Genomic DNA, 144,179 nt, shown 5'->3' on the forward strand with positions numbered 1-144,179 from the left:
TAGTTTGATTCAATGATTGAATGAATGCAGTAGAATGAAAGCGTTGAACTTGACACAGCATGAATAAGAGAAGTTCTAATAGCAGGTGTCAAGGAGTGAATGTTTTGTAGTTTGATTGAGACAATGTTTGAAGCTTGTGGCTTTGAATGAATTAGAGGAGCTGTACTCATTGAGTTGAGAAGTGCAGTCTCTTTCATTGAATGAACGTGTGCAGTTTGATTCACTGAATAAGTGTGTTAAGTTTGTTTCATTGTTACGTCTGATTCCTTGGGGCAATCCTTGAAGTTTGATTCAATGAATGCAGTTTGAAATCGTTAAACTTGACATATTCAACGAATGAGAGAAGCTCTACTCATTGAATTAATTCGTGCAGTCAGTTTCATTGAATGGATGCGTGCAGTTTGTTTCAGTGAATGAAAGCGTTAGCCTCGAGACATTGAATAAACGAGAAAGGCTGCACTTATTGAATTAAGAAGTGTAGTCAGTTTCATAGAATGAATGCATGCAGTTTCTTTCATTGAATGCATGGCCAAAACTCGATTCATTGGAAATGAATGTTTCTCAGCGAATGAATGATTGCAGTTTGGTTCATTGAGTGAAAGAATGCAGTTAAATACATTCCATTAATGAGTGAAGTTTGCATAATTAAATCATTGAATTACATTCGAATCTTTGAGTCAATGATTGAAATATGAAATAATGAATGTGTGTATGCAGGTTGTTTGATTGAATTAAAGAGTTAAGCTCGAGACATTGAATGAAAGAGAAAACCTCTACTCATTGAATCAACAGGTGCAGTTTGCTTCATGCACTAAATGTGTGTAGTTTGTTTGAACGAATCACTGCGCTAAGATTGTGGGTGTCAAGCAATGAGAGTACCTCTACCCATTCTGTTTCATTGTTTCATTGCAGTCTGTTTCATACATGAAGTTTGTTTCATTGTATGAACGCGTGAAGTTTATTCCATTGAATGAATGGCAAATGCTCGATTCATTTGAAACTACTTGCAGTGTTTCTCATCGAATGAATGATTGCAGTTTGATTCATTGATTGAATGAATGCACTTTTTTCACCCCATAAATGAGTGAAGGTCGCATAATTAAATCAATAAATTACAATCGATTCTTTGAATCAAAGATTGAAATATGAAATAATGAACGAGTGAATGTAGGTTGTTTCATTGAAAAAAAGAGTTATGCTCGAGACATTGAATGAAGGAGAAAAACTACACTCGTAGAATGAACACGTGTAGTTTGCTTCTTTGTATCAATGCGTTAAGCTTGTGGCAGTAAACGAATGAGAGTACGTCTACTCATTGAATTATCATGTGCAGTCTGTTTCATTGAATGAACGAGTGTAGTAATAAAAAGTTTGTTACATTGAAACAAGGAATAAAGGTATGATTCATGGAATCAATAATGGTACTTTGATTCAATGATTCAATGAATGCAGGTTGTTTCATTGAATTAAAGCGTTCAGCATAACACATTGAAGGAATGAGAGAAGCTCCACTCATTGAAATGACACGTGCAATTTTACTCATGGAGTGAATGTGTGCAGTTCGATTGAGACAGTGCATGAAGCTTGTGGTATTCAATGAATGAGAGTAGCTGTACTCATTGAATTGACAAGTGTAGTCTCTTTGATTGAATGAACTTGTGCAGTTTGATTCATTCAGTAAGTTTCTTTCATAGAAACAATGAATAAGGTTTGATTCATTGAATCAATGTTTGAAGTTTGATTCAATGAATCAATGAATGCAGTTGTTTCATTGAATCAAAGCGTTAAGCTTGACGCATTGAACGAAGCTCCACTCATTGATTTAAGACGTGCAATCAGTATCATTGAATGAATGCGTGTAGTTGTTTCATTGAATGCACATGCGCAGTAGGATTCAGTATATAACTGAGTTACGTTTGTTCCATTGCAACAAGGAATAAGGTTTGATGCATTGAATCAATGATTGTAGTTTGATTCAATGATTGAATGAATGCAGTAGAATGAAAGCGTTGAACTTGACACATAGCATGAATAAGAGAAGTTCTAATAGCAGGTGCATCTTGTTTCAAGGAGTGAATGTTTTGTAGTTTGATTGAGACAATGTTTGAAGCTTGTGGCTTTGAATGAATTAGAGGAGCTGTACTCATTGAATTGACAAGTGCAGTCTCTTTCATTGAATGAACGTGTGCAGTTTGATTCACTGAATAAGTGTGTTAAGTTTGTTTCATTGAAACAATGATTCATGAAACGTTTGATTCCTTGGGGCAATCCTTGAAGTTTGATTCAATGAATGCAGTTTGAAATCGTTAAACTTGACATATTCAACGAATGAGAGAAGCTCTACTCATTGAATTAATACGTGCAGTCAGTTTCATTGAATGGTTGCATGCAGTTTGTTTCAGTGAATGAAAGCGTTAGCCTCGAGACATTGAATAAACGAGAAAGGCTGCACTTATTGAATTAAGAAGTGTAGTCAGTTTCATAGAATGAATGCATGCAGTTTCTTTCATTGAATGCATGGCCAAAACTCGATTCATTGGAAATGAATGTTTCTCAGCGAATGAATGATTGCAGTTTGGTTCATTGATTGAAAGAATGCAGTTAAATACATGCCATTAATGAGTGAAGTTTGCATAATTAAATCATTGAATTACATTCGAATCTTTGAGTCAATGATTGAAATATGAAATAATGAATGTGTGTATGCAGGTTGTTTCATTGAATTAAAGCGTTAAGCATAACACATTGAAGGGATGAGAGAAGCTCCACTCATTGAAATGACACGTGCAATTTTACTCATGGAGTGAATGTGTGCAGTTCGATTGAGACAGTGCATGAAGCTTGTGGTATTCAATGAATGAGAGTAGCTGTACTCATTGAATTGACAAGTGTAGTCTCTTTGATTGAATGAACTTGTGCAGTTAGATACATTCAGTAAGTTTCTTTCATAGAAACAATGAATAAGGTTTGATTCATTGAATCAATGTTTGAAGTTTGATTCAATGAATCAATGAATGCAGTTGGTTTCATTGAATCAAAGCGTTAAACTTGACGCATTGAACGAAGCTCCACTCATTGATTTAAGACGTGCAATCAGTATCATTGAATGAATGCGTGTAGTTGTTTCATTGAATGCACATGCGCAGTAGGATTCAGTATATAACTGAGTTACGTTTGTTCCATTGCAACAAGGAATAAGGTTTGATGCATGGAATCAATGATTGTAGTTTGATTCAATGATTGAATGAATGCAGTAGAATGAAAGCGTTGAACTTGACACATAGCATGAATAAGAGAAGTTCTAATAGCAGGTGCATCTTGTTTCAAGGAGTGAATGTTTTGTAGTTTGATTGAGACAATGTTTGAAGCTGGTGGCTTTGAATGAATTAGAGGAGCTGTACTCATTGAATTGACAAGTGCAGTCTCTTTCATTGAATGAACGTGTGCAGTTTGATTCACTGAATAAGTGTGTTAAGTTTGTTTCATTGAAACAATGATTCATGAAACGTTTGATTCCTTGGGGCAATCCTTGAAGTTTGATTCAATGAATGCAGTTTGAAATCGTTAAACTTGACATATTCAACGAATGACAGAAGCTCTACTCATTGAATTAATACGTGCAGTCAGTTTCATTGAATGGATGCATGCAGTTTGTTTCAGTGAATGAAAGCGTTAGCCTCGAGACATTGAATAAACGAGAAAGGCTGCACTTATTGAATTAAGAAGTGTAGTCAGTTTCATAGAATGAATGCATGCAGTTTCTTTCATTGAATGCATGGCCAAAACTCGATTCATTGGAAATGAATGTTTCTCAGCGAATGAATGATTGCAGTTTGGTTCATTGATTGAAAGAATGCAGTTAAATACATGCCATTAATGAGTGAAGTTTGCATAATTAAATCATTGAATTACATTCGAATCTTTGAGTCAATGATTGAAATATGAAATAATGAATGTGTGTATGCAGGTTGTTTCATTGAATTAAAGCGTTAAGCATAACACATTGAAGGGATGAGAGAAGCTCCACTCATTGAAATGACACGTGCAATTTTACTCATGGAGTGAATGTGTGCAGTTCGATTGAGACAGTGCATGAAGCTTGTGGTATTCAATGAATGAGAGTAGCTGTACTCATTGAATTGACAAGTGTAGTCTCTTTGATTGAATGAACTTGTGCAGTTTGATACATTCAGTAAGTTTCTTTCATAGAAACAATGAATAAGGTTTGATTCATTGAATCAATGTTTGAAGTTTGATTCAATGAATCAATGAATGCAGTTGGTTTCATTGAATCAAAGCGTTAAACTTGACGCATTGAACGAAGCTCCACTCATTGATTTAAGACGTGCAATCAGTATCATTGAATGAATGCGTGTAGTTGATTCATTGAATGCACATGCGCAGTAGGATTCAGTATATAACTGAGTTACGTTTGTTCCATTGCAACAAGGAATAAGGTTTGATGCATGGAATCAATGATTGTAGTTTGATTCAATGATTGAATGAATGCAGTAGAATGAAAGCGTTGAACTTGACACATAGCATGAATAAGAGAAGTTCTAATAGCAGGTGCATCTTGTTTCAAGGAGTGAATGTTTTGTAGTTTGATTGAGACAATGTTTGAAGCTTGTGGCTTTGAATGAATTAGAGGAGCTGTACTCATTGAATTGACAAGTGCAGTCTCTTTCATTGAATGAACGTGTGCAGTTTGATTCACTGAATGTGTTAAGTTTGTTTCATTGTTACGTCTGATTCCTTGGGGCAATCCTTGAAGTTTGATTCAATGAATGCAGTTTGAAATCGTTAAACTTGACATATTCAACGAATGAGAGAAGCTCTACTCATTGAATTAATACTTGCAGTCAGTTTCATTGAATGGATGCATGCAGTTTGTTTCAGTGAATGAAAGCGTTAGCCTCGAGACATTGAATAAACGAGAAAGGCTGCACTTATTGAATTAAGAAGTGTAGTCAGTTTCATAGAATGAATGCATGCAGTTTCTTTCATTGAATACATGGCCAAAACTCGATTCATTGGAAATGAATGTTTCTCAGCGAATGAATGATTGCAGTTTGGTTCATTGATTGAAAGAATGCAGTTAAATACATGCCATTAATGAGTGAAGTTTGCATAATTAAATCATTGAATTACATTCGAATCTTTGAGTCAATGATTGAAATATGAAATAATGAATGTGTGTATGCAGGTTGTTTCATTGAATTAAAGCGTTAAGCATAACACATTGAAGGGATGAGAGAAGCTCCACTCATTGAAATGACACGTGCAATTTTACTCATGGAGTGAATGTGTGCAGTTCGATTGAGACAGTGCATGAAGCTTGTGGTATTCAATGAATGAGAGTAGCTGTACTCATTGAATTGACAAGTGTAGTCTCTTTGATTGAATGAACTTGTGCAGTTAGATTCATTCAGTAAGTTTCTTTCATAGAAACAATGAATAAGGTTTGATTCATTGAATCAATGTTTGAAGTTTGATTCAATGAATCAATGAATGCAGTTGGTTTCATTGAATCAAAGCGTTAAACTTGACGCATTGAACGAAGCTCCACTCATTGATTTAAGACGTGCAATCAGTATCATTGAATGAATGCGTGTAGTTGATTCATTGAGTGCACATGCGCAGTAGGATTCAGTATATAACTGAGTTACGTTTGTTCCATTGCAACAAGGAATAAGGTTTGATGCATGGAATCAATGATTGTAGTTTGATTCAATGATTGAATGAATGCAGTAGAATGAAAGCGTTGAACTTGACACATAGCATGAATAAGAGAAGTTCTAATAGCAGGTGCATCTTGTTTCAAGGAGTGAATGTTTTGTAGTTTGATTGAGACAATGTTTGAAGCTTGTGGCTTTGAATGAATTAGAGGAGCTGTACTCATTGAATTGACAAGTGCAGTCTCTTTCATTGAATGAACGTGTGCAGTTTGATTCACTGAATAAGTGTGTTAAGTTTGTTTCATTGAAACAATGATTCATGAAACGTTTGATTCCTTGGGGCAATCCTTGAAGTTTGATTCAATGAATGCAGTTTGAAATCGTTAAACTTGACATATTCAACGAATGAGAGAAGCTCTACTCATTGAATTAATACGTGCAGTCAGTTTCATTGAATGGATGCATGCAGTTTGTTTCAGTGAATGAAAGCGTTAGCCTCGAGACATTGAATAAACGAGAAAGGCTGCACTTATTGAATTAAGAAGTGTAGTCAGTTTCATAGAATGAATGCATGCAGTTTCTTTCATTGAATGCATGGCCAAAACTCGATTCATTGGAAATGAATGTTTCTCAGCGAATGAATGATTGCAGTTTGGTTCATTGATTGAAAGAATGCAGTTAAATACATGCCATTAATGAGTGAAGTTTGCATAATTAAATCATTGAATTACATTCGAATCTTTGAGTCAATGATTGAAATATGAAATAATGAATGTGTGTATGCAGGTTGTTTCATTGAATTAAAGCGTTAAGCATAACACATTGAAGGGATGAGAGAAGCTCCACTCATTGAAATGACACGTGCAATTTTACTCATGGAGTGAATGTGTGCAGTTCGATTGAGACAGTGCATGAAGCTTGTGGTATTCAATGAATGAGAGTAGCTGTACTCATTGAATTGACAAGTGTAGTCTCTTTGATTGAATGAACTTGTGCAGTTAGATTCATTCAGTAAGTTTCTTTCATAGAAACAATGAATAAGGTTTGATTCATTGAATCAATGTTTGAAGTTTGATTCAATGAATCAATGAATGCAGTTGGTTTCATTGAATCAAAGCGTTAAGCTTGACGCATTGAACGAAGCTCCACTCATTGATTTAAGACGTGCAATCAGTATCATTGAATGAATGCGTGTAGTTGATTCATTGAGTGCACATGCGCAGTAGGATTCAGTATATAACTGAGTTACGTTTGTTCCATTGCAACAAGGAATAAGGTTTGATGCATTGAATCAATGATTGTAGTTTGATTCAATGATTGAATGAATGCAGTAGAATGAAAGCGTTGAACTTGACACATAGCATGAATAAGAGAAGTTCTAATAGCAGGTGTCAAGGAGTGAATGTTTTGTAGTTTGATTGAGACAATGTTTGAAGCTTGTGGCTTTGAATGAATTAGAGGAGCTGTACTCATTGAATTGACAAGTGCAGTCTCTCACATTGAATGAACGTGTGCAGTTTGATTCACTGAATAAGTGTGTTAAGTTTGTTTCATTGTTCCGTCTGATTCCTTGGGGCAATCCTTGAAGTTTGATTCAATGAATGCAGTTTGAAATCGTTAAACTTGACATATTCAACGAATGAGAGAAGCTCTACTCATTGAATTAATACGTGCAGTCAGTTTCATTGAATGGATGCATGCAGTTTGTTTCAGTGAATGAAAGCGTTAGCCTCGAGACATTGAATAAACGAGAAAGGCTGCACTTATTGAATTAAGAAGTGTAGTCAGTTTCATAGAATGAATGCATGCAGTTTCTTTCATTGAATGCATGGCCAAAACTCGATTCATTGGAAATGAATGTTTCTCAGCGAATGAATGATTGCAGTTTGGTTCATTGATTGAAAGAATGCAGTTAAATACATTCCGTTAATGAGTGAAGTTTGCATAATTAAATCATTGAATTACATTCGAATCTTTGAGTCAATGATTGAAATATGAAATAATGAATGTGTGTATGCAGGTTGTTTGATTGAATTAAAGAGTTAAGCTCGAGACATTGAATCAAAGAGAAAACCTCTACTCATTGAATCAACAGGTGCAGTTTGCTTCATGCACTAAATGTGTGTAGTTTGTTTGAACGAATCACTGCGCTAAGATTGTGGGTGTCAAGCAATGAGAGTACCTCTACCCATTCTGTTTCATTGTTTCATTGCAGTCTGATTCATACATGCAGTTTGTTTCATTGTATGAACGCGTGAAGTTTATTCCATTGAATGAATGGCAAATGCTCGATTCATTTGAAACTACTTGCAGTGTTTCTCATCGAATGAATGATTGCAGTTTGATTCATTGATTGAATGAATGCACTTTTTTCACCCCATAAATGAGTGAAGGTCGCATAATTAAATCAATAAATTACAATCGATTCTTTGAATCAAAGATTGAAAAATGAAATAATGAACGAGTGAATGTAGGTTGTTTCATTGAAAAAAAGAGTTATGCTCGAGACATTGAATGAAAGAGAAAAACTACACTCGTAGAATGAACACGTGTAGTTTGCTTCTTTGTATCAATGCGTTCAGCTTGTGGCAGTAAACGAATGAGAGTACGTCTACTCATTGAATCATCATGTGCAGTCTGTTTCATTGAATGAACGAGTGTAGTAATAAAAAGTTTGTTATATTGAAACAAGGAATAAAGGTATGATTCATGGAATCAATAATGGTACTTTGATTCAATGATTCAATGAATGCAGGTTGTTTCATTGAATTAAAGCGTTCAGCATAACACATTGAAGGAATGAGAGAAGCTCCACTCATTGAAATGACACGTGCAATTTTACTCATGGAGTGAATGTGTGCAGTTCGATTGAGACAGTGCATGAAGCTTGTGGTATTCAATGAATGAGAGTAGCTGTACTCATTGAATTGACAAGTGTAGTCTCTTTGATTGAATGAACTTGTGCAGTTTGATTCATTCAGTAAGTTTCTTTCATAGAAACAATGAATAAGGGTTGATTCATTGAATCAATGTTTGAAGTTTGATTCAATGAATCAATGAATGCAGTTGGTTTCATTGAATCAAAGCGTTAAGCTCGACGCATTGAACGAAGCTCCACTCATTGATTTAAGACGTGCAATCAGTATCATTGAATGAATGCGTGTAGTTGATTCATTGAGTGCACATGCGCAGTAGGATTCAGTATATAACTGAGTTACGTTTGTTCCATTGCAAAAAGGAATAAGGTTTGATGCATTGAATCAATTATTGTAGTTTGATTCAATGATTGAATGAATGCAGTAGAATGAAAGCGTTGAACTTGACATAGCATGAATAAGAGAAGTTCTAATAGCAGGTGTCAAGGAGTGAATGTTTTGTAGTTTGATTGAGACAATGTTTGAAGCTTGTGGCTTTGAATGAATTAGAGGAGCTGTACTCATTGAGTTGAGAAGTGCAGTCTCTTTCATTGAATGAACGTGTGCAGTTTGATTCACTGAATAAGTGTGTTAAGTTTGTTTCATTGTTACGTCTGATTCCTTGGGGCAATCCTTGAAGTTTGATTCAATGAATGCAGTTTGAAATCGTTAAACTTGACATATTCAACGAATGAGAGAAGCTCTACTCATTGAATTAATACGTGCAGTCAGTTTCATTGAATGGATGCGTGCAGTTTGTTTCAGTGAATGAAAGCGTTAGCCTCGAGACATTGAATAAACGAGAAAGGCTGCACTTATTGAATTAAGAAGTGTAGTCAGTTTCATAGAATGAATGCATGCAGTTTCTTTCATTGAATGCATGACCAAAACTCGATTCATTGGAAATGAATGTTTCTCAGCGAATGAATGATTGCAGTTTGGTTCATTGATTGAAAGAATGCAGTTAAATACATTCCATTAATGAGTGAAGTTTGCATAATTAAATCATTGAATTACATTCGAATCTTTGAGTCAATGATTGAAATATGAAATAATGAATGTGTGTATGCAGGTTGTTTGATTGAATTAAAGAGTTAAGCTCGAGACATTGAATGAAAGAGAAAACCTCTACTCATTGAATCAACAGGTGCAGTTTGCTTCATGCACTAAATGTGTGTAGTTTGTTTGAACGAATCACTGCGCTAAGATTGTGGGTGTCAAGCAATGAGAGTACCTCTACCCATTCTGTTTCATTGTTTCATTGCAGTCTGTTTCATACATGCAGTTTGTTTCATTGTATGAACGCGTGAAGTTTATTCCATTGAATGAATGGCAAATGCTCGATTCATTTGAAACTACTTGCAGTGTTTCTCATCGAATGAATGATTGCAGTTTGATTCATTGATTGAATGAATGCACTTTTTTCACCCCATTAATGAGTGAAGGTCGCATAATTGAATCAATAAATTACAATCGATTCTTTGAATCAAAGATTGAAATATGAAATAATGAACGAGTGAATGTAGGTTGTTTCATTGAAAAAAAGAGTTATGCTCGAGACATTGAATGAAAGAGAAAAACTACACTCGTAGAATGAACACGTGTAGTTTGCTTCTTTGTATCAATGCGTTAAGCTTGTGGCAGTAAACGAATGAGAGTACGTCTACTCATTGAATTATCATGTGCAGTCTGTTTCATTGAATGAACGAGTGTAGTAATAAAAAGTTTGTTACATTGAAACAAGGAATAAAGGTATGATTCATGGAATCAATAATGGTACTTTGATTCAATGATTCAATGAATGCAGGTTGTTTCATTGAATTAAAGCGTTAAGCATAACACATTGAAGGAATGAGAGAAGCTCCACTCATTGAAATGACACGTGCAATTTTACTCATGGAGTGAATGTGTGCAGTTCGATTGAGACAGTGCATGAAGCTTGTGGTATTCAATGAATGAGAGTAGCTGTACTCATTGAATTGACAAGTGTAGTCTCTTTGATTGAATGAACTTGTGCAGTTTGATTCATTCAGTAAGTTTCTTTCATAGAAACAATGAATAAGGTTTGATTCATTGAATCAATGTTTGAAGTTTGATTCAATGAATGCAGTTGGTTTCATTGAATCAAAGCGTTAAGCTTGACGCATTGAACGAAGCTCCACTCATTGATTTAAGACGTGCAATCAGTATCATTGAATGAATGCGTGTAGTTGATTCATTGAGTGCACATGCGCAGTAGGATTCAGTATATAACTGAGTTACGTTTGTTCCATTGCAACAAGGAATAAGGTTTGATGCATGGAATCAATGATTGTAGATTGATTCAATGATTGAATGAATGCAGTAGAATGAAAGCGTTGAACTTGACACAGCATGAATAAGAGAAGTTCTAATAGCAGGTGTCAAGGAGTGAATGTTTTGTAGTTTGATTGAGACAATGTTTGAAGCTTGTGGCTTTGAATGAATTAGAGGAGCTGTACTCATTGAGTTGAGAAGTTCAGTCTCTTACATTGAATGAACGTGTGCAGCTTGATTCACTGAATAAGTGTGTTAAGTTTGTTTCATTGTTACGTCTGATTCCTTGGGGCAATCCTTGAAGTTTGATTCAATGAATGCAGTTTGAAATCGTTAAACTTGACATATTCAACGAATGAGAGAAGCTCTACTCATTGAATTAATACGTGCAGTCAGTTTCATTGAATGGATGCGTGCAGTTTGTTTCAGTGAATGAAAGCGTTAGCCTCGAGACATTGAATAAACGAGAAAGGCTGCACTTATTGAATTAAGAAGTGTAGTCAGTTTCATAGAATGAATGCATGCAGTTTCTTTCATTGAATGCATGACCAAAACTCGATTCATTGGAAATGAATGTTTCTCAGCGAATGAATGATTGCAGTTTGGTTCATTGATTGAAAGAATGCAGTTAAATACATTCCATTAATGAGTGAAGTTTGCATAATTAAATCATTGAATTACATTCGAATCTTTGAGTCAATGATTGAAATATGAAATAATGAATGTGTGTATGCAGGTTGTTTGATTGAATTAAAGAGTTAAGCTCGAGACATTGAATGAAAGAGAAAACCTCTACTCATTGAATCAACAGGTGCAGTTTGCTTCATGCACTAAATGTGTGTAGTTTGTTTGAACGAATCACTGCGCTAAGATTGTGGGTGTCAAGCAATGAGAGTACCTCTACCCATTCTGTTTCATTGTTTCATTGCAGTCTGTTTCATACATGCAGTTTGTTTCATTGTATGAACGCGTGAAGTTTATTCCATTGAATGAATGGCAAATGCTCGATTCATTTGAAACTACTTGCAGTGTTTCTCATCGAATGAATGATTGCAGTTTGATTCATTGATTGAATGAATGCACTTTTTTCACCCCATAAATGAGTGAAGGTCGCATAATTAAATCAATAAATTACAATCGATTCTTTGAATCAAAGATTGAAATATGAAATAATGAACGAGTGAATGTAGGTTGTTTCATTGAAAAAAAGAGTTATGCTCGAGACATTGAATGAAGGAGAAAAACTACACTCGTAGAATGAACACGTGTAGTTTGCTTCTTTGTATCAATGCGTTAAGCTTGTGGCAGTAAACGAATGAGAGTACGTCTACTCATTGAATTATCATGTGCAGTCTGTTTCATTGAATGAACGAGTGTAGTAATAAAAAGTTTGTTACATTGAAACAAGGAATAAAGGTATGATTCATGGAATCAATAATGGTACTTTGATTCAATGATTCAATGAATGCAGGTTGTTTCATTGAATTAAAGCGTTAAGCATAACACATTGAAGGAATGAGAGAAGCTCCACTCATTGAAATGACACGTGCAATTTTACTCATGGAGTGAATGTGTGCAGTTCGATTGAGACAGTGCATGAAGCTTGTGGTATTCAATGAATGAGAGTAGCTGTACTCATTGAATTGACAAGTGTAGTCTCTTTGATTGAATGAACTTGTGCAGTTTGATTCATTCAGTAAGTTTCTTTCATAGAAACAATGAATAAGGTTTGATTCATTGAATCAATGTTTGAAGTTTGATTCAATGAATGCAGTTGGTTTCATTGAATCAAAGCGTTAAGCTTGACGCATTGAACGAAGCTCCACTCATTGATTTAAGACGTGCAATCAGTATCATTGAATGAATGCGTGTAGTTGATTCATTGAATGCACATGCGCAGTAGGATTCAGTATATAACTGAGTTACGTTTGTTCCATTGCAACAAGGAATAAGGTTTGATGCATTGAATCAATGATTGTAGTTTGATTCAATGATTGAATGAATGCAGTAGAATGAAAGCGTTGAACTTGACACAGCATGAATAAGAGAAGTTCTAATAGCAGGTGTCAAGGAGTGAATGTTTTGTAGTTTGATTGAGACAATGTTTGAAGCTTGTGGCTTTGAATGAATTAGAGGAGCTGTACTCATTGAGTTGAGAAGTGCAGTCTCTTTCATTGAATGAACGTGTGCAGTTTGATTCACTGAATAAGTGTGTTAAGTTTGTTTCATTGTTACGTCTGATTCCTTGGGGCAATCCTTGAAGTTTGATTCAATGAATGCAGTTTGAAATCGTTAAACTTGACATATTCAACGAATGAGAGAAGCTCTACTCATTGAATTAATTCGTGCAGTCAGTTTCATTGAATGGATGCGTGCAGTTTGTTTCAGTGAATGAAAGCGTTAGCCTCGAGACATTGAATAAACGAGAAAGGCTGCACTTATTGAATTAAGAAGTGTAGTCAGTTTCATAGAATGAATGCATGCAGTTTCTTTCATTGAATGCATGGCCAAAACTCGATTCATTGGAAATGAATGTTTCTCAGCGAATGAATGATTGCAGTTTGGTTCATTGAGTGAAAGAATGCAGTTAAATACATTCCATTAATGAGTGAAGTTTGCATAATTAAATCATTGAATTACATTCGAATCTTTGAGTCAATGATTGAAATATGAAATAATGAATGTGTGTATGCAGGTTGTTTGATTGAATTAAAGAGTTAAGCTCGAGACATTGAATGAAAGAGAAAACCTCTACTCATTGAATCAACAGGTGCAGTTTGCTTCATGCACTAAATGTGTGTAGTTTGTTTGAACGAATCACTGCGCTAAGATTGTGGGTGTCAAGCAATGAGAGTACCTCTACCCATTCTGTTTCATTGTTTCATTGCAGTCTGATTCATACATGCAGTTTGTTTCATTGTATGAACGCGTGAAGTTTATTCCATTGAATGAATGGCAAATGCTCGATTCATTTGAAACTACTTGCAGTGTTTCTCATCGAATGAATGATTGCAGTTTGATTCATTGATTGAATGAATGCACTTTTTTCACCCCATAAATGAGTGAAGGTCGCATAATTAAATCAATAAATTACAATCGATTCTTTGAATCAAAGATTGAAATATGAAATAATGAACGAGTGAATGTAGGTTGTTTCATTGAAAAAAAGAGTTATGCTCGAGACATTGAATGAAGGAGAAAAACTACACTCGTAGAATGAACACGTGTAGTTTGCTTCTTTGTATCAATGCGTTAAGCTTGTGGCAGTAAACGAATGAGAGTACGTCTACTCATTGAATTATCATGTGCAGTCTGTTTCATTGAATGAACGAGTGTAGTAATAAAAAGTTTGTTACATTGAAACAAGGAATAAAGGTATGATTCATGGAATCAATAATGGTACTTTGATTCAATGATTCAATGAATGCAGGTTGTTTCATTGAATTAAAGCGTTCAGCATAACACATTGAAGGAATGAGAGAAGCTCCACTCATTGAAATGACACGTGCAATTTTACTCATGGAGTGAATGTGTGCAGTTCGATTGAGACAGTGCATGAAGCTTGTGGTATTCAATGAATGAGAGTAGCTGTACTCATTGAATTGACAAGTGTAGTCTCTTTGATTGAATGAACTTGTGCAGTTTGATTCATTCAGTAAGTTTCTTTCATAGAAACAATGAATAAGGTTTGATTCATTGAATCAATGTTTGAAGTTTGATTCAATGAATCAATGAATGCAGTTGTTTCATTGAATCAAAGCGTTAAGCTTGACGCATTGAACGAAGCTCCACTCATTGATTTAAGACGTGCAATCAGTATCATTGAATGAATGCGTGTAGTTGTTTCATTGAATGCACATGCGCAGTAGGATTCAGTATATAACTGAGTTACGTTTGTTCCATTGCAACAAGGAATAAGGTTTGATGCATTGAATCAATGATTGTAGTTTGATTCAATGATTGAATGAATGCAGTAGAATGAAAGCGTTGAACTTGACACATAGCATGAATAAGAGAAGTTCTAATAGCAGGTGCATCTTGTTTCAAGGAGTGAATGTTTTGTAGTTTGATTGAGACAATGTTTGAAGCTTGTGGCTTTGAATGAATTAGAGGAGCTGTACTCATTGAATTGACAAGTGCAGTCTCTTTCATTGAATGAACGTGTGCAGTTTGATTCACTGAATAAGTGTGTTAAGTTTGTTTCATTGAAACAATGATTCATGAAACGTTTGATTCCTTGGGGCAATCCTTGAAGTTTGATTCAATGAATGCAGTTTGAAATCGTTAAACTTGACATATTCAACGAATGAGAGAAGCTCTACTCATTGAATTAATACGTGCAGTCAGTTTCATTGAATGGTTGCATGCAGTTTGTTTCAGTGAATGAAAGCGTTAGCCTCGAGACATTGAATAAACGAGAAAGGCTGCACTTATTGAATTAAGAAGTGTAGTCAGTTTCATAGAATGAATGCATGCAGTTTCTTTCATTGAATGCATGGCCAAAACTCGATTCATTGGAAATGAATGTTTCTCAGCGAATGAATGATTGCAGTTTGGTTCATTGATTGAAAGAATGCAGTTAAATACATGCCATTAATGAGTGAAGTTTGCATAATTAAATCATTGAATTACATTCGAATCTTTGAGTCAATGATTGAAATATGAAATAATGAATGTGTGTATGCAGGTTGTTTCATTGAATTAAAGCGTTAAGCATAACACATTGAAGGGATGAGAGAAGCTCCACTCATTGAAATGACACGTGCAATTTTACTCATGGAGTGAATGTGTGCAGTTCGATTGAGACAGTGCATGAAGCTTGTGGTATTCAATGAATGAGAGTAGCTGTACTCATTGAATTGACAAGTGTAGTCTCTTTGATTGAATGAACTTGTGCAGTTAGATACATTCAGTAAGTTTCTTTCATAGAAACAATGAATAAGGTTTGATTCATTGAATCAATGTTTGAAGTTTGATTCAATGAATCAATGAATGCAGTTGGTTTCATTGAATCAAAGCGTTAAACTTGACGCATTGAACGAAGCTCCACTCATTGATTTAAGACGTGCAATCAGTATCATTGAATGAATGCGTGTAGTTGTTTCATTGAATGCACAGGCGCAGTAGGATTCAGTATATAACTGAGTTACGTTTGTTCCATTGCAACAAGGAATAAGGTTTGATGCATGGAATCAATGATTGTAGTTTGATTCAATGATTGAATGAATGCAGTAGAATGAAAGCGTTGAACTTGACACATAGCATGAATAAGAGAAGTTCTAATAGCAGGTGCATCTTGTTTCAAGGAGTGAATGTTTTGTAGTTTGATTGAGACAATGTTTGAAGCTGGTGGCTTTGAATGAATTAGAGGAGCTGTACTCATTGAATTGACAAGTGCAGTCTCTTTCATTGAATGAACGTGTGCAGCTTGATTCACTGAATAAGTGTGTTAAGTTTGTTTCATTGAAACAATGATTCATGAAACGTTTGATTCCTTGGGGCAATCCTTGAAGTTTGATTCAATGAATGCAGTTTGAAATCGTTAAACTTGACATATTCAACGAATGACAGAAGCTCTACTCATTGAATTAATACGTGCAGTCAGTTTCATTGAATGGATGCATGCAGTTTGTTTCAGTGAATGAAAGCGTTAGCCTCGAGACATTGAATAAACGAGAAAGGCTGCACTTATTGAATTAAGAAGTGTAGTCAGTTTCATAGAATGAATGCATGCAGTTTCTTTCATTGAATGCATGGCCAAAACTCGATTCATTGGAAATGAATGTTTCTCAGCGAATGAATGATTGCAGTTTGGTTCATTGATTGAAAGAATGCAGTTAAATACATGCCATTAATGAGTGAAGTTTGCATAATTAAATCATTGAATTACATTCGAATCTTTGAGTCAATGATTGAAATATGAAATAATGAATGTGTGTATGCAGGTTGTTTCATTGAATTAAAGCGTTAAGCATAACACATTGAAGGGATGAGAGAAGCTCCACTCATTGAAATGACACGTGCAATTTTACTCATGGAGTGAATGTGTGCAGTTCGATTGAGACAGTGCATGAAGCTTGTGGTATTCAATGAATGAGAGTAGCTGTACTCATTGAATTGACAAGTGTAGTCTCTTTGATTGAATGAACTTGTGCAGTTAGATACATTCAGTAAGTTTCTTTCATAGAAACAATGAATAAGGTTTGATTCATTGAATCAATGTTTGAAGTTTGATTCAATGAATCAATGAATGCAGTTGGTTTCATTGAATCAAAGCGTTAAACTTGACGCATTGAACGAAGCTCCACTCATTGATTTAAGACGTGCAATCAGTATCATTGAATGAATGCGTGTAGTTGATTCATTGAGTGCACATGCGCAGTAGGATTCAGTATATAACTGAGTTACGTTTGTTCCATTGCAACAAGGAATAAGGTTTGATGCATGGAATCAATGATTGTAGTTTGATTCAATGATTGAATGAATGCAGTAGAATGAAAGCGTTGAACTTGACACATAGCATGAATAAGAGAAGTTCTAATAGCAGGTGCATCTTGTTTCAAGGAGTGAATGTTTTGTAGTTTGATTGAGACAATGTTTGAAGCTTGTGGCTTTGAATGAATTAGAGGAGCTGTACTCATTGAATTGACAAGTGCAGTCTCTTTCATTGAATGAACGTGTGCAGTTTGATTCACTGTATGTGTTAAGTTTGTTTCATTGTTACGTCTGATTCCTTGGGGCAATCCTTGAAGTTTGATTCAATGAATGCAGTTTGAAATCGTTAAACTTGACATATTCAACGAATGAGAGAAGCTCTACTCATTGAATTAATACGTGCAGTCAGTTTCATTGAATGGATGCATGCAGTTTGTTTCAGTGAATGAAAGCGTTAGCCTCGAGACATTGAATAAACGAGAAAGGCTGCACTTATTGAATTAAGAAGTGTAGTCAGTTTCATAGAATGAATGCATGCAGTTTCTTTCATTGAATACATGGCCAAAACTCGATTCATTGGAAATGAATGTTTCTCAGCGAATGAATGATTGCAGTTTGGTTCATTGATTGAAAGAATGCAGTTAAATACATGCCATTAATGAGTGAAGTTTGCATAATTAAATCATTGAATTACATTCGAATCTTTGAGTCAATGATTGAAATATGAAATAATGAATGTGTGTATGCAGGTTGTTTCATTGAATTAAAGCGTTAAGCATAACACATTGAAGGAATGAGAGAAGCTCCACTCATTGAAATGACACGTGCAATTTTACTCATGGAGTGAATGTGTGCAGTTCGATTGAGACAGTGCATGAAGCTTGTGGTATTCAATGAATGAGAGTAGCTGTACTCATTGAATTGACAAGTGTAGTCTCTTTGATTGAATGAACTTGTGCAGTTAGATACATTCAGTAAGTTTCTTTCATAGAAACAATGAATAAGGTTTGATTCATTGAATCAATGTTTGAAGTTTGATTCAATGAATCAATGAATGCAGTTGGTTTCATTGAATCAAAGCGTTAAACTTGACGCATTGAACGAAGCTCCACTCATTGATTTAAGACGTGCAATCAGTATCATTGAATGAATGCGTGTAGTTGATTCATTGAGTGCACATGCGCAGTAGGATTCAGTATATAACTGAGTTACGTTTGTTCCATTGCAACAAGGAATAAGGTTTGATGCATGGAATCAATGATTGTAGTTTGATTCAATGATTGAATGAATGCAGTAGAATGAAAGCGTTGAACTTGACACATAGCATGAATAAGAGAAGTTCTAATAGCAGGTGCATCTTGTTTCAAGGAGTGAATGTTTTGTAGTTTGATTGAGACAATGTTTGAAGCTTGTGGCTTTGAATGAATTAGAGGAGCTGTACTCATTGAATTGACAAGTGCAGTCTCTTTCATTGAATGAACGTGTGCAGTTTGATTCACTGAATGTGTTAAGTTTGTTTCATTGTTACGTCTGATTCCTTGGGGCAATCCTTGAAGTTTGATTCAATGAATGCAGTTTGAAATCGTTAAACTTGACATATTCAACGAATGAGAGAAGCTCTACTCATTGAATTAATACTTGCAGTCAGTTTCATTGAATGGATGCATGCAGTTTGTTTCAGTGAATGAAAGCGTTAGCCTCGAGACATTGAATAAACGAGAAAGGCTGCACTTATTGAATTAAGAAGTGTAGTCAGTTTCATAGAATGAATGCATGCAGTTTCTTTCATTGAATACATGGCCAAAACTCGATTCATTGGAAATGAATGTTTCTCAGCGAATGAATGATTGCAGTTTGGTTCATTGATTGAAAGAATGCAGTTAAATACATGCCATTAATGAGTGAAGTTTGCATAATTAAATCATTGAATTACATTCGAATCTTTGAGTCAATGATTGAAATATGAAATAATGAATGTGTGTATGCAGGTTGTTTCATTGAATTAAAGCGTTAAGCATAACACATTGAAGGAATGAGAGAAGCTCCACTCATTGAAATGACACGTGCAATTTTACTCATGGAGTGAATGTGTGCAGTTCGATTGAGACAGTGCATGAAGCTTGTGGTATTCAATGAATGAGAGTAGCTGTACTCATTGAATTGACAAGTGTAGTCTCTTTGATTGAATGAACTTGTGCAGTTAGATACATTCAGTAAGTTTCTTTCATAGAAACAATGAATAAGGTTTGATTCATTGAATCAATGTTTGAAGTTTGATTCAATGAATCAATGAATGCAGTTGGTTTCATTGAATCAAAGCGTTAAACTTGACGCATTGAACGAAGCTCCACTCATTGATTTAAGACGTGCAATCAGTATCATTGAATGAATGCGTGTAGTTGATTCATTGAGTGCACATGCGCAGTAGGATTCAGTATATAACTGAGTTACGTTTGTTCCATTGCAACAAGGAATAAGGTTTGATGCATGGAATCAATGATTGTAGTTTGATTCAATGATTGAATGAATGCAGTAGAATGAAAGCGTTGAACTTGACACATAGCATGAATAAGAGAAGTTCTAATAGCAGGTGCATCTTGTTTCAAGGAGTGAATGTTTTGTAGTTTGATTGAGACAATGTTTGAAGCTTGTGGCTTTGAATGAATTAGAGGAGCTGTACTCATTGAATTGACAAGTGCAGTCTCTTTCATTGAATGAACGTGTGCAGTTTGATTCACTGAATAAGTGTGTTAAGTTTGTTTCATTGAAACAATGATTCATGAAACGTTTGATTCCTTGGGGCAATCCTTGAAGTTTGATTCAATGAATGCAGTTTGAAGTCGTTAAACTTGACATATTCAACGAATGAGAGAAGCTCTACTCATTGAATTAATACGTGCAGTCAGTTTCATTGAATGGATGCATGCAGTTTGTTTCAGTGAATGAAAGCGTTAGCCTCGAGACATTGAATAAACGAGAAAGGCTGCACTTATTGAATTAAGAAGTGTAGTCAGTTTCATAGAATGAATGCATGCAGTTTCTTTCATTGAATGCATGGCCAAAACTCGATTCATTGGAAATGAATGTTTCTCAGCGAATGAATGATTGCAGTTTGGTTCATTGATTGAAAGAATGCAGTTAAATACATGCCATTAATGAGTGAAGTTTGCATAATTAAATCATTGAATTACATTCGAATCTTTGAGTCAATGATTGAAATATGAAATAATGAATGTGTGTATGCAGGTTGTTTCATTGAATTAAAGCGTTAAGCATAACACATTGAAGGAATGAGAGAAGCTCCACTCATTGAAATGACACGTGCAATTTTACTCATGGAGTGAATGTGTGCAGTTCGATTGAGACAGTGCATGAAGCTTGTGGTATTCAATGAATGAGAGTAGCTGTACTCATTGAATTGACAAGTGTAGTCTCTTTGATTGAATGAACTTGTGCAGTTAGATTCATTCAGTAAGTTTCTTTCATAGAAACAATGAATAAGGTTTGATTCATTGAATCAATGTTTGAAGTTTGATTCAATGAATCAATGAATGCAGTTGGTTTCATTGAATCAAAGCGTTAAGCTTGACGCATTGAACGAAGCTCCACTCATTGATTTAAGACGTGCAATCAGTATCATTGAATGAATGCGTGTAGTTGATTCATTGAGTGCACATGCGCAGTAGGATTCAGTATATAACTGAGTTACGTTTGTTCCATTGCAACAAGGAATAAGGTTTGATGCATTGAATCAATGATTGTAGTTTGATTCAATGATTGAATGAATGCAGTAGAATGAAAGCGTTGAACTTGACACATAGCATGAATAAGAGAAGTTCTAATAGCAGGTGTCAAGGAGTGAATGTTTTGTAGTTTGATTGAGACAATGTTTGAAGCTTGTGGCTTTGAATGAATTAGAGGAGCTGTACTCATTGAATTGACAAGTGCAGTCTCTCACATTGAATGAACGTGTGCAGTTTGATTCACTGAATAAGTGTGTTAAGTTTGTTTCATTGTTCCGTCTGATTCCTTGGGGCAATCCTTGAAGTTTGATTCAATGAATGCAGTTTGAAATCGTTAAACTTGACATATTCAACGAATGAGAGAAGCTCTACTCATTGAATTAATACGTGCAGTCAGTTTCATTGAATGGATGCATGCAGTTTGTTTCAGTGAATGAAAGCGTTAGCCTCGAGACATTGAATAAACGAGAAAGGCTGCACTTATTGAATTAAGAAGTGTAGTCAGTTTCATAGAATGAATGCATGCAGTTTCTTTCATTGAATGCATGGCCAAAACTCGATTCATTGGAAATGAATGTTTCTCAGCGAATGAATGATTGCAGTTTGGTTCATTGATTGAAAGAATGCAGTTAAATACATTCCGTTAATGAGTGAAGTTTGCATAATTAAATCATTGAATTACATTCGAATCTTTGAGTCAATGATTGAAATATGAAATAATGAATGTGTGTATGCAGGTTGTTTGATTGAATTAAAGAGTTAAGCTCGAGACATTGAATCAAAGAGAAAACCTCTACTCATTGAATCAACAGGTGCAGTTTGCTTCATGCACTAAATGTGTGTAGTTTGTTTGAACGAATCACTGCGCTAAGATTGTGGGTGTCAAGCAATGAGAGTACCTCTACCCATTCTGTTTCATTGTTTCATTGCAGTCTGATTCATACATGCAGTTTGTTTCATTGTATGAACGCGTGAAGTTTATTCCATTGAATGAATGGCAAATGCTCGATTCATTTGAATCTACTTGCAGTGTTTCTCATCGAATGAATGATTGCAGTTTGATTCATTGATTGAATGAATGCACTTATTTTCACCCCATAAATGAGTGAAGGTCGCATAATTAAATCAATAAATTACAATCGATTCTTTGAATCAAAGATTGAAAAATGAAATAATGAACGAGTGAATGTAGGTTGTTTCATTGAAAAAAAGAGTTATGCTCGAGACATTGAATGAAAGAGAAAAACTACACTCGTAGAATGAACACGTGTAGTTTGCTTCTTTGTATCAATGCGTTAAGCTTGTGGCAGTAAACGAATGAGAGTACGTCTACTCATTGAATCATCATGTGCAGTCTGTTTCATTGAATGAACGAGTGTAGTAATAAAAAGTTTGTTATATTGAAACAAGGAATAAAGGTATGATTCATGGAATCAATAATGGTACTTTGATTCAATGATTCAATGAATGCAGGTTGTTTCATTGAATTAAAGCGTTCAGCATAACACATTGAAGGAATGAGAGAAGCTCCACTCATTGAAATGACACGTGCAATTTTACTCATGGAGTGAATGTGTGCAGTTCGATTGAGACAGTGCATGAAGCTTGTGGTATTCAATGAATGAGAGTAGCTGTACTCATTGAATTGACAAGTGTAGTCTCTTTGATTGAATGAACTTGTGCAGTTTGATTCATTCAGTAAGTTTCTTTCATAGAAACAATGAATAAGGGTTGATTCATTGAATCAATGTTTGAAGTTTGATTCAATGAATCAATGAATGCAGTTGGTTTCATTGAATCAAAGCGTTAAGCTCGACGCATTGAACGAAGCTCCACTCATTGATTTAAGACGTGCAATCAGTATCATTGAATGAATGCGTGTAGTTGATTCATTGAGTGCACATGCGCAGTAGGATTCAGTATATAACTGAGTTACGTTTGTTCCATTGCAACAAGGAATAAGGTTTGATGCATTGAATCAATTATTGTAGTTTGATTCAATGATTGAATGAATGCAGTAGAATGAAAGCGTTGAACTTGACACATAGCATGAATAAGAGAAGTTCTAATAGCAGGTGTCAAGGAGTGAATGTTTTGTAGTTTGATTGAGACAATGTTTGAAGCTTGTGGCTTTGAATGAATTAGAGGAGCTGTACTCATTGAGTTGAGAAGTGCAGTCTCTTTCATTGAATGAACGTGTGCAGCTTGATTCACTGAATAAGTGTGTTAAGTTTGTTTCATTGTTACGTCTGATTCCTTGGGGCAATCCTTGAAGTTTGATTCAATGAATGCAGTTTGAAATCGTTAAACTTGACATATTCAACGAATGAGAGAAGCTCTACTCATTGAATTAATACGTGCAGTCAGTTTCATTGAATGGATGCGTGCAGTTTGTTTCAGTGAATGAAAGCGTTAGCCTCGAGACATTGAATAAACGAGAAAGGCTGCACTTATTGAATTAAGAAGTGTAGTCAGTTTCATAGAATGAATGCATGCAGTTTCTTTCATTGAATGCATGACCAAAACTCGATTCATTGGAAATGAATGTTTCTCAGCGAATGAATGATTGCAGTTTGGTTCATTGATTGAAAGAATGCAGTTAAATACATTCCATTAATGAGTGAAGTTTGCATAATTAAATCATTGAATTACATTCGAATCTTTGAGTCAATGATTGAAATATGAAATAATGAATGTGTGTATGCAGGTTGTTTGATTGAATTAAAGAGTTAAGCTCGAGACATTGAATGAAAGAGAAAACCTCTACTCATTGAATCAACAGGTGCAGTTTGCTTCATGCACTAAATGTGTGTAGTTTGTTTGAACGAATCACTGCGCTAAGATTGTGGGTGTCAAGCAATGAGAGTACCTCTACCCATTCTGTTTCATTGTTTCATTGCAGTCTGTTTCATACATGCAGTTTGTTTCATTGTATGAACGCGTGAAGTTTATTCCATTGAATGAATGGCAAATGCTCGATTCATTTGAAACTACTTGCAGTGTTTCTCATCGAATGAATGATTGCAGTTTGATTCATTGATTGAATGAATGCACTTTTTTCACCCCATTAATGAGTGAAGGTCGCATAATTGAATCAATAAATTACAATCGATTCTTTGAATCAAAGATTGAAATATGAAATAATGAACGAGTGAATGTAGGTTGTTTCATTGAAAAAAAGAGTTATGCTCGAGACATTGAATGAAAGAGAAAAACTACACTCGTAGAATGAACACGTGTAGTTTGCTTCTTTGTATCAATGCGTTAAGCTTGTGGCAGTAAACGAATGAGAGTACGTCTACTCATTGAATTATCATGTGCAGTCTGTTTCATTGAATGAACGAGTGTAGTAATAAAAAGTTTGTTACATTGAAACAAGGAATAAAGGTATGATTCATGGAATCAATAATGGTACTTTGATTCAATGATTCAATGAATGCAGGTTGTTTCATTGAATTAAAGCGTTAAGCATAACACATTGAAGGAATGAGAGAAGCTCCACTCATTGAAATGACACGTGCAATTTTACTCATGGAGTGAATGTGTGCAGTTCGATTGAGACAGTGCATGAAGCTTGTGGTATTCAATGAATGAGAGTAGCTGTACTCATTGAATTGACAAGTGTAGTCTCTTTGATTGAATGAACTTGTGCAGTTTGATTCATTCAGTAAGTTTCTTTCATAGAAACAATGAATAAGGTTTGATTCATTGAATCAATGTTTGAAGTTTGATTCAATGAATGCAGTTGGTTTCATTGAATCAAAGCGTTAAGCTTGACGCATTGAACGAAGCTCCACTCATTGATTTAAGACGTGCAATCAGTATCATTGAATGAATGCGTGTAGTTGATTCATTGAGTGCACATGCGCAGTAGGATTCAGTATATAACTGAGTTACGTTTGTTCCATTGCAACAAGGAATAAGGTTTGATGCATGGAATCAATGATTGTAGATTGATTCAATGATTGAATGAATGCAGTAGAATGAAAGCGTTGAACTTGACACAGCATGAATAAGAGAAGTTCTAATAGCAGGTGTCAAGGAGTGAATGTTTTGTAGTTTGATTGAGACAATGTTTGAAGCTTGTGGCTTTGAATGAATTAGAGGAGCTGTACTCATTGAGTTGAGAAGTGCAGTCTCTTTCATTGAATGAACGTGTGCAGCTTGATTCACTGAATAAGTGTGTTAAGTTTGTTTCATTGTTACGTCTGATTCCTTGGGGCAATCCTTGAAGTTTGATTCAATGAATGCAGTTTGAAATCGTTAAACTTGACATATTCAACGAATGAGAGAAGCTCTACTCATTGAATTAATACGTGCAGTCAGTTTCATTGAATGGATGCGTGCAGTTTGTTTCAGTGAATGAAAGCGTTAGCCTCGAGACATTGAATAAACGAGAAAGGCTGCACTTATTGAATTAAGAAGTGTAGTCAGTTTCATAGAATGAATGCATGCAGTTTCTTTCATTGAATGCATGACCAAAACTCGATTCATTGGAAATGAATGTTTCTCAGCGAATGAATGATTGCAGTTTGGTTCATTGATTGAAAGAATGCAGTTAAATACATTCCATTAATGAGTGAAGTTTGCATAATTAAATCATTGTTAATTAAATAATTAAATCATTGTTAAATCATAATTAAATCAAAGATACATTCGAATCTTTGAGTCAATGATTGAAATATGAAATAATGAATGTGTGTATGCAGGTTGTTTGATTGAATTAAAGAGTTAAGCTCGAGACATTGAATGAAAGAGAAAACCTCTACTCATTGAATCAACAGGTGCAGTTTGCTTCATGCACTAAATGTGTGTAGTTTGTTTGAACGAATCACTGCGCTAAGATTGTGGGTGTCAAGCAATGAGAGTACCTCTACCCATTCTGTTTCATTGTTTCATTGCAGTCTGTTTCATACATGCAGTTTGTTTCATTGTATGAACGCGTGAAGTTTATTCCATTGAATGAATGGCAAATGCTCGATTCATTTGAAACTACTTGCAGTGTTTCTCATCGAATGAATGATTGCAGTTTGATTCATTGATTGAATGAATGCACTTTTTTCACCCCATAAATGAGTGAAGGTCGCATAATTAAATCAATAAATTACAATCGATTCTTTGAATCAAAGATTGAAATATGAAATAATGAACGAGTGAATGTAGGTTGTTTCATTGAAAAAAAGAGTTATGCTCGAGACATTGAATGAAAGAGAAAAACTACACTCGTAGAATGAACACGTGTAGTTTGCTTCTTTGTATCAATGCGTTAAGCTTGTGGCAGTAAACGAATGAGAGTACGTCTACTCATTGAATTATCATGTGCAGTCTGTTTCATTGAATGAACGAGTGTAGTAATAAAAAGTTTGTTACATTGAAACAAGGAATAAAGGTATGATTCATGGAATCAATAATGGTACTTTGATTCAATGATTCAATGAATGCAGGTTGTTTCATTGAATTAAAGCGTTAAGCATAACACATTGAAGGAATGAGAGAAGCTCCACTCATTGAAATGACACGTGCAATTTTACTCATGGAGTGAATGTGTGCAGTTCGATTGAGACAGTGCATGAAGCTTGTGGTATTCAATGAATGAGAGTAGCTGTACTCATTGAATTGACAAGTGTAGTCTCTTTGATTGAATGAACTTGTGCAGTTTGATTCATTCAGTAAGTTTCTTTCATAGAAACAATGAATAAGGTTTGATTCATTGAATCAATGTTTGAAGTTTGATTCAATGAATGCAGTTGGTTTCATTGAATCAAAGCGTTAAGCTTGACGCATTGAACGAAGCTCCACTCATTGATTTAAGACGTGCAATCAGTATCATTGAATGAATGCGTGTAGTTGATTCATTGAATGCACATGCGCAGTAGGATTCAGTATATAACTGAGTTACGTTTGTTCCATTGCAACAAGGAATAAGGTTTGATGCATTGAATCAATGATTGTAGTTTGATTCAATGATTGAATGAATGCAGTAGAATGAAAGCGTTGAACTTGACACATAGCATGAATAAGAGAAGTTCTAATAGCAGGTGTCAAGGAGTGAATGTTTTGTAGTTTGATTGAGACAATGTTTGAAGCTTGTGGCTTTGAATGAATTAGAGGAGCTGTACTCATTGAGTTGAGAAGTGCAGTCTCTTTCATTGAATGAACGTGTGCAGTTTGATTCACTGAATAAGTGTGTTAAGTTTGTTTCATTGTTACGTCTGATTCCTTGGGGCAATCCTTGAAGTTTGATTCAATGAATGCAGTTTGAAATCGTTAAACTTGACATATTCAACGAATGAGAGAAGCTCTACTCATTGAATTAATTCGTGCAGTCAGTTTCATTGAATGGATGCGTGCAGTTTGTTTCAGTGAATGAAAGCGTTAGCCTCGAGACATTGAATAAACGAGAAAGGCTGCACTTATTGAATTAAGAAGTGTAGTCAGTTTCATAGAATGAATGCATGCAGTTTCTTTCATTGAATGCATGGCCAAAACTCGATTCATTGGAAATGAATGTTTCTCAGCGAATGAATGATTGCAGTTTGGTTCATTGAGTGAAAGAATGCAGTTAAATACATTCCATTAATGAGTGAAGTTTGCATAATTAAATCATTGAATTACATTCGAATCTTTGAGTCAATGATTGAAATATGAAATAATGAATTTGTGTATGCAGGTTGTTTGATTGAATTAAAGAGTTAAGCTCGAGACATTGAATGAAAGAGAAAACCTCTACTCATTGAATCAACAGGTGCAGTTTGCTTCATGCACTAAATGTGTGTAGTTTGTTTGAACGAATCACTGCGCTAAGATTGTGGGTGTCAAGCAATGAGAGTACCTCTACCCATTCTGTTTCATTGTTTCATTGCAGTCTGATTCATACATGCAGTTTGTTTCATTGTATGAACGCGTGAAGTTTATTCCATTGAATGAATGGCAAATGCTCGATTCATTTGAAACTACTTGCAGTGTTTCTCATCGAATGAATGATTGCAGTTTGATTCATTGATTGAATGAATGCACTTTTTTCACCCCATAAATGAGTGAAGGTCGCATAATTAAATCAATAAATTACAATCGATTCTTTGAATCAAAGATTGAAATATGAAATAATGAACGAGTGAATGTAGGTTGTTTCATTGAAAAAAAGAGTTATGCTCGAGACATTGAATGAAGGAGAAAAACTACACTCGTAGAATGAACACGTGTAGTTTGCTTCTTTGTATCAATGCGTTAAGCTTGTGGCAGTAAACGAATGAGAGTACGTCTACTCATTGAATTATCATGTGCAGTCTGTTTCATTGAATGAACGAGTGTAGTAATAAAAAGTTTGTTACATTGAAACAAGGAATAAAGGTATGATTCATGGAATCAATAATGGTACTTTGATTCAATGATTCAATGAATGCAGGTTGTTTCATTGAATTAAAGCGTTAAGCATAACACATTGAAGGAATGAGAGAAGCTCCACTCATTGAAATGACACGTGCAATTTTACTCATGGAGTGAATGTGTGCAGTTCGATTGAGACAGTGCATGAAGCTTGTGGTATTCAATGAATGAGAGTAGCTGTACTCATTGAATTGACAAGTGTAGTCTCTTTGATTGAATGAACTTGTGCAGTTTGATTCATTCAGTAAGTTTCTTTCATAGAAACAATGAATAAGGTTTGATTCATTGAATCAATGTTTGAAGTTTGATTCAATGAATGCAGTTGGTTTCATTGAATCAAAGCGTTAAGCTTGACGCATTGAACGAAGCTCCACTCATTGATTTAAGACGTGCAATCAGTATCATTGAATGAATGCGTGTAGTTGATTCATTGAATGCACATGCGCAGTAGGATTCAGTATATAACTGAGTTACGTTTGTTCCATTGCAACAAGGAATAAGGTTTGATGCATGGAATCAATGATTGTAGATTGATTCAATGATTGAATGAATGCAGTAGAATGAAAGCGTTGAACTTGACACAGCATGAATAAGAGAAGTTCTAATAGCAGGTGTCAAGGAGTGAATGTTTTGTAGTTTGATTGAGACAATGTTTGAAGCTTGTGGCTTTGAATGAATTAGAGGAGCTGTACTCATTGAGTTGAGAAGTGCAGTCTCTTTCATTGAATGAACGTGTGCAGCTTGATTCACTGAATAAGTGTGTTAAGTTTGTTTCATTGTTCCGTCTGATTCCTTGGGGCAATCCTTGAAGTTTGATTCAATGAATGCAGTTTGAAATCGTTAAACTTGACATATTCAACGAATGAGAGAAGCTCTACTCATTGAATTAATACGTGCAGTCAGTTTCATTGAATGGATGCGTGCAGTTTGTTTCAGTGAATGAAAGCGTTAGCCTCGAGACATTGAATAAACGAGAAAGGCTGCACTTATTGAATTAAGAAGTGTAGTCAGTTTCATAGAATGAATGCATGCAGTTTGTTTCATTGAATGCATGGCCAAAACTCGATTCATTGGAAATGAATGTTTCTCAGCGAATGAATGATTGCAGTTTGGTTCATTGATTGAAAGAATGCAGTTAAATACATTCCATTAATGAGTGAAGTTTGCATAATTAAATCATTGAATTACATTCGAATCTTTGAGTCAATGATTGAAATATGAAATAATGAATGTGTGTATGCAGGTTGTTTGATTGAATTAAAGAGTTAAGCTCGAGACATTGAATGAAAGAGAAAACCTCTACTCATTGAATCAACAGGTGCAGTTTGCTTCATGCACTAAATGTGTGTAGTTTGTTTGAACGAATCACTGCGCTAAGATTGTGGGTGTCAAGCAATGAGAGTACCTCTACCCATTCTGTTTCATTGTTTCATTGCAGTCTGTTTCATACATGCAGTTTGTTTCATTGTATGAACGCGTGAAGTTTATTCCATTGAATGAATGGCAAATGCTCGATTCATTTGAAACTACTTGCAGTGTTTCTCATCGAATGAATGATTGCAGTTTGATTCATTGATTGAATGAATGCACTTTTTTCACCCCATAAATGAGTGAAGGTCGCATAATTAAATCAATAAATTACAATCGATTCTTTGAATCAAAGATTGAAATATGAAATAATGAACGAGTGAATGTAGGTTGTTTCATTGAAAAAAAGAGTTATGCTCGAGACATTGAATGAAAGAGAAAAACTACACTCGTAGAATGAACACGTGTAGTTTGCTTCTTTGTATCAATGCGTTAAGCTTGTGGCAGTAAACGAATGAGAGTACGTCTACTCATTGAATTATCATGTGCAGTCTGTTTCATTGAATGAACGAGTGTAGTAATAAAAAGTTTGTTATATTGAAACAAGGAATAAAGGTATGATTCATGGAATCAATAATGGTACTTTGATTCAATGATTCAATGAATGCAGGTTGTTTCATTGAATTAAAGCGTTAAGCATAACACATTGAAGGAATGAGAGAAGCTCCACTCATTGAAATGACACGTGCAATTTTACTCATGGAGTGAATGTGTGCAGTTCGATTGAGACAGTGCATGAAGCTTGTGGTATTCAATGAATGAGAGTAGCTGTACTCATTGAATTGACAAGTGTAGTCTCTTTGATTGAATGAACTTGTGCAGTTTGATTCATTCAGTAAGTTTCTTTCATAGAAACAATGAATAAGGTTTGATTCATTGAATCAATGTTTGAAGTTTGATTCAATGAATGCAGTTGGTTTCATTGAATCAAAGCGTTAAGCTTGACGCATTGAACGAAGCTCCACTCATTGATTTAAGACGTGCAATCAGTATCATTGAATGAATGCGTGTAGTTGATTCATTGAGTGCACATGCGCAGTAGGATTCAGTATATAACTGAGTTACGTTTGTTCCATTGCAACAAGGAATAAGGTTTGATGCATTGAATCAATGATTGTAGTTTGATTCAATGATTGAATGAATGCAGTAGAATGAAAGCGTTGAACTTGACACAGCATGAATAAGAGAAGTTCTAATAGCAGGTGACAAGGAGTGAATGTTTTGTAGTTTGATTGAGACAATGTTTGAAGCTTGTGGCTTTGAATGAATTAGAGGAGCTGTACTCATTGAGTTGAGAAGTGCAGTCTCTTTCATTGAATGAACGTGTGCAGTTTGATTCACTGAATAAGTGTGTTAAGTTTGTTTCATTGTTACGTCTGATTCCTTGGGGCAATCCTTGAAGTTTGATTCAATGAATGCAGTTTGAAATCGTTAAACTTGACATATTCAACGAATGAGAGAAGCTCTACTCATTGAATTAATACGTGCAGTCAGTTTCATTGAATGGATGCATGCAGGTTGTTTCATTGAATTAAAGCGTTAAGCATAACACATTGAAGGGATGAGAGAAGCTCCACTCATTGAAATGACACGTGCAATTTTACTCATGGAGTGAATGTGTGCAGTTCGATTGAGACAGTGCATGAAGCTTGTGGTATTCAATGAATGAGAGTAGCTGTACTCATTGAATTGACAAGTGTAGTCTCTTTGATTGAATGAACTTGTGCAGTTAGATACATTCAGTAAGTTTCTTTCATAGAAACAATGAATAAGGTTTGATTCATTGAATCAATGTTTGAAGTTTGATTCAATGAATCAATGAATGCAGTTGGTTTCATTGAATCAAAGCGTTAAACTTGACGCATTGAACGAAGCTCCACTCATTGATTTAAGACGTGCAATCAGTATCATTGAATGAATGCGTGTAGTTGATTCATTGAGTGCACATGCGCAGTAGGATTCAGTATATAACTGAGTTACGTTGGTTCCATTGCAACAAGGAATAAGGTTTGATGCATGGAATCAATGATTGTAGTTTGATTCAATGATTGAATGAATGCAGTAGAATGAAAGCGTTGAACTTGACACATAGCATGAATAAGAGAAGTTCTAATAGCAGGTGTCAAGGAGTGAATGTTTTGTAGTTTGATTGAGACAATGTTTGAAGCTTGTTTGTTTGTTTCAGTGAATGAAAGCGTTAGCCTCGAGACATTGAATAAACGAGAAAGGCTGCACTGATTGAATTAAGAAGTGTAGTCAGTTTCATAGAATGAATGCATGCAGTTTCTTTCATTGAATGCATGGCCAAAACTCGATTCATTGGAAATGAATGTTTCTCAGCGAATGAATGATTGCAGTTTGGTTCATTGATTGAAAGAATGCAGTTAAATACATTCCATTAATGAGTGAAGTTTGCACAATTAAATCATTGAATTACATTCGAATCTTTGAGTCAATGATTGAAATATGAAATAATGAATGTGTGTATGCAGGTTGTTTGATTGAATTAAAGAGTTAAGCTCGAGACATTGAATGAAAGAGAAAACCTCTACTCATTGAATCAACAGGTGCAGTTTGCTTCATGCACTAAATGTGTGTAGTTTGTTTGAACGAATCACTGCGCTAAGATTGTGGGTGTCAAGCAATGAGAGTACCTCTACCCATTCTGTTTCATTGTTTCATTGCAGTCTGTTTCATACATGCAGTTTGTTTCATTGTATGAACGCGTGAAGTTTATTCCATTGAATGAATGGCAAATGCTCGATTCATTTGAAACTACTTGCAATGTTTCTCATCGAATGAATGATTGCAGTTTGATTCATTGTTTGAATGAATGCACTTTTTTCACCCCATAAATGAGTGAAGGTCGCATAATTAAATCAATAAATTACAATCGATTCTTTGAATCAAAGATTGAAATATGAAATAATGAACGAGTGAATGTAGGTTGTTTCATTGAAAAAAAGAGTTATGCTCGAGACATTGAATGAAAGAGAAAAACTACACTCGTAGAATGAACACGTGTAGTTTGCTTCTTTGTATCAATGCGTTAAGCTTGTGGCAGTAAACGAATGAGAGTACGTCTACTCATTGAATTATCATGTGCAGTCTGTTTCATTGAATGAACGAGTGTAGTAATAAAAAGTTTGTTACATTGAAACAAGGAATAAATGTATGATTCATGGAATCAATAATGGTACTTTGATTCAATGATTCAATGAATGCAGGTTGTTTCATTGAATTAAAGCGTTAAGCATAACACATTGAAGGAATGAGAGAAGCTCCACTCATTGAAATGACACGTGCAATTTTACTCATGGAGTGAATGTGTGCAGTTCGATTGAGACAGTGCATGAAGCTTGTGGTATTCAATGAATGAGAGTAGCTGTACTCATTGAATTGACAAGTGTAGTCTCTTTGATTGAATGAACTTGTGCAGTTTGATTCATTCAGTAAGTTTCTTTCATAGAAACAATGAATAAGGTTTGATTCATTGAATCAATGTTTGAAGTTTGATTCAATGAATCAATAAATGCAGCTTGTTTCATTGAATCAAAGCGTTAAGCTTGACGCATTGAACGAAGCTCCACTCATTGATTTAAGACGTGCAATCAGTATCATTGAATGAATGCGTGTAGTTGTTTCATTGAATGCACATGCGCAGTAGGATTCAGCATATAACTGAGTTACGTTTGTTCCATTGCAACAAGGAATAAGGTTTGATGCATGGAATCAATGATTGTAGTTTGATTCAATGATTGAATGAATGCAGTAGAATGAAAGCGTTGAACTTGACACATAGCATGAATAAGAGAAGTTCTAATAGCAGGTGCATCTTGTTTCAAGGAGTGAATGTTTTGTAGTTTGATTGAGACAATGTTTGAAGCTTGTGGCTTTGAATGAATTAGAGGAGCTGTACTCATTGAATTGACAAGTGCAGTCTCTTTCATTGAATGAACGTGTGCAGTTTGATTCACTGAATAAGTGTGTTAAGTTTGTTTCATTGAAACAATGATTCATGAAACGTTTGATTCCTTGGGGCAATCCTTGAAGTTTGATTCAATGAATGCAGTTTGAAATCGTTAAACTTGACATATTCAACGAATGAGAGAAGCTCTACTCATTGAATTAATACGTGCAGTCAGTTTCATTGAATGGATGCATGCAGTTTGTTTCAGTGAATGAAAGCGTTAGCCTCGAGACATTGAATAAACGAGAAAGGCTGCACTTATTGAATTAAGAAGTGTAGTCAGTTTCATAGAATGAATGCATGCAGTTTCTTTCATTGAATGCATGGCCAAAACTCGATTCATTGGAAATGAATGTTTCTCAGCGAATGAATGATTGCAGTTTGGTTCATTGATTGAAAGAATGCAGTTAAATACATGCCATTAATGAGTGAAGTTTGCATAATTAAATCATTGAATTACATTCGAATCTTTGAGTCAATGATTGAAATATGAAATAATGAATGTGTGTATGCAGGTTGTTTCATTGAATTAAAGCGTTAAGCATAACACATTGAAGGGATGAGAGAAGCTCCACTCATTGAAATGACACGTGCAATTTTACTCATGGAGTGAATGTGTGCAGTTCGATTGAGACAGTGCATGAAGGTTGTGGTATTCAATGAATGAGAGTAGCTGTACTCATTGAATTGACAAGTGTAGTCTCTTTGATTGAATGAACTTGTGCAGTTAGATACATTCAGTAAGTTTCTTTCATAGAAACAATGAATAAGGTTTGATTCATTGAATCAATGTTTGAAGTTTGATTCAATGAATCAATGAATGCAGTTGGTTTCATTGAATCAAAGCGTTTAACTTGACGCATTGAACGAAGCTCCACTCATTGATTTAAGACGTGCAATCAGTATCATTGAATGAATGCGTGTAGTTGATTCATTGAGTGCACATGCGCAGTAGGATTCAGTATATAACTGAGTTACGTTTGTTCCATTGCAACAAGGAATAAGGTTTGATGCATGGAATCAATGATTGTAGTTTGATTCAATGATTGAATGAATGCAGTAGAATGAAAGCGTTGAACTTGACACATAGCATGAATAAGAGAAGTTCTAATAGCAGGTGTCAAGGAGTGAATGTTTTGTAGTTTGATTGAGACAATGTTTGAAGCTTGTGGCTTTGAATGAATTAGAGGAGCTGTACTCATTGAATTGACAAGTGCAGTCTCTTACATTGAATGAACGTGTGCAGTTTGATTCACTGAATAAGTGTGTTAAGTTTGTTTCATTGTTACGTCTGATTCCTTGGGGCAATCCTTGAAGTTTGATTCAATGAATGCAGTTTGAATCGTTAAACTTGACATATTCAACGAATGAGAGAAGCTCTACTCATTGAATTAATACGTGCAGTCAGTTTCATTGAATGGATGCATGCAGTTTGTTTCAGTGAATGAAAGCGTTAGCCTCGAGACATTGAATAAACGAGAAAGGCTGCACTTATTGAATTAAGAAGTGTAGTCAGTTTCATAGAATGAATGCATGTAGTTTCTTTCATTGAATGCATGGCCAAAACTCGATTCATTGGAAATGAATGTTTCTCAGCGAATGAATGATTGCAGTTTGGTTCATTGATTGAAAGAATGCAGTTAAATACATTCCATTAATGAGTGAAGTTTGCATAATTAAATCATTGAATTACATTCGAATCTTTGAGTCAATGATTGAAATATGAAATAATGAATGTGTGTATGCAGGTTGTTTGATTGAATTAAAGAGTTAAGCTCGAGACATTGAATGAAAGAGAAAATCTCTACTCATTGAATCAACAGGTGCAGTTTGCTTCATGCACTAAACGTGTGTAGTTTGTTTGAACGAATCACTGCGCTAAGTTTGTGGGTGTCAAGCAATGAGAGTACCTCTACCCATTCTGTTTCATTGTTTCATTGCAGTCTGATTCATACATGCAGTTTGTTTCATTGTATGAACGCGTGAAGTTTATTCCATTGAATGAATGGCAAATGCTCGATTCATTTGAAACTACTTGCAGTGTTTCTCATCGAATGAATGATTGCAGTTTGATTCATTGATTGAATGAATGCACTTATTTTCACCACATAAATGAGTGAAGGTCGCATAATTAAATCAATAAATTACAATCGATTCTTTGAATCAAAGATTGAAATATGAAATAATGAACGAGTGAATGTAGGTTGTTTCATTGAGAAAAAGAGTTATGCTCGAGACATTGAATGAAAGAGAAAAACTACACTCGTAGAATGAACACGTGTAGTTTGCTTCTTTGTATCAATGCGTTAAGCTTGTGGCAGTAAACGAATGAGAGTACGTCTACTCATTGAATTATCATGTGCAGTCTGTTTCATTGAATGAACGAGTGTAGTAATAAAAAGTTTGTTACATTGAAACAAGGAATAAAGGTATGATTCATGGAATCAATAATGGTACTTTGATTCAATGATTCAATGAATGCAGGTTGTTTCATTGAATTAAAGCGTTAAGCATAACACATTGAAGGAATGAGAGAAGCTCCACTCATTGAAATGACACGTGCAATTTTACTCATGGAGTGAATGTGTGCAGCTCGATTGAGACAGTGCATGAAGCTTGTGGTATTCAATGAATGAGAGTAGCTGTACTCATTGAATTGACAAGTGTAGTCTCTTTGATTGAATGAACATGTGCAGTTTGATTCATTCAGTAAGTTTCTTTCATAGAAACAATGAATAAGGGTTGATTCATTGAATCAATGTTTGAAGTTTGATTCAATGAATCAATGAATGCAGTTGGTTTCATTGAATCAAAGCGTTAAACTTGACGCATTGAACGAAGCTCCACTCATTGATTTAAGACGTGCAATCAGTATCATTGAATGAATGCATGTAGTTGATTCATTGAGTGTACATGCGCAGTAGGATTCAGTATATAACTGAGTTACGTTTGTTCCATTGCAACAAGGAATAAGGTTTGATGCATGGAATCAATGATTGTAGTTTGATTCAATGATTGAATGAATGCAGTAGAATGAAAGCGTTGAACTTGACACATAGCATGAATAAGAGAAGTTCTAATAGCAGGTGTCAAGGAGTGAATGTTTTGTAGTTTGATTGAGACAATGTTTGAAGCTTGTGGCTTTGAATGAATTAGAGGAGCTGTACTCAATGAATCAACTACACGCATTCATTCAATGATACTGATTGCACGTCTTAAATCAATGAGTGGAGCTTCGTTCAATGCGTCAAGTTTAACGCTTTGATTCAATGAAACCAACTGCATTCATTGATTCATTGAATCAAACTTCAAACATTGATTCAATGAATCAAACCTTATTCATTGTTTCTATGAAAGAAACTTACTGAATGTATCTAACTGCACAAGTTCATTCAATCAAAGAGACTACACTTGTCAATTCAATGAGTACAGCTACTCTCATTCATTGAATACCACAAGCTTCATGCACTGTCTCAATCGAACTGCACACATTCACTCCATGAGTAAAATTGCACGTGTCATTTCAATGAGTGGAGCTTCTCTCATCCCTTCAATGTGTTATGCTTAACGCTTTAATTCAATGAAACAACCTGCATACACACATTCATTATTTCATATTTCAATCATTGACTCAAAGATTCGAATGTAATTCAATGATTTAATTATGCAAACTTCACTCATTAATGGCATGTATTTAACTGCATTCTTTCAATCAATGAACCAAACTGCAATCATTCATTCGCTGAGAAACATTCATTTCCAATGAATCAAGTTTTGGCCATGCATTCAATGAAAGAAACTGCATGCATTCATTCTATGAAACTGACTACACTTCTTAATTCAATCAGTGCAGCCTTTCTCGTTTATTCAATGTCTCGAGGCTAACGCTTTCATTCACTGAAACAAACTGCATGCATCCATTCAATGAAACTGACTGCACGTATTAATTCAATGAGTAGAGCTTCTCTCATTCGTTGAATATGTCAAGTTTAACGATTTCAAACTGCATTCATTGAATCAAACTTCAAGGATTGCCCCAAGGAATCAAACGTTTCATGAATCATTGTTTCAATTAAACAAACTTAACACACTTATTCAGTGAATCAAACTGCACACGTTCATTCAATGAAAGAGACTGCACTTGTCAATTCAATGAGTACAGCTCCTCTAATTCATTCAAAGCCACAAGCTTCAAACATTGTCTCAATCAAACTACAAAACATTCACTCCTTGAAACAAGATGCACCTGCTATTAGAACTTCTCTTATTCATGCTATGTGTCAAGTTCAACGCTTTCATTCTACTGCATTCATTCATTGAATCAAACTACAATCATTGATTCCATGCATCAAACCTTATTCCTTGTTGCAATGGAACAAACGTAACTCAGTTATATACTGAATCCTACTGCGCATGTGCATTCAATGAAACAACTACACGCATTCATTCAATGATACTGATTGCACGTCTTAAATCAATGAGTGGAGCTTCGTTCAATGCGTCAAGCTTAACGCTTTGATTCAATGAAACAAGCTGCATTCATTGATTCATTGAATCAAACTTCAAAAATTGATTCAATGAATCAAACCTTATTCATTGTTTCTATGAAAGAAACTTACTGAATGAATCAAACTGCACAAGTTCATTCAATCAAAGAGACTACACTTGTCAATTCAATGAGTACAGCTACTCTCATTCATTGAATACCACAAGCTTCATGCACTGTCTCAATCGAACTGCACACATTCACTCCATGAGTAAAATTGCACGTGTCATTTCAATGAGTGGAGCTTCTCTCATTCCTTCAATGTGTTATGCTTAACGCTTTAATTCAATGAAACAACCTGCATTCATTGAATCATTGAATCAAAGTACCATTATTGATTCCATGAATCATACCTTTATTCCTTGTTTCAATGTAACAAACTTTTTATTACTACACTCGTTCATTCAATGAAACAGACTGCACATGATAATTCAATGAGTAGACGTACTCTCATTCGTTTACTGCCACAAGCTTAACGCATTGATACAAAGAAGCAAACTACACGTGTTCATTCTACGAGTGTAGTTTTTCTCTTTCATTCAATGTCTCGAGCATAACTCTTTTTTTCAATGAAACAACCTACATTCACTCGTTCATTATTTCATATTTCAATCTTTGATTCAAAGAATCGATTGTAATTTATTGATTTAATTATGCGACCTTCACTCATTTATGGGGTGAAAAAAGTGCATTCATTCAATCAATGAATCAAACTGCAATCATTCATTCGATGAGAAACACTGCAAGTAGTTTCAAATGAATCGAGCATTTGCCATTCATTCAATGGAATAAACTTCACGCGTTCATACAATGAAACAAACTGCATGTATGAAACAGACTGCAATGAAACAATGAAACAGAATGGGTAGAGGTACTCTCATTGCTTGACACCCACAATCTTAGCGCAGTGATTCGTTCAAACAAACTACACACATTTAGTGCATGAAGCAAACTGCACCTGTTGATTCAATGAGTAGAGGTTTTCTCTTTCATTCAATGTCTCGAGCTTAACTCTTTAATTCAATCAAACAACCTGCATACACACATTCATTATTTCATATTTCAATCATTGACTCAAAGATTCCAATGTAATTCAATGATTTAATTATGCAAACTTCACTCATTAATGGAATGTATTTAACTGCATTCTTTCAATCAATGAACCAAACTGCAATCATTCATTCGCTGAGAAACATTCATTTCCAATGAATCGAGTTTTGGCCATGCATTCAATGAAAGAAACTGCATGCATTCATTCTATGAAACTGACGACACTTCTTAATTCAATAAGTGCAGCCTTTCTCGTTTATTCAATGTCTCGAGGCTAACGCTTTCATTCACTGAAACAAACTGCACTCATCCATTCAATGAAACTGACTGCACGTATTAATTCAATGAGTAGAGCTTCTCTCATTCGTTGAATATGTCAAGTTTAACGATTTCAAACTGCATTCATTGAATCAAACTTCAAGGATTGCCCCAAGGAATCAGACGTAACAATGAAACAAACTTAACACCCTTATTCAGTGAATCAAACTGCACACGTTCATTCAATGTAAGAGACTGCACTTCTCAACTCAATGAGTGCAGCTCCTCTAATTCATTCAAAGCCACAAGCTTCAAACATTGTCTCAATCAAACTACAAAACATTCACTCCTTGACACCTGCTATTAGAACTTCTCTTATTCATGCTGTGTCAAGTTCAACGCTTTCATTCTACTGCATTCATTCAATCATTGAATCAAACTACAATCATTGATTCAATGCATCAAACCTTATTCCTTGTTGCAATGGAACAAACGTAACTCAGTTATATACTGAATCCTACTGCGCATGTGCACTCAATGAATCAACTACACGCATTCATTCAATGATACTGATTGCACGTCTTAAATCAATGAGTGGAGCTTCGTTCAATGCGTCAAGCTTAACGCTTTGATTCAATGAAACCAACTGCATTCATTGAATCAAACTTCAAACATTGATTCAATGAATCAAACCTTATTCATTGTGTCAATGAAAGAAACTTACTGAATGAATCAAACTGCACAAGTTCATTCAATCAAAGAGACTACACTTGTCAATTCAATGAGTACAGCTACTCTCATTCATTGAATACCACAAGCTTCATGCACTGTCTCAATCGAACTGCACACATTCACTCCATGAGTAAAATTGCACGTGTCATTTCAATGAGTGGAGCTTCTCTCATTCCTTCAATGTGTTATGCTTAACGCTTTAATTCAATGAAACAACCTGCATTCATTGAATCATTGAATCAAAGTACCATTATTGATTCCATGAATCATACCTTTATTCCTTGTTTCAATGTAACAAACTTTTTATTACTACACTCGTTCATTCAATGAAACAGACTGCACATGATAATTCAATGAGTAGACGTACTCTCATTCGTTTACTGCCACAAGCTTAACGCATTGATACAAAGAAGCAAACTACACGTGTTCATTCTACGAGTGTAGTTTTTCTCTTTCATTCAATGTCTCGAGCATAACTCTTTTTCTCAATGAAACAACCTACATTCACTCGTTCATTATTTCATATTTCAATCATTGATTCAAAGAATCGATTGTAATTTATTGATTTAATTATGCGACCTTCACTCATTTATGGGGTGAAAATAAGTGCATTCATTCAATCAATGAATCAAACTGCAATCATTCATTCGATGAGAAACACTGCAAGTAGTTTCAAATGAATCGAGCATTTGCCATTCATTCAATGGAATAAACTTCACGCGTTCATACAATGAAACAAACTGCATGTATGAATCAGACTGCAATGAAACAATGAAACAGAATGGGTAGAGGTACTCTCATTGCTTGACACCCACAAACTTAGCGCAGTGATTCGTTCAAACAAACTACACACGTTTAGTGCATGAAGCAAACTGCACCTGTTGATTCAATGAGTAGAGGTTTTCTCTTTCATTCAATGTCTCGAGCTTAACTCTTTAATTCAATGAAACAACCTGCATACACACATTCATTATTTCATATTTCAATCATTGACTCAAAGATTCGAATGTAATTCAATGATTTAATTATGCAAACTTCACTCATTAATGGAATGTATTTAACTGCATTCTTTCAATCAATGAACCAAACTGCAATCATTCATTCGCTGAGAAACATTCATTTCCAATGAATCGAGTTTTGGCCATGCATTCAATGAAAGAAACTGCATGCATTCATTCTATGAAACAAACTACACTTCTTAATTCAATAAGTGCACCCTTTCTCGTTTATTCAATGTCTCGAGGCTAACGCTTTCATTCACTGAAACAAACTGCATGCATCCATTCAATAAAACTGACTGCACGTATTAATTCAATGAGTAGAGCTTCTCTCATTCGTTGAATATGTCAAGTTTAACGATTTCAAACTGCATTCATTGAATCAAACTTCAAGGATTGCCCCAAGGAATCAGACGTAACAATGAAACAAACTTAACACACTTATTCAGTGAATCAAACTGCACACGTTCATTCAATGAAAGAGACTGCACTTGTCAATTCAATGAGTACAGCTCCTCTAATTCATTCAAAGCCACAAGCTTCAAACATTGTCTCAATCAAACTACAAAACATTCACTCCTTGACACCTGCTATTAGAACTTCTCTTATTCATGCTATGTGTCAAGTTCAACGCTTTCATTCTACTGCATTCATTCAATCATTGAATCAAACTACAATCATTGATTCAATGCATCAAACCTTATTCCTTGTTGCAATGGAACAAACGTAACTCAGTTATATACTGAATCCTACTGCGCATGTGCACTCAATGAATCAACTACACGCATTCATTCAATGATACTGATTGCACGTCTTAAATCAATGAGTGGAGCTTCGTTCAATGCGTCAAGTTTAACGCTTTGATTCAATGAAACCAACTGCATTCATTGATTCATTGAATCAAACTTCAAACATTGATTCAATGAATCAAACCTTATTCATTGTTTCTATGAAAGAAACTTACTGAATGTATCTAACTGCACAAGTTCATTCAATCAAAGAGACTACACTTGTCAATTCAATGAGTACAGCTACTCTCATTCATTGAATACCACAAGCTTCATGCACTGTCTCAATCGAACTGCACACATTCACTCCATGAGTAAAATTGCACGTGTCATTTCAATGAGCGGAGCTTCTCTCATCCCTTCAATGTGTTATGCTTAACGCTTTAATTCAATGAAACAACCTGCATACACACATTCATTATTTCATATTTCAATCATTGACTCAAAGATTCGAATGTAATTCAATGATTTAATTATGCAAACTTCACTCATTAATGGCATGTATTTAACTGCATTCTTTCAATCAATGAACCAAACTGCAATCATTCATTCGCTGAGAAACATTCATTTCCAATGAATCGAGTTTTGGCCATGCATTCAATGAAAGAAACTGCATGCATTCATTCTATGAAACTGACTACACTTCTTAATTCAATAAGTGCAGCCTTTCTCGTTTATTCAATGTCTCGAGGCTAACGCTTTCATTCACTGAAACAAACTGCATGCATCCATTCAATGAAACTGACTGCACGTATTAATTCAATGAGTAGAGCTTCTCTCATTCGTTGAATATGTCAAGTTTAACGATTTCAAACTGCATTCATTGAATCAAACTTCAAGGATTGCCCCAAGGAATCAAACGTTTCATGAATCATTGTTTCAATGAAACAAACTTAACACACTTATTCAGTGAATCAAACTGCACACGTTCATTCAATGAAAGAGACTGCACTTGTCAATTCAATGAGTACAGCTCCTCTAATTCATTCAAAGCCACAAGCTTCAAACATTGTCTCAATCAAACTACAAAACATTCACTCCTTGACACCTGCTATTAGAACTTCTCTTATTCATGCTATGTGTCAAGTTCAACGCTTTCATTCTACTGCATTCATTCAATCATTGAATCAAACTACAATCATTGATTCAATGCATCAAACCTTATTCCTTGTTGCAATGGAACAAACGTAACTCAGTTATATACTGAATCCTACTGCGCTTGTGCATTCAATGAAACAACTACACGCATTCATTCAATGATACTGATTGCACGTCTTAAATCAATGAGTGGAGCTTCGTTCAATGCGTCAAGCTTAACTCTTTGATTCAATGAAACCAACTGCATTCATTGATTCATTGAATCAAACTTCAAACATTGATTCAATGAATCAAACCTTATTCATTGTTTCTTGAAAGAAACTTACTGAATGAATCAAACTGCACAAGTTCATTCAATCAAAGAGACTACACTTGTCAATTCAATGAGTACAGCTACTCTCATTCTTTGACTACCACAAGCTTCATGCACTGTCTCAATCGAACTGCAAACATTCACTCCATGAGTAAAATTGCACGTGTCATTTCAATGAGTGGAGCTTCTCTCATTCCTTCAATGTGTTAAGCGTAATTCAATGAAACAACCTGCATTCATTGAATCATTGAATCAAAGTACCATTATTGATTCCATGAATCATACCTTTATTCATTGTTTCAATGTAACAAACTTTTTATTACTACACTCGTTCATTCAATGAAACAGACTGCACATGATAATTCAATGAGTAGACGTACTCTCATTCGTTTCCTGCCACAAGCTTAACGCATTGATACAAAGAAGCAAACTACACGTGTTCATTCTACGAGTCTAGTTTTTCTCTTTCATTCAATGTCTCGAGCATAACTCTTTTTTTCAATGAAACAACCTACATTCACTCGTTCATTATTTCATATTACAATCTTTGATTCAAAGAATCGATTGTAATTTATTGGTTTAATTATGCGACCTTCACTCATTTATGGGGTGAAAATAAGTGCATTCATTCAATCAATGAATCAAACTGCAATCATTCATTCGATGACAAACACTGCAAGTAGTTTCAAATGAATCGAGCATTTGCCATTCATTCAATGGAATAAACTACACGCGTTCATACAATGAAACAAACTGCATGTATGAAACAGACTGCAATGAAACAATGAAACAGAATGGGTAGAGGTACTCTCATTGCTTGACACCCACAAACTTAGCGCAGTGATTCGTTCAAACAAACTACACACGGTTAGTGCATGAAGCAAACTGCACCTGTTGATTCAATGAGTAGAGGTTTTCTCTTTCATTCAATGTCTCGAGCTTAACTCTTTAATTCAATGAAACAACCTGTATACACACATTCATTATTTCATATTTCAATCATTGACTCAAAGATTCGAATGTAATTCAATGATTTAATTATGCAAACTTCACTCATTCATGGAATGTATTTAACTGCATTCTTTCAATCAATGAACCAAACTGCAATCATTCATTCGCTGAGAAACATTCATTTCCAATGAATCGAGTTTTGGCCATGCATTCAATGAAAGAAACTGCATGCATTCATTCTATGAAACTGACTACACTTCTTAATTCAATAAGTGCAGCCTTTCTCGTTTATTCAATGTCTCGAGGCTAACGCTTTCATTCACTGAAACAAACTGCACGCATCCATGCAATGAAACTGACTGCACGTATTAATTCAATGAGTAGAGCTTCTCTCATTCGTTGAATATGTCAAGTTTAACGATTTCAAACTGCATTCATTGAATCAAACTTCAAGGATTGCCCCAGAATCAGACGTAACAATGAAACAAACTTAACACTTATTCAGTGAATCAAACTGCACATGTTCATTCAATGAAAGAGACTGCACTTGTCAATTCAATGAGTACAGCTCCTCTAATTCATTCAAAGCCACAAGCTTCAAACATTGTCTCAATCAAACTACAAAACATTCACTCCTTGACACCTGCTATTAGAACTTCTCTTATTCATGCTATGTGTCAAGTTCAACGCTTTCATTCTACTGCATTCATTCAATCATTGAATCAAACTACAATCATTGATTCAATGCATCAAACCTTATTCCTTGTTGCAATGGAACAAACGTAACTCAGTTATATACTGAATCCTACTGCGCATGTGCATTCAATGAAACAACTACACGCATTCATTCAATGATACTGATTGCACGTCTTAAATCAATGAGTGGAGCTTCGTTCAATGCGTCAAGCTTAACGCTTTGATTCAATGAAACTAACTGCATTCATTGATTCATTGAATCAAACTTCAAACATTGATTCAATGAATCAAACCTTATTCATTGTTTCTATGAAAGAAACTTACTGAATGAATCAAACTGCACAAGTTCATTCAAACAAAGAGACTACACTTGTCAATTCAATGAGTACAGCTACTCTCATTCATTGAATACCACAAGCTTCATGCACTGTCTCAATCGAACTGCACACATTCACTCCATGAGTAAAATTGCACGTGTCATTTCAATGAGTGGAGCTTCTCTCATTCCTTCAATGTGTTATGCTTAACGCTTTAATTCAATGAAACAACCTGCATTCATTGAATCATTGAATCAAAGTACCATCATTGATTCCATGAATCATACCTTTATTCCTTGTTTCAATGTAACAAACCTTTTATTACAACACTCGTTCATTCAATGAAACAGACTGCACATGATAATTCAATGAGTAGACGTACTCTCATTCGTTTACTGCCACAAGCTTAACGCATTGATACAAAGAAGCAAACTACACGTTGTTCATTCTACGAGTGTAGTTTTTCTCTTTCATTCAATGTCTCGAGCATAACTCTTTTTTTCAATGAAACAACCTACATTCACTCGATTCAAAGAATCGATTGTAATTTATTGATTTAATTATGCGACCTTCACTCATTTATGGGGTGAAAATAAGTGCATTCATTCAATCAATGAATCAAACTGCAATCATTCATTCGATGAGAAACACTGCAAGTAGTTTCAAATGAATCGAGCATTTGCCATTCATTCAATGGAATAAACTTCACGCGTTCATACAATGAAACAAACTGCATGTATGAAACAGACTGCAATGAAACAATGAAACAGAATGGGGAGAGGTACTCTCATTGCTTGACATCCACAATCTTAGCGCAGTGATTCGTTCAAACAAACTACACACATTTAGTGCATGAAGCAAACTGCAACTGTTGATTCAATGAGTAGAGGTTTTCTCTTTCATTCAATGTCTCGAGCTTAACTCTTTAATTCAATGAAACAACCTGCATACACACATTCATTATTTCATATTTCAATCATTGACTCAAAGATTCGAATGTAATTCAATGAGTTAATTATGCAAACTTCACTCATTAATGGAATGTATTTAACTGCATTCTTTCAATCAATGAACCAAACTGCAATCATTCATTCGCTGAGAAACATTCATTTCCAATGAATCGAGTTTTGGCCATGCATTCAATGAAAGAAACTGCATGCATTCATTCTATGAAACTGACTACACTTCTTAATTCAATAAGTGCAGCCTTTCTCGTTTATTCAAACTCTCGAGGCTAACGCTTTCATTCACTGAAACAAACTGCATGCATCCATTCAATGAAACTGACTGCACGTATTAATTCAATGAGTAGAGCTTCTCTCATTCGTTGAATATGTCAAGTTTAACGATTTCAAACTGCATTCATTGAATCAAACTTCAAGGATTGCACCAAGGAATCAGACGTAACAATGAAACAAACTTAACACACTTATTCAGTGAATCAAACTGCACACGTTCATTCAATGAAAGAGACTGCACTTGTCAATTCAATGAGTACAGCTCCTCTAATTCATTCAAAGCCACAAGCTTCAAACATTGTCTCAATCAAACTACAAAACATTCACTCCTTGAAACAAGATGCACCTGCTATTAGAACTTCTCTTATTCATGCTGTGTCAAGTTCAACGCTTTCATTCTACTGCATTCATTCAATCATTGAATCAAACTACAATCATTGATTCAATGCATCAAACCTTTTTCCTTGTTGCAATGGAACAAACGTAACTCAGTTATATACTGAATCCTACTGCGATGTGCATTCTATGAAACAACTACACGCATTCATTCAATGATACTGATTGCACGTCTTAAATCAATGAGTTGAGCTTCGTTCAATGCGTCAAGCTTGTTCTCGTAACTCGTTCATACAATGAAACAAACTGCATGTATGAATCAGACTGCAATGAAACAATGAAACAGAATGGGTAGAGGTACTCTCATTGCTTGACACCCACAATCTTAGCGCAGTGATTCGTTCAAACAAGCTACACACATTTAGTGCATGAAGCAAACTGCAACTGTTGAATCAATGAGTAGAGGTTTTCTCTTTCATTCAATGTCTCGAGCTTAACTCTTTAATTAAATGAAACAAGCTGCATACACACATTCATTATTTCATATTTCAATCATTGACTCAAAGATTCGAATGTAATTCAATGATTTAATTATGCAAACTTCACTCATTAATGGCATGTATTTAACTGCATTCTTTCAATCAATGAACCAAACTGCAATCATTCATTCGCTGATAAACATTCATTTCCAATGAATCGAGTTTTGGCCATGCATTCAATGAAAGAAACTGCATGCATTCATTCTATGAAACTGACTACACTTCTTAATTCAATAAGTGCAGCCTTTCTCGTTTATTCAATGTCTCGAGGCGAACGCTTTCATTCACTGAAACAAACTGCATGCATCCATTCAATGAAACTGACTGCACGTATTAATTCAATGAAGTGCAGCTTCTCTCATTCGTTGAATATGTCAAGTTTAACGATTTCAAACTGCATTCATTGAATCAAACTTCAAGGATTGCCCCAAGGAATCAAACGTTTCATGAATCATTGTTTCAATGAAACAAACTTAACACACTTATTCAGTGAATCAAACTGCACACGTTCATTCAATGAAAGAGACTGCACTTGTCAATTCAATGAGTACAGCTCCTCTAATTCATTCAAAGGCACAAGCTTCAAACATTGTCTCAATCAAACTACAAAACATTCACTCCTTGAAACAAGATGCACCTGCTATTAGAACGTCTCTTATTCATGCTATGTGTCAAGTTCAACGCTTTCATTCTACTGCATTCATTCAATCATTGAATCAAACTACAATCATTGATTCAATGCATCAAACCTTATTCCTTGTTGCAATGGAACAAACGTAACTCAGTTATATACTGAATCCTACTGCGCATGTGCATTCAATGAAACAACTACACGCATTCATTCAATGATACGTCTTAAATCAATGAGTGGAGCTTCGTTCAATGCGTCAAGCTTAACGCTTTGATTCAATGAAACAACTGCATTCATTGATTCATTGAATCAAACTTCAAACATTGATTCAATGAATCAAACCTTATTCATTGTTTCTATGAAAGAAACTTACTGAATGAATCAAACTGCACAAGTTCATTCAATCAAAGAGACTACACATGTCAATTCAATGAGTACAGCTACTCTCATTCATTGAATACCACAAGCTTCATGCACTGTCTCAATCGAACTGCACACATTCACTCCATGAGTAAAATTGCACGTGTCATTTCAATGAGTGCAGCTTCTCTCATTCCTTCAATGTGTTAGCTTAACGCTTTAATTCAATGAAACAACCTGCATTCATTGAATCATTGAATCAAAGTACCATTATTGATTCCATGAATCATACCTTTATTCCTTGTTTCAATGTAACAAACTTTTTATTACTACACTCGTTCATTCAATGAAACAGACTGCACATGATAATTCAATGAGTAGACGTACTCTCATTCGTTTCCTGCCACAAGCTTAACGCATTGATACAAAGAAGCAAACTACACGTGTTCATTCTACCAGTCTAGTTTTTCTCTTTCATTCAATGTCTCGAGCATAACTCTTTTTTTCAATGAAACAACCTACATTCACTCGTTCATTATTTCATATTACAATCTTTGATTCAAAGAATCGATTGTAATTTATTGATTTAATTATGCGACCTTCACTCATTTATGGGGTGAAAATAAGTGCATTCATTCAATCAATGAATCAAACTGCAATCATTCATTCGATGAGAAACACTGCAAGTAGTTTCAAATGAATCGAGCATTTGCCATTCATTCAATGGAATAAACCACGCGTCCATACAATGAAACAAACTGCATGTATGAAACAGACTGCAATGAAACAATGAAACAGAATGGGTAGACGTACACGCATTGCTTGACACCCACAATCTTAGCGCAGTGATTCGTTCAAACAAACTACACACGTTTAGTGCATGAAGCAAACTGCACCTGTTGATTCAATGAGTAGAGGTTTTCTCTTTCATTCAATGTCTCGAGCTTAACTCTTTAATTCAATGAAACAACCCGCATTCACACTTTCATTATTTCATATTTCAATCATTGACTCAAAGATTCGAATGTAATTCAATGATTTAATTATGCAAACTTCACTCATTAATGGAATGTATTTAACTGCATTCTTTCAATCAATGAACCAAACTGCAATCATTCATTCGCTGAGAAACATTCATTTCCAATGAATCGAGTTTTGGCCATGCATTCAATGAAAGAAACTGCATGCATTCATTCTATGAAACTGACTACACTTCTTAATTCAATAAGTGCAGCCTTTCTCGTTTATTCAATGTCTCGAGGCTAACGCTTTCATTCACTGAAACAAACTGCACGCATCCATTCAATGAAACTGACTGCACGTATTAATTCAATGAGTAGAGCTTCTCTCATTCGTTGAATATGTCAAGTTTAACGATTCAAACTGTATTCATTGAATCAAACTTCAAGGATTGCCCCACGGAATCAAACGTTTCATGAATCATTGTTTCAATGAAACAAACTTAACACACTTATTCAGTGAATCGAATTGCACACGTTCATTCAATGAAAGAGACTGCACTTGTCAATTCAATGAGTACAGCTCCTCTAATTCATTCAAAGCCTCAAGCTTCAAACATTGTCTCAATCAAACTACAAAACATTCACTCCTTGAAACAAGATGCACCTGCTATTAGAACTTCTCTTATTCATGCTATGTGTCAAGTTCAACGCTTTCATTCTACTGCATTCATTCAATCATTGAATCAAACTACAATCATTGATTCAATGCATCAAACCTTATTCCTTGTTGCAATGGAACAAACGTAACTCAGTTATATACTGAATCCTACTGCGCTTGTGCATTCAATGAAACAACTACACGCATTCATTCAATGATACTGATTGCACGTCTTAAATCAATGAGTGGAGCTTCGTTCAATGCGTCAAGCTTAACTCTTTGATTCAATGAAACCAACTGCATTCATTGATTCATTGAATCAAACTTCAAACATTGATTCAATGAATCAAACCTTATTCATTGTTTCTATGAAAGAAACTTACTGAATGAATCAAACTGCACAAGTTCATTCAATCAAAGAGACTACACTTGTCAATTCAATGAGTACAGCTACTCTCATTCTTTGAATACCACAAGCTTCATGCACTGTCTCAATCGAACTGCACACATTCACTCCATGAGTAAAATTGCACGTGTCATTTCAATGAGTGGAGCTTCTCTCATTCCTTCAATGTGTTAAGCTTAACGCTTTAATTCAATGAAACAACCTGCATTCATTGAATCATTGAATCAAAGTACCATTATTGATTCCATGAATCATACCTTTATTCCTTGTTTCAATGTAACAAACTTTTTATTACTACACTCGTTCATTCAATGAAACAGACTGCACATGATAATTCAATGAGTAGACGTACTCTCATTCGTTTCCTGCCACAAGCTTAACGCATTGATACAAAGAAGCAAACTACACGTGTTCATTCTACCAGTCTAGTTTTTCTCTTTCATTCAATGTCTCGAGCATAACTCTTTTTTTCAATGAAACAACCTACATTCACTCGTTCATTATTTCATATTACAATCTTTGATTCAAAGAATCGATTGTAATTTATTGATTTAATTATGCGACCTTCACTCATTTATGGGGTGAAAATAAGTGCATTCATTCAATCAATGAATCAAACTGCAATCATTCATTCGATGAGAAACACTGCAAGTAGTTTCAAATGAATCGAGCATTTGCCATTCATTCAATGGAATAAACTTCACGCGTTCATACAATGAAACAAACTGCATGTATGAAACAGACTGCAATGAAACAATGAAACAGAATGGGTAGACGTACACGCATTGCTTGACACCCACAATCTTAGCGCAGTGATTCGTTCAAACAAACTACACACGTTTAGTGCATGAAGCAAACTGCACCTGTTGATTCAATGAGTAGAGGTTTTCTCTTTCATTCAATGTCTCGAGCTTAACTCTTTAATTCAATGAAACAACCCGCATTCACACTTTCATTATTTCATATTTCAATCATTGACTCAAAAATTCGAATGTAATTCAATGATTTAATTATGCAAACTTCACTCATTAATGGAATGTATTTAACTGCATTCTTTCAATCAATGAACCAAACTGCAATCATTCATTCGCTGAGAAACATTCATTTCCAATGAATCGAGTTTTGACCATGCATTCAATGAAAGAAACTGCATGCATTCATTCTATGAAACTGACTACACTTCTTAATTCATTAAGTGCAGCCTTTCTCGTTTATTCAATGTCTCGAGGCTAACGCTTTCATTCACTGAAACAAACTGCACGCATCCATTCAATGAAACTGACTGCACGTATTAATTCAATGAGTAGAGCTTCTCTCATTCGTTGAATATGTCAAGTTTAACGATTTCAAACTGCATTCATTGAATCAAACTTCAAGGATTGCCCCAAGGAATCAAACGTAACAATGAAACAAAATTAACACACTTATTCAGTGAATCAAACTGCACACGTTCATTCAATGAAAGAGACTGCACTTGTCAATTCAATGAGTACAGCTCCTCTAATTCATTCAAAGCCACAAGCTTCAAACATTGTCTCAATCAAACTACAAAACATTCACTCCTTGACACCTGCTATTAGAACTTCTCTTATTCATGCTATGTGTCAAGTTCAACGCTTTCATTCTACTGCATTCATTCAATCATTGAATCAAACTACAATCTTTGATTCAATACATCAAACCTTATTCCTTGTTGCAATGGAACAAACGTAACTCAGTTATATACTGAATCCTACTGCGCATGTGCACTCAATGAAACAACTACACGCATTCATTCAATGATACTGATTGCACGTCTTAAATCAATGAGTGGAGCTTCGTTCAATGCGTCAAGCTTAACGCTTTGATTCAATGAAACCAACTGCATTCATTGATTCATTGAATCAAACTTCAAACATTGATTCAATGAATCAAACCTTATTCATTGTTTCTATGAAAGAAACTTACTGAATGAATCAAACTGCACAAGTTCATTCAATCAAAGAGACTACACTTGTCAATTCAATGAGTACAGCTACTCTCATTCTTTGACTACCACAAGCTTCATGCACTGTCTCAATCGAACTGCACACATTCACTCCATGAGTATAATTGCACGTGTCATTTCAATGAGTGCAGCTTCTCTCATTCCTTCAATGTGTTAAGCTTAACGCTTTAATTCAATGAAACAACCTGCATTCATTGAATCATTGAATCAAAGTACCATTATTGATTCCATGAATCATACCTTTATTCCTTGTTTCAATGTAACAAACTTTTTATTACTACACTCGTTCATTCAATGAAACAGACTGCACATGATAATTCAATGAGTAGACGTACTCTCATTCGTTTACTGCCACAAGCTTAACGCATTGATACAAAGAAGCAAACTACACGTGTTCATTCTACGAGTCTAGTTTTTCTCTTTCATTCAATGTCTCGAGCATAACTCTTTTTTTCAATGAAACAACCTACATTCACTCGTTCATTATTTCATATTACAATCTTTGATTCAAAGAATCGATTGTAATTTATTGGTTTAATTATGCGACCTTCACTCATTTATGGGGTGAAAATAAGTGCATTCATTCAATCAATGAATCAAACTGCAATCATTCATTCGATGAGAAACACTGCAATTAGTTTCAAATGAATCGAGCATTTGCCATTCATTCAATGGAATAAACCACGCGTTCATGCAATGAAACAAACTGCATGTATGAAACAGACTGCAATGAAACAATGAAACAGAATGGGTAGACGTACACGCATTGCTTGACACCCACAATCTTAGCGCAGTGATTCGTTCAAACAAACTACACACGTTTAGTGCATGAAGCAAACTGCACCTGTTGATTCAATGAGTAGAGGTTTTCTCTTTCATTCAATGTCTCGAGCTTAACTCTTTAATTCAATCAAACAACCTGCATACACACATTCATTATTTCATATTTCAATCATTGACTCAAAGATTCGAATGTAATTCAATGATTTAATTATGCAAACTTCACTCATTAATGGAATGTATTTAACTGCATTCTTTCACTCAATGAACCAAACTGCAATCATTCATTCGCTGAGAAACATTCATTTCCAATGAATCGAGTTTTGGCCATGCATTCAATGAAAGAAACTGCATGCATTCATTCTATGAAACTGACTACACTTCTTAATTCAATAAGTGCAGCCTTTCTCGTTTATTCAATGTCTCGAGGCTAACGCTTTCATTCACTGAAACAAACTGCACGCATCCATTCAATGAAACTGACTGCACGAATTAATTCAATGAGTAGAGCTTCTCTCATTCGTTGAATATGTCAAGTTTAACGATTTCAAACTGCATTCATTGAATCAAACTTCAAGGATTGCCCCAAGGAATCAAACGTAACAATGAAACAAACTTAACACACTTATTCAGTGAATCAAACTGCACACGTTCATTCAATGAAAGAGACTGCACTTGTCAATTCAATGAGTACAGCTCCTCTAATTCATTCAAAGCCACAAGCTTCAAACATTGTCTCAATCAAACTACAAAACATTCACTCCTTGACACCTGCTATTAGAACTTCTCTTATTCATGCTATGTGTCAAGTTCAACGCTTTCATTCTACTGCATTCATTCAATCATTGAATCAAACTACAATCTTTGATTCAATACATCAAACCTTATTCCTTGTTGCAATGGAACAAACGTAACTCAGTTATATACTGAATCCTACTGCGCATGTGCACTCAATGAAACAACTACACGCATTCATTCAATGATACTGATTGCACGTCTTAAATCAATGAGTGGAGCTTCGTTCAATGCGTCAAGCTTAACGCTTTGATTCAATGAAACCAACTGCATTCATTGATTCATTGAATCAAACTTCAAACATTGATTCAATGAATCAAACCTTATTCATTGTTTCTATGAAAGAAACTTACTGAATGAATCAAACTGCACAAGTTCATTCAATCAAAGAGACTACACTTGTAAATTCAATGAGTACAGCTACTCTCATTCTTTGACTACCACAAGCTTCATGCACTGTCTCAATCGAACTGCACACATTCACTCCATGAGTATAATTGCACGTGTCATTTCAATGAGTGCAGCTTCTCTCATTCCTTCAATGTGTTAAGCTTAACGCTTTAATTCAATGAAACAACCTGCATTCATTGAATCATTGAATCAAAGTACCATTATTGATTCCATGAATCATACCTTTATTCCTTGTTTCAATGTAACAAACTTTTTATTACTACACTCGTTCATTCAATGAAACAGACTGCACATGATAATTCAATGAGTAGACGTACTCTCATTCGTTTACTGCCACAAGCTTAACGCATTGATACAAAGAAGCAAACTACACGTGTTCATTCTACGAGTGTAGTTTTTCTCTTTCATTCAATGTCTCGAGCATAACTCTTTTTTTCAATGAAACAACCTACATTCACTCGTTCATTATTTCATATTTCAATCTTTGATTCAAAGAATCGATTGTAATTTATTGATTTAATTATGCGACCTTCACTCATTTATGGGGTGTAAATAAGTGCATTCATTCAATCAATGAATCAAACTGCAATCATTCATTCGATGAGAAACACTGCAAGTAGTTTCAAATGAATCGAGCATTTGCCATTCATTCAATGGAATAAACTTCACGCGTTCATACAATGAAACAAACTGCATGTATGAATCAGACTGCAATGAAACAATGAAACAGAATGGGTAGAGGTACTCTCATTGCTTGACACCCACAAACTTAGCGCAGTGATTCGTTCAAACAAGCTACACACATTTAGTGCATGAAGCAAACTGCAACTGTTGAATCAATGAGTAGAGGTTTTCTCTTTCATTCAATGTCTCGAGCTTAACTCTTTAATTCAATGAAACAACCTGCATACACACATTCATTATTTCATATTTCAATCATTGACTCAAAGATTCGAATGTAATTCAATGATTTAATTATGCAAACTTCACTAATTAATGGAATGTATTTAACTGCATTCTTTCAATCAATGAACCAAACTGCAATCATTCATTCGCTGAGAAACATTCATTTCCAATGAATCAAGTTTTGGCCATGCATTCAATGAAAGAAACTGCATGCATTCATTCTATGAAACTGACTACACTTCTTAATTCAATAAGTGCAGCCTTTCTCGTTTATTCAATGTCTCGAGGCTAACGCTTTCATTCACTGAAACAAACTGCACGCATCCATTCAATGAAACTGACTGCACTTATTAATTCAATGAGTAGAGCTTCTCTCATTCGTTGAATATGTCAAGTTTAACGATTTCAAACTGTATTCATTGAATCAAACTTCAAGGATTGCCCCACGGAATCAAACGTTTCATGAATCATTGTTTCAATGAAACAAACTTAACACACTTATTCAGTGAATCGAATTGCACACGTTCATTCAATGAAAGAGACTGCACTTGTCAATTCAATGAGTACAGCTCCTCTAATTCATTCAAAGCCACAAGCTTCAAACATTGTCTCAATCAAACTACAAAACATTCACTCCTTGAAACAAGATGCACCTGCTATTAGAACTTCTCTTATTCATGCTATGTGTCAAGTTCAACGCTTTCATTCTACTGCATTCATTCAATCATTGAATCAAACTACAATCATTGATTCAATGCATCAAACCTTATTCCTTGTTGCAATGGAACAAACGTAACTCAGTTATATACTGAATCCTACTGCGCTTGTGCATTCAATGAAACAACTACACGCATTCATTCAATGATACTGATTGCACGTCTTAAATCAATGAGTGGAGCTTCGTTCAATGCGTCAAGCTTAACTCTTTGATTCAATGAAACCAACTGCATTCATTGATTCATTGAATCAAACTTCAAACATTGATTCAATGAATCAAACCTTATTCATTGTTTCTTGAAAGAAACTTACTGAATGAATCAAACTGCACAAGTTCATTCAATCAAAGAGACTACACTTGTCAATTCAATGAGTACAGCTACTCTCATTCTTTGACTACCACAAGCTTCATGCACTGTCTCAATCGAACTGCAAACATTCACTCCATGAGTAAAATTGCACGTGTCATTTCAATGAGTGGAGCTTCTCTCATTCCTTCAATGTGTTAAGCTTTAATTCAATGAAACAACCTGCATTCATTGAATCATTGAATCAAAGTACCATTATTGATTCCATGAATCATACCTTTATTCATTGTTTCAATGTAACAAACTTTTTATTACTACACTCGTTCATTCAATGAAACAGACTGCACATGATAATTCAATGAGTAGACGTACTCTCATTCGTTTCCTGCCACAAGCTTAACGCATTGATACAAATGAACACGTGTTCATTCTACGAGTGTAGTTTTTCTCTTTCATTCAATGTCTCGAGCATAACTCTTTTTTTCAATGAAACAACCTACATTCACTCGTTCATTATTTCATATTACAATCTTTGATTCAAAGAATCGATTGTAATTTATTGGTTTAATTATGCGACCTTCACTCATTTATGGGGTGAAAATAAGTGCATTCATTCAATCAATGAATCAAACTGCAATCATTCATTCGATGAGAAACACTGCAATTAGTTTCAAATGAATCGAGCATTTGCCATTCATTCAATGGAATAAACCTCGCGTTCATACAATGAAACAAACTGCATGTATGAAACAGACTGCAATGAAACAATGAAACAGAATGGGTAGACGTACACGCATTGCTTGACACCCACAATCTTAGCGCAGTGATTCGTTCAAACAAACTACACACGTTTAGTGCATGAAGCAAACTGCACCTGTTGATTCAATGAGTAGAGGTTTTCTCTTTCATTCAATGTCTCGAGCTTAACTCTTTAATTCAATGAAACAACCCGCATTCACACTTTCATTATTTCATATTTCAATCATTGACTCAAAGATTCGAATGTAATTCAATGATTTAATTATGCAAACTTCACTCATTAATGGAATGTATTTAACTGCATTCTTTCAATCAATGAACCAAACTGCAATCATTCATTCGCTGAGAAACATTCATTTCCAATGAATCGAGTTTTGACCATGCATTCAATGAAAGAAACTGCATGCATTCATTCTATGAAACTGACTACACTTCTTAATTCATTAAGTGCAGCCTTTCTCGTTTATTCAATGTCTCGAGGCTAACGCTTTCATTCACTGAAACAAACTGCACGCATCCATTCAATGAAACTGACTGCACGTATTAATTCAATGAGTAGAGCTTCTCTCATTCGTTGAATATGTCAAGTTTAACGATTTCAAACTGCATTCATTGAATCAAACTTCAAGGATTGCCCCAAGGAATCAAACGTAACAATGAAACAAACTTAACACACTTATTCAGTGAATCAAACTGCACACGTTCATTCAATGAAAGAGACTGCACTTGTCAATTCAATGAGTACAGCTCCTCTAATTCATTCAAAGCCACAAGCTTCAAACATTGTCTCAATCAAACTACAAAACATTCACTCCTTGACACCTGCTATTAGAACTTCTCTTATTCATGCTATGTGTCAAGTTCAACGCTTTCATTCTACTGCATTCATTCAATCATTGAATCAAACTACAATCATTGATTCAATACATCAAACCTTATTCCTTGTTGCAATGGAACAAACGTAACTCAGTTATATACTGAATCCTACTTCGCATGTGCACTCAATGAAACAACTACACGCATTCATTCAATGATACTGATTGCACGTCTTAAATCAATGAGTGGAGCTTCGTTCAATGCGTCAAGCTTAACGCTTTGATTCAATGAAACCAACTGCATTCATTGATTCATTGAATCAAACTTCAAACATTGATTCAATGAATCAAACCTTATTCATTGTTTCTATGAAAGAAACTTACTGAATGAATCAAACTGCACAAGTTCATTCAATCAAAGAGACTACACTTGTAAATTCAATGAGTACAGCTACTCTCATTCTTTGACTACCACAAGCTTCATGCACTGTCTCAATCGAACTGCACACATTCACTCCATGAGTATAATTGCACGTGTCATTTCAATGAGTGCAGCTTCTCTCATTCCTTCAATGTGTTAAGCTTAACGCTTTAATTCAATGAAACAACCTGCATTCATTGAATCATTGAATCAAAGTACCATTATTGATTCCATGAATCATACCTTTATTCCTTGTTTCAATGTAACAAGCTTTTTATTACTACACTCGTTCATTCAATGAAACAGACTGCATATGATAATTCAATGAGTAGACGTACTCTCATTCGTTTACTGCCACAAGCTTAACGCATTGATACAAAGAAGCAAACTACACGTGTTCATTCTACGAGTGTAGTTTTTCTCTTTCATTCAATGTCTCGAGCATAACTCTTTTTTTCAATGAAACAACCTACATTCACTCGTTCATTATTTCATATTTCAATCTTTGATTCAAAGAATCGATTGTAATTTATTGATTTAATTATGCGACCTTCACTCATTTATGGGGTGAAAATAAGTGCATTCATTCAATCAATGAATCAAACTGCAATCATTCATTCGATGAGAAACACTGCAAGTAGTTTCAAATGAATCGAGCATTTGCCATTCATTCAATGGAATAAACCACGCGTTCATACAATGAAACAAACTGCATGTATGAATCAGACTGCAATGAAACAATGAAACAGAATGGGTAGAGGTACTCTCATTGCTTGACACACACAAACTTAGCGCAGTGATTCGTTCAAACAAACTACACACATTTAGTGCAGGAAGCAAACTGCAACTGTTGAATCAATGAGTAGAGGTTTTCTCTTTGATTCAATGTCTCGAGCTTAACTCTTTAATTCAATGAAACAACCTGTATACACACATTCATTATTTCATATTTCAATCATTGACTCAAAGATTCGAATGTAATTCAATGATTTAATTATGCAAACTTCACTCATTAATGGAATGTATTTAACTGCATTCTTTCAATCAATGAACCAAACTGCAATCATTCATTCGCTGAGAAACATTCATTTCCAATGAATCGAGTTTTGACCATGCATTCAATGAAAGAAACTGCATGCATTCATTCTATGAAACTGACTACACTTCTTAATTCATTAAGTGCAGCCTTTCTCGTTTATTCAATGTCTCGAGGCTAACGCTTTCATTCACTGAAACAAACTGCACGCATCCATTCAATGAAACTGACTGCACGTATTAATTCAATGAGTAGAGCTTCTCTCATTCGTTGAATATGTCAAGTTTAACGATTTCAAACTGCATTCATTGAATCAAACTTCAAGGATTGCCCCAAGGAATCAAACGTAACAATGAAACAAACTTAACACACTTATTCAGTGAATCAAACTGCACACGTTCATTCAATGAAAGAGACTGCACTTGTCAATTCAATGAGTACAGCTCCTCTAATTCATTCAAAGCCACAAGCTTCAAACATTGTCTCAATCAAACTACAAAACATTCACTCCTTGACACCTGCTATTAGAACTTCTCTTATTCATGCTATGTGTCAAGTTCAACGCTTTCATTCTACTGCATTCATTCAATCATTGAATCAAACTACAATCTTTGATTCAATACATCAAACCTTATTCCTTGTTGCAATGGAACAAACGTAACTCAGTTATATACTGAATCCTACTTCGCATGTGCACTCAATGAAACAACTACACGCATTCATTCAATGATACTGATTGCACGTCTTAAATCAATGAGTGGAGCTTCGTTCAATGCGTCAAGCTTAACGCTTTGATTCAATGAAACCAACTGCATTCATTGATTCATTGAATCAAACTTCAAACATTGATTCAATGAATCAAACCTTATTCATTGTTTCTATGAAAGAAACTTACTGAATGAATCAAACTGCACAAGTTCATTCAATCAAAGAGACTACACTTGTAAATTCAATGAGTACAGCTACTCTCATTCTTTGACTACCACAAGCTTCATGCACTGTCTCAATCGAACTGCACACATTCACTCCATGAGTATAATTGCACGTGTCATTTCAATGAGTGCAGCTTCTCTCATTCCTTCAATGTGTTAAGCTTAACGCTTTAATTCAATGAAACAACCTGCATTCATTGAATCATTGAATCAAAGTACCATTATTGATTCCATGAATCATACCTTTATTCCTTGTTTCAATGTAACAAACTTTTTATTACTACACTCGTTCATTCAATGAAACAGACTGCACATGATAATTCAATGAGTAGACGTACTCTCATTCGTTTACTGCCACAAGCTTAACGCATTGATACAAAGAAGCAAACTACACGTGTTCATTCTACGAGTGTAGTTTTTCTCTTTCATTCAATGTCTCGAGCATAACTCTTTTTTTCAATGAAACAACCTACATTCACTCGTTCATTATTTCATATTTCAATCTTTGATTCAAAGAATCGATTGTAATTTATTGATTTAATTATGCGACCTTCACTCATTTATGGGGTGAAAATAAGTGCATTCATTCAATCAATGAATCAAACTGCAATCATTCATTCGATGAGAAACACTGCAAGTAGTTTCAAATGAATCGAGCATTTGCCATTCATTCAATGGAATAAACTTCACGCGTTCATACAATGAAACAAACTGCATGTATGAATCAGACTGCAATGAAACAATGAAACAGAATGGGTAGAGGTACTCTCATTGCTTGACACACACAAACTTAGCGCAGTGATTCGTTCAAACAAACTACACACATTTAGTGCAGGAAGCAAACTGCAACTGTTGAATCAATGAGTAGAGGTTTTCTCTTTGATTCAATGTCTCGAGCTTAACTCTTTAATTCAATGAAACAACCTGTATACACACATTCATTATTTCATATTTCAATCATTGACTCAAAGATTCGAATGTAATTCAATGATTTAATTATGCAAACTTCACTCATTAATGGAATGTATTTAACTGCATTCTTTCAATCAATGAACCAAACTGCAATCATTCATTCGCTGAGAAACATTCATTTCCAATGAATAGAGTTTTGGCCATGCATTCAATGAAAGTAACTGCATGCATTCATTCTATGAAACTGACTACACTTATTAATTCAATAAGTGCAGCCTTGCTCGTTTATTCAATGTCTCGAGGCTAACGCTTTCATTCACTGAAACAAACTGCACGCATCCATTCAATGAAACTGACTGCACGTATTAATTCAATGAGTAGAGCTTCTCTCATTCGTTGAATATGTCAAGTTTAACGATTTCAAACTGCATTCATTGAATCAAACTTCAAGGATTGCCCCAAGGAATCAAACGTTTCATGAATCATTGTTTCAATGAAACAAACTTAACACACTTATTCAGTGAATCAAACTGCACACGTTCATTCAATGTAAGAGACTGCACTTGTCAATTCAATGAGTACGCCACAAGCTTCAAACATTGTCTCAATCAATCTACAAAACATTCACTCCTTGAAACAAGATGTACCTGCTATTAGAACTTCTCTTATTCATGCTATGTGTCAAGTTCAACGCTTTCATTCTACTGCATTCATTCAATCATTGAATCAAACTACAATCATTGATTCAATGCATCAAACCTTATTCCTTGTTGCAATGGAACAAACGTAACTCAGTTATATGCTGAATCCTACTGCGCATGTGCATTCAATGAAACAACGACACGCATTCATTCAATGATACTGATTGCACGTCTTAAATCAATGAGTGGAGCTTCGTTCAATGCGTCAAGCTTAACGCTTTGATTCAATGAAACCAACTGCATTCATTGATTCATTGAATCAAACTTCAAACATTGATTCAATGAATCAAAGCTTATTCATTGTTTCTATGAAAGAAACTTACTGAATGAATCAAACTGCACAAGTTCATTCAATCAAAGAGACTACACTTGTGAACTCAATGAGTACAGCTACTCTCATTCATTGAATACCACAAGCTTCATGCACTGTCTCAATCGAACTGCACACATTCACTCCATGAGTAAAATTGCACGTGTCATTTCAATGAGTGGAGCTTCTCTCATTCCTTCAATGTGTTATGCTTAACGCTTTAATTCAGTGAAACAACCTGCATTCATTGAATCATTGAATCAAAGTACCATTATTGATTCCATGAATCATACCTTTAATCCTTGTTTCAATGTAACAAACTTTTTATTACTACACTCGTTCATTCAATGAAACAGACTGCACATCATAATTCAATGAGTAGACGTACTCTCATTCGTTTACTGCCACAAGCTTAACGCATTGATACAAAGAAGCAAACTACACGTGTTCATTCTACGAGTGTAGTTTTTCTCTTTCATTCAATGTCTCGAGCATAACTCTTTTTTTCAATGAAACAACCTACTCGTTCATTATTTCATATTTCAATCTTTGATTCAAAGAATCGATTGTAATTTATTGATTTAATTATGCGACCTTCACTCATTTATGGGGTGAAAATAAGTGCATTCATTCAATCAATGAATCAAACTGCAATCATTCATTCGATGAGAAACACTGCAAGTAGTTTCAAATGAATCGAGCATTTGCCATTCATTCAATGGAATAAACTTCACGCGTTCATACAATGAAACAAACTGCATGTATGAAACAGACTGCAATGAAACAATGAAACAGAATGGGTAGAGGTACTCTCATTGCTTGACACCCACAAACGTAGCGCAGTGATTCGTTCAAACAAACTACACACATTTAGTGCATGAAGCAAACTGCACCTGTTGATTCAATGAGTAGAGGTTTTCTCTTTCATTCAATGTCTCGAGCTTAACTCTTTAATTCAATGAAACAACCTGCATACACACATTCATTATTTCATATTTCAATCATTGACTCAAAGATTCGAATGTAATTCAATGATTTAATTATGCAAACTTCACTCATTCATGGAATGTATTTAACTGCATTCTTTCAATCAATGAACCAAACTGCAATCATTCATTCGCTGAGAAACATTCATTTCCAATGAATCGAGTTTTGGCCATGCATTCAATGAAAGAAACTGCATGCATTCATTCTATGAAACTGACTACACTTCTTAATTCAATAAGTGCAGCCTTTCTCGTTTATTCAATGTCTCGAGGCTAACGCTTTCATTCACTGAAACAAACTGCACGCATCCATGCAATGAAACTGACTGCACGTATTAATTCAATGAGTAGAGCTTCTCTCATTCGTTGAATATGTCAAGTTTAACGATTTCAAACTGCATTCATTGAATCAAACTTCAAGGATTGCCCCAAGGAATCAGACGTAACAATGAAACAAACTTACACACTTATTCAGTGAATCAAACTGCACATGTTCATTCAATGAAAGAGACTGCACTTGTCAATTCAATGAGTACAGCTCCTCTAATTCATTCAAAGCCACAAGCTTCAAACATTGTCTCAATCAAACTACAAAACATTCACTCCTTGACACCTGCTATTAGAACTTCTCTTATTCATGCTATGTGTCAAGTTCAACGCTTTCATTCTACTGCATTCATTCAATCATTGAATCAAACTACAATCATTGATTCAATGCATCAAACCTTATTCCTTGTTGCAATGGAACAAACGTAACTCAGTTATATACTGAATCCTACTGCGCATGTGCATTCAATGAAACAACTACACGCATTCATTCAATGATACTGATTGCACGTCTTAAATCAATGAGTGGAGCTTCGTTCAATGCGTCAAGCTTAACGCTTTGATTCAATGAAACTAACTGCATTCATTGATTCATTGAATCAAACTTCAAACATTGATTCAATGAATCAAAGCTTATTCATTGTTTCTATGAAAGAAACTTACTGAATGAATCAAACTGCACAAGTTCATTCAAACAAAGAGACTACACTTGTCAATTCAATGAGTATAGCTACTCTCATTCATTGAATACCACAAGCTTCATGCACTGTCTCAATCGAACTGCACACATTCACTCCATGAGTACAATTGCACGTGTCATTTCAATGAGTGGAGCTTCTCTCATTCCTTCAATGTGTTATGCTTAACGCTTTAATTCAATGAAACAACCTGCATTCATTGAATCATTGAATCAAAGTACCATCATTGATTCCATGAATCATACCTTTATTCCTTGTTTCAATGTAACAAACTTTTATTACTACACTCGTTCATTCAATGAAACAGACTGCACATGATAATTCAATGAGTAGACGTACTCTCATTCGTTTACTGCCACAAGCTTAACGCATTGATGCAAAGAAGCAAACTACACGTGTTCATTCTACGAGTGTAGTTTTTCTCTTTCATTCAATGTCTCGAGCATAACTCTTTTTGTCGATGAAACAACCTACATTCACTCGTTCATTATTTCATATTTCAATCTTTGATTCAAAGAATCGATTGTAATTTATTGATTTAATTATGCGACCTTCACTCATTTATGGGGTGAAAATAAGTGCATTCATTCAATCAATGAATCAAACTGCAATCATTCATTCGATGAGAAACACTGCAAGTAGTTTCAAATGAATCGAGCATTTGCCATTCATTCAATGGAATAAACTTCACGCGTTCATACAATGAAACAAACTGCATGTATGAAACAGACTGCAATGAAACAATGAAACAGAATGGGTAGAGGTACTCTCATTGCTTGACACCCACAATCTTAGCGCAGTGATTCGTTCAAACAAACTACACACATTTAGTGCATGAAGCAAACTGCACCTGTTGATTCAATGAGAAGAGGTTTTCTCTTTCATTCAATGTCTCGAGCTTAACTCTTTAATTCAATCAAACAACCTGCATACACACATTCATTATTTCATATTTCAATCATTGACTCAAAGATTCGAATGTAATTCAATGATTTAATTATGCAAACTTCACTCATTAATGGAATGTATTTAACTGCATTCTTTCAATCAATGAACCAAACTGCAATCATTCATTCGCTGAGAAACATTCATTTCCAATGAATCAAGTTTTGGCCATGCATTCAATGAAAGAAACTGCATGCATTCATTCTATGAAACTGACTACACTTCTTAATTCAATAAGTGCAGCCTTTCTCGTTTATTCAATGTCTCGAGGCTAACGCTTTCATTCACTGAAACAAACTGCACGCATCCATTCAATGAAACTGACTGCACGTATTAATTCAATGAGTAGAGCTTCTCTCATTCGTTGAATATGTCAAGTTTAACGATTTCAAACTGCATTCATTGAATCAAACTTCAAGGATTGCCCCAAGGAATCAGACGTAACAATGAAACAAACTTACACACTTATTCAGTGAATCAAACTGCACATGTTCATTCAATGAAAGAGACTGCACTTGTCAATTCAATGAGTACAGCTCCTCTAATTCATTCAAAGCCACAAGCTTCAAACATTGTCTCAATCAAACTACAAAACATTCACTCCTTGACACCTGCTATTAGAACTTCTCTTATTCATGCTATGTGTCAAGTTCAACGCTTTCATTCTACTGCATTCATTCAATCATTGAATCAAACTACAATCATTGATTCAATGCATCAAACCTTATTCCTTGTTGCAATGGAACAAACGTAACTCAGTTATATACTGAATCCTACTGCGCATGTGCATTCAATGAAACAACTACACGCATTCATTCAATGATACTGATTGCACGTCTTAAATCAATGAGTGGAGCTTCGTTCAATGCGTCAAGCTTAACGCTTTGATTCAATGAAACCAACTGCATTCATTGATTCATTGAATCAAACTTCAAACATTGATTCAATGAATCAAACCTTATTCATTGTTTCTATGAAAGAAACGTACTGAATGAATCAAACTGCACAAGTTCATCCAATCAAAGAGACTACACTTGTCAATTCAATGAGTACAGCTACTCTCATTCATTGAATACCACAAGCTTCATGCACTGTCTCAATCGAACTGCACACATTCACTCCATGAGTAAAATTGCACGTGTCATTTCAATGAGTGGAGCTTCTCTCATTCCTTCAATGTGTTATGCTTAACGCTTTAATTCAATGAAACAACCTGCATTCATTGAATCATTGAATCAAAGTACCATTATTGATTCCATGAATCATACCTTTATTCCTTGTTTCAATGTAACAAACTTTTTATTACTACACTCGTTCATTCAATGAAACAGACTGCACATGATAATTCAATGAGTAGACGTACTCTCATTCGTTTACTGCCACAAGCTTAACGCATTGATACAAAGAAGCAAACTACACGTGTTCATTCTACGAGTGTAGTTTTTCTCTTTCATTCAATGTCTCGAGCATAACTCTTTTTTCAATGAAACAACCTACATTCACTCGATTCAAAGAATCGATTGTAATTTATTGATTTAATTATGCGACCTTCACTCATTTATGGGGTGAAAATAAGTGCATTCATTCAATCAATGAATCAAACTGCAATCATTCATTCGATGAGAAACACTGCAAGTAGTTTCAAATGAATCGATCATTTGCCATTCATTCAATGGAATAAACTTCACGCGTTCATACAATGAAACAAACTGCATGTATGAAACAGACTGCAATGAAACAATGAAACAGAATGGGGAGAGGTACTCTCATTGCTTGACATCCACAATCTTAGCGCAGTGATTCGTTCAAACAAACTACACACATTTAGTGCATGAAGCAAACTGCACCTGTTGATTCAATGAGTAGAGGTTTTCTCTTTGATTCAATGTCTCGAGCTTAACTCTTTAATTCAATGAAACAACCTGCGTACACACATTCATTATTTCATATTTCAATCATTGACTCAAAGATTCGAATGTAATTCAATGAGTTAATTATGCAAACTTCACTCATTAATGGAATGTATTTAACTGCATTCTTTCAATCAATGAACCAAACTGCAATCATTCATTCGCTGAGAAACATTCATTTCCAATGAATCGAGTTTTAGCCATGCATTCAATGAAAGAAACTGCATGCATTCATTCTATGAAACTGACTACACTTCTTAATTCAATAAGTGCAGCCTTTCTCGTTTATTCAATGTCTCGAGGCTAACGCTTTCATTCACTGAAACAAACTGCACGCATCCATTCAATGAAACTGACTGCACGTATTAATTCAATGAGTAGAGCTTCTCTCATTCGTTGAATATGTCAAGTTTAACGATTTCAAACTGCATTCATTGAATCAAACTTCAAGGATTGCCCCAAGGAATCAGACGTAACAATGAAACAAACTTAACACACTTATTCAGTGAATCAAACTGCACACGTTCATTCAATGAAAGAGACTGCACTTGTCAATTCAATGAGTACAGCTCCTCTAATTCATTCAAAGCCACAAGCTTCAAACATTGTCTCAATCAAACTACAAAACATTCACTCCTTGACACCTGCTATTAGAACTTCTCTTATTCATGCTATGTGTCAAGTTCAACGCTTTCATTCTACTGCATTCATTCAATCATTGAATCAAACTACAATCATTGATTCAATGCATCAAACCTTTTTCCTTGTTGCAATGGAACAAACGTAACTCAGTTACATACTGAATCCTACTGCGCATGTGCATTCAATGAAACAACTACACGCATTCATTCAATGATACTGATTGCACGTCTTAAATCAATGAGTGGAGCTTCGTTCAATGCGTCAAGCTTAACGCTTTGATTCAATGAAACCAACTGCATTCATTGATTCATTGAATCAAACTTCAAACATTGATTCAATGAATCAAACCTTATTCATTGTTTCTATGAAAGAAACGTACTGAATGAATCAAACTGCACAAGTTCATCCAATCAAAGAGACTACACTTGTCAATTCAATGAGTACAGCTACTCTCATTCATTGAATACCACAAGCTTCATGCACTGTCTCAATCGAACTGCACACATTCACTCCATGAGTAAAATTGCACGTGTCATTTCAATGAGTGGAGCTTCTCTCATTCCTTCAATGTGTTATGCTTAACGCTTTAATTCAATGAAACAACCTGCATTCATTGAATCATTGAATCAAAGTACCATTATTGATTCCATGAATCATACCTTTATTCCTTGTTTCAATGTAACAAACTTTTTATTACTACACTCGTTCATTCAATGAAACAGACTGCACATGATAATTCAATGAGTAGACGTACTCTCATTCGTTTACTGCCACAAGCTTAACGCATTGATACAAAGAAGCAAACTACACGTGTTCATTCTACGAGTGTAGTTTTTCTCTTTCATTCAATGTCTCGAGCATAACTCTTTTTTCAATGAAACAACCTACATTCACTCGATTCAAAGAATCGATTGTAATTTATTGATTTAATTATGCGACCTTCACTCATTTATGGGGTGAAAATAAGTGCATTCATTCAATCAATGAATCAAACTGCAATCATTCATTCGATGAGAAACACTGCAAGTAGTTTCAAATGAATCGATCATTTGCCATTCATTCAATGGAATAAACTTCACGCGTTCATACAATGAAACAAACTGCATGTATGAAACAGACTGCAATGAAACAATGAAACAGAATGGGGAGAGGTACTCTCATTGCTTGACATCCACAATCTTAGCGCAGTGATTCGTTCAAACAAACTACACACATTTAGTGCATGAAGCAAACTGCAACTGTTGATTCAATGAGTAGAGGTTTTCTCTTTCATTCAATGTCTCGAGCTTAACTCTTTAATTCAATGAAACAACCTGCGTACACACATTCATTATTTCATATTTCAATCATTGACTCAAAGATTCGAATGTAATTCAATGAGTTAATTATGCAAACTTCACTCATTAATGGAATGTATTTAACTGCATTCTTTCAATCAATGAACCAAACTGCAATCATTCATTCGCTGAGAAACATTCATTTCCAATGAATCGAGTTTTAGCCATGCATTCAATGAAAGAAACTGCATGCATTCATTCTATGAAACTGACTACACTTCTTAATTCAATAAGTGCAGCCTTTCTCGTTTATTCAATGTCTCGAGGCTAACGCTTTCATTCACTGAAACAAACTGCACGCATCCATTCAATGAAACTGACTGCACGTATTAATTCAATGAGTAGAGCTTCTCTCATTCGTTGAATATGTCAAGTTTAACGATTTCAAACTGCATTCATTGAATCAAACTTCAAGGATTGCCCCAAGGAATCAGACGTAACAATGAAACAAACTTAACACACTTATTCAGTGAATCAAACTGCACACGTTCATTCAATGAAAGAGACTGCACTTGTCAATTCAATGAGTACAGCTCCTCTAATTCATTCAAAGCCACAAGCTTCAAACATTGTCTCAATCAAACTACAAAACATTCACTCCTTGAAACAAGATGCACCTGCTATTAGAACTTCTCTTATTCATGCTATGTGTCAAGTTCAACGCTTTCATTCTACTGCATTCATTCAATCATTGAATCAAACTACAATCATTGATTCAATGCATCAAACCTTTTTCCTTGTTGCAATGGAACAAACGTAACTCAGTTACATACTGAATCCTACTGCGCATGTGCATTCAATGAAACAACGACACGCATTCATTCAATGATACTGATTGCACGTCTTAAATCAATGAGTGGAGCTTCGTTCAATGCGTCAAGCTTGTTCTCGTAACTCGTTCATACAATGAAACAAACTGCATGTATGAATCAGACTGCAATGAAACAATGAAACAGAATGGGTAGAGGTACTCTCATTGCTTGACACCCACAATCTTAGCGCAGTGATTCGTTCAAACAAGCTACACACATTTAGTGCATGAAGCAAACTGCAACTGTTGAATCAATGAGTAGAGGTTTTCTCTTTCATTCAATGTCTCGAGCTTAACTCTTTAATTAAATGAAAAAACCTGCATACACACATTCATTATTTCATATTTCAATCATTGACTCAAAGATTCGAATTTAATTCAATGATTTAATTATGCAAACTTCACTCATTAATGGCATGTATTTAACTGCATTCTTTCAATCAATGAACCAAACTGCAATCATTCATTCGCTGATAAACATTCATTTCCAATGAATCGAGTTTTGGCCATGCATTCAATGAAAGAAACTGCATGCATTCATTCTATGAAACTGACTACACTTCTTAATTCAATAAGTGCAGCCTTTCTCGTTTATTCAATGTCTCGAGGCGAACGCTTTCATTCACTGAAACAAACTGCATGCATCCATTCAATGAAACTGACTGCACGTATTAATTCAATGAAGTGCAGCTTCTCTCATTCGTTGAATATGTCAAGTTTAACGATTTCAAACTGCATTCATTGAATCAAACTTCAAGGATTGCCCCAAGGAATCAAACGTTTCATGAATCATTGTTTCAATGAAACAAACTTAACACACTTATTCAGTGAATCAAACTGCACACGTTCATTCAATGAAAGAGACTGCACTTGTCAATTCAATGAGTACAGCTCCTCTAATTCATTCAAAGGCACAAGCTTCAAACATTGTCTCAATCAAACTACAAAACATTCACTCCTTGAAACAAGATGCACCTGCTATTAGAACGTCTCTTATTCATGCTATGTGTCAAGTTCAACGCTTTCATTCTACTGCATTCATTCAATCATTGAATCAAACTACAATCATTGATTCAATGCATCAAACCTTATTCCTTGTTGCAATGGAACAAACGTAACTCAGTTATATACTGAATCCTACTGCGCATGTGCATTCAATGAAACAACTACACGCATTCATTCAATGATACGTCTTAAATCAATGAGTGGAGCTTCGTTCAATGCGTCAAGCTTAACGCTTTGATTCAATGAAACAACTGCATTCATTGATTCATTGAATCAAACTTCAAACATTGATTCAATGAATCAAACCTTATTCATTGTTTCTATGAAAGAAACTTACTGAATGAATCAAACTGCACAAGTTCATTCAATCAAAGAGACTACACTTGTCAATTCAATGAGTACAGCTACTCTCATTCATTGAATACCACAAGCTTCATGCACTGTCTCAATCGAACTGCACACATTCACTCCATGAGTAAAATTGCACGTGTCATTTCAATGAGTGGAGCTTCTCTCATTCCTTCAATGCGTTATGCTTAACGCTTTAATTCAATGAAACAACCTGCATTCATTGAATCATTGAATCAAAGTACCATTATTGATTCCATGAATCATACCTTTATTCCTTGTTTCAATGTAACAAACTTTTTATTACTACTCTCGTTCCATCAATGAAACTGACTACACATGATAATTCAATGAGTAGACGTACTCTCATTCGTTTACTGCCACAAGCTTAACGCATTGATACAAAGAAGCAAACTACACGTGTTCATTCTACGAGTGTAGTTTTTCTCTTTCATTCAATGTCTCGAGCATAACTCTTTTTTTCAATGAAACAACCTACATTCACTCGTTCATTATTTCATATTTCAATCTTTGATTCAAAGAATCGATTGTAATTTATTGATTTAATTATGCGACCTTCACTCATTTATGGGGTGAAAATAAGTGCATTCATTCAATCAATGAATCAAACTGCAATCATTCATTCGATGAGAAACACTGCAAGTAGTTTCAAATGAATCGAGCATTTGCCATTCATTCAATGGAATAAACTTCACGCGTTCATACAATGAAACAAACTGCATGTATGAAACAGACTGCAATGAAACAATGAAACAGAATGGGTAGAGGTACTCTCATTGCTTGACATCCACAATCTTAGCGCAGTGATTCGTTCAAACAAACTACACACGTTTAGTGCACGAAGCAAACTGCACCTGTTGATTCAATGAGTAGAGGTTTTCTCTTTCATTCAATGTCTCGAGCTTAACTCTTTAACCTGTATACACACATTCATTATTTCATATTTCAATCATTGACTCAAAGATTCGAATGTAATTCAATGATTTAATTATGCAAACTTCACTCATTCATGGAATGTATTTAACTGCATTCTTTCAATCAATGAACCAAACTGCAATCATTCATTCGGTGAGAAACATTCATTTCCAATGAATCGAGTTTTGGCCATGCATTCAATGAAAGAAACTGCATGCATTCATTCTATGAAACTGACTACACTTCTTAATTCAATAAGTGCAGCCTTTCTCGTTTATTCAATGTCTCGAGGCTAACGCTTTCATTCACTGAAACAAACTGCACGCATCCATGCAATGAAACTGACTGCACGTATTAATTCAATGAGTAGAGCTTCTCTCATTCGTTGAATATGTCAAGTTTAACGATTTCAAACTGCATTCATTGAATCAAACTTCAAGGATTGCCCCAAGGAATCAGACGTAACAATGAAACAAACTTAACACTTATTCAGTGAATCAAACTGCACATGTTCATTCAATGAAAGAGACTGCACTTGTCAATTCAATGAGTACAGCTCCTCTAATTCATTCAAAGCCACAAGCTTCAAACATTGTCTCAATCAAACTACAAAACATTCACTCCTTGACACCTGCTATTAGAACTTCTCTTATTCATGCTATGTGCCAAGTTCAACGCTTTCATTCTACTGCATTCATTCAATCATTGAATCAAACTACAATCATTGATTCAATGCATCAAACGTTATTCCTTGTTGCAATGGAACAAACGTAACTCAGTTATATACTGAATCCTACTGCGCATGTGCATTCAATGAAACAACTACACGCATTCATTCAATGATACTGATTGCACGTCTTAAATCAATGAGTGGAGCTTCGTTCAATGCGTCAAGCTTAACGCTTTGATTCAATGAAACAACTGCATTCATTGATTCATTGAATCAAACTTCAAACATTGATTCAATGAATCAAACCTTATTCATTGTTTCTATGAAAGAAACTTACTGAATGAATCAAACTGCACAAGTTCATTCAATCAAAGAGACTACACTTGTCAATTCAATGAGTACAGCTACTCTCATTCATTGAATACCACAAGCTTCATGCACTGTCTCAATCGAACTGCACACATTCACTCCATGAGTAAAATTGCACGTGTCATTTCAATGAGTGGAGCTTCTCTCATTCCTTCAATGCGTTATGCTTAACGGTTTAATTCAATGAAACAACCTGCATTCATTGAATCATTGAATCAAAGTACCATTATTGATTCCATGAATCATACCTTTATTCCTTGTTTCAATGTAACAAACTTTTTATTACTACTCTCGTTCCATCAATGAAACTGACTACACATGATAATTCAATGAGTAGACGTACTCTCATTCGTTTACTGCCACAAGCTTAACGCATTGATACAAAGAAGCAAACTACACGTGTTCATTCTACGAGTGTAGTTTTTCTCTTTCATTCAATGTCTCGAGCATAACTCTTTTTTTCAATGAAACAACCTACATTCACTCGTTCATTATTTCATATTTCAATCTTTGATTCAAAGAATCGATTGTAATTTATTGATTTAATTATGCGACCTTCACTCATTTATGGGGTGAAAATAAGTGCATTCATTCAATCAATGAATCAAACTGCAATCATTCATTCGATGAGAAACACTGCAAGTAGTTTCAAATGAATCGAGCATTTGCCATTCATTCAATGGAATAAACTTCACGCGTTCATACAATGAAACAAACTGCATGTATGAAACAGACTGCAATGAAACAATGAAACAGAATGGGTAGAGGTACTCTCATTGCTTGACATCCACAATCTTAGCGCAGTGATTCGTTCAAACAAACTACACACATTTAGTGCATGAAGCAAACTGCACCTGTTGATTCAATGAGTAGAGGTTTTCTCTTTCATTCAATGTCTCGAGCTTAACTCTTTAATTCAATGAAACAACCTGCATACACACATTCATTATTTCATATTTCAATCATTGACTCAAAGATTCGAATGTAATTCAATGATTTAATTATGCAAACTTCACTCATTCATGGAATGTATTTAACTGCATTCTTTCAATCAATGAACCAAACTGCAATCATTCATTCGCTGAGAAACATTCATTTCCAATGAATCGAGTTTTGGCCATGCATTCAATGAAAGAAACTGCATGCATTCATTCTATGAAACTGACTACACTTCTTAATTCAATAAGTGCAGCCTTTCTCGTTTATTCAATGTCTCGAGGCTAACGCTTTCATTCACTGAAACAAACTGCACGCATCCATGCAATGAAACTGACTGCACGTATTAATTCAATGAGTAGAGCTTCTCTCATTCGTTGAATATGTCAAGTTTAACGATTTCAAACTGCATTCATTGAATCAAACTTCAAGGATTGCCCCAAGGAATCAGACGTAACAATGAAACAAACTTAACACACTTATTCAGTGAATCAAACTGCACATGTTCATTCAATGAAAGAGACTGCACTTGTCAATTCAATGAGTACAGCTCCTCTAATTCATTCAAAGCCACAAGCTTCAAACATTGTCTCAATCAAACTACAAAACATTCACTCCTTGACACCTGCTATTAGAACTTCTCTTATTCATGCTATGTGTCAAGTTCAACGCTTTCATTCTACTGCATTCATTCAATCATTGAATCAAACTACAATCATTGATTCAATGCATCAAACCTTATTCCTTGTTGCAATGGAACAAACGTAACTCAGTTATATACTGAATCCTACTGCGCATGTGCATTCAATGAAACAACTACACGCATTCATTCAATGATACTGATTGCACGTCTTAAATCAATGAGTGGAGCTTCGTTCAATGCGTCAAGCTTAACGCTTTGATTCAATGAAACTAACTGCATTCATTGATTCATTGAATCAAACTTCAAACATTGATTCAATGAATCAAAGCTTATTCATTGTTTCTATGAAAGAAACTTACTGAATGAATCAAACTGCACAAGTTCATTCAAACAAAGAGACTACACTTGTCAATTCAATGAGTACAGCTACTCTCATTCATTGAATACCACAAGCTTCATGCACTGTCTCAATCGAACTGCACACATTCACTCCATGAGTACAATTGCACGTGTCATTTCAATGAGTGGAGCTTCTCTCATTCCTTCAATGTGTTATGCTTAACGCTTTAATTCAATGAAACAACCTGCATTCATTGAATCATTGAATCAAAGTACCATCATTGATTCCATGAATCATACCTTTATTCCTTGTTTCAATGTAACAAACCTTTTATTACTACACTCGTTCATTCAATGAAACAGACTGCACATGATAATTCAATGAGTAGACGTACTCTCATTCGTTTACTGCCACAAGCTTAACGCATTGATGCAAAGAAGCAAACTACACGTGTTCATTCTACGAGTGTAGTTTTTCTCTTTCATTCAATGTCTCGAGCATAACTCTTTTTGTCGATGAAACAACCTACATTCACTCGTTCATTATTTCATATTTCAATCTTTGATTCAAAGAATCGATTGTAATTTATTGATTTAATTATGCGACCTTCACTCATTTATGGGGTGAAAATAAGTGCATTCATTCAATCAATGAATCAAACTGCAATCATTCATTCGATGAGAAACACTGCAAGTAGTTTCAAATGAATCGAGCATTTGCCATTCATTCAATGGAATAAACTTCACGCGTTCATACAATGAAACAAACTGCATGTATGAAACAGACTGCAATGAAACAATGAAACAGAATGGGTAGAGGTACTCTCATTGCTTGACACCCACAATCTTAGCGCAGTGATTCGTTCAAACAAACTACACACATTTAGTGCATGAAGCAAACTGCACCTGTTGATTCAATGAGAAGAGGTTTTCTCTTTCATTCAATGTCTCGAGCTTAACTCTTTAATTCAATCAAACAACCTGCATACACACATTCATTATTTCATATTTCAATCATTGACTCAAAGATTCGAATGTAATTCAATGATTTAATTATGCAAACTTCACTCATTAATGGAATGTATTTAACTGCATTCTTTCAATCAATGAACCAAACTGCAATCATTCATTCGCTGAGAAACATTCATTTCCAATGAATCAAGTTTTGGCCATGCATTCAATGAAAGAAACTGCATGCATTCATTCTATGAAACTGACTACACTTCTTAATTCAATAAGTGCAGCCTTTCTCGTTTATTCAATGTCTCGAGGCTAACGCTTTCATTCACTGAAACAAACTGCACGCATCCATTCAATGAAACTGACTGCACGTATTAATTCAATGAGTAGAGCTTCTCTCATTCGTTGAATATGTCAAGTTTAACGATTTCAAACTGCATTCATTGAATCAAACTTCAAGGATTGCCCCAAGGAATCAGACGTAACAATGAAACAAACTTAACACTTATTCAGTGAATCAAACTGCACATGTTCATTCAATGAAAGAGACTGCACTTGTCAATTCAATGAGTACAGCTCCTCTAATTCATTCAAAGCCACAAGCTTCAAACATTGTCTCAATCAAACTACAAAACATTCACTCCTTGACACCTGCTATTAGAACTTCTCTTATTCATGCTATGTGTCAAGTTCAACGCTTTCATTCTACTGCATTCATTCAATCATTGAATCAAACTACAATCATTGATTCAATGCATCAAACCTTATTCCTTGTTGCAATGGAACAAACGTAACTCAGTTATATACTGAATCCTACTGCGCATGTGCATTCAATGAAACAACTACACGCATTCATTCAATGATACTGATTGCACGTCTTAAATCAATGAGTGGAGCTTCGTTCAATGCGTCAAGCTTAACGCTTTGATTCAATGAAACCAACTGCATTCATTGATTCATTGAATCAAACTTCAAACATTGATTCAATGAATCAAACCTTATTCATTGTTTCTATGAAAGAAACGTACTGAATGAATCAAACTGCACAAGTTCATCCAATCAAAGAGACTACACTTGTCAATTCAATGAGTACAGCTACTCTCATTCATTGAATACCACAAGCTTCATGCACTGTCTCAATCGAACTGCACACATTCACTCCATGAGTAAAATTGCACGTGTCATTTCAATGAGTGGAGCTTCTCTCATTCCTTCAATGTGTTATGCTTAACGCTTTAATTCAATGAAACAACCTGCATTCATTGAATCATTGAATCAAAGTACCATTATTGATTCCATGAATCATACCTTTATTCCTTGTTTCAATGTAACAAACTTTTTATTACTACACTCGTTCATTCAATGAAACAGACTGCACATGATAATTCAATGAGTAGACGTACTCTCATTCGTTTACTGCCACAAGCTTAACGCATTGATACAAAGAAGCAAACTACACGTGTTCATTCTACGAGTGTAGTTTTTCTCTTTCATTCAATGTCTCGAGCATAACTCTTTTTTTCAATGAAACAACCTACATTCACTCGATTCAAAGAATCGATTGTAATTTATTGATTTAATTATGCGACCTTCACTCATTTATGGGGTGAAAATAAGTGCATTCATTCAATCAATGAATCAAACTGCAATCATTCATTCGATGAGAAACACTGCAAGTAGTTTCAAATGAATCGAGCATTTGCCATTCATTCAATGGAATAAACTTCACGCGTTCATACAATGAAACAAACTGCATGTATGAAACAGACTGCAATGAAACAATGAAACAGAATGGGTAGAGGTACTCTCATTGCTTGACATCCACAATCTTATCGCAGTGATTCGTTCAAACAAACTACACACATTTAGTGCATGAAGCAAACTGCAACTGTTGATTCAATGAGTAGAGGTTTTCTCTTTCATTCAATGTCTCGAGCTTAACTCTTTAATTCAATGAAACAACCTGCATACACACATTCATTATTTCATATTTCAATCATTGACTCAAAGATTCGAATGTAATTCAATGAGTTAATTATGCAAACTTCACTCATTAATGGAATGTATTTAACTGCATTCTTTCAATCAATGAACCAAACTGCAATCATTCATTCGCTGAGAAACATTCATTTCCAATGAATCGAGTTTTGGCCATGCATTCAATGAAAGAAACTGCATGCATTCATTCTATGAAACTGACTACACTTCTTAATTCAATAAGTGCAGCCTTTCTCGTTTATTCAATGTCTCGAGGCTAACGCTTTCATTCACTGAAACAAACTGCACGCATCCATTCAATGAAACTGACTGCACGTATTAATTCAATGAGTAGAGCTTCTCTCATTCGTTGAATATGTCAAGTTTAACGATTTCAAACTGCATTCATTGAATCAAACTTCAAGGATTGCCCCAAGGAATCAGACGTAACAATGAAACAAACTTAACACACTTATTCAGTGAATCAAACTGCACACGTTCATTCAATGAAAGAGACTGCACTTGTCAATTCAATGAGTACAGCTCCTCTAATTCATTCAAAGCCACAAGCTTCAAACATTGTCTCAATCAAACTACAAAACATTCACTCCTTGAAACAAGATGCACCTGCTATTAGAACTTCTCTTATTCATGCTATGTGTCAAGTTCAACGCTTTCATTCTACTGCATTCATTCAATCATTGAATCAAACTACAATCATTGATTCAATGCATCAAACCTTTTTCCTTGTTGCAATGGAACAAACGTAACTCAGTTACATACTGAATCCTACTGCGCATGTGCATTCAATGAAACAACTACACGCATTCATTCAATGATACTGATTGCACGTCTTAAATCAATGAGTGGAGCTTCGTTCAATGCGTCAAGCTTGTTCTCGTAACTCGTTCATACAATGAAACAAACTGCATGTATGAATCAGACTGCAATGAAACAATGAAACAGAATGGGTAGAGGTACTCTCATTGCTTGACACCCACAATCTTAGCGCAGTGATTCGTTCAAACAAGCTACACACATTTAGTGCATGAAGCAAACTGCAACTGTTGAATCAATGAGTAGAGGTTTTCTCTTTCATTCAATGTCTCGAGCTTAACTCTTTAATTAAATGAAAAAACCTGCATACACACATTCATTATTTCATATTTCAATCATTGACTCAAAGATTCGAATGTAATTCAATGATTTAATTATGCAAACTTCACTCATTAATGGCATGTATTTAACTGCATTCTTTCAATCAATGAACCAAACTGCAATCATTCATTCGCTGATAAACATTCATTTCCAATGAATCGAGTTTTGGCCATGCATTCAATGAAAGAAACTGCATGCATTCATTCTATGAAACTGACTACACTTCTTAATTCAATAAGTGCAGCCTTTCTCGTTTATTCAATGTCTCGAGGCGAACGCTTTCATTCACTGAAACAAACTGCATGCATCCATTCAATGAAACTGACTGCACGTATTAATTCAATGAAGTGCAGCTTCTCTCATTCGTTGAATATGTCAAGTTTAACGATTTCAAACTGCATTCATTGAATCAAACTTCAAGGATTGCCCCAAGGAATCAAACGTTTCATGAATCATTGTTTCAATGAAACAAACTTAACACACTTATTCAGTGAATCAAACTGCACACGTTCATTCAATGAAAGAGACTGCACTTGTCAATTCAATGAGTACAGCTCCTCTAATTCATTCAAAGGCACAAGCTTCAAACATTGTCTCAATCAAACTACAAAACATTCACTCCTTGAAACAAGATGCACCTGCTATTAGAACGTCTCTTATTCATGCTATGTGTCAAGTTCAACGCTTTCATTCTACTGCATTCATTCAATCATTGAATCAAACTACAATCATTGATTCAATGCATCAAACCTTATTCCTTGTTGCAATGGAACAAACGTAACTCAGTTATATACTGAATCCTACTGCGCATGTGCATTCAATGAAACAACTACACGCATTCATTCAATGATACGTCTTAAATCAATGAGTGGAGCTTCGTTCAATGCGTCAAGCTTAACGCTTTGATTCAATGAAACAACTGCATTCATTGATTCATTGAATCAAACTTCAAACATTGATTCAATGAATCAAACCTTATTCATTGTTTCTATGAAAGAAACTTACTGAATGAATCAAACTGCACAAGTTCATTCAATCAAAGAGACTACACTTGTCAATTCAATGAGTACAGCTACTCTCATTCATTGAATACCACAAGCTTCATGCACTGTCTCAATCGAACTGCACACATTCACTCCATGAGTAAAATTGCACGTGTCATTACAATGAGTGGAGCTTCTCTCATTCCTTCAATGCGTTATGCTTAACGCTTTAATTCAATGAAACAACCTGCATTCATTGAATCATTGAATCAAAGTACCATTATTGATTCCATGAATCATACCTTTATTCCTTGTTTCAATGTAACAAACTTTTTATTACTACTCTCGTTCCATCAATGAAACTGACTACACATGATAATTCAATGAGTAGACGTACTCTCATTCGTTTACTGCCACAAGCTTAACGCATTGATACAAAGAAGCAAACTACACGTGTTCATTCTACGAGTGTAGTTTTTCTCTTTCATTCAATGTCTCGAGCATAACTCTTTTTTTCAATGAAACAACCTACATTCACTCGTTCATTATTTCATATTTCAATCTTTGATTCAAAGAATCGATTGTAATTTATTGATTTAATTATGCGACCTTCACTCATTTATGGGGTGAAAATAAGTGCATTCATTCAATCAATGAATCAAACTGCAATCATTCATTCGATGAGAAACACTGCAAGTAGTTTCAAATGAATCGAGCATTTGCCATTCATTCAATGGAATAAACTTCACGCGTTCATACAATGAAACAAACTGCATGTATGAAACAGACTGCAATGAAACAATGAAACAGAATGGGTAGAGGTACTCTCATTGCTTGACATCCACAATCTTAGCGCAGTGATTCGTTCAAACAAACTACACACGTTTAGTGCACGAAGCAAACTGCACCTGTTGATTCAATGAGTAGAGGTTTTCTCTTTCATTCAATGTCTCGAGCTTAACTCTTTAACCTGTATACACACATTCATTATTTCATATTTCAATCATTGACTCAAAGATTCGAATGTAATTCAATGATTTAATTATGCAAACTTCACTCATTCATGGAATGTATTTAACTGCATTCTTTCAATCAATGAACCAAACTGCAATCATTCATTCGGTGAGAAACATTCATTTCCAATGAATCGAGTTTTGGCCATGCATTCAATGAAAGAAACTGCATGCATTCATTCTATGAAACTGACTACACTTCTTAATTCAATAAGTGCAGCCTTTCTCGTTTATTCAATGTCTCGAGGCTAACGCTTTCATTCACTGAAACAAACTGCACGCATCCATGCAATGAAACTGACTGCACGTATTAATTCAATGAGTAGAGCTTCTCTCATTCGTTGAATATGTCAAGTTTAACGATTTCAAACTGCATTCATTGAATCAAACTTCAAGGATTGCCCCAAGGAATCAGACGTAACAATGAAACAAACTTAACACTTATTCAGTGAATCAAACTGCACATGTTCATTCAATGAAAGAGACTGCACTTGTCAATTCAATGAGTACAGCTCCTCTAATTCATTCAAAGCCACAAGCTTCAAACATTGTCTCAATCAAACTACAAAACATTCACTCCTTGACACCTGCTATTAGAACTTCTCTTATTCATGCTATGTGCCAAGTTCAACGCTTTCATTCTACTGCATTCATTCAATCATTGAATCAAACTACAATCATTGATTCAATGCATCAAACCTTATTCCTTGTTGCAATGGAACAAACGTAACTCAGTTATATACTGAATCCTACTGCGCATGTGCATTCAATGAAACAACTACACGCATTCATTCAATGATACTGATTGCACGTCTTAAATCAATGAGTGGAGCTTCGTTCAATGCGTCAAGCTTAACGCTTTGATTCAATGAAACTAACTGCATTCATTGATTCATTGAATCAAACTTCAAACATTGATTCAATGAATCAAACCTTATTCATTGTTTCTATGAAAGAAACTTACTGAATGAATCAAACTGCACAAGTTCATTCAATCAAAGAGACTACACTTGTCAATTCAATGAGTACAGCTACTCTCATTCATTGAATACCACAAGCTTCATGCACTGTCTCAATCGAACTGCACACATTCACTCCATGAGTAAAATTGCACGTGTCATTTCAATGAGTGGAGCTTCTCTCATTCCTTCAATGTGTTATGCTTAACGCTTTAATTCAATGAAACAACCTGCATTCATTGAATCATTGAATCAAAGTACCATCATTGATTCCATGAATCATACCTTTATTCCTTGTTTCAATGTAACAAACCTTTTATTACTACACTCGTTCATTCAATGAAACAGACTGCACATGATAATTCAATGAGTAGACGTACTCTCATTCGTTTACTGCCACAAGCTTAACGCATTGATGCAAAGAAGCAAACTACACGTGTTCATTCTACGAGTGTAGTTTTTCTCTTTCATTCAATGTCTCGAGCATAACTCTTTTTGTCGATGAAACAACCTACATTCACTCGTTCATTATTTCATATTTCAATCTTTGATTCAAAGAATCGATTGTAATTTATTGATTTAATTATGCGACATTCACTCATTTATGGGGTGAAAATAAGTGCATTCATTCAATCAATGAATCAAACTGCAATCATTCATTCGATGAGAAACACTGCAAGTAGTTTCAAATGAATCGAGCATTTGCCATTCATTCAATGGAATAAACTTCACGCGTTCATACAATGAAACAAACTGCATGTATGAAACAGACTGCAATGAAACAATGAAACAGAATGGGTAGAGGTACTCTCATTGCTTGACACCCACAATCTTAGCGCAGTGATTCGTTCAAACAAACTACACACATTTAGTGCATGAAGCAAACTGCACCTGTTGATTCAATGAGTAGAGGTTTTCTCTTTCATTCAATGTCTCGAGCTTAACTCTTTAATTCATTGAAACAACCTGCATACACACATTCATTATTTCATATTTCAATCATTGACTCAAAGATTCGAATGTAATTCAATGATTTAATTATGCAAACTTCACTCATTAATGGAATGTATTTAACTGCATTCTTTCAATCAATGAACCAAACTGCAATCATTCATTCGCTGAGAAACATTCATTTCCAATGAATCAAGTTTTGGCCATGCATTCAATGAAAGAAACTGCATGCATTCATTCTATGAAACTGACTACACTTCTTAATTCAATAAGTGCAGCCTTTCTCGTTTATTCAATGTCTCGAGGCTAACGCGTTCATTCACTGAAACAAACTGCACGCATCCATTCAATGAAACTGACTGCACGTATTAATTCAATGAGTAGAGCTTCTCTCATTCGTTGAATATGTCAAGTTTAACGATTTCAAACTGCATTCATTGAATCAAACTTCAAGGATTGCCCCAAGGAATCAGACGTAACAATGAAACAAACTTACACACTTATTCAGTGAATCAAACTGCACATGTTCATTCAATGAAAGAGACTGCACTTGTCAATTCAATGAGTACAGCTCCTCTAATTCATTCAAAGCCACAAGCTTCAAACATTGTCTCAATCAAACTACAAAACATTCACTCCTTGACACCTGCTGTTAGAACTTCTCTTATTCATGCTATGTGTCAAGTTCAACGCTTTCATTCTACTGCATTCATTCAATCATTGAATCAAACTACAATCATTGATTCAATGCATCAAACCTTATTCCTTGTTGCAATGGAACAAACGTAACTCAGTTATATACTGAATCCTACTGCGCATGTGCATTCAATGAAACAACTACACGCATTCATTCAATGATACTGATTGCACGTCTTAAATCAATGAGTGGAGCTTCGTTCAATGCGTCAAGCTTAACGCTTTGATTCAATGAAACCAACTGCATTCATTGATTCATTGAATCAAACTTCAAACATTGATTCAATGAATCAAACCTTATTCATTGTTTCTATGAAAGAAACTTACTGAATGAATCAAACTGCACAAGTTCATCCAATCAAAGAGACTACACTTGTCAATTCAATGAGTACAGCTACTCTCATTCATTGAATACCACAAGCTTCATGCACTGTCTCAATCGAACTGCACACATTCACTCCATGAGTAAAATTGCACGTGTCATTTCAATGAGTGGAGCTTCTCTCATTCCTTCAATGTGTTATGCTTAACGCTTTAATTCAATGAAACAACCTGCATTCATTGAATCATTGAATCAAAGTACCATTATTGATTCCATGAATCATACCTTTATTCCTTGTTTCAATGTAACAAACTTTTTATTACTACACTCGTTCATTCAATGAAACAGACTGCACATGATAATTCAATGAGTAGACGTACTCTCATTCGTTTACTGCCACAAGCTTAACGCATTGATGCAAAGAAGCAAACTACACGTGTTCATTCTACGAGTGTAGTTTTTCTCTTTCATTCAATGTCTCGAGCATAACTCTTTTTGTCGATGAAACAACCTACATTCACTCGTTCATTATTTCATATTTCAATCTTTGATTCAAAGAATCGATTGTAATTTATTGATTTAATTATGCGACCTTCACTCATTTATGGGGTGAAAATAAGTGCATTCATTCAATCAATGAATCAAACTGCAATCATTCATTCGATGAGAAACACTGCAAGTAGTTTCAAATGAATCGAGCATTTGCCATTCATTCAATGGAATAAACTTCACGCGTTCATACAATGAAACAAACTGCATGTATGAAACAGACTGCAATGAAACAATGAAACAGAATGGGTAGAGGTACTCTCATTGCTTGACATCCACAATCTTAGCGCAGTGATTCGTTCAAACAAACTACACACATTTAGTGCATGAAGCAAACTGCACCTGTTGATTCAATGAGTAGAGGTTTTCTCTTTCATTCAATGTCTCGAGCTTAACTCTTTAATTCAATGAAACAACCTGCATACACACATTCATTATTTCATATTTCAATCATTGACTCAAAGATTCGAATGTAATTCAATGATTTAATTACGCAAACTTCACTCATTAATGGAATGTATTTAACTGCATTCTTTCAATCAATGAACCAAACTGCAATCATTCATTCGCTGAGAAACATTCATTTCCAATGAATCAAGTTTTGGCCATGCATTCAATGAAAGAAACTGCATGCATTCATTCTATGAAACTGACTACACTTCTTAATTCAATATGTGCAGCCTTTCTCGTTTATTCAATGTCTCGAGGCTAACGCTTTCATTCACTGAAACAAACTGCACGCATCCATTCAATGAAACTGACTGCACGTATTAATTCAATGAGTAGAGCTTCTCTCATTCGTTGAATATGTCAAGTTTAACGATTTCAAACTGCATTCATTGAATCAAACTTCAAGGATTGCCCCAAGGAATCAGACGTAACAATGAAACAAACTTAACACACTTATTCAGTGAATCAAACTGCACATGTTCATTCAATGAAAGAGACTGCACTTGTCAATTCAATGAGTACAGCTCCTCTAATTCATTCAAAGCCACAAGCTTCAAACATTGTCTCAATCAAACTACAAAACATTCACTCCTTGACACCTGCTATTAGAACTTCTCTTATTCATGCTATGTGTCAAGTTCAACGCTTTCATTCTACTGCATTCATTCAATCATTGAATCAAACTACAATCATTGATTCAATGCATCAAACCTTATTCCTTGTTGCAATGGAACAAACGTAACTCAGTTATATACTGAATCCTACTGCGCATGTGCATTCAATGAAACAACTACACGCATTCATTCAATGATACTGATTGCACGTCTTAAATCAATGAGTGGAGCTTCGTTCAATGCGTCAAGCATAACGCTTTGATTCAATGAAACCAACTGCATTCATTGATTCATTGAATCAAACTTCAAACATTGATTCAATGAATCAAACCTTATTCATTGTTTCTATGAAAGAAACTTACTGAATGAATCAAACTGCACAAGTTCATCCAATCAAAGAGACTACACTTGTCAATTCAATGAGTACAGCTACTCTCATTCATTGAATACCACAAGCTTCATGCACTGTCTCAATCGAACTGCACACATTCACTCCATGAGTAAAATTGCACGTGTCATTTCAATGAGTGGAGCTTCTCTCATTCCTTCAATGTGTTATGCTTAACGCTTTAATTCAATGAAACAACCTGCATTCATTGAATCATTGAATCAAAGTACCATTATTGATTCCATGAATCATACCTTTATTCCTTGTTTCAATGTAACAAACTTTTTATTACTACACTCGTTCATTCAATGAAACAGACTGCGCATGATAATTCAATGAGTAGACGTACTCTCATTCGTTTACTGCCACAAGCTTAACGCATTTATACAAAGAAGCAAACTACACGTGTTCATTCTACGAGTGTAGTTTTTCTCTTTCATTCAATGTCTCGAGCATAACTCTTTTTGTCGATGAAACAACCTACATTCACTCGATTCAAAGAATCGATTGTAATTTATTGATTTAATTATGCGACCTTCACTCATTTATGGGGTGAAAATAAGTGCATTCATTCAATCAATGAATCAAACTGCAATCATTCATTCGATGAGAAACACTGCAAGTAGTTTCAAATGAATCGAGCATTTGCCATTCATTCAATGGAATAAACTTCACGCGTTCATACAATGAAACAAACTGCATGTATGAAACAGACTGCAATGAAACAATGAAACAGAATGGGTAGAGGTACTCTCATTGCTTGACATCCACAATCTTAGCGCAGTGATTCGTTCAAACAAACTACACACGTTTAGTGCACGAAGCAAACTGCACCTGTTGATTCAATGAGTAGAGGTTTTCTCTTTCATTCAATGTCTCGAGCTTAACTCTTTAATTCAATGAAACAACCTGCATACACACATTCATTATTTCATATTTCAATCATTGACTCAAAGATTCGAATGTAATTCAATGATTTAATTATGCAAACTTCACTCATTCATGGAATGTATTTAACTGCATTCTTTCAATCAATGAACCAAACTGCAATCATTCATTCGCTGAGAAACATTCATTTCCAATGAATCGAGTTTTGGCCATGCATTCAATGAAAGAAACTGCATGCATTCATTCTATGAAACTGACTACACTTCTTAATTCAATAAGTGCAGCCTTTCTCGTTTATTCAATGTCTCGAGGCTAACGCTTTCATTCACTGAAACAAACTGCACGCATCCATGCAATGAAACTGACTGCACGTATTAATTCAATGAGTAGAGCTTCTCTCATTCGTTGAATATGTCAAGTTTAACGATTTCAAACTGCATTCATTGAATCAAACTTCAAGGATTGCCCCAAGGAATCAGACGTAACAATGAAACAAACTTAACACTTATTCAGTGAATCAAACTGCACATGTTCATTCAATGAAAGAGACTGCACTTGTCAATTCAATGAGTACAGCTCCTCTAATTCATTCAAAGCCACAAGCTTCAAACATTGTCTCAATCAAACTACAAAACATTCACTCCTTGACACCTGCTATTAGAACTTCTCTTATTCATGCTATGTGTCAAGTTCAACGCTTTCATTCTACTGCATTCATTCAATCATTGAATCAAACTACAATCATTGATTCAATGCATCAAACCTTATTCCTTGTTGCAATTGAACAAACGTAACTCAGTTATATACTGAATCCTACTGCGCATGTGCATTCAATGAAACAACTACACGCATTCATTCAATGATACTGATTGCACGTCTTAAATCAATGAGTGGAGCTTCGTTCAATGCGTCAAGCTTAACGCTTTGATTCAATGAAACTAACTGCATTCATTGATTCATTGAATCAAACTTCAAACATTGATTCAATGAATCAAACCTTATTCATTGTTTCTATGAAAGAAACTTACTGAATGAATCAAACTGCACAAGTTCATTCAAACAAAGAGACTACACTTGTCAATTCAATGAGTACAGCTACTCTCATTCATTGAATACCACAAGCTTCATGCACTGTCTCAATCGAACTGCACACATTCACTCCATGAGTAAAATTGCACGTGTCATTTCAATGAGTGGAGCTTCTCTCATTCCTTCAATGTGTTATGCTTAACGCTTTAATTCAATGAAACAACCTGCATTCATTGAATCATTGAATCAAAGTACCATTATTGATTCCATGAATCATACCTTTATTCCTTGTTTCAATGTAACAAACTTTTTATTACTACACTCGTTCATTCAATGAAACAGACTGCACATGATAATTCAATGAGTAGACGTACTCTCATTCGTTTACTGCCACAAGCTTAACGCATTGATGCAAAGAAGCAAACTACACGTGTTCATTCTACGAGTGTAGTTTTTCTCTTTCATTCAATGTCTCGAGCATAACTCTTTTTGTCGATGAAACAACCTACATTCACTCGTTCATTATTTCATATTTCAATCTTTGATTCAAAGAATCGATTGTAATTTATTGATTTAATTATGCGACCTTCACTCATTTATGGGGTGAAAATAAGTGCATTCATTCAATCAATGAATCAAACTGCAATCATTCATTCGATGAGAAACACTGCAAGTAGTTTCAAATGAATCGAGCATTTGCCATTCATTCAATGGAATAAACTTCACGCGTTCATACAATGAAACAATCTGCATGTATGAAACAGACTGCAATGAAACAATGAAACAGAATGGGTAGAGGTACTCTCATTGCTTGACACCCACAATCTTAGCGCAGTGATTCGTTCAAACAAACTACACACATTTAGTGCATGAAGCAAACTGCACCTGTTGATTCAATGAGTAGAGGTTTTCTCTTTCATTCAATGTCTCGAGCTTAACTCTTTAATTCAATGAAACAACCTGCATACACACATTCATTATTTCATATTTCAATCATTGACTCAAAGATTCGAATGTAATTCAATGATTTAATTACGCAAACTTCACTCATTCATGGAATGTATTTAACTGCATTCTTTCAATCAATGAACCAAACTGCAATCATTCATTCGCTGAGAAACATTCATTTCCAATGAATCAAGTTTTGGCCATGCATTCAATGAAAGAAACTGCATGCATTCATTCTATGAAACTGACTACACTTCTTAATTCAATATGTGCAGCCTTTCTCGTTTATTCAATGTCTCGAGGCTAACGCTTTCATTCACTGAAACAAACTGCACGCATCCATTCAATGAAACTGACTGCACGTATTAATTCAATGAGTAGAGCTTCTCTCATTCGTTGAATATGTCAAGTTTAACGATTTCAAACTGCATTCATTGAATCAAACTTCAAGGATTGCCCCAAGGAATCAGACGTAACAATGAAACAAACTTAACACTTATTCAGTGAATCAAACTGCACATGTTCATTCAATGAAAGAGACTGCACTTGTCAATTCAATGAGTACAGCTCCTCTAATTCATTCAAAGCCACAAGCTTCAAACATTGTCTCAATCAAACTACAAAACATTCACTCCTTGACACCTGCTATTAGAACTTCTCTTATTCATGCTATGTGTCAAGTTCAACGCTTTCATTCTACTGCATTCATTCAATCATTGAATCAAACTACAATCATTGATTCAATGCATCAAACCTTATTCCTTGTTGCAATGGAACAAACGTAACTCAGTTATATACTGAATCCTACTGCGCATGTGCATTCAATGAAACAGCTACACGCATTCATTCAATGATACTGATTGCACGTCTTAAATCAATGAGTGGAGCTTCGTTCAATGCGTCAAGCTTAACGCTTTGATTCAATGAAACCAACTGCATTCATTGATTCATTGAATCAAACTTCAAACATTGATTCAATGAATCAAACCTTATTCATTGTTTCTATGAAAGAAACTTACTGAATGAATCAAACTGCACAAGTTCATTCAAACAAAGAGACTACACTTGTCAATTCAATGAGTACAGCTACTCTCATTCATTGAATACCACAAGCTTCATGCACTGTCTCAATCGAACTGCACACATTCACTCCATGAGTAAAATTGCACGTGTCATTTCAATGAGTGGAGCTTCTCTCATTCCTTCAATGTGTTATGCTTAACGCTTTAATTCAATGAAACAACCTGCATTCATTGAATCATTGAATCAAAGTACCATTATTGATTCCATGAATCATACCTTTATTCCTTGTTTCAATGTAACAAACTTTTTATTACTACACTCGTTCATTCAATGAAACAGACTGCACATGATAATTCAATGAGTAGACGTACTCTCATTCGTTTACTGCCACAAGCTTAACGCATTGATGCAAAGAAGCAAACTACACGTGTTCATTCTACGAGTGTAGTTTTTCTCTTTCATTCAATGTCTCGAGCATAACTCTTTTTGTCGATGAAACAACCTACATTCACTCGATTCAAAGAATCGATTGTAATTTATTGATTTAATTATGCGACCTTCACTCATTTATGGGGTGAAAATAAGTGCATTCATTCAATCAATGAATCAAACTGCAATCATTCATTCGATGAGAAACACTGCAAGTAGTTTCAAATGAATCGAGCATTTGCCATTCATTCAATGGAATAAACTTCACGCGTTCATACAATGAAACAAACTGCATGTATGAAACAGACTGCAATGAAACAATGAAACAGAATGGGGAGAGGTACTCTCATTGCTTGACATCCACAATCTTAGCGCAGTGATTCGTTCAAACAAACTACACACATTTAGTGCATGAAGCAAACTGCACCTGTTGATTCAATGAGTAGAGGTTTTCTCTTTCATTCAATGTCTCGAGCTTAACTCTTTAATTCAATGAAACAACCTGCATACACACATTCATTATTTCATATTTCAATCATTGACTCAAAGATTCGAATGTAATTCAATGATTTAATTATGCAAACTTCACTCATTAATGGAATGTATTTAACTGCATTCTTTCAATCAATGAACCAAACTGCAATCATTCATTCGCTGAGAAACATTCATTTCCAATGAATCGAGTTTTAGCCATGAAAGAAACTGCATGCATTCATTCTATGAAACTGACTACACTTCTTAATTCAATAAGTGCAGCCTTTCTCGTTTATTCAATGTCTCGAGGCTAACGCTTTCATTCACTGAAACAAACTGCACGCATCCATTCAATGAAACTGACTGCACGTATTAATTCAATGAGTAGAGCTTCTCTCATTCGTTGAATATGTCAAGTTTAACGATTTCAAACTGCATTCATTGAATCAAACTTCAAGGATTGCCCCCAAGGAATCAGACGTAACAATGAAACAAACTTAACACACTTATTCAGTGAATCAAACTGCACACGTTCATTCAATGAAAGAGACTGCACTTGTCAATTCAATGAGTACAGCTCCTCTAATTCATTCAAAGCCACAAGCTTCAAACATTGTCTCAATCAAACTACAAAACATTCACTCCTTGAAACAAGATGCACCTGCTATTAGAACTTCTCTTATTCATGCTATGTGTCAAGTTCAACGCTTTCATTCTACTGCATTCATTCAATCATTGAATCAAACTACAATCATTGATTCAATGCATCAAACATTATTCCTTGTTGCAATGGAACAAACGTAACTCAGTTATATACTGAATCCTACTGCGCATGTGCATTCAATGAAACAACTACACGCATTCATTCAATGATACTGATTGCACGTCTTAAATCAATGAGTGGAGCTTCGTTCAATGCGTCAAGCTTAACGCTTTGATTCAATGAAACCAACTGCATTCATTGATTCATTGAATCAAACTTCAAACATTGATTCAATGAATCAAACCTTATTCATTGTTTCTATGAAAGAAACTTACTGAATAAATCAAACTGCACAAGTTCATTCAATCAAAGAGACTACACTTGTCAATTCAATGAGTACAGCTACTCTCATTCATTGAATACCACAAGCTTCATGCATTGTCTCAATCGAACTGCACACATTCACTCCATGAGTAAAATTGCACGTGTCATTTCAATGAGTGGAGCTTCTCTCATTCCTTCAATGTGTTATGCTTAAAGCTTTAATTCAATGAAACAACCTGCATTCATTGAATCATTGAATCAAAGTACCATTATTGATTCCATGAATCATACCTTTATTCCTTGTTTCAATGTAACAAACTTTTTATTACTACACTCGTTCATTCAATGAAACAGACTGCACATGATAATTCAATGAGTAGACGTACTCTCATTCGTTTACTGCCACAAGCTTAACGCATTGATACAAAGAAGCAAACTACACGTGTTCATTCTACGAGTGTAGTTTTTCTCTTTCATTCAATGTCTCGAGCATAACTCTTTTTTTCAATGAAACAACCTACATTCACTCGTTCATTATTTCATATTTCAATCTTTGATTCAAAGAATCGATTGTAATTTATTGATTTAATTATGCGACCTTCACTCATTTATGGGGTGAAAATAAGTGCATTCATTCAATCAATGAATCAAACTGCAATCATTCATTCGATGAGAAACACTGCAAGTAGTTTCAAATGAATCGAGCATTTGCCATTCATTCAATGGAATAAACTTCACGCGTTCATACAATGAAACAAACTGCATGTATGAAACAGACTGCAATGAAACAATGAAACAGAATGGGTAGAGGTACTCTCATTGCTTGACACCCACAAACTTAGCGCAGTGATTCGTTCAAACAAACTACACACATTTAGTGCATGAAGCAAACTGCACCTGTTGATTCAATGAGTAGAGGTTTTCTCTTTCATTCAATGTCTCGAGCTTAACTCTTTAATTCAATGAAACAACCTGCATACTCACATTCATTATTTCATATTTCAATCATTGACTCAAAGATTCGAATGTAATTCAATGATTTAATTATGCAAACTTCACTCATTCATGGAATGTATTTAACTGCATTCTTTCAATCAATGAACCAAACTGCAATCATTCATTCGCTGAGAAACATTCATTTCCAATGAATCGAGTTTTGGCCATGCATTCAATGAAAGAAACTGCATGCATTCATTCTATGAAACTGACTACACTTCTTAATTCAATAAGTGCAGCCTTTCTCGTTTATTCAATGTCTCGAGGCTAACGCTTTCATTCACTGAAACAAACTGCACGCATCCATGCAATGAAACTGACTGCACGTATTAATTCAATGAGTAGAGCTTCTCTCATTCGTTGAATATGTCAAGTTTAACGATTTCAAACTGCATTCATTGAATCAAACTTCAAGGATTGCCCCAAGGAATCAAACATTTCATGAATCATTGTTTCAATGAAACAAACTTAACACACTTATTCAGTGAATCAAACTGCACACGTTCATTCAATGAAAGAGACTGCACTTGTCAATTCAATGAGTACAGCTCCTCTAATTCATTCAAAGCCACAAGCTTCAAACATTGTCTCAATCAAACTACAAAACATTCACTCCTTGAAACAAGATGCACCTGCTATTAGAACTTCTCTTATTCATGCTATGTGTCAAGTTCAACGCTTTCATTCTACTGCATTCATTCAATCATTGAATCAAACTACAATCATTGATTCAATGCATCAAACCTTTTTCCTTGTTGCAATGGAACAAACGTAACTCAGTTATATACTGAATCCTACTGCGCATGTGCATTCAATGAAACAACTGCACGCATTCATTCAATGATACTGATTGCACGTCTTAAATCAATGAGTGGAGCTTCGTTCAATGCGTCAAGCTTGTTCTCGTAACTCGTTCATACAATGAAACAAACTGCATGTATGAATCAGACTGCAATGAAACAATGAAACAGAATGGGTAGAGGTACTCTCATTGCTTGACACCCACAATCTTAGCGCAGTGATTCGTTCAAACAAGCTACACACATTTAGTGCATGAAGCAAACTGCAACTGTTGAATCAATGAGTAGAGGTTTTCTCTTTCATTCAATGTCTCGAGCTTAACTCTTTAATTAAATGAAACAACCTGCATACACACATTCATTATTTCATATTTCAATCATTGACTCAAAGATTCGAATGTAATTCAATGATTTAATTATGCAAACTTCACTCATTAATGGCATGTATTTAACTGCATTCTTTCAATCAATGAACCAAACTGCAATCATTCATTCGCTGATAAACATTCATTTCCAATGAATCGAGTTTTGGCCATGCATTCAATGAAAGAAACTGCATGCATTCATTCTATGAAACTGACTACACTTCTTAATTCAATAAGTGCAGCCTTTCTCGTTTATTCAATGTCTCGAGGCTAACGCTTTCATTCACTGAAACAAACTGCATGCATCCATTCAATGAAACTGACTGCACGTATTAATTCAATGAAGTGCAGCTTCTCTCATTCGTTGAATATGTCAAGTTTAATGATTTCAAACTGCATTCATTGAATCAAACTTCAAGGATTGCCCCAAGGAATCAAACGTTTCATGAATCATTGTTTCAATGAAACAAACTTAACACACTTATTCAGTGAATCAAACTGCACACGTTCATTCAATGAAAGAGACTGCACTTGTTTATTCAATGAGTACAGCTCCTCTAATTCATTCAAAGCCACAAGCTTCAAACATTGTCTCAATCAAACTACAAAACATTCACTCCTTGAAACAAGATGCACCTGCTATTAGAACTTCTCTTATTCATGCTATGTGTCAAGTTCAACGCTTTCATTCTACTGCATTCATTCAATCATTGAATCAAACTACAATCATTGATTCAATGCATCAAACCTTATTCCTTGTTGCAATGGAACAAACGTAACTCAGTTATATACTGAATCCTACTGCGCATGTGCATTCAATGAAACAACTACACGCATTCATTCAATGATACGTCTTAAATCAATGAGTGGAGCTTCGTTCAATGCGTCAAGCGTAACGCTTTGATTCAATGAAACAACTGCATTCATTGATTCATTGAATCAAACTTCAAACATTGATTCAATGAATCAAACCTTTTTCATTGTTTCTATGAAAGAAACTTACTGAATGAATCAAACTGCACAAGTTCATTCAATCAAAGAGACTACACTTGTCAATTCAATGAGTACAGCTACTCTCATTCATTGAATACCACAAGCTTCATGCACTGTCTCAATCGAACTGCACACATTCACTCCATGAGTAAAATTGCACGTGTCATTTCAATGAGTGGATCTTCTCTCATTCCTTCAATGCGTTATGCTTAACGCTTTAATTCAATGAAACAACCTGCATTCATTGAATCATTGAATCAAAGTACCATTATTGATTCCATGAATCATACCTTTATTCCTTGTTTCAATGTAACAAACTTTTTATTACTACACTCGTTCATTCAATGAAACTGACTACACATGATAATTCAATGAGTAGACGTACTCTCATTCGTTTACTGCCACAAGCTTAACGCATTGATACAAAGAAGCAAACTACACGTGTTCATTCTACGAGTGTAGTTTTTCTCTTTCATTCAATGTCTCGAGCATAACTCTTTTTTTCAATGAAACAACCTACATTCACTCGTTCATTATTTCATATTTCAATCTTTGATTCAAAGAATCGATTGTAATTTATTGATTTAATTATGCGACCTTCACTCATTTATGGGGTGAAAATAAGTGCATTCATTCAATCAATGAATCAAACTGCAATCATTCATTCGATGAGAAACACTGCAAGTAGTTTCAAATGAATCGAGCATTTGCCATTCATTCAATGGAATAAACTTCACGCGTTCATACAATGAAACAAACTGCATGTATGAAACAGACTGCAATGAAACAATGAAACAGAATGGGTAGAGTTACTCTCATTGCTTGACATCCACAATCTTAGCGCAGTGATTCGTTCAAACAAACTAGTGCATGAAGCAAACTGCACCTGTTGATTCAATGAGTAGAGGTTTTCTCTTTCATTCAATGTCTCGAGCTTAACTCTTTAACCTGTATACACACATTCATTATTTCATATTTCAATCATTGACTCAAAGATTCGAATGTAATTCAATGATTTAATTATGCAAACTTCAATCATTCATGGAATGTATTTAACTGCATTCTTTCAATCAATGAACCAAACTGCAATCATTCATTCGCTGAGAAACATTCATTTCCAATGAATCGAGTTTTGGCCATGCATTCAATGAAAGAAACTGCATGCATTCATTCTATGAAACTGACTACACTTCTTAATTCCATAAGTGCAGCCTTTCTCGTTTATTCAATGTCTCGAGGCTAACGCTTTCATTCACTGAAACAAACTGCACGCATCCATGCAATGAAACTGACTGCACGTATTAATTCAATGAGTAGAGCTTCTCTCATTCGTTGAATATGTCAAGTTTAACGATTTCAAACTGCATTCATTGAATCAAACTTCAAGGATTGCCCCAAGGAATCAGACGTAACAATGAAACAAACTTAACACTTATTCAGTGAATCAAACTGCACATGTTCATTCAATGAAAGAGACTGCACTTGTCAATTCAATGAGTACAGCTCCTCTAATTCATTCAAAGCCACAAGCTTCAAACATTGTCTCAATCAAACTACAAAACATTCACTCCTTGACACCTGCTATTAGAACTTCTCTTATTCATGCTATGTGTCAAGTTCAACGCTTTCATTCTACTGCATTCATTCAATCATTGAATCAAACTACAATCATTGATTCAATGCATCAAACCTTATTCCTTGTTGCAATGGAACAAACGTAACTCAGTTATATACTGAATCCTACTGCGCATGTGCATTCAATGAAACAACTACACGCATTCATTCAATGATACTGATTGCACGTCTTAAATCAATGAGTGGAGCTTCGTTCAATGCGTCAAGCTTAACGCTTTGATTCAATGAAACCAACTGCATTCATTGATTCATTGAATCAAACTTCAAACATTGATTCAATGAATCAAACCTTATTCATTGTTTCTATGAAAGAAACTTACTGAATGAATCTAACTGCACAAGTTCATTCAAACAAAGAGACTACACTTGTCAATTCAATGAGTACAGCTACTCTCATTCATTGAATACCACAAGCTTCATGCACTGTCTCAATCGAACTGCACACATTCACTCCATGAGTAAAATTGCACGTGTCATTTCAATGAGTGGAGCTTCTCTCATTCCTTCAATGTGTTATGCTTAACGCTTTAATTCAATGAAACAACCTGCATTCATTGAATCATTGAATCAAAGTACCATTATTGATTCCATGAATCATACCTTTATTCCTTGTTTCAATGTAACAAACTTTTTATTACGACAATCGTTCATTCAATGAAACAGACTGCACATGATAATTCAATGAGTAGACGTACTCTCATTCGTTTACTGCCACAAGCTTAACGCATTGATGCAAAGAAGCAAACTACACGTGTTCATTCTACGAGTGTAGTTTTTCTCTTTCATTCAATGTCTCGAGCATAACTCTTTTTGTCGATGAAACAACCTACATTCACTCGTTCATTATTTCATATTTCAATCTTTGATTCAAAGAATCGATTGTAATTTATTGATTTAATTATGCGACCTTCACTCATTTATGGGGTGAAAATAAGTGCATTCATTCAAACAGTGAATCAAACTGCAATCATTCATTCGATGAGAAACACTGCAAGTAGTTTCAAATGAATCGAGCATTTGCCATTCATTCAATGGAATAAACTTCACGCGTTCATACAATGAAACAAACTGCATGTATGAATCAGACTGCAATGAAACAATGAAACAGAATGGGTAGAGGTACTCTCATTGCTTGACACCCACAAACTTAGCGCAGTGATTCGTTCAAACAAACTACACACATTTAGTGCATGAAGCAAACTGCAACTGTTGAATCAATGAGTAGAGGTTTTCTCTTTCATTCAATGTCTCGAGCTTAACTCTTTAATTCAATGAAACAACCTGCATACACACATTCATTATTTCATATTTAAATCATTGACTCAAAGATTCGAATGTAATTCAATGATTTAATTATGCAAACTTCACTCATTAATGGAATGTATTTAACTGCATTCTTTCAATCAATGAACCAAACTGCAATCATTCATTCGCTGAGAAAAATTCATTTCCAATGAATCAAGTTTTGACCATGCATTCGATGAAAGAAACTGAATGCATTCATTCTATGAAACTGACTACACTTCTTAATTCAATAAGTGCAGCCTTTCTCGTTTATTCAATGTCTCGAGGCTAACGCTTTCATTCACTGAAACAAACTGCACGCATCCATTCAATGAAACTGACTGCACGTATTAATACAATGAGTAGAGCTTCTCTCATTCGTTGAATATGTCAAGTTTAACGATTTCAAACTGCATTCATTGAATCAAACTTCAAGGATTGCCCCAAGGAATCAACGTTTCATGAATCATTGTTTCAGTGAAACAAACTTAACACACTTATTCAGTGAATCGAACTGCACACGTTCATTCAATGAAAGAGACTGCACTTGTCAATTCAATGAGTACAGCTCCTCTAATTCATTCAAAGCCACAAGCTTCAAACATTGTCTCAATCAAACTACAAAACATTCACTCCTTGAAACAAGATGCACCTGCTATTAGAACTTCTCTTATTCATGCTATGTGTCAAGTTCAACGCTTTCATTCTACTGCATTCATTCAATCATTGAATCAAACTACAATCATTGATTCAATGCATCAAACGTTATTCCTTGTTGCAATGGAACAAACGTAACTCAGTTATATACTGAATCCTACTGCGCATGTGCATTCAATGAAACAACTACACGCATTCATTCAATGATACTGATTGCACGCCTTAAATCAATGAGTGGAGCTTCGTTCAATGCGTCAAGCTTAACGCTTTGATTCAATGAAACAAGCTGCATTCATTGATTCATTGAATCAAACTTCAAACATTGATTCAATGAATCAAACCTTATTCATTGTTTCTATGAGAGAAACTTACTGAATGAATCAAACTGCACAAGTTCATTCTATCAAAGAGACTACACTTGTCAATTCAATGAGTACAGCTACTCTCATTCATTGAATACCACAAGCTTCATGCACTGTCTCAATCGAACTGCACACATTCACTCCATGAGTAAAATTGCACGTGTCATTTCAATGAGTGGAGCTTCTCTCATTCCTTCAATGTGTTATGCTTAACGCTTTAATTCAATGAAACAACCTGCATTCATTGAATCATTGAATCAAAGTACCATTATTGATTCCATGAATCATACCTTTATTCCTTGTTTCAATGTAACAAACTTTTTATTACTACACTCGTTCATTCAATGAAACAGACTGTACATGATAATTCAATGAGTAGACGTACTCTCATTCGTTTACTGCCACAAGCTTAACGCATTGATACAAAGAAGCAAACTACACGTGTTCATTCTACGAGTGTAGTTTTTCTCTTTCATTCAATGTCTCGAGCATAACTCTTTTTTTCAATGAAACAACCTACATTCACTCGTTCATTATTTCATATTTCAATCTTTGATTCAAAGAATCGATTGTAATTTATTGATTTAATTATGCGACCTTCACTCATTTATGGGGTGAAAATAAGTGCATTCATTCAATCAATGAATCAAACTACAATCATTCATTCGATGAGAAACACTGCAAGTAGTTTCAAATGAATCGAGCATTTGCCATTCATTCAATGGAATAAACTTCACGCGTTCATACAATGAAACAAACTGCATGTATGAATCAGACTGCAATGAAACAATGAAACAGAATGGGTAGAGGTACTCTCATTGCTTGACACCCACAAACTTAGCGCAGTGATTCGTTCAAACAAACTACACACATTTAGTGCATGAAGCAAACTGCACCTGTTGAATCAATGAGTGGAGGTTTTCTCTTTCATTCAATGTCTCGAGCTTAACTCTTTAATTCAATGAAACAACCTGTATACACACATTCATTACTTCATATTTCAATCATTGACTCAAAAATTCGAATGTAATTCAATGATTTAATTATGCAAACTTCACTCATTAATGGAATGTATTTAACTGCATTCTTTCAATCAATGAACCAAACTGCAATCATTCATTCGCTGAGAAACATTCATTTCCAATGAATCGAGTTTTGACCATGCATTCAATGAAAGAAACTGCATGCATTCATTCTATTAAACTGACTACACTTCTTAATTCAATAAGTGCAGCCTTTCTCGTTTATTCAATGTCTCGAGGCTAACGCTTTCATTCACTGAAACAAACTGCACGCATCCATTCAATGAAACTGACTGCACGTATTAATTCAATGAGTAGACCTTCTCTCATTCGTTGAATATGTCAAGTTTAACGATTTCAAACTGCATTCATTGAATCAAACTTCAAGGATTGCCCCAAGGAATCAGACGTAACAATGAAACAAACTTAACACACTTATTCAGTGAATCAAACTGCACACGTTCATTCAATGTAAGAGACTGCACTTGTCAATTCAATGAGTACAGCTCCTCTAATTCATTCAAAGCCACAAGCTTCAAACATTGTCTCAATCAAACTACAAAACATTCACTCCTTGACACCTGCTATTAGAACTTCTCTTATTCATGCTATGTGTCAAGTTCAACGCTTTCATTCTACTGCATTCATTCAATCATTGAATCAAACTACAATCATTGATTCAATGCATCAAACCTTATTCCTTGTTGCAATGGAACAAACGTAACTCAGTTATATACTGAATCCTACTGCGCATGTGCATTCAATGAATCAACTACACGCATTAATTCAATGATACTGATTGCACGCCTTAAATCAATGAGTGGAGCTTCGTTCAATGCGTCAAGCTTAACGCTTTGATTCAATGAAACAAGCTGCATTCATTGATTCATTGAATCAAACTTCAAACATTGATTCAATGAATCAAACCTTATTCATTGTTTCTATGAAAGAAACTTACTGAATGAATCAAACTGCACAAGTTCATTCAATCAAAGAGACTACACTTGTCAATTCAATGAGTACAGCTACTCTCATTCATTGAATACCACAAGCTTCATGCACTGTCTCAATCGAACTGCACACATTCACTCCATGAGTAAAATTGCACGTGTCATTTCAATGAGTGGAGCTTCTCTCATTCCTTCAATGTGTTATGCTTAACGCTTTAATTCAATGAAACAACCTGCATTCATTGAATCATTGAATCAAAGTACCATTTTTGATTCCATGAATCATACCTTTATTCCTTGTTTCAATGTAACAAACTTTTTATTACGACAATCGTTCATTCAATGAAACAGACTGCACATGATAATTCAATGAGTAGACGTACTCTCATTCGTTTACTGCCACAAGCTTAACGCATTGATGCAAAGAAGCAAACTACACGTGTTCATTCTACGAGTGTAGTTTTTCTCTTTCATTCAATGTCTCGAGCATAACTCTTTTTGTCGATGAAACAACCTACATTCACTCGTTCATTATTTCATATTTCAATCTTTGATTCAAAGAATCGATTGTAATTTATTGATTTAATTATGCGACCTTCACTCATTTATGGGGTGAAAATAAGTGCATTCATTCAAACAGTGAATCAAACTGCAATCATTCATTCGATGAGAAACACTGCAAGTAGTTTCAAATGAATCGAGCATTTGCCATTCATTCAATGGAATAAACTTCACGCGTTCATACAATGAAACAAACTGCATGTATGAATCAGACTGCAATGAAACAATGAAACAGAATGGGTAGAGGTACTCTCATTGCTTGACACCCACAAACTTAGCGCAGTGATTCGTTCAAACAAACTACACACATTTAGTGCATGAAGCAAACTGCAACTGTTGAATCAATGAGTAGAGGTTTTCTCTTTCATTCAATGTCTCGAGCTTAACTCTTTAATTCAATGAAACAACCTGCATACACACATTCATTATTTCATATTTAAATCATTGACTCAAAGATTCGAATGTAATTCAATGATTTAATTATGCAAACTTCACTCATTAATGGAATGTATTTAACTGCATTCTTTCAATCAATGAACCAAACTGCAATCATTCATTCGCTGAGAAAAATTCATTTCCAATGAATCAAGTTTTGACCATGCATTCGATGAAAGAAACTGAATGCATTCATTCTATGAAACTGACTACACTTCTTAATTCAATAAGTGCAGCCTTTCTCGTTTATTCAATGTCTCGAGGCTAACGCTTTCATTCACTGAAACAAACTGCACGCATCCATTCAATGAAACTGACTGCACGTATTAATACAATGAGTAGAGCTTCTCTCATTCGTTGAATATGTCAAGTTTAACGATTTCAAACTGCATTCATTGAATCAAACTTCAAGGATTGCCCCAAGGAATCAAACGTTTCATGAATCATTGTTTCAGTGAAACAAACTTAACACACTTATTCAGTGAATCGAACTGCACACGTTCATTCAATGTAAGAGACTGTACTTGTCAATTCAATGAGTACAGCTCCTCTAATTCATTCAAAGCCACAAGCTTCAAACATTGTCTCAATCAAACTACAAAACATTCACTCCTTGAAACAAGATGCACCTGCTATTAGAACTTCTCTTATTCATGCTATGTGTCAAGTTCAACGCTTTCATTCTACTGCATTCATTCAATCATTGAATCAAACTACAATCATTGATTCAATGCATCAAACCTTATTCCTTGTTGCAATGGAACAAACGTAACTCAGTTATATACTGAATCCTACTGCGCATGTGCATTCAATGAAACAACTACACGCATTCATTCAATGATACTGATTGCACGCCTTAAATCAATGAGTGGAGCTTCGTTCAATGCGTCAAGCTTAACGCTTTGATTCAATGAAACAAGCTGCATTCATTGATTCATTGAATCAAACTTCAAACATTGATTCAATGAATCAAACCTTATTCATTGTTTCTATGAGAGAAACTTACTGAATGAATCAAACTGCACAAGTTCATTCTATCAAAGAGACTACACTTGTCAATTCAATGAGTACAGCTACTCTCATTCATTGAATACCACAAGCTTCATGCACTGTCTCAATCGAACTGCACACATTCACTCCATGAGTAAAATTGCACGTGTCATTTCAATGAGTGGAGCTTCTCTCATTCCTTCAATGTGTTATGCTTAACGCTTTAATTCAATGAAACAACCTGCATTCATTGAATCATTGAATCAAAGTACCATTATTGATTCCATGAATCATACCTTTATTCCTTGTTTCAATGTAACAAACTTTTTATTACTACACTCGTTCATTCAATGAAACAGACTGTACATGATAATTCAATGAGTAGACGTACTCTCATTCGTTTACTGCCACAAGCTTAACGCATTGATACAAAGAAGCAAACTACACGTGTTCATTCTACGAGTGTAGTTTTTCTCTTTCATTCAATGTCTCGAGCATAACTCTTTTTTTCAATGAAACAACCTACATTCACTCGTTCATTATTTCATATTTCAATCTTTGATTCAAAGAATCGATTGTAATTTATTGATTTAATTATGCGACCTTCACTCATTTATGGGGTGAAAATAAGTGCATTCATTCAATCAATGAATCAAACTACAATCATTCATTCGATGAGAAACACTGCAAGTAGTTTCAAATGAATCGAGCATTTGCCATTCATTCAATGGAATAAACTTCACGCGTTCATACAATGAAACAAACTGCATGTATGAATCAGACTGCAATGAAACAATGAAACAGAATGGGTAGAGGTACTCTCATTGCTTGACACCCACAAACTTAGCGCAGTGATTCGTTCAAACAAACTACACACATTTAGTGCATGAAGCAAACTGCACCTGTTGAATCAATGAGTGGAGGTTTTCTCTTTCATTCAATGTCTCGAGCTTAACTCTTTAATTCAATGAAACAACCTGTATACACACATTCATTACTTCATATTTCAATCATTGACTCAAAAATTCGAATGTAATTCAATGATTTAATTATGCAAACTTCACTCATTAATGGAATGTATTTAACTGCATTCTTTCAATCAATGAACCAAACTGCAATCATTCATTCGCTGAGAAACATTCATTTCCAATGAATCGAGTTTTGACCATGCATTCAATGAAAGAAACTGCATGCATTCATTCTATTAAACTGACTACACTTCTTAATTCAATAAGTGCAGCCTTTCTCGTTTATTCAATGTCTCGAGGCTAACGCTTTCATTCACTGAAACAAACTGCACGCATCCATTCAATGAAACTGACTGCACGTATTAATTCAATGAGTAGACCTTCTCTCATTCGTTGAATATGTCAAGTTTAACGATTTCAAACTGCATTCATTGAATCAAACTTCAAGGATTGCCCCAAGGAATCAGACGTAACAATGAAACAAACTTAACACACTTATTCAGTGAATCAAACTGCACACGTTCATTCAATGTAAGAGACTGCACTTGTCAATTCAATGAGTACAGCTCCTCTAATTCATTCAAAGCCACAAGCTTCAAACATTGTCTCAATCAAACTACAAAACATTCACTCCTTGACACCTGCTATTAGAACTTCTCTTATTCATGCTATGTGTCAAGTTCAACGCTTTCATTCTACTGCATTCATTCAATCATTGAATCAAACTACAATCATTGATTCAATGCATCAAACCTTATTCCTTGTTGCAATGGAACAAACGTAACTCAGTTATATACTGAATCCTACTGCGCATGTGCATTCAATGAATCAACTACACGCATTAATTCAATGATACTGATTGCACGCCTTAAATCAATGAGTGGAGCTTCGTTCAATGCGTCAAGCTTAACGCTTTGATTCAATGAAACAAGCTGCATTCATTGATTCATTGAATCAAACTTCAAACATTGATTCAATGAATCAAACCTTATTCATTGTTTCTATGAAAGAAACTTACTGAATGAATCAAACTGCACAAGTTCATTCAATCAAAGAGACTACACTTGTCAATTCAATGAGTACAGCTACTCTCATTCATTGAATACCACAAGCTTCATGCACTGTCTCAATCGAACTGCACACATTCACTCCATGAGTAAAATTGCACGTGTCATTTCAATGAGTGGAGCTTCTCTCATTCCTTCAATGTGTTATGCTTAACGCTTTAATTCAATGAAACAACCTGCATTCATTGAATCATTGAATCAAAGTACCATTTTTGATTCCATGAATCATACCTTTATTCCTTGTTTCAATGTAACAAACTTTTTATTACGACAATCGTTCATTCAATGAAACAGACTGCACATGATAATTCAATGAGTAGACGTACTCTCATTCGTTTACTGCCACAAGCTTAACGCATTGGTACAAAGAAGCAAACTACACGTGTTCATTCTACGAGTGTAGTTTTTCTCTTTCATTCAATGTCTCGAGCATAACTCTTTTTGACGATGAAACAACCTACATTCACTCGTTCATTATTTCATATTTCAATCTTTGATTCAAAGAATCGATTGTAATTTATTGATTTAATTATGCGACCTTCACTCATTTATGGGGTGAAAATAAGTGCATTCATTCAATCAATGAATCAAACTGCAATCATTCATTCGATGAGAAACACTGCAAGTAGTTTCAAATGAATCGAGCATTTGCCATTCATTCAATGGAATAAACTTCACGCGTTCATACAATGAAACAAACTGCATGTATGAAACAGACTGCAATGAAACAATGAAACAGAATGGGTAGAGGTACTCTCATTGCTTGACACCCACAATCTTAGCGCAGTGATTCGTTCAAACAAGCTACACACATTTAGTGCATGAAGCAAACTGCAACTGTTGATTCAATGAGTAGAGGTTTTCTCTTTCATTCAATGTCTCGAGCTTAACTCTTTAATTCAATCAAACAACCTGCATACACACATTCATTATTTCATATTTCAATCATTGACTCAAAGATTCGAATGTAATTCAATGATTTAATTATGCAAACTTCACTCATTAATGGAATGTATTTAACTGCATTCTTTCAATCGATGAACCAAACTGCAATCATTCATTCGCTGAGAAACATTCATTTCCAATGAATCGAGTTTTGGCCATGCATTCAATGAAAGAAACTGCATGCATTCATTCTATGAAACTGACTACACTTCTTAATTCAATAAGTGCAGCCTTTCTCGTTTATTCAATGTTTCGAGGCTAACGCTTTCATTCACTGAAACAAACTGCACGCATCCATTCAATGAAACTGACTGCACGTATTAATTCAATGAGTAGAGCTTCTCTCATTCGTTGAATATGTCAAGTTTAACGATTTCAAACTGCATTCATTGAATCAAACTTCAAGGATTGCCCCAAGGAATCAGACGTAACAATGAAACAAACTTAACACACTTATTCAGTGAATCAAATTGCACACGTTCATTCAATGAAAGAGACTGCACTTGTCAATTCAATGAGTACAGCTCCTCTAATTCATTCTAAGCCACAAGCTTCAAACATTGTCTCAATCAAACTACAAAACATTCACTCCTTGACACCTGCTATTAGAACTTCTCTTATTCATGCTATGTGTCAAGTTCAACGCTTTCATTCTACTGCATTCATTCAATCATTGAATCAAACTACAATCATTGATTCAATGCATCAAACCTTATTCCTTGTTGCAATGGAACAAACGTAACTCAGTTATATACTGAATCCTACTGCGCATGTGCATTCAATGAATCAACTACACGCATTCATTCAATGATACTGATTGCACGTCTTAAATCAATGAGTGGAGCTTCGTTCAATGCGTCAAGCTTAACGCTTTGATTCAATGAAACCAACTGCATTCATTGATTCATTGAATCAAACTTCAAAAATTGATTCAATGAATCAAACCTTATTCATTGTTTCTATGAAAGAAACTTACTGAATGAATCAAACTGCACATGTTCATTCAATCAAAGAGACTACACTTGTCAATTCAATGAGTGCAGCTACTCTCATTCATTGAATACCACAAGCTTCATGCACTGTCTCAATCGAACTGCACACATTCACTCCATGAGTAAAATTGCACGTGTCATTTCAATGAGTGGAGCTTCTCTCATTCCTTCAATGTGTTATGCTTAACGCTTTAATTCAATGAAACAACCTGCATTCATTGAATCATTGAATCAAAGTACCATTATTGATTCCATGAATCATACCTTTATTCCTTGTTTCAATGTAACAAACTTTTTATTACGACAATCGTTCATTCAATGAAACAGACTGCACATGATAATTCAATGAGTAGACGTACTCTCATTCGTTTACTGCCACAAGCTTAACGCATTGGTACAAAGAAGCAAACTACACGTGTTCATTCTACGAGTGTAGTTTTTCTCTTTCATTCAATGTCTCGAGCATAACTCTTTTTGTCGATGAAACAACCTACATTCACTCGTTCATTATTTCATATTTCAATCTTTGATTCAAAGAATCGATTGTAATTTATTGATTTAATTATGCGACCTTCACTCATTTATGGGGTGAAAATAAGTGCATTCATTCAATCAATGAATCAAACTGCAATCATTCATTCGATGAGAAACACTGCAAGTAGTTTCAAATGAATCGAGCATTTGCCATTCATTCAATAGAATAAACTTCACGCGTTCATACAATGAAACAAACTGCATGTATGAAACAGACTGCAATGAAACAATGAAACAGAATGGGTAGAGGTACTCTCATTGCTTGACACCCACAATCTTAGCGCAGTGATTCGTTCAAACAAGCTACACACATTTAGTGCATGAAGCAAACTGCAACTGTTGATTCAATGAGTAGAGGTTTTCTCTTTCATTCAATGTCTCGAGCTTAACTCTTTAATTCAATCAAACAACCTGCATACACACATTCATTATTTCATATTTCAATCATTGACTCAAAGATTCGAATGTAATTCAATGATTTAATTATGCAAACTTCACTCATTAATGGAATGTATTTAACTGCATTCTTTCAATCGATGAACCAAACTGCAATCATTCATTCGCTGAAAAACATTCATTTCCAATGAATCGAGTTTTGGCCATGCATTCAATGAAAGAAACTGCATGCATCCATTCAATGAAACTGACTGCACGTATTAATTCAATGAGTAGAGCTTCTCTCATTCGTTGAATATGTCAAGTTTAACGATTTCAAACTGCATTCATTGAATCAAACTTCAAGGATTGCCCCAAGGAATCAGACGTAACAATGAAACAAACTTAACACACTTATTCAGTGAATCAAATTGCACACGTTCATTCAATGAAAGAGACTGCACTTGTCAATTCAATGAGTACAGCTCCTCTAATTCATTCTAAGCCACAAGCTTCAAACATTGTCTCAATCAAACTACAAAACATTCACTCCTTGACACCTGCTATTAGAACTTCTCTTATTCATGCTATGTGTCAAGTTCAACGCTTTCATTCTACTGCATTCATTCAATCATTGAATCAAACTACAATCATTGATTCAATGCATCAAACCTTATTCCTTGTTGCAATGGAACAAACGTAACTCAGTTATATACTGAATCCTACTTCGCATGTGCACTCAATGAAACAACTACACGCATTCATTCAATGATACTGATTGCACGTCTTAAATCAATGAGTGGAGCTTCGTTCAATGCGTCAAGCTTAACGCTTTGATTCAATGAAACCAACTGCATTCATTGATTCATTGAATCAAACTTCAAAAATTGATTCAATGAATCAAACCTTATTCATTGTTTCTATGAAAGAAACTTACTGAATGAATCTAACTGCACAAGTTCATTCAATCAAAGAGACTACACTTGTCAATTCAATGAGTACAGCTACTCTCATTCATTGAATACCACAAGCTTCATGCACTGTCTCAATCGAACTGCACACATTCACTCCATGAGTAAAATTGCACGTGTCATTTCAATGAGTGGAGCTTCTCTCATTCCTTCAATGTGTTATGCTTAACGCTTTAATTCAATGAAACAACCTGCATTCATTGAATCATTGAATCAAAGTACCATTATTGATTCCATGAATCATACCTTTATTCCTTGTTTCAATGTAACAAACTTTTTATTACTACACTCGTTCATTCAATGAAACAGACTGCACATGATAATTCAATGAGTAGACGTACTCTCATTCGTTTACTGCCACAAGCTTAACGCATTGATACAAAGAAGCAAACTACACGTGTTCATTCTACGAGTGTAGTTTTTCTCTTTCATTCAATGTCTCGAGCATAACTCTTTTTCTCAATGAAACAACCTACATTCACTCGTTCATTATTTCATATTTCAATTTTTGATTCAAAGAATCGATTGTAATTTATTGATTTAATTATGCGACCTTCACTCACTTATGGGGTGAAAATAAGTGCATTCATTCAATCAATGAATCAAACTGCAATCATTCATTCGATGAGAAACACTGCAAGTAGTTTCAAATGAATCGAGCATTTGCCATTCATTCAATGGAATAAACTTCACGCGTTCATACAATGAAACAAACTGCATGTATGAAACAGACTGCAATGAAACAATGAAACAGAATGGGTAGAGGTACTCTCATTGCTTGACACCCACAAACTTAGCGCAGTGATTCGTTCAAACAAACTACACACGTTTAGTGCATGAAGCAAACTGCACCTGTTGATTCAATGAGTAGAGGTTTTCTCTTTCATTCAATGTAAAGTAGAGCTTCTCTCATTCGTTGAATATGTCAAGTTTAACGATTTCAAACTGCATTCATTGAATCAAACTTCAAGGATTACCCCAAGGAATCAAACGTTTCATGAATCATTGTTTCAATGAAACAAACTTAACACACTTATTCAGTGAATCAAACTGCACACGTTCATTCAATGTAAGAGACTGCACTTGTCAATTCAATGAGTACAGCTCCTCTAATTCATTCAAAGCCACAAGCTTCAAACATTGTCTCAATCAAACTACAAAACATTCACTCCTTGAAACAAGATGCACCTGCTATTAGAACTTCTCTTATTCATGCTATGTGTCAAGTTCAACGCTTTCATTCTACTGCATTCATTCAATCATTGAATCAAACTACAATCATTGATTCAATGCATCAAACGTTATTCCTTGTTGCAATGGAACAAACGTAACTCAGTTATATACTGAATCCTACTGCGCATGTGCATTCAATGAAACAACTACACGCATTCATTCAATGATACTGATTGCACGCCTTAAATCAATGAGTGGAGCTTCGTTCAATGCGTCAAGCTTAACGCTTTGATTCAATGAAACAACTGCATTCATTGATTCATTGAATCAAACTTCAAAAATTGATTCAATGAATCAAACCTTATTCATTGTTTCTATGAAAGAAACTTACTGAATGAATCAAACTGCACAAGTTCATTCAATCAAAGAGACTACACTTGTCAATTCAATGAGTACAGCTACTCTCATTCATTGAATACCACAAGCTTCATGCACTGTCTCAATCGAACTGCACACATTCACTCCATGAGTAAAATTGCACGTGTCATTTCAATGAGTGGATCTTCTCTCATTCCTTCAATGTGTTAAGCTTAACGCTTTAATTCAATGAAACAACCTGCATTCATTGAATCATTGAATCAAAGTACCATTATTGATTCCATGAATCATACCTTTATTCCTTGTTTCAATGTAACAAACTTTTTATTACTACACTCGTTCATTCAATGAAACAGACTGCACATGATAATTCAATGAGTAGACGTACTCTCATTCGTTTACTGCCACAAGCTTAACGCATTGATACAAAGAAGCAAACTACACGTGTTCATTCTACGAGTGTAGTTTTTCTCTTTCATTCAATGTCTCGAGCATAACTCTTTTTTTCAATGAAACAACCTACATTCACTCGTTCATTATTTCATATTTCAATCTTTGATTCAAAGAATCGATTGTAATTTATTGATTCAATTATGCGACCTTAACTCATTTATGGGGTGAAAAAAGTGCATTCATTCAATCAATGAATCAAACTGCAATCATTCATTCGATGAGAAACACTGCAAGTAGTTTCAAATGAATCGAGCATTTGCCATTCATTCAATGGAATAAACTTCACGCGTTCATTCAATGAAACAAACTGCATGTATGAAACAGACTGCAATGAAACAATGAAACAGAATGGGTAGAGGTACTCTCATTGCTTGACACCCACAATCTTAGCGCAGTGATTCGTTCAAACAAACTACACACATTTAGTGCATGAAGCAAACTGCACCTGTTGATTCAATGAGTAGAGGTTTTCTCTTTCATTCAATGTCTCGAGCTTAACTCTTTAATTCAATGAAACAACCTGTATACACACATTCATTATTTCATATTTCAATCATTGACTCAAAGATTCGAATGTAATTCAATGAATTAATTATGCAAACTTCACTCATTAATGGAATGTATTTAACTGCATTCTTTCAATCAATGAACCAAACTGCAATCATTCATTCGCTGAGAAACATTCATTTCCAATGAATCAAGTTTTGGCCATGCATTCAATGAAAGAAACTGCATGCATTCATTCTATGAAACTGACTACACTTCTTAATTCAATAAGTGCAGCCTTTCTCGTTTATTCAATGTCTCGAGGCTAACGCTTTCATTCACTGAAACAAACTGCACGCATCCATTCAATGAAACTGACTGCACGTATTAATTCAATGAGTAGAGCTTCTCTCATTCGTTGAATATGTCAAGTTTAATGATTTCAAACTGCATTCATTGAATCAAACTTCAAGGATTGCCCCAAGGAATCAAACGTTTCATGAATCATTGTTTCAATGAAACAAACTTAACACACTTATTCAGTGAATCAAACTGCACACGTTCATTCAATGAAAGAGACTGCACTTGTTTATTCAATGAGTACAGCTCCTCTAATTCATTCAAAGCCACAAGCTTCAAACATTGTCTCAATCAAACTACAAAACATTCACTCCTTGAAACAAGATGCACCTGCTATTAGAACTTCTCTTATTCATGCTATGTGTCAAGTTCAACGCTTTCATTCTACTGCATTCATTCAATCATTGAATCAAACTACAATCATTGATTCAATGCAACAAACCTTATTCCTTGTTGCAATGGAACAAACGTAACTCAGTTATATACTGAATCCTACTGCGCATGTGCATTCAATGAAACAACTACACGCATTCATTCAATGATACGTCTTAAATCAATGAGTGGAGCTTCGTTCAATGCGTCAAGCGTAACGCTTTGATTCAATGAAACAACTGCATTCATTGATTCATTGAATCAAACTTCAAACATTGATTCAATGAATCAAACCTTTTTCATTGTTTCTATGAAAGAAACTTACTGAATGAATCAAACTGCACAAGTTCATTCAATCAAAGAGACTACACTTGTCAATTCAATGAGTACAGCTACTCTCATTCATTGAATACCACAAGCTTCATGCACTGTCTCAATCGAACTGCACACATTCACTCCATGAGTAAAATTGCACGTGTCATTTCAATGAGTGGATCTTCTCTCATTCCTTCAATGCGTTATGCTTAACGCTTTAATTCAATGAAACAACCTGCATTCATTGAATCATTGAATCAAAGTACCATTATTGATTCCATGAATCATACCTTTATTCCTTGTTTCAATGTAACAAACTTTTTATTACTACACTCGTTCATTCAATGAAACTGACTACACATGATAATTCAATGAGTAGACGTACTCTCATTCGTTTACTGCCACAAGCTTAACGCATTGATACAAAGAAGCAAACTACACGTGTTCATTCTACGAGTGTAGTTTTTCTCTTTCATTCAATGTCTCGAGCATAACTCTTTTTTTCAATGAAACAACCTACATTCACTCGTTCATTATTTCATATTTCAATCTTTGATTCAAAGAATCGATTGTAATTTATTGATTTAATTATGCGACCTTCACTCATTTATGGGGTGAAAATAAGTGCATTCATTCAATCAATGAATCAAACTGCAATCATTCATTCGATGAGAAACACTGCAAGTAGTTTCAAATGAATCGAGCATTTGCCATTCATTCAATGGAATAAACTTCACGCGTTCATACAATGAAACAAACTGCATGTATGAAACAGACTGCAATGAAACAATGAAACAGAATGGGTAGAGTTACTCTCATTGCTTGACATCCACAATCTTAGCGCAGTGATTCGTTCAAACAAACTAGTGCACGAAGCAAACTGCACCTGTTGATTCAATGAGAAGAGGTTTTCTCTTTCATTCAATGTCTCGAGCTTAACTCTTTAACCTGTATACACACATTCATTATTTCATATTTCAATCATTGACTCAAAGATTCGAATGTAATTCAATGATTTAATTATGCAAACTTCAATCATTCATGGAATGTATTTAACTGCATTCTTTCAATCAATGAACCAAACTGCAATCATTCATTCGCTGAGAAACATTCATTTCCAATGAATCGAGTTTTGGCCATGCATTCAATGAAAGAAACTACATGCATTCATTCTATGAAACTGACTACACTTCTTAATTCAATAAGTGCAGCCTTTCTCGTTTATTCAATGTCTCGAGGCTAACGCTTTCATTCACTGAAACAAACTGCACGCATCCATGCAATGAAACTGACTGCACGTATTAATTCAATGAGTAGAGCTTCTCTCATTCGTTGAATATGTCAAGTTTAACGATTTCAAACTGCATTCATTGAATCAAACTTCAAGGATTGCCCCAAGGAATCAGACGTAACAATGAAACAAACTTAACACTTATTCAGTGAATCAAACTGCACATGTTCATTCAATGAAAGAGACTGCACTTGTCAATTCAATGAGTACAGCTCCTCTAATTCATTCAAAGCCACAAGCTTCAAACATTGTCTCAATCAAACTACAAAACATTCACTCCTTGACACCTGCTATTAGAACTTCTCTTATTCATGCTATGTGTCAAGTTCAACGCTTTCATTCTACTGCATTCATTCAATCATTGAATCAAACTACAATCATTGATTCAATGCATCAAACCTTATTCCTTGTTGCAATGGAACAAACGTAACTCAGTTATATACTGAATCCTACTGCGCATGTGCATTCAATGAAACAACTACACGCATTCATTCAATGATACTGATTGCACGTCTTAAATCAATGAGTGGAGCTTCGTTCAATGCGTCAAGCTTAACGCTTTGATTCAATGAAACCAACTGCATTCATTGATTCATTGAATCAAACTTCAAACATTGATTCAATGAATCAAACCTTATTCATTGTTTCTATGAAAGAAACTTACTGAATGAATCTAACTGCACAAGTTCATTCAATCAAAGAGACTACACTTGTCAATTCAATGAGTACAGCTACTCTCATTCATTGAATACCACAAGCTTCATGCACTGTCTCAATCGAACTGCACACATTCACTCCATGAGTAAAATTGCACGTGTCATTTCAATGAGTGGAGCTTCTCTCATTCCTTCAATGTGTTATGCTTAACGCTTTAATTCAATGAAACAACCTGCATTCATTGAATCATTGAATCAAAGTACCATTATTGATTCCATGAATCATACCTTTATTCCTTGTTTCAATGTAACAAACTTTTTATTACTACACTCGTTCATTCAATGAAACAGACTGCACATGATAATTCAATGAGTAGACGTACTCTCATTCGTTTACTGCCACAAGCTTAACGCATTGATGCAAAGAAGCAAACTACACGTGTTCATTCTACGAGTGTAGTTTTTCTCTTTCATTCAATGTCTCGAGCATAACTCTTTTTGTCGATGAAACAACCTACATTCACTCGTTCATTATTTCATATTTCAATCTTTGATTCAAAGAATCGATTGTAATTTATTGATTTAATTATGCGACCTTCACTCATTTATGGGGTGAAAATAAGTGCATTCATTCAAACAGTGAATCAAACTGCAATCATTCATTCGATGAGAAACACTGCAAGTAGTTTCAAATGAATCGAGCATTTGCCATTCATTCAATGGAATAAACTTCACGCGTTCATACAATGAAACAAACTGCATGTATGAATCAGACTGCAATGAAACAATGAAACAGAATGGGTAGAGGTACTCTCATTGCTTGACACCCACAAACTTAGCGCAGTGATTCGTTCAAACAAGCTACACACATTTAGTGCATGAAGCAAACTGCAACTGTTGAATCAATGAGTAGAGGTTTTCTCTTTCATTCAATGTCTCGAGCTTAACTCTTTAATTCAATGAAACAACCTGCATACACACATTCATTATTTCATATTTAAATCATTGACTCAAAGATTCGAATGTAATTCAATGATTTAATTATGCAAACTTCACTCATTAATGGAATGTATTTAACTGCATTCTTTCAATCAATGAACCAAACTGCAATCATTCATTCGCTGAGAAAAATTCATTTCCAATGAATCAAGTTTTGACCATGCATTCGATGAAAGAAACTGAATGCATTCATTCTATGAAACTGACTACACTTCTTAATTCAATAAGTGCAGCCTTTCTCGTTTATTCAATGTCTCGAGGCTAACGCTTTCATTCACTGAAACAAACTGCACGCATCCATTCAATGAAACTGACTGCACGTATTAATACAATGAGTAGAGCTTCTCTCATTCGTTGAATATGTCAAGTTTAACGATTTCAAACTGCATTCATTGAATCAAACTTCAAGGATTGCCCCAAGGAATCAAACGTTTCATGAATCATTGTTTCATGAAACAAACTTAACACACTTATTCAGTGAATCGAACTGCACACGTTCATTCAATGAAAGAGACTGCACTTGTCAATTCAATGAGTACAGCTCCTCTAATTCATTCAAAGCCACAAGCTTCAAACATTGTCTCAATCAAACTACAAAACATTCACTCCTTGAAACAAGATGCACCTGCTATTAGAACTTCTCTTATTCATGCTATGTGTCAAGTTCAACGCTTTCATTCTACTGCATTCATTCAATCATTGAATCAAACTACAATCATTGATTCAATGCATCAAACGTTATTCCTTGTTGCAATGGAACAAACGTAACTCAGTTATATACTGAATCCTACTGCGCATGTGCATTCAATGAAACAACTACACGCATTCATTCAATGATACTGATTGCACGCCTTAAATCAATGAGTGGAGCTTCGTTCAATGCGTCAAGCTTAACGCTTTGATTCAATGAAACAACTGCATTCATTGATTCATTGAATCAAACTTCAAACATTGATTCAATGAATCAAACCTTATTCATTGTTTCTATGAGAGAAACTTACTGAATGAATCAAACTGCACAAGTTCATTCTATCAAAGAGACTACACTTGTCAATTCAATGAGTACAGCTACTCTCATTCATTGAATACCACAAGCTTCATGCACTGTCTCAATCGAACTGCACACATTCACTCCATGAGTAAAATTGCACGTGTCATTTCAATGAGTGGAGCTTCTCTCATTCCTTCAATGTGTTATGCTTAACGCTTTAATTCAATGAAACAACCTGCATTCATTGAATCATTGAATCAAAGTACCATTATTGATTCCATGAATCATACCTTTATTCCTTGTTTCAATGTAACAAACTTTTTATTACTACACTCGTTCATTCAATGAAACAGACTGTACATGATAATTCAATGAGTAGACGTACTCTCATTCGTTTACTGCCACAAGCTTAACGCATTGATACAAAGAAGCAAACTACACGTGTTCATTCTACGAGTGTAGTTTTTCTCTTTCATTCAATGTCTCGAGCATAACTCTTTTTTTCAATGAAACAACCTACATTCACTCGTTCATTATTTCATATTTCAATCTTTGATTCAAAGAATCGATTGTAATTTATTGATTTAATTATGCGACCTTCACTCATTTATGGGGTGAAAATAAGTGCATTCATTCAATCAATGAATCAAACTACAATCATTCATTCGATGAGAAACACTGCAAGTAGTTTCAAATGAATCGAGCATTTGCCATTCATTCAATGGAATAAACTTCACGCGTTCATACAATGAAACAAACTGCATGTATGAATCAGACTGCAATGAAACAATGAAACAGAATGGGTAGAGGTACTCTCATTGCTTGACACCCACAAACTTAGCGCAGTGATTCGTTCAAACAAGCTACACACATTTAGTGCATGAAGCAAACTGCACCTGTTGAATCAATGAGTAGAGGTTTTCTCTTTCATTCAATGTCTCGAGCTTAACTCTTTAATTCAATGAAACAACCTGTATACACACATTCATTACTTCATATTTCAATCATTGACTCAAAAATTCGAATGTAATTCAATGATTTAATTATGCAAACTTCACTCATTAATGGAATGTATTTAACTGCATTCTTTCAATCAATGAACCAAACTGCAATCATTCATTCGCTGAGAAACATTCATTTCCAATGAATCGAGTTTTGACCATGCATTCAATGAAAGAAACTGCATGCATTCATTCTATTAAACTGACTACACTTCTTAATTCAATAAGTGCAGCCTTTCTCGTTTATTCAATGTCTCGAGGCTAACGCTTTCATTCACTGAAACAAACTGCACGCATCCATTCAATGAAACTGACTGCACGTATTAATTCAATGAGTAGACCTTCTCTCATTCGTTGAATATGTCAAGTTTAACGATTTCAAACTGCATTCATTGAATCAAACTTCAAGGATTGCCCCAAGGAATCAGACGTAACAATGAAACAAACTTAACACACTTATTCAGTGAATCAAACTGCACACGTTCATTCAATGTAAGAGACTGCACTTGTCAATTCAATGAGTACAGCTCCTCTAATTCATTCAAAGCCACAAGCTTCAAACATTGTCTCAATCAAACTACAAAACATTCACTCCTTGACACCTGCTATTAGAACTTCTCTTATTCATGCTATGTGTCAAGTTCAACGCTTTCATTCTACTGCATTCATTCAATCATTGAATCAAACTACAATCATTGATTCAATGCATCAAACCTTATTCCTTGTTGCAATGGAACAAACGTAACTCAGTTATATACTGAATCCTACTGCGCATGTGCACTCAATGAAACAACTACACGCATTAATTCAATGATACTGATTGCACGCCTTAAATCAATGAGTGGAGCTTCGTTCAATGCGTCAAGCTTAACGCTTTGATTCAATGAAACAACTGCATTCATTGATTCATTGAATCAAACTTCAAAAATTGATTCAATGAATCAAACCTTATTCATTGTTTCTATGAAAGAAACTTACTGAATGAATCAAACTGCACAAGTTCATTCAATCAAAGAGACTACACTTGTCAATTCAATGAGTACAGCTACTCTCATTCATTGAATACCACAAGCTTCATGCACTGTCTCAATCGAACTGCACACATTCACTCCATGAGTAAAATTGCACGTGTCATTTCAATGAGTGGAGCTTCTCTCATTCCTTCAATGTGTTATGCTTAACGCTTTAATTCAATGAAACAACCTGCATTCATTGAATCATTGAATCAAAGTACCATTTTTGATTCCATGAATCATACCTTTATTCCTTGTTTCAATGTAACAAACTTTTTATTACGACAATCGTTCATTCAATGAAACAGACTGCACATGATAATTCAATGAGTAGACGTACTCTCATTCGTTTACTGCCACAAGCTTAACGCATTGGTACAAAGAAGCAAACTACACGTGTTCATTCTACGAGTGTAGTTTTTCTCTTTCATTCAATGTCTCGAGCATAACTCTTTTTGACGATGAAACAACCTACATTCACTCGTTCATTATTTCATATTTCAATCTTTGATTCAAAGAATCGATTGTAATTTATTGATTTAATTATGCGACCTTCACTCATTTATGGGGTGAAAATAAGTGCATTCATTCAATCAATGAATCAAACTGCAATCATTCATTCGATGAGAAACACTGCAAGTAGTTTCAAATGAATCGAGCATTTGCCATTCATTCAATGGAATAAACTTCACGCGTTCATACAATGAAACAAACTGCATGTATGAAACAGACTGCAATGAAACAATGAAACAGAATGGGTAGAGGTACTCTCATTGCTTGACACACACAATCTTAGCGCAGTGATTCGTTCAAACAAGCTACACACATTTAGTGCATGAAGCAAACTGCAACTGTTGAATCAATGAGTAGAGGTTTTCTCTTTCATTCAATGTCTCGAGCTTAACTCTTTAATTCAATCAAACAACCTGCATACACACATTCATTATTTCATATTTCAATCATTGACTCAAAGATTCGAATGTAATTCAATGATTTAATTATGCAAACTTCACTCATTAATGGAATGTATTTAACTGCATTCTTTCAATCGATGAACCAAACTGCAATCATTCATTCGCTGAGAAACATTCATTTCCAATGAATCGAGTTTTGGCCATGCATTCAATGAAAGAAACTGCATGCATTCATTCTATGAAACTGACTACACTTCTTAATTCAATAAGTGCAGCCTTTCTCGTTTATTCAATGTTTCGAGGCTAACGCTTTCATTCACTGAAACAAACTGCATGCATCCATTCAATGAAACTGACTGCACGTATTAATTCAATGAGTAGAGCTTCTCTCATTCGTTGAATATGTCAAGTTTAACGATTTCAAACTGCATTCATTGAATCAAACTTCAAGGATTGCCCCAAGGAATCAGACGTAACAATGAAACAAACTTAACACACTTATTCAGTGAATCAAATTGCACACGTTCATTCAATGTAAGAGACTGCACTTGTCAATTCAATGAGTACAGCTCCTCTAATTCATTCTAAGCCACAAGCTTCAAACATTGTCTCAATCAAACTACAAAACATTCACTCCTTGACACCTGCTATTAGAACTTCTCTTATTCATGCTATGTGTCAAGTTCAACGCTTTCATTCTACTGCATTCATTCAATCATTGAATCAAACTACAATCATTGATTCAATGCATCAAACCTTATTCCTTGTTGCAATGGAACAAACGTAACTCAGTTATATACTGAATCCTACTGCGCATGTGCACTCAATGAATCAACTACACGCATTCATTCAATGATACTGATTGCACGTCTTAAATCAATGAGTGGAGCTTCGTTCAATGCGTCAAGCTTAACGCTTTGATTCAATGAAACCAACTGCATTCATTGATTCATTGAATCAAACTTCAAAAATTGATTCAATGAATCAAACCTTATTCATTGTTTCTATGAAAGAAACTTACTGAATGAATCAAACTGCACATGTTCATTCAATCAAAGAGACTACACTTGTCAATTCAATGAGTACAGCTACTCTCATTCATTGAATACCACAAGCTTCATGCACTGTCTCAATCGAACTGCACACATTCACTCCATGAGTAAAATTGCACGTGTCATTTCAATGAGTGGAGCTTCTCTCATTCCTTCAATGTGTTATGCTTAACGCTTTAATTCAATGAAACAACCTGCATTCATTGAATCATTGAATCAAAGTACCATTATTGATTCCATGAATCATACCTTTATTCCTTGTTTCAATGTAACAAACTTTTTATTACGACAATCGTTCATTCAATGAAACAGACTGCACATGATAATTCAATGAGTAGACGTACTCTCATTCGTTTACTGCCACAAGCTTAACGCATTGGTACAAAGAAGCAAACTACACGTGTTCATTCTACGAGTGTAGTTTTTCTCTTTCATTCAATGTCTCGAGCATAACTCTTTTTGTCGATGAAACAACCTACATTCACTCGTTCATTATTTCATATTTCAATCTTTGATTCAAAGAATCGATTGTAATTTATTGATTTAATTATGCGACCTTCACTCATTTATGGGGTGAAAATAAGTGCATTCATTCAATCAATGAATCAAACTGCAATCATTCATTCGATGAGAAACACTGCAAGTAGTTTCAAATGAATCGAGCATTTGCCATTCATTCAATAGAATAAACTTCACGCGTTCATACAATGAAACAAACTGCATGTATGAAACAGACTGCAATGAAACAATGAAACAGAATGGGTAGAGGTACTCTCATTGCTTGACACACACAATCTTAGCGCAGTGATTCGTTCAAACAAGCTACACACATTTAGTGCATGAAGCAAACTGCAACTGTTGAATCAATGAGTAGAGGTTTTCTCTTTCATTCAATGTCTCGAGCTTAACTCTTTAATTCAATCAAACAACCTGCATACACACATTCATTATTTCATATTTCAATCATTGACTCAAAGATTCGAATGTAATTCAATGATTTAATTATGCAAACTTCACTCATTAATGGAATGTATTTAACTGCATTCTTTCAATCGATGAACCAAACTGCAATCATTCATTCGCTGAAAAACATTCATTTCCAATGAATCGAGTTTTGGCCATGCATTCAATGAAAGAAACTGCATGCATCCATTCAATGAAACTGACTGCACGTATTAATTCAATGAGTAGAGCTTCTCTCATTCGTTGAATATGTCAAGTTTAACGATTTCAAACTGCATTCATTGAATCAAACTTCAAGGATTGCCCCAAGGAATCAGACGTAACAATGAAACAAACTTAACACACTTATTCAGTGAATCAAATTGCACACGTTCATTCAATGTAAGAGACTGCACTTGTCAATTCAATGAGTACAGCTCCTCTAATTCATTCTAAGCCACAAGCTTCAAACATTGTCTCAATCAAACTACAAAACATTCACTCCTTGACACCTGCTATTAGAACTTCTCTTATTCATGCTATGTGTCAAGTTCAACGCTTTCATTCTACTGCATTCATTCAATCATTGAATCAAACTACAATCATTGATTCAATGCATCAAACCTTATTCCTTGTTGCAATGGAACAAACGTAACTCAGTTATATACTGAATCCTACTTCGCATGTGCACTCAATGAATCAACTACACGCATTCATTCAATGATACTGATTGCACGTCTTAAATCAATGAGTGGAGCTTCGTTCAATGCGTCAAGCTTAACGCTTTGATTCAATGAAACCAACTGCATTCATTGATTCATTGAATCAAACTTCAAAAATTGATTCAATGAATCAACCCTTATTCATTGTTTCTATGAAAGAAACTTACTGAATGAATCTAACTGCACAAGTTCATTCAATCAAAGAGACTACACTTGTCAATTCAATGAGTACAGCTACTCTCATTCATTGAATACCACAAGCTTCATGCACTGTCTCAATCGAACTGCACACATTCACTCCATGAGTAAAATTGCACGTGTCATTTCAATGAGTGGAGCTTCTCTCATTCCTTCAATGTGTTATGCTTAACGCTTTAATTCAATGAAACAACCTGCATTCATTGAATCATTGAATCAAAGTACCATTATTGATTCCATGAATCATACCTTTATTCCTTGTTTCAATGTAACAAACTTTTTATTACTACACTCGTTCATTCAATGAAACAGACTGCACATGATAATTCAATGAGTAGACGTACTCTCATTCGTTTACTGCCACAAGCTTAACGCATTGATACAAAGAAGCAAACTACACGTGTTCATTCTACGAGTGTAGTTTTTCTCTTTCATTCAATGTCTCGAGCATAACTCTTTTTCTCAATGAAACAACCTACATTCACTCGTTCATTATTTCATATTTCAATTTTTGATTCAAAGAATCGATTGTAATTTATTGATTTAATTATGCGACCTTCACTCACTTATGGGGTGAAAATAAGTGCATTCATTCAATCAATGAATCAAACTGCAATCATTCATTCGATGAGAAACACTGCAAGTAGTTTCAAATGAATCGAGCATTTGCCATTCATTCAATGGAATAAACTTCACGCGTTCATACAATGAAACAAACTGCATGTATGAAACAGACTGCAATGAAACAATGAAACAGAATGGGTAGAGGTACTCTCATTGCTTGACACCCACAAACTTAGCGCAGTGATTCGTTCAAACAAACTACACACGTTTAGTGCATGAAGCAAACTGCACCTGTTGATTCAATGAGTAGAGGTTTTCTCTTTCATTCAATGTAAAGTAGAGCTTCTCTCATTCGTTGAATATGTCAAGTTTAACGATTTCAAACTGCATTCATTGAATCAAACTTCAAGGATTACCCCAAGGAATCAAACGTTTCATGAATCATTGTTTCAATGAAACAAACTTAACACACTTATTCAGTGAATCAAACTGCACACGTTCATTCAATGTAAGAGACTGCACTTGTCAATTCAATGAGTACAGCTCCTCTAATTCATTCAAAGCCACAAGCTTCAAACATTGTCTCAATCAAACTACAAAACATTCACTCCTTGAAACAAGATGCACCTGCTATTAGAACTTCTCTTATTCATGCTATGTGTCAAGTTCAACGCTTTCATTCTACTGCATTCATTCAATCATTGAATCAAACTACAATCATTGATTCAATGCATCAAACGTTATTCCTTGTTGCAATGGAACAAACGTAACTCAGTTATATACTGAATCCTACTGCGCATGTGCATTCAATGAAACAACTACACGCATTCATTCAATGATACTGATTGCACGCCTTAAATCAATGAGTGGAGCTTCGTTCAATGCGTCAAGCTTAACGCTTTGATTCAATGAAACAAGCTGCATTCATTGATTCATTGAATCAAACTTCAAAAATTGATTCAATGAATCAAACCTTATTCATTGTTTCTATGAAAGAAACTTACTGAATGAATCAAACTGCACAAGTTCATTCAATCAAAGAGACTACACTTGTCAATTCAATGAGTACAGCTACTCTCATTCATTGAATACCACAAGCTTCATGCACTGTCTCAATCGAACTGCACACATTCACTCCATGAGTAAAATTGCACGTGTCATTTCAATGAGTGGATCTTCTCTCATTCCTTCAATGTGTTAAGCTTAACGCTTTAATTCAATGAAACAACCTGCATTCATTGAATCATTGAATGAAAGTACCATTATTGATTCCATGAATCATACCTTTATTCCTTGTTTCAATGTAACAAACTTTTTATTACTACACTCGTTCATTCAATGAAACAGACTGCACATGATAATTCAATGAGTAGACGTACTCTCATTCGTTTACTGCCACAAGCTTAACGCATTGGTACAAAGAAGCAAACTACACGTGTTCATTCTACGAGTGTAGTTTTTCTCTTTCATTCAATGTCTCGAGCATAACTCTTTTTTTCAATGAAACAACCTACATTCACTCGTTCATTATTTCATATTTCAATCTTTGATTCAAAGAATCGATTGTAATTTATTGATTCAATTATGCGACCTTAACTCATTTATGGGGTGAAAAAAGTGCATTCATTCAATCAATGAATCAAACTGCAATCATTCATTCGATGAGAAACACTGCAAGTAGTTTCAAATGAATCGAGCATTTGCCATTCATTCAATGGAATAAACTTCACGCGTTCATTCAATGAAACAAACTGCATGTATGAAACAGACTGCAATGAAACAATGAAACAGAATGGGTAGAGGTACTCTCATTGCTTGACACCCACAATCTTAGCGCAGTGATTCGTTCAAACAAACTACACACATTTAGTGCATGAAGCAAACTGCACCTGTTGATTCAATGAGTAGAGGTTTTCTCTTTCATTCAATGTCTCGAGCTTAACTCTTTAATTCAATCAAACAACCTGTATACACACATTCATTATTTCATATTTCAATCATTGACTCAAAGATTCGAATGTAATTCAATGAATTAATTATGCAAACTTCACTCATTAATGGAATGTATTTAACTGCATTCTTTCAATCAATGAACCAAACTGCAATCATTCATTCGCTGAGAAACATTCATTTCCAATGAATCAAGTTTTGGCCATGCATTCAATGAAAGAAACTGCATGCATTCATTCTATGAAACTGACTACACTTCTTAATTCAATAAGTGCAGCCTTTCTCGTTTATTCAATGTCTCGAGGCTAACGCTTTCATTCACTGAAACAAACTGCACGCATCCATTCAATGAAACTGACTGCACGTATTAATTCAATGAGTAGACCTTCTCTCATTCGTTGAATATGTCAAGTTTAACGATTTCAAACTGCATTCATTGAATCAAACTTCAAGGATTGCCCCAAGGAATCAGACGTAACAATGAAACAAACTTAACACACTTATTCAGTGAATCAAACTGCACACGTTCATTCAATGTAAGAGACTGCACTTGTCAATTCAATGAGTACAGCTCCTCTAATTCATTCAAAGCCACAAGCTTCAAACATTGTCTCAATCAAACTACAAAACATTCACTCCTTGACACCTGCTATTAGAACTTCTCTTATTCATGCTATGTGTCAAGTTCAACGCTTTCATTCTACTGCATTCATTCAATCATTGAATCAAACTACAATCATTGATTCAATGCATCAAACCTTATTCCTTGTTGCAATGGAACAAACGTAACTCAGTTATATACTGAATCCTACTGCGCATGTGCACTCAATGAATCAACTACATGCATTCATTCAATGATACTGATTGCACGTCTTAAATCAATGAGTGGAGCTTCGTTCAATGCGTCAAGCTTAACGCTTTGATTCAATGAAACCAACTGCATTCATTGATTCATTGAATCAAACTTCAAACATTGATTCAATGAATCAACCCTTATTCATTGTTTCTATGAAAGAAACTTACTGAATGAATCAAACTGCACAAGTTCATTCAATCAAAGAGACTACACTTGTCAATTCAATGAGTACAGCTACTCTCATTTATTGAATACCACAAGCTTCATGCACTGTCTCAATCGAACTGCACACATTCACTCCATGAGTAAAATTGCACGTGTCATTTCAATGAGTGGAGCTTCTCTCATTCCTTCAATGTGTTATGCTTAACGCTTTAATTCAATGAAACAACCTGCATTCATTGAATCATTGAATCAAAGTACCATTATTGATTCCATGAATCATACCTTTATTCCTTGTTTCAATGTAACAAACTTTTTATTACTACACTCGTTCATTCAATGAAACAGACTGCACATGATAATTCAATGAGTAGACGTACTCTCATTCGTTTACTGCCACAAGCTTAACGCATTGATACAAAGAAGCAAACTACACGTGTTCATTCTACGAGTGTAGTTTTTCTCTTTCATTCAATGTCTCGAGCATAACTCTTTTTCTCAATGAAACAACCTACATTCACTCGTTCATTATTTCATATTTCAATCTTTGATTCAAAGAATCGATTGTAATTTATTGATTTAATTATGCGACCTTCACTCATTTATGGGGTGAAAATAAGTGCATTCATTCAAACAATGAATCAAACTGCAATCATTCATTCGATGAGAAACACTGCAAGTAGTTTCAAATGAATCGAGCATTTGCCATTCATTCAATGGAATAAACTTCACGCGTTCATACAATGAAACAAACTGCATGTATGAATCAGACTGCAATGAAACAATGAAACAGAATGGGTAGAGGTACTCTCATTGCTTGACACCCACAATCTTAGCGCAGTGATTCGTTCAAACAAACTACACACATTTAGTGCATGAAGCAAACTGCAACTGTTGAATCAATGAGTAGAGGTTTTCTCTTTCATTCAATGTCTCGAGCTTAACTCTTTAATTCAATGAAACAACCTGCATACACACAATCATTATTTCATATTTCAATCATTGACTCAAAGATTCGAATGTAATTCAATGATTTAATTATGCAAACTTCACTCATTAATGGAATGTATTTAACTGCATTCTTTCAATCAATGGACCAAACTGCAATCATTCATTCGCTGAGAAACATTCATTTCCAATGAATCAAGTTTTGACCATGCATTCAATGAAAGAAACTGAATGCATTCATTCTATGAAACTGACTACACTTCTTAATTCAATAAGTGCAGCCTTTCTCGTTTATTCAATGTCTCGAGGCTAACGCTTTCATTCACTGAAACAAACTGCACGCATCCATTCAATGAAACTGACTGCACGTATTAATTCAATGAGTAGAGCTTCTCTCATTCGTTGAATATGTCAAGTTTAACGATTTCAAACTGCATTCATTGAATCAAACTTCAAGGATTGCCCCAAGGAATCAAACGTTTCATGAATTATTGTTTCAATGAAACAAACTTAACACACTTATTCAGTGAATCAAACTGCACACGTTTATTCAATGTAAGAGACTGCACTTGTCAATTCAATGAGTACAGCTCCTCTAATTCATTCAAAGCCACAAGCTTCAAACATTGTCTCAATCAAACTACAAAACATTCACTCCTTGAAACAAGATGCACCTGCTATTAGAACTTCTCTTATTCATGCTATGTGTCAAGTTCAACGCTTTCATTCTACTGCATTCATTCAATCATTGAATCAAACTACAATCATTGATTCAATGCATCAAACCTTATTCCTTGTTGCAATGGAACAAACGTAACTCAGTCATATACTGAATCCTACTGCGCATGTGCACTCAATGAATCAACTACACGCATTCATTCAATGATACTGATTGCACGTCTTAAATCAATGAGTGGAGCTTCGTTCAATGCGTCAAGCTTAACGCTTTGATTCAATGAAACAACTGCATTCATTGATTCATTGAATCAAACTTCAAAAATTGATTCAATGAATCAAACCTTATTCATTGTTTCTATGAAAGAAACTTACTGAATGAATCAAACTGCACAAGTTCATTCAATCAAAGAGACTACACTTGTCAATTCAATGAGTACAGCTACTCTCATTCATTGAATACCACAAGCTTCATGCAATGTCTCAATCGAACTGCACACATTCACTCCATGAGTAAAATTGCACGTGTCATTTCAATGAGTGGAGCTTCTCTCATTCCTTCAATGCGTTATGCTTAAAGCTTTAATTCAATGAAACAACCTGCATTCATTGAATCATTGAATCAAAGTACCATTATTGATTCCATGAATCATACCTTTATTCCTTGTTTCAATGTAACAAACTTTTTATTACTACACTCGTTCATTCAATGAAACAGACTGCACATGATAATTCAATGAGTAGACGTACTCTCATTCGTTTACTGCCACAAGCTTAACGCATTGATACAAAGAAGCAAACTACACGTGTTCATTCTACGAGTGTAGTTTTTCTCTTTCATTCAATGTCTCGAGCATAACTCTTTTTTTCAATGAAACAACCTACATTCACTCGTTCATTATTTCATATTTCAATCTTTGATTCAAAGAATCGATTGTAATTTATTGATTTAATTATGCGACCTTCACTCATTTATGGGGTGAAAAAAGTGCATTCATTCAATCAATGAATCAAACTGCAATCATTCATTCGATGAGAAAAACTGCAAGTAGTTTCAAATGAATCGAGCATTTGCCATTCATTCAATGGAATAAACTTCACGCGTTCATACAATGAAACAAACTGCATGTATGAAACAGACTGCAATGAAACAATGAAACAGAATGGGTAGAGGTACTCTCATTGCTTGACACCCACAATCTTAGCGCAGTGATTCGTTCAAACAAACTACACACATTTAGTGCATGAAGCAAACTGCACCTGTTGATTCAATGAGTAGAGGTTTTCTCTTTCATTCAATGTCTCGAGCTTAACACTTTAATTCAATCAAACAACCTGCATACACACATTCATTATTTCATATTTCAATCATTGACTCAAAGATTCGAATGTAATTCAATGATTTAATTATGCAAACTTCACTCATTAATGGAATGTATTTAACTGCATTCTTTCAATCAATGAACCAAACTGCAATCATTCATTCGCTGAGAAACATTCATTTCCAATGAATCGAGTTTTGGCCTTGCATTCAATGAAAGAAACTGCATGCATTCATTCTATGAAACTGACTACACTTCTTAATTCAATAAGTGCAGCCTTTCTCGTTTATTCAATGTCTCGAGGCTAACGCTTTCATTCACTGAAACAAACTGCACGCATCCATTCAATGAAACTGACTGCGCGTATTAATTCAATGAGTAGAGCTTCTCTCATTCGTTGAATATGTCAAGTTTAACGATTTCAAACTGCATTCATTGAATCAAACTTCAAGGATTGCCCCAAGGAATCAGATGTAACAATGAAACAAACTTAACACACTTATTCAGTGAATCAAACTGCACACGTTCATTCAATGAAAGAGACTGCACTTGTCAATTCAATGAGTACAGCTCCTCTAATTCATTCAAAGCCACAAGCTTCAAACATTGTCTCAATCAAACTACAAAACATTCACTCCTTGACACCTGCTATTAGAACTTCTCTTATTCATGCTATGTGTCAAGTTCAACGCTTTCATTCTACTGCATTCATTCAATCATTGAATCAAACTACAATCATTGATTCAATGCATCAAACCTTATTCCTTGTTGCAATGGAACAAACGTAACTCAGTTATATACTGAATCCTACTGCGCATGTACACTCAATGAATCAACTACACGCATTCATTCAATGATACTGATTGCACGTCTTAAATCAATGAGTGGAGCTTCGTTCAATGCGTCAAGCTTAACGCTTTGATTCAATGAAACCAACTGCATTCATTGAATCAAACTTGAAACATTGATTCAATGAATCAAACCTTATTCATTGTTTCTATGAAAGAAACTTACTGAATGAATCAAACTGCACAAGTTCATTCAATCAAAGAGACTACACTTGTCAATTCAATGAGTACAGCTACTCTCATTCATTGAATACCACAAGCTTCATGCACTGTCTCAATCGAACTGCACACATTCACTCCATGAGTAAAATTGCACGTGTCATTTCAATGAGTGGAGCTTCTCTCATCCCTTCAATGTGTTATGCTTAACGCTTTAATTCAATGAAACAACCTGCATACACACATTCATTATTTCATATTTCAAACTGCATTCATTGAATCAAACTTCAAGGATTGCCCCAAGGAATCAAACGTTTCATGAATCATTCTTTCAATGAAACAAACTTAACACACTTATTCAGTGAATCAAACTGCACACGTTCATTCAATGAAAGAGACTGCACTTGTCAATTCAATGAGTACAGCTCCTCTAATTCATTCAAAGCCACAAGCTTCAAACATTGTCTCAATCAAACTACAAAACATTCACTCCTTGAAACAAGATGCACCTGCTATTAGAACTTCTCTTATTCATGCTATGTGTCAAGTTCAACGCTTTCATTCTACTGCATTCATTCAATCATTGAATCAAACTACAATCATTGATTCCATGCATCAAACCTTATTCCTTGTTGCAATGGAACAAACGTAACTCCGTTATATACTGAATCCTACTGCGCATGTGCATTCAATGAAACAACTACACGCATTCATTCAATGATACTGATTGCACGTCTTAAATCAATGAGTGGAGCTTCGTTCAATGCGTCAAGCTTAACGCTTTGATTCAATGAAACAAGCTGCATTCATTGATTCATTGAATCAAACTTCAAAAATTGATTCAATGAATCAAACCTTATTCATTGTTTCTATGAAAGAAACTTACTGAATGAATCAAACTGCACAAGTTCATTCAATCAAAGAGACTACACTTGTCAATTCAATGAGTACAGCTACTCTCATTCATTGAATACCACAAGCTTCATGCAATGTCTCAATCGAACTGCACACATTCACTCCATGAGTAAAATTGCACGTGTCATTTCAATGAGTGGAGCTTCTCTCATTCCTTCAATGTGTTATGCTTAACGCTTTAATTCAATGAAACAACCTGCATTCATTGAATCATTGAATCAAAGTACCATTATTGATTCCATGAATCATACCTTTATTCCTTGTTTCAATGTAACAAACTTTTTATTACTACACTCGTTCATTCAATGAAACAGACTGCACATGATAATTCAATGAGTAGACGTACTCTCATTCGTTTACTGCCACAAGCTTAACGCATTGATACAAAGAAGCAAACTACACGTGTTCATTCTACGAGTGTAGTTTTTCTCTTTCATTCAATGTCTCGAGCATAACTCTTTTTTTCAATGAAACAACCTACATTCACTCGTTCATTATTTCATATTTCAATCTTTGATTCAAAGAATCGATTGTAATTTATTGATTTAATTATGCGACCTTCACTCATTTATGGGGTGAAAAAAGTGCATTCATTCAATCAATGAATCAAACTGCAATCATTCATTCGATGAGAAACACTGCAAGTAGTTTCAAATGAATCGAGCATTTGCCATTCATTCAATGGAATAAACTTCACGCGTTCATACAATGAAACAAACTGCATGTATGAATCAGACTGCAATGAAACAATGAAACAGAATGGGTAGAGGTACTCTCATTGCTTGACACCCACAATCTTAGCGCAGTGATTCGTTCAAACAAACTACACACATTTAGTGCATGAAGCAAACTGCACCTGTTGATTCAATGAGTAGAGGTTTTCTCTTTCATTCAATGTCTCGAGCTTAACTCTTTAATTCAATCAAACAACCTGCATACACACATTCATTATTTCATATTTCAATCATTGACTCAAAGATTCGAATGTAATTCAATGATTTAATTATGCAAACTTCACTCATTAATGGAATGTATTTAACTGCATTCTTTCACTCAATGAACCAAACTGCAATCATTCATTCACTGAGAAACATTCATTTCCAATGAATCGAGTTTTGGCCATGCATTCAATGAAAGAAACTGCATGCATTCATTCTATGAAACTGACGACACTTCTTAATTCAATAAGTGCAGCCTTTCTCGTTTATTCAATGTCTCGAGGCTAACGCTTTCATTCACTGAAACAAACTGCACGCATCCATTCAATGAAACTGACTGCACGTATTAATTCAATGAGTAGAGCTTCTCTCATTCGTTGAATATGTCAAGTTTAACGATTTCAAACTGCATTCATTGAATCAAACTTCAAGGATTGCCCCAAGGAATCAGACGTAACAATGAAACAAACTTAACACACTTATTCAGTGAATCAAACTGCACACGATCATTCAATGTAAGAGACTGCACTTCTCAACTCAATGAGTACAGCTCCTCTAATTCATTCAAAGCCACAAGCTTCAAACATTGTCTCAATCAAACTACAAAACATTCACTCCTTGACACCTGCTATTAGAACTTCTCTTATTCATGCTGTGTCAAGTTCAACGCTTTCATTCTACTGCATTCATTCAATCATTGAATCAAACTACAATCATTGATTCAATGCATCAAACCTTATTCCTTGTTGCAATGGAACAAACGTAACTCAGTTATATACTGAATCCTACTGCGCATGTGCACTCAATGAATCAACTACACGCATTCATTCAATGATACTGATTGCACGTCTTAAATCAATGAGTGGAGCTTCGTTCAATGCGTCAAGCTTAACGCTTTGATGCAATGAAACCAACTGCATTCATTGAATCAAACTTCAAACATTGATTCAATGAATCAAACCTTATTCATTGTTTCAATGAAAGAAACTTACTGAATGTATCAAACTGCACAAGTTCATTCAATCAAAGAGACTACACTTGTCAATTCAATGAGTACAGCTACTCTCATTCATTGAATACCACAAGCTTCATGCACTGTCTCAATCGAACTGCACACATTCACTCCATGAGTAAAATTGCACGTGTCATTTCAATGAGTGGAGCTTCTCTCATTCCTTCAATGTCTCGGAAGACTTCGCGACGGCTGGTGGGTAAGTTTGGTCGTTTATTTAATAGTTAAAAGTTTAAAGTTTTCCTTCAAAAAAGCGGTAGCAGACCCGGAAGGCGCGCTAGGTTACCTGGGTAAGGTTTTTTTCTCTCCCCTTATTTAAACGCGGGCTCCGAGTTGTAGGCCTCAGTCTCTCGGAAGACTTCGCGACGGCTGGTGGGTAAGTTTGGTCGTTTATTTAATAGTTAAAAGTTTAAAGTTTTCCTTCAAAAAAGCGGTAGCAGACCCGGAAGGCGCGCTAGGTTACCTGGGTAAGGTTTTTTTCTCTCCCCTTATTTAATCGCGGCCTCCGAGTTGTAGGCCTCAGTCTCTCGGAAGACTTCGCGACGGCTGGTGGGTAAGTTTGGTCGTTTATTTAATAGTTAAAAGTTTAAAGTTTTCCTTCAAAAAAGCGGTAGCAGACCCAGAAGGCGCGCTAGGTTACCTGGGTAAGGTTTTTTTCTCTCCCCTTATTTAAACGCGGTCTCCGAGTTGTAGGCCTCAGTCTCTCGGAAGACTTCGCGACGGCTGGTGGGTAAGTTTGGTCGTTTATTTAATAGTTAAAAGTTTAAAGTTTTCCTTCAAAAAAGCGGTAGCAGACCCGGAAGGCGCGCTAGGTTACCTGGGTAAGGTTTTTTTTCTCTCCCCTTATTTAAACGCGGGCTCCGAGTTGTAGGCCTCAGTCTCTCGGAAGACTTCGCGACGGCTGGTGGGTAAGTTTGGTCGTTTATTTAATAGTTAAAAGTTTAAAGTTTTCCTTCAAAAAAGCGGTAGCAGACTCGGAAGGCACGCTAGGTTACCTGGGTAAGGTTTTTTTCTCTCCCCTTATTTAAACGCGGGCTCCGAGTTGTAGGCCTCAGTCTCTCGGAAGACTTCGCGACGGCTGGTGGGTAAGTTTGGTCGTTTATTTAATAGTTAAAAGTTTAAAGTTTTCCTTCAAAAAAGCGGTAGCAGACCCGGAAGGCGCGCTAGGTTACCTGGGTAAGGTTTTTTTCTCTCCCCTTATTTAAACGCGGGCTCCGAGTTGTAGGCCTCAGTCTCTCGGAAGACTTCGCGACGGCTGGTGGGTAAGTTTGGTCGTTTATTTAATAGTTAAAAGTTTAAAGTTTTCCTTCAAAAAAGCGGTAGCAGACCCGGAAGGCGCGCTAGGTTACCTGGGTAAGGTTTTTTTCTCTCCCCTTATTTAAACGCGGGCTCCGAGTTGTAGGCCTCAGTCTCTCGGAAGACTTCGCGACGGCTGGTGGGTAAGTTTGGTCGTTTATTTAATAGTTAAAAGTTTAAAGTTTTCCTTCAAAAAAGCGGTAGCAGACCCGGAAGGCGCGCTAGGTTACCTGGGTAAGGTTTTTTTCTCTCCCCTTATTTAAACGCGTAGGCGAGTCACCCGAGGCACTACACGAGTAGTGCCTCCCACCCTTCCACCTCCTCTAACCTAATAATAAGACCAATTGTGACTAGCGGGTAAGTGCTGCATTTTCCTTGTTTGTTTCTTTAGATTTAGTTGGTTTTTGTTTTTTTTAAGGAAAGCTTACTTTTAGAGGGATGGCAGTGCAGAGAGGGCAATGTTCCTCTTGCAACATGTATGAGGTGAGGGAAGCCATCAGCGTCCCTGCTGAGTACACTTGCAAGAAGTGCACCCATCTCCAGCTCCTCCAAACCCGTGTTAGGGAACTGGAGCTGGAGTTGGATGAACTGCGGATCATTCGGGAGGCAGAGGAGGTCATAGATCGGAGCTATAGGCAAGTAGTTACTCCGAAAGTTCAAGATAGATGGGTGACAGTGAGGGGGAGTGGGACGAGGAAGCCAGTGCAGGGACCCCCTGCGGTCATTCCCCTCAAGAACAAGTATACCGTTTTGGATACTTGTGGGGGGGATGACTTACCAGGGGCAAGCAACGAGGTTCAGGCCTCTGGCACGGAGCCTGGCCCCGTTGCTCAGAAGGGAAGGGTGGAGAAAGGTAGAGCGATTGTTCTTGGGGACTCGATAGTGAGGGGTACAGACAGACGGTTTTGTGGGGGCGACAGGGACTCACGTTTGGTATGTTGCCTCCCAGGTGCAAGGGTACGTGATGTCGCTGATCGTGTTTTCCGGGTCCTTAAGGGGGAGGGGGAGCAGCCCCAGATCGTGGTCCACGTTGGCACCAACGATATAGGTAGGAAGAAGGGTGAGGATGTAAGGCAGGCTTTCAGGGAGCTAGGTTGGAAGCTCAGAGTTAGAACAAACAGAGTTGTAGTCTCTGGTTTGTTACCCGTGCCACGTGATAGAGAGTCGAGGAACAGGGAGAGAGAGCAGTTAAATGCGTGGCTACAGGGATGGTGCAGGAGGGAGGGATTCCGGTTTCTGGATAACTGGGGTCCTTTCTGGGGAAGGTGGGACCTCTATAAAAAGGATGGTCTACACTTGAACCTGAGGGGCACCAGTATCCTTGGGGGGAGGTTTGCTAGTGCTCTTTGGGAGGGTTTAAACTAACTCCGCGGGGGCATGGGAACCAGGACTGTAGCTTTAGGGTACAGGACCTTGAGTGTAGGGAAGTTAGGAATAATGCAGCGATCTCTAAGGAGGGTGACTGTAACCAGAAAGGTGGATTGAAGTGTGTATACTTCAATGCCAGAAGTATAAGGAATAAGGTAGGTGAACTTGCAGCGTGGGTTGGTACCTGGGACTTCGATGTTGTGGCCATTACAGAGACGTGGGTAGAACAGGGACAAGAATGGCTGTTGCACGTTCCAGGGTTCAAATGTTTTAGTAGGATCAGACATGGGGGTAAAAAAGGGGGAGGCGTGGCATTACTTGTCAAAGACAGTATCACAGCAGTGGAATGGACGATGGAAGAGGACTTGCCATCTGAGGTAGTTTGGGCTGAGGTTAGAAATAGGAAAGGTGAGGTCACCCTGTTAGGTGTTTTCTACAGGCCTCCTAATAGTCCTAGAGAAGTAGAGGATAATATTGCGAGGATGATTCAGGAAAAGAGTGAAGGTAGCAGGGTGGTTGTTATGGGGGACTTTAACTTCCCAGATATTGACTGGGAGAGCTATAGCTCGAGTTCATTAGATGGGTCGGTGTTTGTACAATGTGTGCAGGAGGGTTTCCTGACACAATATGTCGACAGGCCAACAAGAGGGGAGGCTATATTGGATTTGGTTCTAGGTAATGAACCAGGCCAGGTGTTGGACTTGGAGGTAGGTGAGCACTTCGGGGACAGTGACCACAACTCGGTGACTTTTACTTTAGTGATGGAGAGGGATAATCGTGTGCCGCAGGGCAAGAGCTATAGCTGGGGGCAGGGAAATTATGATGCAGTGAGGCATGACTTAGGATGTGTGGATTGGAAAAACAGGCTTCAAGAGAAGAACACTAATGAGATGTGGGGAGTGTTCAAGGAGCAGCTACTGCGTGTCCTCGATAGGTATGTACCAGTCAGGCATGGTGTAAAGGGCCTTGTGAGGCAGCCGTGGTTTAGTAAGGAATTGGAGTCCCTTGTGAAAGGGAAGAAGGCGGCATATGTAAAGATGAGGCGTGAAGGTTCAGTAGGGGCGATTGAGAGTTATAAGGTAGCCAGGAAGGAGCTAAAGAGGGAGTTAAGAAAAGCGAGAAGGGGACATGAAAAGTCTTTAGCTGGTAGGATTAGGGAAAACCCAAAGGCTTTCTATAGGTATGTCAAGAATAAAAGGATGACTAGGGTAGGTATCGGTCCAGTCAAGGATAGTAGTGGGAAGTTGTGTGTGGAGGCGGAGGAGATTGGAGAGACATTAAATCAGTACTTTTCATCAGTATTCACTCAGGAACAGGACACTGTTGCTGATGTGAATATGGAATCACAAATAATTAGAATGGATGCCCTGGAAATATGCAGGGAAGAGGTTTTGGGAATATTGGAAAGGATGAATATAGATAAGTCTCCTGGGCCTGATGGCATTTACCCCAGGATCCTATGGGAAGCTAGGGAGGAGATAGCAGAGCCATTGGCCTGGATTTTTATGTCATCGTTGTCAACAGGAATAGTACCAGAGGACTGGAGGATAGCGAATGTGGTCCCATTGTTCAAGAAAGGGAGTAGGGATAGCCCTAGCAACTATAGGCCAGTGAGTCTGACTTCAGTGGTGGGCAAAGTCTTGGAGAGAATGGTAAGGGATAAGATTTATGAACATCTGGGTAGGAATAACGTGATCAGGGATAGCCAGCATGGTTTTGTGAAGGGCAGGTCGTGCCTCACAAACCTTATTGAGTTCTTGAGAAGGTGACTATGGAAGTGGATGAGGGTAAAGCAGTAGATGTTGTGTATATGGATTTTAGTAAGGCGTTCGATAAGGTTCCCCATGGTAGGCTAATGCTAAAACTTCGGAGGTATGGCATTGAGGATACATTAGAGGTTTGGATTAGGAATTGGCTGGCTGGAAGGAGACAGAGGGTAGTAGTTGATGGATTATGTTCATCTTGGAGCGCAGTTACTAGCGGTGTACCACAAGGATCTGTTTTGGGACCATTGCTTTTTGTTATCTTTATAAATGATCTAGAGGAAGGACTTGAAAGCTGGGTAAGCAAGTTTGCGGATGACACAAAAGTCGGTGGAGTTGTGGATAGTGAGGAAGGAAGTGGTAGGTTACAGCGGGATATAGATAAGTTGCAGAGCTGGGCGGAAATGTGGCAAATGGAATTCAATGTAGCTAAGTGCGAAGTCGTTCACTTTGGTAGGAATAACAAGATGATGGATTACTGGGCTAATGGTAGGCTACTTGGTAGTGTGGATGAGCAGAGGGATCTTGGTGTCCATGTACACAGATCTCTGAAAGTTGCCACCCAGGTAAATAGTGCTGTGAGGAAGGCATATGGTGTACTGGGCTTTATTGGCAGAGGAATTGAGTTCCGGAGTCCTGAGGTCATGTTGCAGTTGTATAAGACTCTGGTGCGGCCTCATCTGGAGTATTGTGTGCAGTTCTGGTCGCCATACTATAGGAAGGATGTGGAAGCTTTAGAACGAGTGCAGAGGAGGTTTACAAGGATGTTGCCTGGAATGGTAGGAAAATCTTATGAGGAAAGGCTGAGGCACTTGGGGCTGTTCTCATTGGAGAAGAGAAGGTTTAGGGGAGATCTGATAGAAGTGTATAAGATGATTAGGGGTTTAGATAGGGTAGATACTAAGAACCTTTTACCGCTAATGGAGTCAGGTGTTACTAGGGGACATAGCTTTAAATTAAGGGGTGGTAGGTATAGGACAGATGTTAGGGGTAGATTCTTCACACAGCGGGTTGTGAGTTCATGGAATGCCCTGCCCGTATCAGTGGTGAACTCTCCTTCTTTATGGTCATTTAAGCGGGCATTGGATAGGCATTTGGAAGTTATTGGGCTAGTATAGGTTAGGTAGGATTCGGTCGGCGCAACATCGAGGGCCGAAGGGCCTGTACTGCGCTGTATCCTTCTATGTTCTATGTTCTATGTGTTATGCTTAACGCTTTAATTCAATGAAACAACCTGCATTCATTGAATCATTGAATCAAAGTACCATTATTGATTCCATGAATCATACCTTTATTCCTTGTTTCAATGTAACAAACTTTTTATTACTACACTCGTTCATTCAATGAAACAGACTGCACATGATAATTCAATGAGTAGACGTACTCTCATTCGTTTACTGCCACAAGCTTAACGCATTGATACAAAGAAGCAAACTACACGTGTTCATTCTACGAGTGTAGTTTTTCTCTTTCATTCAATGTCTCGAGCATAACTCTTTTTCTCAATGAAACAACCTACATTCACTCGTTCATTATTTCATATTTCAATCATTGATTCAAAGAATCGATTGTAATTTATTGATTTAATTATGCGACCTTCACTCATTTATGGGGTGAAAATAAGTGCATTCATTCAATCAATGAATCAAACTGCGATCATTCATTCGATGAGAAACACTGCAAGTAGTTTCAAATGAATCGAGCATTTGCCATTCATTCAATGGAATAAACTTCACGCGTTCATACAATGAAACAAACTGCATGTATGAATCAGACTGCAATGAAACAATGAAACAGAATGGGTAGAGGTACTCTCATTGCTTGACACCCACAAACTTAGCGCAGTGATTCGTTCAAACAAACTACACACGTTTAGTGCATGAAGCAAACTGCACCTGTTGATTCAATGAGTAGAGGTTTTCTCTTTCATTCAATGTCTCGAGCTTAACTCTTTAATTCAATGAAACAACCCGCATTCACACTTTCATTATTTCATATTTCAATCATTGACTCAAAGATTCGAATGTAATTCAATGATTTAATTATGCAAACTTCACTCATTAATGGAATGTATTTAACTGCATTCTTTCAATCAATGAACCAAACTGCAATCATTCATTCGCTTAGAAACATTCATTTCCAATGAATCGAGTTTTAGCCATGCATTCAATGAAAGAAACTACATGCATTCATTCTATGAAACTGACTACACTTCTTAATTCAATAAGTGCAGCCTTTCTCGTTTATTCAATGTCTCGAGGCTAACGCTTTCATTCACTGAAACAAACTGCACGCATCCATTCAATGAAACTGACTGCACGTATTAATTCAATGAGTAGAGCTTCTCTCATTCGTTGAATATGTCAAGTTTAACGATTTCAAACTGCATTCATTGAATCAAACTTCAAGGATTGCCCCAAGGAATCAGACGTAACAATGAAACAAACTTAACACACTTATTCAGTGAATCAAACTGCACACGTTCATTCAATGTAAGAGACTGCACTTGTCAATTCAATGAGTACAGCTCCTCTAATTCATTCAAAGCCACAAGCTTCAAACATTGTCTCAATCAAACTACAAAACATTCACTCCTTGACACCTGCTATTAGAACTTCTCTTATTCATGCTATGTGTCAAGTTCAACGCTTTCATTCTACTGCATTCATTCAATCATTGAATCAAACTACAATCATTGATTCAATGCATCAAACCTTATTCCTTGTTGCAATGGAACAAACGTAACTCAGTTATATACTGAATCCTACTGCGCATGTGCACTCAATGAATCAACTACACGCATTCATTCAATGATACTGATTGCACGTCTTAAATCAATGAGTGGAGCTTCGTTCAATGCGTCAAGTTTAACGCTTTGATTCAATGAAACCAACTGCATTCATTGATTCATTGAATCAAACTTCAAACATTGATTCAATGAATCAAACCTTATTCATTGTTTCTATGAAAGAAACTTACTGAATGTATCTAACTGCACAAGTTCATTCAATCAAAGAGACTACACTTGTCAATTCAATGAGTACAGCTACTCTCATTCATTGAATACCACAAGCTTCATGCACTGTCTCAATCGAACTGCACACATTCACTCAATGAGTAAAATTGCACGTGTCATTTCAATGAGTGGAGCTTCTCTCATTCCTTCAATGTGTTATGCTTAACGCTTTAATTCAATGAAACAACCTGCATTCATTGAATCATTGAATCAAAGTACCATTATTGATTCCATGAATCATACCTTTATTCCTTGTTTCAATGTAACAAACTTTTTATTACTACACTCGTTCATTCAATGAAACAGACTGCACATGATAATTCAATGAGTAGACGTACTCTCATTCGTTTACTGCCACAAGCTTAACGCATTGATACAAAGAAGCAAACTACACGTGTTCATTCTACGAGTGTAGTTTTTCTCTTTCATTCAATGTCTCGAGCATAACTCTTTTTTTCAATGAAACAACCTACATTCACTCGTTCATTATTTCATATTTCAATCTTTGATTCAAAGAATCGATTGTAATTTATTGATTTAATTATGCGACCTTCACTCATTTATGGGGTGAAAAAAGTGCATTCATTCAATCAATGAATCAAACTGCAATCACATCATTCGATGAGAAACACTGCAAGTAGTTTCAAATGAATCGAGCATTTGCCATTCATTCAATGGAATAAACTTCACGCGTTCATACAATGAAACAAACTGCATGTATGAATCAGACTGCAATGAAACAATGAAACAGAATGGGTAGAGGTACTCTCATTGCTTGACACCCACAATCTTAGCGCAGTGATTCGTTCAAACAAACTACACACATTTAGTGCATGAAGCAAACTGCAACTGTTGATTCAATGAGTAGAGGTTTTCTCTTTCATTCAATGTCTCGAGCTTAACTCTTTAATTCAATCAAACAACCTGCATACACACATTCATTATTTCATATTTCAATCATTGACTCAAAGATTCGAATGTAATTCAATGATTTAATTATGCAAACTTCACTCATTAATGGAATGTATTTAACTGCATTCTTTCAATCAATGAACCAAACTGCAATCATTCATTCGCTGAGAAACATTCATTTCCAATGAATCGAGTTTTGGCCATGCATTCAATGAAAGAAACTGCATGCATTCATTCTATGAAACTGACTACACTTCTTAATTCAATAAGTGCAGCCTTTCTCGTTTATTCAATGTCTCGAGGCTAACGCTTTCATTCACTGAAACAAACTGCACGCATCCATTCAATGAAACTGACTGCACGTATTAATTCAATGAGTAGAGCTTCTCTCATTCGTTGAATATGTCAAGTTTAACGATTTCAAACTGCATTCATTGAATCAAACTTCAAGGATTGCCCCAAGGAATCAGACGTAACAATGAAACAAACTTAACACACTTATTCAGTGAATCAAACTGCACACGTTCATTCAATGTAAGAGACTGCACTTCTCAACTCAATGAGTACAGCTCCTCTAATTCATTCAAAGCCACAAGCTTCAAACATTGTCTCAATCAAACTACAAAACATTCACTCCTTGACACCTGCTATTAGAACTTCTCTTATTCATGCTGTGTCAAGTTCAACGCTTTCATTCTACTGCATTCATTCAATCATTGAATCAAACTACAATCATTGATTCAATGCATCAAACCTTATTCCTTGTTGCAATGGAACAAACGTAACTCAGTTATATACTGAATCCTACTGCGCATGTGCACTCAATGAATCAACTACACGCATTCATTCAATGATACTGATTGCACGTCTTAAATCAATAAGTGGAGCTTCGTTCAATGCGTCAAGCTTAACGCTTTGATTCAATGAAACCAACTGCATTCATTGAATCAAACTTCAAACATTGATTCAATGAATCAAACCTTATTCATTGTTTCAATGAAAGAAACTTACTGAATGAATCAAACTGCACAAGTTCATTCAATCAAAGAGACTACACTTGTCAATTCAATGAGTACAGCTACTCTCATTCATTGAATACCACAAGCTTCATGCACTGTCTCAATCGAACTGCACACATTCACTCCATGAGTAAAATTGCACGTGTCATTTCAATGAGTGGAGCTTCTCTCATTCCTTCAATGTGTTATGCTTAACGCTTTAATTCAATGAAACAACCTGCATTCATTGAATCATTGAATCAAAGTACCATTATTGATTCCATGAATCATACCTTTATTCCTTGTTTCAATGTAACAAACTTTTTATTACTACACTCGTTCATTCAATGAAACAGACTGCACATGATAATTCAATGAGTAGACGTACTCTCATTCGTTTACTGCCACAAGCTTAACGCATTGATACAAAGAAGCAAACTACACGTGTTCATTCTACGAGTATAGTTTTTCTCTTTCATTCAATGTCTCGAGCATAACTCTTTTTTTCAATGAAACAACCTACATTCACTCGTTCATTATTTCATATTTCAATCTTTGATTCAAAGAATCGATTGTAATTTATTGATTTAATTATGCGACCTTCACTCATTTATGGGGTGAAAATAAGTGCATTCATTCAATCAATGAATCAAACTGCAATCATTCATTCGATGAGAAACACTGCAAGTAGTTTCAAATGAATCGAGCATTTGCCATTCATTCAATGGAATAAACTTCACGCGTTCATACAATGAAACAAACTGCATGTATGAATCAGACTGCAATGAAACAATGAAACAGAATGGGTAGAGGTACTCTCATTGCTTGACACCCACAAACTTAGCGCAGTGATTCGTTCAAACAAACTACACACGTTTAGTGCATGAAGCAAACTGCACCTGTTGATTCAATGAGTGGAGGTTTTCTCTTTCATTCAATGTCTCGAGCTTCACTCTTTAATTCAATCAAACAACCTGCATACACACATTCATTATTTCATATTTCAATCATTGACTCAAAGATTCGAATGTAATTCAATGATTTAATTATGCAAACTTCACTCATTAATGGAATGTATTTAACTGCATTCTTTCAATCAATGAACCAAACTGCAATCATTCATTCGCTGAGAAACATTCATTTCCAATGAATCGAGTTTTGGCCATGCATTCAATGAAAGAAACTGCATGCATTCATTCTATGAAACTGACTACACTTCTTAATTCAATAAGTGCAGCCTTTCTCGTTTATTCAATGTCTCGAGGCTAACGCTTTCATTCACTGAAACAAACTGCATGCATCCATTCAATGAAACTGACTGCACGTATTAATTCAATGAGTAGAGCTTCTCTCATTCGTTGAATATGTCAAGTTTAACGATTTCAAACTGCATTCATTGAATCAAACTTCAAGGATTGCCCCAAGGAATCAGACGTAACAATGAAACAAACTTAACACACTTATTCAGTGAATCAAACTGCACACGTTCATTCAATGTAAGAGACTGCATATGTCAATTCAATGAGTACAGCTCCTCTAATTCATTCAAAGCCACAAGCTTCAAACATTGTCTCAATCAAACTACAAAACATTCACTCCTTGACACCTGCTATTAGAACTTCTCTTATTCATGCTATGTGTCAAGTTCAACGCTTTCATTCTACTGCATTCATTCAATCATTGAATCAAACTACAATCATTGATTCAATGCATCAAACCTTATTCCTTGTTGCAATGGAACAAACGTAACTCAGTTATATACTGAATCCTACTGCGCATGTGCACTCAATGAATCAACTACACGCATTCATTCAATGATACTGATTGCACGTCTTAAATCAATGAGTGGAGCTTCGTTCAATGCGTCAAGTTTAACGCTTTGATTCAATGAAACCAACTGCATTCATTGATTCATTGAATCAAACTTCAAACATTGATTCAATGAATCAAACCTTATTCATTGTTTCTATGAAAGAAACTTACTGAATGTATCTAACTGCACAAGTTCATTCAATCAAAGAGACTACACTTGTCAATTCAATGAGTACAGCTACTCTCATTC

This window comes from Hemiscyllium ocellatum, chromosome 13 (assembly GCF_020745735.1).
Source record: "Hemiscyllium ocellatum isolate sHemOce1 chromosome 13, sHemOce1.pat.X.cur, whole genome shotgun sequence".
Lineage (NCBI taxonomy): Eukaryota > Metazoa > Chordata > Chondrichthyes > Orectolobiformes > Hemiscylliidae > Hemiscyllium > Hemiscyllium ocellatum.